The sequence below is a fragment of the Dromiciops gliroides genome, chromosome 2 (assembly GCF_019393635.1).
Source record: "Dromiciops gliroides isolate mDroGli1 chromosome 2, mDroGli1.pri, whole genome shotgun sequence".
Taxonomy (NCBI): domain Eukaryota; kingdom Metazoa; phylum Chordata; class Mammalia; order Microbiotheria; family Microbiotheriidae; genus Dromiciops; species Dromiciops gliroides.
The window spans coordinates 681,090,217-681,234,395 of NC_057862.1; the positions used below are offsets into that span (position 1 = coordinate 681,090,217).

Consider the following 144,179-nt stretch of genomic DNA (forward strand, 5'->3'; position numbering starts at 1 on the left):
GTTGTTCAGTTGTGGCTGACTCTTTGTTACCCCATTTAGAGTTTTCTTGGCAAAGATACTGGAGTAGTTTGCCATTTCCTTCTCCAGATCATTTTACAGTTGAGGAAACTGAGGCAAATGGGATTAAGTGATTTGCCCCAGGATACACAATTAGTAAGTCTCCAAGGCTGGATTTGAACTCAGGTCTTCCTGACTCCAGGCCAACACTCTATCCACTGTGCTACCAGTCTGCATGATCATAGCATCATAGACCTGGAATTCAAAGAGACCTCAGAGCTTTCATTTTACAGATGAAGAAACTTGGACCAGTGGACTTGACCAAAGCCAAACAAGTAATGATCATCTGAAGCAGTATTTGAACTCAAAACCTCTGAATTCAAAGTGTCATGTTACTTCCATGAGAATCAAGGAAATAATGTACATAGAGGTCATTGCCAATGTTGAAGTGAATGAAAATGTCAGATATTGTTATCATTTCCTGCTTCGGTCTATGCAGTACCTCAAACATTATGACTCATAGCATCTTAGATATAGAAGACTCAAGACACTGGGCTGACTCTGAACCAAACCCTCTAAAGTCTAGCATATTTAAGAAAAAATAAATGAGTGAATGAAAGTTGTCTGAGACTTCTGATAAGAGGGGAATGCCCAACTCGTTTTTGAATGACTAGCACATTTTATGAAAAGAAATCTGGAAGATGAAATCAGAAGCAGGCTTATGCAGACCAAGGTAAAGATTCCATCAGTGTCCACAGCACACATGGCCCTCCTGGTTCTAAGGGTTAGCCCTGGGAGTGATATCTTCTTCTTGATTTGGAAATGCAGATATTGGTGGGGTCTGTTGCCTCCCTTGGGTCATAGACTCAGCTCTTTAAAGCTGAAAGGGACCTCAGAGGAAAACAAGTCTGATCTTCTCACTTTATAGATGAGACACCAGGAGCTTTAGTGATCTCTCGCAAGTTACCCAGTTAATAAATGTCAGAGCCTAGACCTGAAATTACAGATATCCCACTTCCCCCACTTCCCTCCCACTAAAGTACTCGACATGTGTTCAATGATTCAAATGGTCTACTTTGGCTCCCAGGAAAATGAAAAACACATCTTAATTTTAAAAATTTTTAAAAAAAGTTAAAAATTCAGTTTTGTCCTCACAACCAAAGTGGCTCTTGCAGGAATCCAGACAATGGGTCTTTCCAATCTAGGGACTGTTCTGACAGTCAGAAAAAAAATAAGAAAGTCTTTGAAGCTTAGAGCTGGGAGATCATCTATACAGAGACCTGCTTATGTTCAGAAATCTCCACTGACTACTGCCTAATGAGCAACTTCCAACCTCTCTTGCCTGGCATCCAAGGTCCTGAGTAATAGGGGACTGCATTAAATTTCCAGCATGATAGAAAGGGAGATTCAAAGCTGCATCTTATCTTGTTATCAGACATTATATGGTGCAATTTGTTTGTTTTACAGGTGAAGAAACTGAATAGGAGAGTGATTAAGAGACTTCCTCAAGGTCACATAGAGAGCAAAATTGATGCTAGCAGATTTGCCAGTGTACTAAGTAGCATCTTCATGTTATTGCCTTCATGCATTCTATATTCAAGTCCAAGTGGACTATTCTCTCTCCCTTAAACTAGCACAATACTCTCCTGTCTCCATACATTTATTTGCTTAGGCTCTCCCCTATATCCTGTCATTTCTTTCCTCTTCACCAGCTGAAATCTATCATTTAAAGTCCACCTCAAATTGCGGTCATTCCCTGAAGCTTTCCAAGTCAAACTATTCAGTGCTGACCAATCACTCAAGCTTCATCCTTGGGATTCCTGTAGTATTTTTTCCTATACCTCTTTCATGAATTTGTTGTGCATTAATGATATATCTTATGCTGTCTGTGTTGTGTCACACCCCATGAACCCCACAAAGGAAGAGACCACATTTTATCTAAACTTGGTATCTCTCTAGCTGTCCTGCATAGGGCTCTGCCTATAAGAAGCGCTCTCTCTCGCTTGCTCTCTCCCTTTCTTTCTCTATCTCTATCTTTCTCTCTATCTATCATCTATCTATCTATTATCTATCTTTCTATTATCCATTATCTCTCTCCCTCCCTCTCCCTTTCTCTTTCTCTATTGCTATCATCTATCAATCATCTATCTATCTATCTATCATCTATCAATCTATCTAAATGTCTATCTATCAATCATCTATCTCTACCTATATATCTATCATGTATCTATTATCTATAATCTATCAATCTATCTAAATGTCTATCAATCATCTATCTATCTATCTATCTATCTATCTATCTATCTATCTATCTATCTATCTATCTATCTATCTGTCTGTCTGTCTCTCTGTCTCTCTGTCTCTCTGTCTATCTAAATTTGAATGAACATCATTCAGCCTCCTACACATTGCAGAAGCTGTTTCTGGAGGCAGTGAGCCAACATACCACGCAGTTCAAAAACCACCCACTCTCCTTGGGTGTAATCCCTGAATAGGATTGAGCCAAGGTCACTAAACTTTGCAGGTTTCCATTGATTGGCAGGGCAATGAAGGTTAATTGACTTGCCCAGGGTCACACAGCTAGTAAGTGTCAGGTGTCTGAGTCTGGACTCAGGTCCTCCTGAATCAAGGGCTGGTGCTTTTTGATTCATACCATGGAAACAGCATTTCCAAAGAGCTAAAATGCATTCCTGGCATAAGGAAACATTCCAGTACAGTCTTATCCCCTAGCTAATAATGTGACTTTGATTAAGTCACTTTGCCTCTATGGACACCAAATTTCAAATCTATAATAAGAAGAATTTGGGCAAGGTGACCTCTAAGATCTTCTTTAACACTTTAAATCTATGATAAAAAAAAAAAAAACCTTGTTAGTTATTTAGACTGACAAATCTCCTCAATCTACTTTCCTTATCTTCTTTGTCTACCAAACAATTCAACTTAATGTGATAAGCATTTGTGATGTGTAAAAAGTGCAAGTGACAAAATTTCTGGGTAATTAATCATTTCATTAATCATTCTAGTAATAATTAATGGGGTCAGTTACATTTTTGAATGCCAAAGATGCCTCATGGAACTCAGACAATGGTTATATGCTCTAGGAAGAGTGTGTTCCTGAGGGTGGCAATCGACTCTGATTGTTAACAATTATTGAGAAGACTGAATATTATAATGAGAGGTGAACCTATTCTAATGAGGGGCATGGGGATATGACTGATTACTCCATCTAGGATAAAGAGAATTATCTCTTATCCATTCTACTGGGGGTGTAGAATTAAAAGTGGACCTGACTGAGTAGAAAAAAATAAGCTGGAATTCACCTCAGATTAAATTCTTTGAAAGGTTCTCTCCTTGGGTGGAGTAAGAACTCTGGCACAGGATTGAAAGGGAAAGGCTTATATGCTAGGTATTTGAGCAAGCTCATCCGTCAACAATATTCTTCAGGGACTAAACAACCTGCAGACTTCTGAAAAAAAAATCCTGGTCCTAATTCAGTAATTTGTTATTAATGTGAGAGAAATAATTATTTCTCTCACATGTATAAAATATCTGCTCCATCTCATGTATTCTGCTGAGTGCTTTGGATATAGAAACAATACTGAAATACTCCCTGTCCTCAAGGAACTTGCATTCTACTAGGGAGAAGTATATATACAGATAAGCAAATACAAAATGTAAATAAACTGCATACAAAGTAATTTCAAATGGAATTCAGTACTAACAACTGTGGTGGAAGCAGGGCAGGGATTAGGAAAGTAAAAATGTTATTACATTGGCTTTGGATTTTTTTGATGGATGTTCTTTCTGTTTAAATTGTTGTAATCATCTTCAATATTGTTTTCTTGGCTCTGCCTCACTTTGTGTCTATTTATGTACGTCTTTCCATGCTTCTCTGAATTCATCGTAATCATAATTATTTACACCCCCATAATATCCCATATGGGCAGCAAGTGGATAGAGTAATGGGCCTGGAGTCAGGAAAAGCCAAGTTAAAATCCAGCCTCAGACATTTACTAACTCTGTGATCTTAGCCAAGTCACTTGTGAATCATTACCATTTTGGAAAGCAGTATAGATTTATGCAAGTAAAGTAATTAATATGCCCATACTCTTAGCCAGAGATTATGTCACTAGTCATATAGTCTTGCATATGCAAGCAAGGCATTTATAAGAAAATAGTTCCCATATGCATCAAAATATCTATCAGTAGCACTTTGTAGGAGCAAAGGACTATATACTAAGCAATAGAAATGAGATATAGATCTTTGCAAACTTGAAAGCACTATATGAAAGTTAGCTATTTATGAATTTGAGATCAGCTAAATAAACTGTGGTATTTGAATATAATGATATAATGGAATGTTGTTGTTTTGTCAATTAATCATGTCTGACTCTTCATAACCCGCCTTTTATGGGGGGGGAGGGCGCTACCATTTCCTTCTCCAGTTCATTTAGCAGATGGGGAAACGCGAAGAGGCAACGAGGATTGAGGGATTTACACAGCTAGTAAGTGTCTGAGGCTGGATTTGAACTCAGTCTTCATGACTCCAGGTTCAGTGCTCTACCTACTGTGCCAGGTAGCTTGCCCTCTATGTCTGGACACATGTATTTTTGTTGTTCAACCTTTTTAATTGTGATTGACTCTTCATGATATATTTGGGGTTTTCTTGGCAGAGATATTGGAGTAGCTTGACTTTTGCTTCTCCAGCTCATTTTACAGAGGAGGAAACTGAGGCAAACAGGATTACGTGACAAACAACTAGTAAGTATCTGAGGCCAGAGTTGAATTTAGGTCTTTCTGACTCCAGGCACTAGCCCTATCCAGTGCCACCTCACTGCGCATGTGTGAGTTGTCTTTATGTTTACCAAATTCTCACCTGAGAAACACAGCAACAATACAAAGTTTTAATTCCTCCTACTCAACAATTTACCTCATCATCCTACAGACAGTAATTTTATTTGTGCAGAAACATTTCAATTTCATATCATAATTACCTATTTAATTTTCTGGGATTGCCTCTCTCCCTTGTTTAGTTAAGAATACTTCTGCGCATGACTGTAAAAGGTAAATTATTTCCTTTTGTGTTAAGATCCTTGATATTAAAGTCACAAATCCTTTTAAAATTTATTGCTTACTATGATATAAGATGTTAGTTTAATTTCTACCTGACTGCTTTCCAATATTCCCAGCATTTTCCATTAAGTATTCAATTGTTTCCTATGTAAATTATGATTTGGAATTTATTAAACACTGAGTTATTGGATTCTATTTCTTAACTCTTTTAACTTTCTAATATGGGCTTGTTTAGTTTGTTCCATTTTTCTGCTCTTTTTAAAAAAAAATACCAAATCTTTTTGATGACTCCTAGTTTATAATGTAGTTTGAGGTCTGGAAGAGATATTTTTCCCTTTATTTTAAAAATTATTTCCTTTGATATACTGTCCTTCATTTCTCCAAATTAATTTTGTTATTAACATTTGTTATTTTGTTAAGTTTTGTTAAGTATCCCTAGTGCTGAAACTGTAAATTTCCTTTTGTAGTATTTGAATTTTTATTATTTTGACATTGATAGGTTATTCCAAATAGAAACATTTTTTTCACTCTTTTTCTAATGTCTTTGCTTTCTTTATCTTGCCTTATTACTATTGCCGACATTTTTATAATTATATCAAATAATGGCATGGCTAGGGGACATTCTTAGTCATTCCTGTGCTTTTGGGGAAAGCTTCTGGTGTATTCCCACTGTATGTGGTACTTGATTTTGGTGTGTGTGTGTGTGTGTGTGTGTGTGTGTGTGTGTGTGTGTGTGAGAGAGAGAGAGAGACAGAGACAGACAGAGACAGAGAGACAGAGAAACATAGAGACAGAGACAAAGAGATAGAGATAGAGACAGACAGAGAGAGGGAGGGAGGGGTGTGTATGTGTATGTGTTATGTGTGTGTGTGTGTGTGTGTGTGTGTGTGTGTGTGTGTGTGAGAGAGAGAGAGAGAGAGAGAGAGACAGAGACAGAGACAGAGAGACAGACAGAGACAGAGACAGAGAGAAGGAGGGAGGAAGGGAGGGGTGTGTATGTGTGTGTGTGTGAGAGAGAGAGAGAGAGAGAGAGAGAGAGAGAGTGAAAAGGTCTTTGCAAGCTAACATTTTGCAGGACTTTTAGAATAAAAGAGTGATGTACTTTTTCAAAGGCTTGTTCTGTACTTGTTGAGATAAGCATGTGCTTTTTGTACTTTTAAAAAAACACAATTAATTATGCTGATTGTTTTCTGAACATTGTATTGCCTTTGCTCCCCTGATATAAATACAACTTGGTAGTGATGAATGGACTCACAGCATTTTAGGAAAAAACAAAGACTATGGAAATCCTTTAATACAAACAGCTCAGAAGCAATGTGGTGATAGTGGGGAGAGAGTTATGTTATTACATATCAGAAGCAATATTCAAATCATGACTTCAGATTTCAATGAATCGGTCCATAATCATTTGTTATGCACCTACTATGTGTCAGAAACTGAGCTAGGGGCCAGGGATACAAAAGCAAGCTGAAAAAAGTTCCTGTCCTTGGAGAGCTTACATGCTAACCCATGGAGACAAAATAAAACCCGCATGCCTACATTCATTCATTTATGTATTATATTTATTATTATTATTATTATTATTATTAATTCATATATTTATCATGTGTGCATGTGTGTGTCTATGCCCATATATGTAGAAAATGTAATCTTGGGAGGGGAAGGCACTAGTCACTGGGGGGAAGGAACCAGGAAAGACTTCATGTGGAAGGTGGTTATTTCAATGGTCCAGGAGAGAGATGATGATATGAACTTAAATTATGGACTAGGGTTGGGGGGCAGTGGTAAGGATGAGACATTTGTGAGAGATGCCATGGGGATAGAAACAAGATGTGGAAGGTAAGTGATTGAATATGCAGGGTGAAGAGAAGCAAAATCTGGGTAATTGGGAGGATGATGTTTCCGTAGACCAAAGGAGGGAAGAAAAGTTGGGAAAAGAGGTAGGCTTGGGGCAAAGATAACCAGTTCTATTTTAGACATGCTGAGTTTGAGACGCCTTTGGAACATCCAATTCAAAATGCCCAAAAAGCAGTGATGTCATCTTGAGCTCAGGAAAGTCATTGAAACTAGGAGTCATCTGTAAAGAAATGGCAAATAAAACCATAGGCACTAAAGAAATGACTAAGTGCCAGGTTGTAAAGAATACCTGAATCCTCTCTCCTTTGTACCATTTAAAGTATCAAATGTTTCAGGATAGGGTTAGGAACTAGACCTGCATTTTCATGGTTATAGGGGACTTCCAGAGAAGATTATTTCCTCTATCCATAGAAAGTAGCATCTCTTCTAATTGTGGGGGTAGCTGCGTGATACAGTGGATAGAGTGTTGGGCCTGAAGTCAAGAAGGCTCATCTTCTTGAGTTCAAATCTGGTCTCAGATCCTCAGTAGCTGTGTCACCCTAGGCAAGTCACTTCACCTTGTTTGCCTCTGTTTTCTCATTTGTGAAGAGAACTGGAGAAAGAAATGGCAAACCACTCCAGTATCATTCCAAGAAAACCTCAGATGGGGATATGAAAAGTTGGACACAACTGAAAAATGATGAATAACAACAAAAATAGGCACTCGATAAATGCTTATTGCCTGGTTGATAGGCTATAATTTTAGACATTTGCTGGGGAGGTAAAGGTACTTACCCAAGGTTAGGCTGCCAATGCTTGTCAGAGGCTCTTATTCCACTAATCATGCTTCTTCTCACCCAATCAGATGGCAGAATTCAAATGCAAATCTATCTTTAAGGAAGTCAATATGCCTTTATTCATTCACAGTAAAATATAAATGGCTGATTCAGATCCTTCTGTAAGAGCACATCCTTAAAGAGAAACATCATCTAAGAGAAAGAAATAGTCCACTTAATGAGGAGGCCCATGGTATGGCCATTGAAAAATCTGTACTGGAATCAGGAGAGACCTGGCGTCAAAGATCACTTTCAAAATGTAGTACCTGTCTCTGATCACTGAAGAACTATGAAAAAAAATTCCAGAAAAGTGAAAAGGGGGTGGGGAAAGTCAGTCAATAAGCATTTATTAGGCACCCATAGCCATTGTTCTAAGCTCTGGGGATAGGTGAGGGAAATATGTTCCCTGCCCTCAAGCAGTTTAGTATCTAATGGAGGTTATAGCAAAGGACTATGTACAAATAAGCTGTATAGAGTATAAATGAAAAGTAATCAACAAAGGGAAGACACATTAATGGAAAAGGATTGGAAAGGCTTCCTCTAGAAGCCTCTGACCCCAAAGAAGCCAAAGAAGGCTGAAGGAAGAGATGAGGAAGGAGTGGGGGTGGGGAACAGCCAATGGGTTTTATTTGAAGAATAGCAAGGGGGGCGGTCTCACTGTATCATAGTGTATATGTGGAAAATATAAAATGTAATAATACTGGAAAGGCAGGGGTGGGGATTCGGCGCTGGTTATGAACTAATTTGAATGCCAAACTTTGAATGTCAAAGATGATTTTATATTTGATCCTGGAAGTAACAGGGAGACATTGGAGTGGTGGTATGGTCAGACCTATGCTATATGAAAATCACCCTGTTAGTTGAGTGGAGAATGGACTTTACTGGGGAGATATCTGTAACAAGGAGCCCCACCAACAGGATATTGTAAGAGTCCAGACATGAGATGATGAGGACCAGTTTGGTGGCAAAGTTAGAGGAGAGAAGGGTGCATATGGAAGAGATATTATGCAGTTAAAAATGCACAGTATTTGAAAAGAGATTGGATATGAGGGGCAAGTGATAGGGAAGAGTCAAGGATGACTTGTGAGCTTGGGCAACTGGGAAGATGATAGTTCCCTTGACCTTAATAGGGATGTTAGGAATGGGAGAAGGTTTTGGGAAGGAAATTATGACGTTTCCAAAGTTTGAGATATATTGAATTTAAGATGGCTATGGGACATCCAGTTTGGGATGTCTAATAGGCAGCTGAAGATGTGAGTTTAGAGGTCAGCTGAGATGTCAGGACTGGAAAAATAGATTTGAGAATCATCAGCATAAAGATGATAACGGAATCCATGGAAGTTGATGAGGTCTTCATGTGAAATAGTATAGAGGGAGAAGTGAAGAGGTTAATGGACAGAACCTTGAGGCATTCTCAGGATTAGTGACTTTAACCTGGATGGAGATCCTGCAAAGGAGAAAAAGGAATAGTCAGATAGGTAAAAGGAACATCAAGGGAGAGTAGCACCAGGAATATCTGGAGAGAAAAGTATCAAGGAGAAGAGTGTGACCAACAATATCCAAGGAGGATGATAATCTAGAAAAGGCCTGAATTGATTTCATCATTTTTTTTTACCATTTTTCTTAAGGCTTCCTGTTTTCTCATAAAGGGACCCAGCAAGGTCACAGGCACCTAATTCTGCTCATCCTTTTCTGCTGAGAAGACATTGTGCATGTTAACTGTGTCTTTCCATCTTTTCTTCTCTAGCAGTTGAAGGCCTCAGGAAAGAGGCCTATGAGATGGTTTACCCTAAAAAACGGCCTGTGCTTCAGAAGAGAGATACTGAGAAAAATCAAAAGTATGGCCAGCAGGTATGACTTCTCTTTAATCAATCAATGAAGATTTATCGTATGCCTACTTTGTGCCAGGTACTGTGCTAAGTGCTGGGGATACAAAGAGACAAAAGACAATCCCTGCCCTCAAAGAGCTTACGATCTAATGGGGGAGACAATATGCAAACAGAGACATACAATGCAAGCTATGTACAAGTTAAATAGCAAATAATTACTGGAGGGAAGACACTAGAATTAAGAGGGGCTGGGGGAGCAGCTTGGGTGGTGCAGTGGATAGAGCACCGGCCCTGGATTCAGGAGGACCTGAGTTCAAATCCAGACCCAGACACTTGACATTTACTAGCTGTGTGACCCTGGGCAAGTCACTTAACCACCATAGTCCTGCAAAAAAGAAAAAAAGAGGGGTTGGGGAAGGTTTTCTGTAAAAGGTGGGGTTTTATTTGGGCCTTAAAAAGAGGCAGGGGTAGGGGCAGCTAGGTAGCACAGTAGATAGAGCACCAGCCCGGGAGTCAGGAGTACCTGAGTTTAAATCCGGCCTCAGACACAACACTTAACATTTACTACCTGTGTTACCCTGAGCAAGTCACTTAATCCCAATTGCCTCACTAAAAAAAAAAAAAAAAAAAAAAAATTGGCAGAGAGGTCAATAGTCAGAGCAGAGGAGGGAGAAGATTCCAGGCATGGTGACAGCCCTGATAGATATTAATGCCATATTAAATATAAATATAATATATATGAGACATATTATTTATTATATAATATTTAACAAATACATAAATATTAATACAATGCTATACATAAATGCCCTGATAGATATTAATAATATTTTTTATGAGTCACTGAGAGAGATGACCAGTACTTCCAGTAAAAAAGCCAACACTGGTCTCTGAGCAAAGGAACATCGATGTCTGTGACCTATTCACTGAGAGCAGGCCTAGGCTTGGGAATAGACTTAGGGTCACAAAAAAGACCTGGTCTGGGAAGCTAACTCCCTATCAGACTGAGCCCCAGAGACCTCTAGGGCATTGATCCAGGGCCGTTTTGTCTTGAGACTTTCCATCAAACAAGTCTCAGAGACCTCCTAGTGGTCTGCAGGTTGCTCAGAGTAAGTAACATGATCTAAATCTGTCACCTAAACCCCCTTTGATCTCATAATAACAATTATGACACACATTTCCGTCAGATCCAAATAGTATTTCCCCTGGAAGCTTCCTCCATATTTTGCATGATGCAACAATCACTAAGCCAAATTAAGAAGTAATTAACTGATATAATTTTGCATTTTGTCTCCTTATTCTTTCTGATAAGGAATGACTCTCTGTGGGGAGGAGTTCAATACAATTTAGATGACGTAAAAATAAGAAATATCAATAAAATTTACTTTGAAATGTTACATAGATTTTTAAAAAGACAGTTTCCAAATCTGTTATAATTTATTTTCTCATTCTGATAGACTGGTAGGTCATAAGTGTTGTTTTTTTTTAAGTATTTTTTTGGCAGGAGGCATTGTGACTTGTCCAGGTTCACAGAGCTAATAAGTGTCTGAGTCCATATTTGAACTGAGGTCTTCATAACTCTAGGCCAGGGCCCATATAAAAGTGTTTTAAGTAAGCTCTTCCCATTGAGCTTCAATTTCAGGATGGCAGTGGGTCTCAACATTTAGTCACAGCTTTCTTCTTGGTAGTTCTATGTTCAATGTATCTTTCCTGGAAGAGATGGTAGGATTATTATCATCTCATTTTTCTTATCTTCTTTAATGGTTGGAAATAGCCATGGGATATATCAATATTCTTCTATTCTTCTGTATTTTAATGTTCCATGGAATATTATGCAGATGGATACAATAATCACTTTCTATAATACCCTGATTTTGTAATCAATTATCACCTCATCTTTTCTGCCTTTTTGTTGGTTCAGTGAGAAAATGTTTTAGGGTGAGTCACTTTTCTTGTTCCTGTATATTTAAAATTTCTCAGATTATTACACATGTAGATAAAATTACTATCTTAAAATTCAATAAAAGTATCCATATGAACTCATCTTAAGCTCAATGAAAGCATCTTGGGGACAATTTTTGTAGAATTAGTACAATAGGGATGATATGTACTCCGTCTGACTCCCACATGGACCTGTTGTTTTTCTGGGAGCTGGGAAAGTTTATCATGTAAAGAGAAGACTTCAGGATGACATGATGGTTGTCTTTAAGTATCTGAGAAAGCATTTGTCTTCCTCTACTTGGCCTCAGAGGATAGAACCAGAGCAATGGGGAGAAGTTGTGAAGAGGCAGGATTAATCTTGATATCAGGAGGGAAAGTGCCCTGATTATTAGAGCTGTCCAAATGTCGAGTGTGCTGCCTGGAGAGGTGAGGGCTATTCTCTCCTTTGATGTCTTCAAATAGAGACTAGATGATCACTCCTCAGGATATGCAATAGTGGGGATTCCTTTGGGGTATAAGTTTGACTTGGTCATTGAGGTCCTTTCCAGTTTTCCAATATTGTCATTCTCTATGAGTGCCCAGCCACATCTTCCCTATGTGTTAATCCCTTCATTGATATTCCCAAGGTATTTCCTTTGTTGTGACTTATATTGTATATTTTTTGTAAGAAAAGTTATCCCAGGTTTATGATGGAAAAGGGAAGAGAGAGAATTTGTTACTGTTTTTCTTGCTATACTATTTCATTACATATCTTAAACAATGTCCCTCTAAGTAGAGTAAAGTCAATGTATTAGACAAGCCTTCTTGTCATCCTTTCATAAGGCATTCTCTCTCTAGACTCTGGGAATTTTGGGTGACTGTCCCAAATGCTTTGAATGCTCTCTAACTCTGAATTTCCTTGGCTTCCTTTGGGTCCCAGCTAAACTCTCACCTGCTACAGGGAACCTTTTTCCTAATCCACTCAATGCTAATGCTTTCCCTCTATTGATTATCTTCATTTTATCCTGTATGTGGCTTGTTTGTGCATGTTCAGTTTCTTATTTTCTGTCCCACTAGACTGTGAGCTGCTTGAGAGCAAGGACTCTTTTTTGTCTTTCTTCCTTCCACTGGTGATATACAAAGGGAGCATAATACGTGCTTGTTGACTAACTCACTGAGACTGGGCTTGTCAATGATGGAATTGAGTGAATTCAGATGAGGAAACTGAGGTTGAGAGAGGGTATTATTAAGGTATTAAGTGTCTGGGGCTGAATTCGAATTCAGGTTTTCCTGGCTCCAAGTCATTAGCAGCTCTATTCACTACGCTCCCAAACTGCCACACATTTAGATCTTTAAAGGCCCTTTATCATCATTGAGAACCTACTATGGATAAGGAAATTGACACCCAGATAAGTTCACTGATTATTTTTTCTAAGATCACACAGCACACAGGTAGGAAGTGGCAAAGCCAGGATTTGAAATCTACGTTTTCTTGTGTGACCCTGGGCAAGTCACTTAAGCCTCATTGTCCCACCAAAAAAAAAAAAAATCTGGGTTTTCTAACAGAAATCCAATGTATTCTCCTGTTTCACCACATTTCCTCTAAAGTCATGCTTGAACATTGTGAACTCGGTGCTTTCTAAGGTCAAATGGCATTTATTTAAACAACAACAAATCTCTTCTCCATTGTCAGGGAAAGAGCCAGAAAGATGAGATATCACTCAAATTGTATCAAAGTCCTTTGTCATGTAAGAGCCATTCAGGCTACACTGTGAGCTCAGAGACAGCTTAGGCTACTGACTGTTCCTTTCCTCACCAACAATGTCTCACAGATCTTCCTTGGTGTCCTCATGTGTTGTACAATGTTTTCTTTCTCAGACAGATCATTTACTTTTGTTTTCCTTTTACTATAGTGAAATGAGAAGACTTCATTGTTTCTTTCCTCTTTATGATACTTACCTTAAGGAATTCATCTCCTTACCTTTAAGTAGTATGATGGCCTATGTATAGTTACAGAAGAGAAAGAGAATAAACAATGAAACTGAATTAATTCACCAAACATTGATTAAGTACTAACTACATGTAAGTCATACAGTAGGGGCACATTCTCCTCATTCCTTTGAAACTCATTGGAATGCATATTTTTTCTTCCAGGAAAAATATGATGCAGAACTCCTCTATGAGATGATTCTTCATGGTAAACAAATGGTGCTTCACCTGAAAAGGACAGAGTGAGTTGCCTTGTATTTAAGATTAAAAAGGAATTTACATTGGCATTATCCAAATTTTTCTTAAAGCCACTGCAACTTTTTGAGTGGGAGAATGACAGGTTCAGATCTATGTTTTGTAGATTTCACTTCAATAACTGTGTGGTGAATGGATCTGTGAGGGATGAGGTTAGAAAGAGAAGAGAAATACATGGTTTTCAGCACACATTCTAGAATGCACACAGATAAGAACCAGGCATGATCTTACATAGAAAGTATACTTGAGAAAAAAAAAAAAGAGAGAGTACACTTGAGAGGTGGAGAACAAAATTCTAGGTCTGCATCAGAATCAAAAGGGAAAAGGACACTCTTGATGGGTAGAGAGAAACAGGAAGACTTTATGGAGTAGGTCTTTGTTTTGAGCTGTAAATAACAGGTAGGGATTTAACAGCAAAATGGGAAGGGAGGGTATTCCCAAAGATTAGATTAGATAGCATCAGATTTCTAGATCAAGAATAGACTTTGGGGATCATTGTGTCTATCACCTTCATTTGTGAGTGTTCGAGTCAGAGTTTACACCCATTTTCCTGACTCCAAGTCTAGTGTAAAAGTAAAGGAGTAGAGACAAAAGAATGCAATTTATGTTCCCACAACAGAAAGTAACCTAGTTTGGCTGCAGGCTAGAAGAAGAGAGAGAGAATAACAGGGGATTAGCCTCAAGAGAGAAGTTGGCCACAAACCCCAGGCTGGACTCATCCTTTTAATAATATTGTGCCTACTGTGTGCCGGGCACTGTGCCAAGCAGTTTATCAATATCTCATTTGATCTTCACAACAACCCTGGGAGGTAGGTATTATTATAAACCCTATTTTACAGAAAAGGAAACTAAAGCAGATAGAGGTTAAGTGACTTGACCAAGGTCACACAGGGAGTAAGTTTTTGAGGCTGGATTTGAACTCATGTCTTCCTGTCCCAGTGCTTTATCTACTGTGTCACCTAGCTGCTGATAAATCTTCCTTCTACAATCCTGCTCTTTCCTCCAATCTTTCCCCTAATGTTATAGGTGTCACCATCTTTCTAGGCACGCAGATGTAAAACCTCAGTCATGTATCATTTTTGCCTGTCCCTCACCTCTCATTTACAATTCATTGCTATATCCTGTCAATGCTCCCCCTTCCACATCTCTTTTCTCTGTCCTTTCTTTTCTTTCCCATGATCACCATCTCAGCATGAGCTCTTGAAAGAGAGTCCATTAATTGAATTACTTTAATCATTTCTCAATATCAGTAGTTTTCCTTCCTGGTTCTGCTGGAGTGAAAGGTTCCCCTGATACTTACATGACCCTCTCACATTTTACACATCAGGCATTTCCATTGGATCATATTACCCCCATCTTAAAGATTAGTTAACTGAGGTTCCACAAAGATGTTACTCACCCAACTAGCAACTTTGCTACTCAAGCAATCAATTATATTTTCATTTTCTGAGATGTGTCCTTGAACTGATTTTTAAACACTATGTGAGATTCAGCATCCTCTCTTAGAGGAAGAAAAAGGACTTCACAAAGTATTGAGAAAAATTAGGGAAATCCTCCCGTGCTTGTTGGCATTTTGAAAATGAGTGACTGTCTTTTTGTTCTCTTTCCAGGGACCTTGTATCCCCAAACTACAGCGAAACATATTACTCCCAAGGAGGGAAGGAGATCACCATAAATCCACAGAACATGGTAGGAAACAGTGTGGGGGTAGTAGGCCTGGTGGATTTGAATCTAAGATCTGATATTTGCCAGCTTTGTCACTTCGGGAATGTTATGTGCGAAATTGAAGAAAGATATACTGAGGAAATTTACTTTGACCAATACAATAGTTTAACAGGTCATGAACCTATTAATAAAGCATGGTGATGGCTGCCTTAGTTTTTTTTTTTTTGTTTTTTTTTTTTTTTTTAGTGAGGCAATTGGGGTTAAGTGACTTGCCCAGGGTCACACAGCTAGTAAGTGTTAAGTGTCTGAGGCCGGATTTGAACTCAGGTACTCCGGACTCCAGGGCTGGTGCTCTATCCACTGCGCCACCTAGCTGCCCCTTCCTTAGTTTTAAGACAAAAATTATAGATATAAATCCTTTTTTATAAACATAGAAGCCAAATTGAACCTTACTATTTCTACTTTATTTGTTTTCTTTTTTTGAGGTTTTTTTTTTCCCTTTTGCTCTGATTCTTCTTTCACAGCATGACTAATGCAGAAATATGTTTAATGTGATTGTACATATATAAGCTATATCAGATTGCTTGCTGTCTTGGGGAGGGTGGAGGGAGGGGAGGGAGGGAGAAAAATTTGAAACTAGAAATCTTAGGAAAACAAATGTTGGAAATTATCTCTACATATATCTGGACAATAATGAAATAGTTTTATGATATTAAAAAAGAAAAAAAGGAAAACTATTGTGCAAAAATAATAAAGTGCGCAATATAAATGTTTAGTAAAGCCTTACCATCTTTATATATGGTACACATTTCTTTTTTGTTTTTTCTTTTTTTGTGTGTGAGGCAATTGGGGTTAAGTGACTTGCCCAGGGTCACAAAGCTAGTAAGTGTCATGTGTCTGAGGCTGGATTTGAACTCAGGTACTCCTGACTCCAGGGCCAGTGCTCTATTCACTGTGCTACCTAGCTGCCCCTTGCGATATTTCTATAATAGAACTAATCAATCTATCTTGCCATTCAGCATATTTCATTATTTTACATTTGTATGATTGGTAAACACTTATGATCTTATATCTTTTTGATTTATTGATAATAAAATAGTAGATCTGCAAAAAACAAACAAACATAGAACAAAGAACAGAACAGGGAAGGTAAGGAAATAATGCAGTTTAGAGTAGACAGAATCATGGCAGTGAGGGAAGTATGACTGGTTACATTAAGGGAAGGGGTTTACACTCAAACACGGGACCAAGACCATCCCCTCTCTGTCTTAGAGGAATGCTTTATGGATTTATGGGACCCAGCTGCATCCTGAGGCTATTGATAGTGGACCAAGAATAGTGGACTCACTGGTACCTGGGAATGAAATAAGACCAGCTTTAATTGACCAAGGACAAGCAGAGATGAGGATGGGTCAGCTTGTATGCTCTCAAGGATAACATACAAATATCACAGAATTTCTCAGGTGATGACATTACGAGGAATAAGTTGTTGCCTTGGCACAAGGTGATTTGCAGGTGGTTCTGAGACAACAATTCCCTTAGAATTAAAGGGTTTTATGAGAGTATTGAACCTCTAAACTCAGCTCAGAGTTTTTCTTTAATTAAAAGTCATCGATAGGGAAAATAAACTTTGCTGTCTAACTATGAAAGAGCAACACGGAACTTTTGAACTCATGAGCCTCTTTACTCAGGGACAAAGAAAATGCTCAGAATTTTATATAAAATAAAGAATAGCATCAAATACAAGGAGAAGAACATTTAAAATACAGAACCAATATTTGGTTTTCCCAGGCAAGAATATTATCTCATCAGACTTTTAATTATTGCATCAGAAAAGGGGTGGGCCATAATAATCATATTGCCCATTTTATTTAGTTAACATGAAATTTATTAAATTTCCTAATGAGTGCCACTGTGCTAACTGCCCAGGATACAAAGGGAAAAGGTCTTTGCCCTCAAGAATCCTCTATTCTATTGAGTTTTTATGTGATGAATTCTTGGTAATATTCGAAGTTATAAAAACATGCATTGTTAGTAATTATAGAAACTTGCTTGGTTAATAATATTAACATAGCAAATGGAGGTTTCAAGCAGTTCTATGAAATCATCAGCCCCTTCATGCAACCTTTAGGCGCTGTTCCTGTATACAAATGATTTCTCTCCACCCTCTAGAACCACACCAAATGACTGAACTCTGCTACTTACTTACTTAGATGACCTTGTACAAGTCCTCAGCTTCTCAAGCTTTCTGGTTCTCATCTCTAAAAAAAGGGTTTGGGAGTGGATACTACAGGATGGCAGCCTTGGCACAGTGACAACAAAGACATAGTACCAAGGTTCAATCTCTCTGCCTCTGACACTTATTACCTGTGTTAACTTTAACAAGTTATTTAATATATCAGTGCTTCTGTTTGCTTATCTATGGTCTGATGTCCTTTCTCTAGCTCTGGATCCATGGTCATATGATTTGGTTAAAATCCCAACTATGATCTTTATTTTCTGTGTGATCTTGGCCAAGTCACTTCACTTCACTGGGTCTCAGTTTCCTCATCTGTAAAGTGAAGGGATTGAACAATATGACTTTTAAAAGTCTCTTCCATATTGAATTTTAGGATATTATGAAACTGAATTTTCAAAATGAAAGTTCATTAAGAATCCAAGCCTGGTTTATGCTATGTGTAAAATGGGCAGGTACTTGTTACTACCATTGTTATTAAGTAGGGTTGAATTAAAATGTGGCCAAGAAAAGCTTCATAGGAGCAGCACTTGACATGGGACTCCAAAGAAGGATTTTGAATGATATGAAAAGCCTCAGGCTAAGTGTGGAGGAGCTGACAACATTTGTTTGCTGTCTCAGCTCTCATGTATTTATGGTTTTCCTGATATAGTCGACCGGCTTCTGAGAATAAAAAAAAAATAGAAGCAACATAATCTCTGCCTGTCTGTCTATCTGTTCATCCATGAATCAGTCTCTGTCTCTGCCTCTCTCCCCTCTCTCCCAATGCTGGGATGATACACATCCTCTCTTAGGTATCTAAGAGTAGGGTACTTCTTCTCTACTGCTATGGCCTCCAGTTGCCATTCCCATGCATTCTTCCACACTGTAACTTGGGTATTAGATCCCAAGTCCCATTTAATTATTGAATATCAATTAACTTTTCTCTTGGAGGCAATCAGGGTTAAGCGACTTGCCCAGTATCACAAAGCCAGGGTCTGAGGTCATATTTGAACTCAGGTCCTCTTGATCCCAGGGCTGATATTCTATCCACTGAGCCACCTATTCACCCTATCAATTAACTTTGTCAAACATATTTACTTCAAAGATATAGCAAGAACTAAAGTGAAAACATTTTCTCTAACCACTGTGGGGAAAGGTGTACGTGTATGTTGGAAAGCTACTCTCCACAGTGTAATTGAGTTGTTGGGATAGTGGGCCCAGACTTACCTACAGTATCTACATAGCATTGGTCCTGTCAAATTTGAGTCCAAGTGTGACATTGCTACTGGATGAATCCTTAGGTCAACTACTACTAGGGTGTTTCCCAAAGATTGATCTTGGGGGTGGGTGGTTCTGTGGGAGAAATATCTCCTCTTTGATTTCATGTGCTAAGTTACTAATGCTGAATTAGTAGTAAAAAAGCAAACAAAACAAAACAAAAACCCTTAGGTTTTATTACCAGGTTTAGGGTTCAGAAAAATAACCTGCACAAAGATCAGGATTCTAAAAAAGATTTTATGGATGAGAGAGACAGAGACAGAGACAGAGACAGACAGGAAGACAGAGAGACAGAGAGAGACAGACAGACAGGGAGAAAGAGAAAGATGATAGAGACAGAGAGACACAGAGAGAGAAAGAGATGCACATACAGACAGAGATGAAAAGAAAGAGAAACAAAAGGGACTGAGAGACAGAGACAGACAGAAACAAAGATACATACAGAAGGAGGGAGGGAGGGGGAGAGAAAGAGAGAGACAGAGTGATAGAGAGAATTTTTCATATGCATCAATTTAGTATTTCCTCTTAGTTCATCTCATATATCTCTTAAGGAAACAAACCTAGTTAAATAGACTCCGAAGGTAAATCAAGACAGGTTACACAATAAACTATATTTAGAAGGTTCACAATGGTCTGACTGGGAGATTTACATGTCACAAATTTAAACAAAAACCTCAGAGCCAGGAGAATTCCTTCACAAAAAGTTAACTAAATCACCTTGGGAAGCTCGAATTCCCCTTTGACTTCTTTCCTGAGGAATATAATACAAACAAACAAAACAATTTTCCCTTAATATTACCACTCCACAAGTGAAGTTTTAGCCAAGTGAAGTTAATATTAACAGGAAACAGGCTTCAGTTCAGCCACTATGTTTCAGGAGAAGTGATATAAAAAAAAAAACTGAATAAAAGGAAATTAAAAAAAAAAACAAAAACTCAAGGTTGAATTGACTCACTGCATACTTCAGCTGGGACTCCATTCCTGTGCCTCACAGTGGCTCACTTTCCTCATTTCTAAAAGCTGACCAGGTCAGAGCCATCTTTAACCTCTTTCATCTAAAATCAGCTAGAATAAACCCAAAGAGGCAAAGGGCAGAGGCTCTTATTTCCAGACAACATATCAGCCCATAGCACCCAGGCCTCCCCCTTATAGCATTGTCTCTTTTCTCTCCCCAGAACCCAGATGATCAGGAGAGAGTTAAACTGATAAGAATGAGGCCTTGGTAAACTAGCACTGTTGGAATGCATTCCCATTCTGGCCCTAGAGCCAATCAAAGAGGTCCTATTTTACCAAATCATTAATGAACTGGGACCAAAGATGGATTGTTTGTAACTACCTCCAAAGTCCGATTGGGGATTGCACCAGCTGAAGCTCTCTGTGTATGCTCATAAGAGCTGAGCATCTTGGTCGTTCCCCCATCATTTAAACACACACAAATATATATGTGTGTGTGTATATATACACACACATACACACATACATGTGCATGCTTGTGTATTCATTTATTTAAATATGTGGGCATATGAATGTATTGATATATAGGTATACATGTATATCAATGTACATGTGTATTGCATGTATTTATATGTATGTGTGTGTGTATGTGACAGCTGCATGATATAGTGCATAAAGGCCTGGACTTAGAATCAGGAAGACTTGAGTTTAAATCATGCCTAAGTCACTTATGAGATGGCTGACTCTGGCATATTGACTTAACTTTACTCAGCCTCAGTTTTCTTAACTATGAAAGGGGAATAATAATATAATCAACCTCCTGCGATTGTTGAGAGGATCAAATGAGATAACATGTAAAATGTTCTGCAAACCTTAAAGCCCATAAATGCTTATTATTATAATCTCTCTCTCCCTCTCTCTCTCTCTCTCTCTCTCTCTCTCTCTCTCTCTTTCTCTCTCTCTCCCTATCTCTCTCTCTTTCCCTCTCTCTCTCTCTCTCTTTCCCTCTCTCTCTTTCTCTCTCTCTCTCTCTCTCTCTTTCCGTCTCTCTCTCTCTCGCTCTCTCCTGTAGGATCATTGTTATTACCAAGGGCACATACTTCATGAAAAGGACTCTGCTGCTAGCATCAGTACCTGTGATGGCTTGAGGTAAGAACCAGATCTTCCATACTCTCCCAAGTGACTAAGCATTATTCCCAACAAATAGTGAGTCTGTTTGACTTAGGATGGAGCTGAGTATGTTTAATATGAAATTAGAATAGACCAGTGTGAATTCTGGGGGTGGAATGGCTCTGGCCTCTTTTGTAATTCATGAAAGATACGCATACTTCAGGAAAAATAAACTGATAAATCAGCACACCTTTCCCTGGCACTGCACCCACACTGTGGGAGTGACTCACGGGCCTCCTTTATTCATCCATCTGTGAAAGTGAAAGGCCAATGCTTTAGATATAATGCAGATGGTCTGGCTTTGTAAAACTTGTGAAAAAGTTCAAGGGGAAAAAAGCGTTTGCAGCAAGAGGCCATAGATTGTCAGAGCTAGAAGGGACATGAAAATTTTATAAGGAAACCTAGATTCAGAAAAGGGAACTGACTCACACAAAAAACAATGATGAGTGGAGGTTTAGCTGGGACTTGGACCCAACTGCACTTCCCAATGCAATGTTCTTTCTATTATACTTATTCCCTCAAACCTCCTTTTTAAAGGACACACTGAATTCAACTATCAAATGTCTTTGACTTTGGGAAAGGAAAACAAACTATCCTGGCTCCAAACTTACACATGACTTTCAGGTCTCATCATATAGAAACTAGGCAACAGAAGGTGCTATTGTGATTTTGAAAGGACAGAATATGGCCAAAAAAATGGCAAAAGAGGAATGTGATGTGTTAGAAAGAATCTACTGTCTATTCACTTGTGTGAGCTTCAGCAAGTTATTTCACCACTCTGAGCCTCAGTTTCCTCATCTGTAAAATGACAGGGTTAGATTATATAATCTAATACATTATTTCTAGCTCTAAATTTATGTTCCTATGAACAATAGGAGGTTTGGATTGGACATTTGGGATTTCCTTTTCTTCTTCTGTGATTCCTCCATCCTGCACTCAGAAAAAAGAGAGAATTAGGGATGGCAGCCAGGCTTCTGCCTATGAGACCTCAGAAGAACTAACTTTTAGCACCTTGTTCTGGCTGAGAGTTATGGTTTCTAAATAAGAACATGTTTTAGGGGCAGCTAGGTGACACAGTGGATAAAGCACCATCCCTGGTTTCAGGAGGATCTGATTTCAAATCTGGCCTCAGACATTTGACACTTACTAGCTGTGTGACCCTGGGCAAGTCACTTAACCCTCATTACCCTGCCCCACACCAAAACAAAACAAAACAAAACAACCTAAATAAGAACATGTTTCCTATCCATACCTTCTGAACCCACCAATTGCACATGGAGACATATTCCTCTTCCCATGTTATTACATGTCATTCCTTTTGAGTTGGAGCAGTCAAAGTTTCAGGAATAGGCTAAGGTCACCTGTCCACAACCTCTGGGCATATGGTCTTCATTCTCGTGCTTTACAGGGGATACTTCAGGAAGCGTGACCAAAGGTATCTCATCGAACCTCTAGAGCATACTGATCAGGGAGAGCATGCCATCTTCAAATATGACCACAAGGCTCCAGACACAAGCAATGGGAGCTGTGTGGTGTACAACTTCTCCAAGACAGAAATCATCAATCAGGCCTCCAGGTCGGGCCTCAGTTTAGAAGTGAGTAAGCTTTTTATCTATTTGTTTGTTTCTTTTGTTAATTCACAGAACGTGGCACAGTCACTGTCACCTGGTAGAGACTAAATAACTGGTTGTTATCTTAGTGAAAAACAAAACATAACATGTGTTTTATAACTCAATCCAGAGAAATGGCATGAAGTAGGGTGGGGAGAGACAGAGAGAGAGGAAGAGAGACGCAGAGAGAGACAGAGACAGAGTAAGAGATAGAGACATAGAGACAGACAGAAATAGAGACAAAGAGGAGAGAAAAGGGAAGGAAAGAGGAGAGGGAGAGAGTGAGAGAGAATGAGGCAAACAAAAAGAGATAGAGGGAGATGAAGAGTCAGAAAAGAGTCACATTTGTATTGTAGGTATTACCCTGCATTTCTTTAGCCATGACTCTTTAAGTTTCCTTTGCTTTATCTATAAAGTATTAAGTAACAGATCTTTCTATATTGTGAGGGGATTATTCAGCTAATTATCATTGACAAGAAAGAACATGTATAACAGTTTCCCTTTAATCTACCCCAAAGATGCAGATGTACCTAAAAGAGAAGAAGTACATTGAACTCTTCATTGTTGCTGATCATGCCTTGGTAAGTTTTCAGAGGGGATGGCCTACTGACCATCTAACAGTTTAATAAATGTACTTGTGCTTTTTGAATATTGCACGGTGTCTTAGAGTGGGTTGTCTTGGGGCTTTGGCCAGCTCCAACCTGAGCCCCACTAGGAGGGCCTCTTCTATAAGGTATTTAATCTCTTTTAGGGTTCTACAGGACTGTAGGATTAATAGCTGGAATAATAATAAAAATAGCAACTTGCATTTGTGGAGGATTGTAAGTTTTACAAAGTGCTCTCACAACACTAAGGAGGACACTGATGACCCTGGGGGAAGCAATTTCAGTCAGTAATGGGCCCCAAAACTCTGGTTCAAAGGCTGTGGGAGGCAAGACACTGAAAGCAATAAATGTCTATAATCTTCCTCTGCCCCCTCCCTCTCAGGACTTTGCTATGAAAGGAAGGAGAGACCTATGATGATAATTTGAAAGTATGTAAGGGGGGAAATTCCTCCTTGCAGAATGTGGTACATTGTCAGAAGAGGTAACTGAATCAGGCATTTTTGTGTCACTCCCCCTCCCCCAGTGGGGAAGGGGGGATTGAAATATTTCCAGGAATTGTAATGTAAACACAAAAGATACCAAAAATTTTTTTCTTTAAATAGAGGCGTCAGCTTTATCAAGGACTAGGGCCTCTTGAGAAGACTTGAGGTATGAATTTGGGGAGAAGAAGCAGTTCATGGTGATAGCTCCTGTTACTGAATGTAGGTCTTCTGTCAATCAGTAGAACTGAAAGGATGGAGTAAGTAGGTTGGGGAAAGAAGAGGAGATCTGAAGCAAATACTCTGGGTTATGCACATTATAAATTCCTGAATTGTTCATGCTTTCTTCATCTATTAATAGTCTGATAATAGCTTGTTAGGATGTTACTGCATATATTACTATCTTCATTTTTACAAAAAAAAGAAAACTGAGTCTTCGAGAGGTTAAATGTTCTGCCCATGGAAGCTTGGAAGTGTCCAAAGCAGGAATCAAATCCAGGTCTTTCTTACTTTCTTACTCCAGGGTCCATATTGTTATGTCAGGTTTGTCTTCTTTTGAGAACTACCTATTTATGTCTTCTGACAGTTTTCCATTAGGAAAGGGATCTTATTCTTCTTGTTTTTAGGCATCTAGGTGGCACAGTAGATGGAAGACTGGACCTGGAGTTGTGAAGGCTTGAGTTCAGATTTGTCCTTGAGACACTTACTAGCTGTGTGACCATGGGCAAGCCAAGAACCTCCTAGTCTCAGTTTCATCTTCTGTAACATAGAGATTATAATGGCATCCATTCTCAGGCTCATTGTGAGGATGCAATGAGATAATATGCATCAAATGTTTTGCAAATCTTTAAGTACTATAATATTCAAAAGCATTAAGAACATGAAGTCATCTATAGTTATATACAGCATTTTTGCTATAACCAGCATCACCCCCAGAGTCCCCCCACAAACAGAGTATTCATTATAAAAGTAGATGATTCCTTTTGACTCCCCTGGAAGCCCTTACTTCATTCAGTCCCTCCAGACACTGATTAAAGTCTTTTTGAGTATCGCCTTGATGGTTTTCCTAAAGCTCAGTCTTCTTCTCTTTGTTTTACCTTCAATAATCACAAGTAAGAGTCTTTCAGCTTATCTCATTCATTCTCTTTAGATATTTATCTTTTAGGATTTTCTCATAAAATAACACTTGACAGTCCCCATAAGTAAGATATCCATCCTCATTTTCTTTCTCTCTGACTTCACTAAATGCCATCCTCATAGATAACAATCAAAACCCTAACCTTTGAGCTGATACCATAAGGACAGGTGACTTCAACAAAGTCAATTTTCTGAACTTATCTTGTAAAGTACCCAATCGCTGTCTTTCCCTCAACCGTCATGATAGCTATAGATTCTAAGATACACATCCAAAACAGAGACTTTCTACATTACCACATTCCTTCCTCACTTTGTGTATTCCTTCCTTCTCCCTCAAAACTCTGTGTATATGTGTGTATAATGCATGTGGTATTATGTATACACATATACATATACAAACACATACACATATCACACACATATAACATATTTATATATGTATGTATGCTATATTGAATTTTACATGGTTTATGAGATGAGAGGTAATGCGATTGACCAAACAGAGAGTCCTCCAATCATCTTGGATTCATAAAGGCCTGGGTTCAAGCTCTGTCTTTGAGACATGTTGACTGTGTGACCCTGGGAAAGTCACTTAACTTCTCAGTGTTCCAGACAATTATCTAAAATCTTAAGTTACAGATTAGATAATTGTCGACATTTTTGAGGGATAAGGTGGGGCATCACAACAAGGATAGGGTAGGACATCACAACTGATGAAATCACAAGTCTGGATATATGTGTGTGTGTATATGTATGTATGTATATGTATATGTATGTGTATATATATATATAATGGGTATATATATTAAGTGTATGCATGTGCATATATATCAACTGTGTATATATACATACATACACAAACATATATATACATACATATATATATATATATATATATATTTATACACACACACACAGTGGGAGAGAGGACTCCATTTTTTCATTGTGCTACCATCACATTATCTGGACAATTAATAAAATGAAATAGTCAATAAACATTTATTTAGCAGTTACTATGTGCCAGACACTGCATATATTGGGTATATAAAGAAAAGGAAAAGACGGTCCCTGCTCTTGAGGATTACTCACTCTGTTTCTTCTCTTGTGTTCTATAATATTGTATATAACACCCACAAATCTTTTTCTTTTTTTATAATGCATCACAGAAATGAAGCACTCACTGCCTTCAAATACCTTAAACAGTCTCACAAATGAGTGCATAGAGATGCAAAATAAGCACAAGTGATGGAAGGGAGGGAGGCAGCACTTGGTTCTAGTTGTTAGTTATCTAATCTGTTCTCAATCTCATTTTCTGTATTTATCCATTACCAGATAGCTTTTCATAATTATTGGGAGACTTAAATGACTCATAGAAAAATGCTTGCAGTTAAAGATCACATTACAGAAACAGTAACAACTTTTATGAAAATAATGATGATAGAAAAGTGCCATTTCAAAATATATGCAGTGGAGATGAGGTAGCATGGGGCAGTGGGATGAGCAGTCTCTCTATTTGTAATATGCCATCTTGAGGTTAAAACTCAGCTGTGCTCAATACCACTTTTTTGGGGGGGGGCAGGGCAATGAGGGTTAAGTGATTTATTTGCCCAGGGTAACAAAGCTACTAAGTATCAAGTGTCTAAGGCCAGATCTGAACTCAGGTCCTTTTGAATCCAGGGCAGGTGCTTTATCCACTGTGTCACCTAGCTGCCCCCTCGATACCACTTTTGAGAACTTGGGAAAATACCACTGCTAATCTGTGCTTCAATTTCCTCTTCTGTAAAATGGGAGAGTCAGATGAGATGACTTTTAAGCCATCTTCCAATCAATCAATGCATAATTACTAGTTGTCTACTATGTGTCAGGCACCATGCTAAGAACTAGGAATACAACAAGAGGCAAAAGAGATATACTGCCTGCCAAGAGCTCCTACTCTAATCTTCCACCTTTATCTTTGTTATCTATATTTGTTTTTTTTTTTTTTTATCAGACTTGCATTTTCACTATAATAGGAGGCTATGCCATGAGGAAGCTCCTGCAGTGAAAGTGGATCTTTGTTTAATAGGGAAGGGGTTCTGGAGTATTTCCAGGAATAATTGTGACGTAAATTCAAAATACCACCTAGAAATAATATTAGAGGGCTACCTTAGGCACTAAAAGTTTCAGGGGTCATATGGCTCATCTGTATCTGAAATTGGATTTGAACATAAGTCGTTTTGAACTTTAGGTGGTTCTCTACCACTGTGATACTGCCTCTTATGATCAGCATATAGTGGTAGAGAAAAAGGAAGAACAAAAGGAGTTTGTAGTTAAAAAGAAATTAGAAGTAAATTAAGATACCAAAAGCAAACATGAAAAAAAATGAAGAAATTCAAAAAAAACAATTGGGGAAAAAAGGGCTTGTAATATTAGATCCCAAATGATCTTAATTAGATCTCGAGGAGTTTTAACTATATAATCTCATTTGTCTCATTAGAAATGATGCAGTGGTGGGGCAGCTAGGTGGCGCAATAGATAGAGCACCGGCTCTGGATTCAGGAGGACCTGAGTTCAAATCCGGCCTCAGACACTTAACACTTAACTAGCTGTGTGACCCTGGGCAAGTCACTTAACCCCAATTGCCTCAAAACTAAAATAAAAAATTAAAAAAAAAACATTAAAAAAAAAAAAGAAATGATGCAGTGGACAGGATGCCTGTCCTGGAGTCAATAAAACCTGAGTTCATAACCAGCCTTAGATATTTATTAGCTGTGTAACACTGGGCAAGTCTGCCTCAGTTTTCTCAACTGCAAAATGTGGATAATAATAATACCTACCTTCTCAGGATTGTTATGAAGATCAAATGAGATAATATTTCTAAGGCCAGTGCCTGGCACCTAATAAGTGCTTAATAAATACTTATTCTCTTCCATTTCATTTACCGCTTCCTCTCATCCTATCCAGAATCTTGCACATATATAGAGTTCAAGTAAGCATCCATGTGTAACAGATGAGGAAACAGATACCCAGAGAGGTACTGGATGGGGAAGCTTTTGTCACTTAAAATTGCATCCTCATCCTTGGGGTCTCAAAGATCACTTCCAGTACAAATCCTATAGTTCTATGGTCCTGAATCATAGTTAGGAAGATATTAGCATAAAGAGTGCTGGAGAGTCAGGATTCCTGGGTTCTACTCCCTGCTTTGCCATAATCTCACCCTTCAACAATTTAGACCTCTGTTTGTTCCTCTAACAAATGAGGGGATGGATTATATGCTCTCTAAAGCCCTTCCTGGGCAGCTACATTGGAACAGTGAAGAGAACACCAACTCTGGAGTTGTGAGGACCTGAGTTCAAATCTGATCTCAGACACTTAATAGCAGTGTGACCTTGGGCAAGTCACTTAACACTGTTTTCCTCATGTTCCTTAAGTATAAAATAAGCTGGAGAAGGAAATGGCAAACCTTTTCAGTATCTTTGCCAAACAAACAAACAAACAAACAAACAAACAAAAAAAACCCAAACCCAAATGGGGTCACAAAGACTCAGACACAACTGAAATAATCCAACAACAAGGTTCTTTATAGGTAAATGGTAAATATCATCCTCATTTTCAAAAAGGTGTCTACAAACTATCGACCAGTGAGACTGACTTTGATTCCTGGGAGAATTATAGACTGCGTCATTAAAGGGATGGTTTCTAAACATCTAGAAAGGGAAGCAATAATTGGAAGAACCAGCACAGTTTTGTCACAATGTGGTCAGGTCAGGGTAACATTATTTCTTTTTTCTGAAAAGATACTAAACTAGCAAATGAAGAGAATTCAGTGGATGTTTTTACCTGGATTTTAGCAATTTTTAATATAATATGTTCTATACCATTCTTACTGAGAAGACAGAGATATGCAGACTAGTTAATAAATAAAATGGATTCAAAATTGTTTTATGATGGTATGCAAACTGTGATTATGGTGAGTCAGTGATAATGTAGCAGTGGGACCCTATTGGAGTACCTCACTCTGTTCTGTGTAACAATTTTATCAACTATGCCATAAAGACAGGGATAACATGCTCATCACACTTGCAACTGACACAAAGCTGGGGAGGACAGGGAGACCTAACACACTGGATGGTAAAATCAGAATCCAAAAAGACCTTGATGTCAGGTCTGTGGCCAACAATTGACATATGTTCTACGGTATTCCCTAGTGTGGGAGGAATTACTTTAATTACATTGATGTAATTAGGAAATATTTAATAAAATGAATAAAAATAAAATAAAAAAATCGATGATGTTAATATGTAGTTTTCTGAATCATTATGTGAACCACAGGAATTTTTATGTATGTTTTAGTGACCCTATTTCTATTTAAGTTTTACACCATCAGACTAGAACATTGGGATGAATCTAACAAATGTAATTCAATATGAGTGAAAAGTTTGAAACCTGAGTTCAAAAATCAAATTAAAAAAGTGTAAGATGGAGGAGGGATATTTAGACAGCAGTTGTTCTATAAAAGATCAGGCCAGGGGTAGGTGGGTAACTTAGTAGATTATTTGCCCTGTGTGAATTAGCTGTTAAGATATGGCAGTCAAAAAAGATAATGTGATTTTGGGCTTTATTATTTTTGGAATATCTTCCAGGAATAGAGAAGTGGTAGGTTTCCTATATTCTGCCTTCATCAGGCCTCCTCTGCCGTCCTGTGTTCAGTTGCCCATATAGTCAAAAATGATCATTGAGAAGCGAGAGTAACTAGAGATGGGCAATAGCGATGGCGAAGGGCACTGAGTTATTATCATATGTAGAAGAGGTGATGGTTAGGCTGGAGCAGAGAAGACTAAGGGAGGACCTGTTGGATGTAACCAAGTACTAAAAGGCTGCTCTTTTAAGAAGGGATTAGACTAGCCATGTTTGACCCCAGAAAGCAGAACTAGAAGGAAGGATAGAAGATGGTAACTTAAGCTTGATGTCAGGAATACCTTCCTAACAACCCTTTTTTATTCAGTTGTGCTCAACTCTTTTTGATGCCATTTGGGGTTTTCTTGGCAAAGATACTGGAGTAGTTTGTCATTTCCTTCTCCAGCTCATTTTATAGATTAGGAACTTGAGACAAACAAAGTTAAGTGACTTGGCCACGACCATACACCCAGTAAGTGTCTGGGGTCAGATTTGAACTCAAGAAGATAAGTTTGCCTAACTCTGTGCACTCTATGCACTATGGCACCATCTAGTTTCCCCAAGGGTTTAAACTAGAGTTTAAATAACTTCAAATAGATTTACTAGAAAGATTATTGTTCAAATATATGTTGGATTATATGATATTTGAGGAACCTACTTCTCTTTCATTCCTGACTCTAGGGCCAGACTTTTTTTTTTCTAGGAATTGACCAAAAGTCATTATAAGGGGAGGAAAAAGAACTTTTTTCTTCCATTATTGCAATTGGATTTTTTCTTGGCTATAGGCATGAATGGATTATTATCTTTATCAATGGAGGAAACACCCACATTGATAAGATCCCTGAGCTATTGTTACATTGGGTCATCTCATCTCAAAAGGTATAAGCTTTTATCCAGAGCTTTTTTTTTTTTTTTTTTTTTTTTTTGGTGATGCAATTGGGGTTAAATGACTTGTCCAGGGTCACAAAGCTAGTAAGTGTCAAGTGTCTGAGGCCGGATTTGAACTCAGGTCCTCCTGACTCCAGGGCCGGTGTTCTAACCACTGTGCCACCTAGCTGCCCCTAGAGCTTTTCTCTTTGTTTCTAACAGAGGCTTCCCCAAATTATATTTCCAGTACCGAAGACACAACCATCTGCAGAAATGGCTGCGTACTCGAATTTTCGGCATGGTCAATTTTGTCAACATGGTAAGTAAGATACATTACAGTCTGACTGAAGTTCAAGTACCACTGGACAGACTTTTCAGGATAGGTCCTGGGTTTTCTTGAGCAGTAGTGAGGAAGAAACATAGACTACACACCTGCAAGACAAATCCTGCTTCTTATTTTTGTTCTTTTCTTTTAGATCTTATCATAAATAGTTACCTCAGACAACTCCCTAGGACCAGATGGGTTCCAAATGGCCTTAATGGAGGAATTTCCTCTGTCAGGAATCCTCAGGCTTCCCCAATCACACATTTATTTCCATACATAAATGAAAACATGCTTATTCAGAACAATTTGCCCAATTCAGTCCTCACAACAATATGAGGTATCAAAAGTATGGTCATCTAAATTTTGTTGTATTTCAGTCACGTCCAGCTTTTCATGATGCCATTTGGGGTTTTCTTGGTAAAGATACTGGAGTGGTTCAACTTTTCATTCTCCAGCTCTTTATACGGATGAGGAAATTGAAGAAAACTAAGTTAAGTGACTTGCCCAAGGTCACACAGTTAGTAAGTGTCTGAGGCCAGATTTGAACTCAGGTCTTCCTGACTCCAGGCCCAGCACCCTATCCACTGTCACCTTGCTACCCATTATGTGAATTTTACATATGAGGAAACTATGGCTCAACCAATTATCAATGAATGATTATAAAGCATGAATAATATGTCTGTTTGACTCCACAATTGGCTATCAAACATATCTTAAGCACCTACTATGTGCCAGGTACTGTGACAAAAAACAACAACAAAAAACCTGGAACAATGATTGCCATCACAGGACTTAAATTCTACTGGGAGAGAGAACATGTCCGTAGAACTGTACAAGGAGAATAAGGACTAGATTGGTGATTTCCTTTATTTGGAGGAAACCCCCAGGCAAAGAACATTCCTTTGCCAATACTGTCATTATGGTCTCTGAAATATACAGTCTTAGAGAGTTTCCCCAGGGGGCAGCTAGGTGGCACCATAGTGCATAGAGTGTCAGGTTTACAGTCAGGAAGACTCAAGTTCCTGAGTTCACATCAAGATTCAGACACTTACTACCTGTGTGACCCTGGGCAAGTGACTTAACCTCATTCGTCTCAGTTGAGGAAACTGAAGGAAAGAGCAAACCACTCTAGTACCTTTACCAAGGAAACCCCAAATGGGGTCCAAAGAGTTAGACACAACTGAACAACAACAACTACCCCCAGGCCTTAATTACTCCTCTTGCTATACTATTTCCCTACTTCCCATTCTTATCCCTTAGTTATCTGGTCCACATCTACACTGTTCTATATTTAATATCCTGTTCTTTTACCTTATTGCTACTCACCCTTTGCTAAAATGAAACTGTTTTGTTCCCAGCAGATGCTTTTTTTTTTTTTTTTCCTACTCAGGCTTTGCTGAACAGAGCTGAAAAAAGATACCATAGGACTGTAAAGACTAGGCCCACTATAGGTGCCCTCCCATAGATTCAATAAACACCTCTGTGATGATGATTATTAAATCAATTTGTCCAGCCCTAATCTTCCTCCTGTCCTTTAGTTTCACGTCTCCAACTGTTTATTGGACATATTGAACTGCATGCCCTGTAGCCATTGGAAACTTGACAAGTACAAAAATAAACATCTTTTCTGCAAAACCTCCCCCTCTTCCTAAATTCCCTATTACATCTGAAAGCACTACCATCTTCCCAGTCACCTAGGCCTGCAACTCTCAGATTCATCTTTACCTATTCATTCTCTCCCCTCTCCCTACCCCCATATTCAACTTATAGTCAAGGAAAGCTTATTTTATCTTTTATTTAACAAATCTTGCATATGTAGCTTTTTTTCTGCTGTGACATTCCCACCATCCTGGTGCAAGCACTTATCACCTCATGCCTAGACTATTGCAAAAGCTTGCTGCAGGAAATCCCTGCCATTAGTCTTTCCTTACTCCAATCTATCTTCCATTCAACTTTCAAAGTAATCTTCTGAAAGCTTAGGTCTGTCTGACCATATCACTCACCTACTCAGTAGATTCCAGTGATTCCCTTCCCTTCCCTTCCCTTTTTCTTTCCCTTTTTCCTTCCTTTCCCTTCTATCCCATCTCCTTTTGACCTTATATCCTTTAATATCTAGCTGTGACAAGTAGCTTACTCAGCAGGGGGGCACTGATGATAATATTCTCACATAGCTTAATGATTGAAGGAAGGTAATAATATCAAAGGAAGGCAGGAAAGGAAGGAGGAAGGACGGAAGAGGAAGGAGGGAGGAAGGAAGGAAGGAAGGAGGAAAAGAAGGAGGGAAGGAAGGAAGGAGAGAAAGAGGGAAGGAAGGAGAGAGGGAAGAAGGGAGAAAGGAAGTAAAGCAAAGGAAAAAAGGGAGGAATAGAGGGGGAAGGAAGGAAGAAAAGAAGGAAGGAGAGAAGGCTCAAAAGTGTTTGTTTTTTTTCCTTTCCTTTGGACAGCTTTATAAAACCTTAAATATTCAAGTGATCTTAGTCGGTCTTGAAATGTGGACAAATGGAGATAAAATTGAAGTCAATTCAAACCTGGGCACTACTCTCCTTTACTTTGGTGGCTGGCAAGAAACAACGTTGAAAAAAAGAAAGAATTTTGATCATGCTCAGCTACTCAGGTAGGTGATCCTCCTCTTCTCAGGCATTGGTCAGGAATCCATTGGCTGGGAAACTTTCCTCTCAGTTCTACAAACAAATGTCTCTGGGAGTAAATCCATTTGGATTTGTAGGGGTGGGAAGAGTATATTGGTTTAACACAGTGCATTGAGTCAGTAAATTTCCCAATGTTCTCTTTTGTTATTTTTATGAAAGTAACTTTTTCCTTACCAATTCTGATGAATAATAGATAAAATGAGGCAGACTTTGGAATTTATTTTGCTCAAGTGATATAAGAAAGTAAAAAATACCTCTGAATTTTCTGTATTTTTCTCTCAATACCTCTCCTCTTTCCACTAACATTATTTGTGGCCTGTACTCACTCTCTAGACATCAGAGTCCCCATGACCCAGGCCCAGTTAGGGTTGTCTCTACTTGGATATCACCTGGGAGCCATAGATTATCAGATCTGGATGGAGTCTCAGAGACCATCCCATCAAAACTCATCATACAAACGAAGACACTCAGGTTAAGAGACATTGCAGGATTTCTCCAAGGTCACATAGCTAGTAAGCATCAAAATAGAGAATTTGAAGCCAGATTTGTGGCCTACAAAGCTATTATTCTCACCATTCTCTTAAAAGGAAGGGTGAGACCCCCAAAACAGCAATAAAACAAGCCCTGGAGTGGCAAAACCTACAAAAAAGACAGTGAGATTATTTTCCAGATTAAAGGGGGCCATACTGGGATGTGAGCAGATTCCAACCCCCCTGAATTGGGCTAACACAGACCCCAAATGTGCTCCACAAGGGGAATTTATCCCCAGCCTCTGAATCAGCTACAGTACAGGCATCTTCTAGAACTAAGCTTACCGTCAGGTGAGAGAGCTGAACAGCTAGCCCTGGAGGGGGGGGGTGAAAAACATAGGGGTGTCTGTGGGACCTGAGGAGAAGTTCGAATATCCCACCCCAGCAGGGATCCAGGAAGAAATCTTGAGTAGTGGGAGGCCCATGTTGAGGAGGGGGGCAGGCTCTTCAAAGCTGAAAACCACCACAGCACTCTGTTGGCTGGTTAACTAGCAAGTTGGCTTGAGGTTATCTTTGGATCAGAGAACAGTCTAGGCAAGAGAAAAAATCTGCCCTCCCTCAAACCAAAACACCTGGAACCCTCTAAAGCTTGACATAGCATAGCTTGCAAATAGGGCCCGATTGTAAGAGGGAGCTAAAAGTCAAGTAAAACACTGCAAGACGAACAAGCAAAGAAAGTTTAGAACTTGAAAGTTTATTTAGCAACAAGGAAGATTGAGGTGCACCCTCAGAAAAGGATAAAAACCTCAGAGCCCCTATATCCAAAGCTTCGTAGAAAACTATGAACTGGTCTCAGGCCATGGAAACATGCAAAAGGGACTTTGAAGAGAAAGTAGGAGAGATAAAAGGAAGATTTAGAGAGGTGGAGGAAAGAATGGAAAGGGAAATGAGAGCAGAGGAGAGCCATGAGAAAAAAAGTTAACAGCTTGAAAAGCCAAATGGAAAAGGAGATAAAAGAGCTGTCTGATGAAAATTATTGCCTAAGAACTAGAATTGAACAAATGGAAGCTAGTGTCTTTATGAGAAACCAGGACTCGGTAAAGCAAATACAATTGAATACAAAATTGAGGGCAATATTAAATATCTCCCTGGAAAAAACAACTGACCTAGAAAATAGATGCAGGAGAGATAATTTGAAAATCATTGCATGACCTGAAAACAAAGACCAAAATAAGAGTTTAGACAGCATCTTCCAAGAGATTGTCAGAGGAAATTGCCCTGATATTCTAGAAGCATAAGGCAAAATAGAAATTGGAAGAATCCACTGATCAACTCCTGAAAGAGATCCCAAAAGGAAAACCTCTGGGAATATTATAGCCAAATTCCAGAGCTCCCAGGTGAATGAGAAAATATAGCAAGCAGCTAGAAAAAGAGAGAATCCAAATACTGTGGAGCTCCAATAAGGCTAAAATAAGATCTAGCAACATCTACATTAAAGGACCAGAGGGCATGGAATATGATATTCCAGACGGCAAATGAACTGGGACTACAGCCAAGAATCACATGCCCAGCAAAACTGAGTATAATATTTCAGAGGAAATAATCGGACTTCAATGAAAAAAGAGGACTTTCAGGCATTTGTGATGAAAAGACCTGAACAGAATAGAAAATTTGACTTTCAAATACAAGACCCCGGAGAATCATAAAAAAGTAAATGGGAAAAAGACTTCATGAAGGATATTAAAAGATCAAACTGTTTACATTTCTACATAGGAAGATAATACTCTGAACTCACAAGAAATTTCTCAGTAAGGAATTCACAGAAGACACAGGTCTGAACTAAATATGAAGAGATGATATCTATAAAGCATTTATGTTTTGTTCTTTTTGGGGCAAACAGGGTGGGGTGTCTTATGTCTGGGGGCAGATTTGGGCTTGGGTCCTCCTGGGTCCAGGTCTGGTGCTTTGTCCACTGTGCCACCTAATTAACCCATGATGACATCTTTAAAATAGGGTTGAGGGGTAGGAGGAATAGACTGGAGGAGGGGGAAGGGGAAAGATGGTCTGGGGAGAGGTAGTTCACATGAAGGAAACAAGTAAAAAGCTTATGAAGGGTCGGGGAAGAGGGGGATGGAGTGGGGGAGTGAGTGAACCTTAATGTCATCAGAATTGGCTAAAAGAAGGAATAATATACATACTCAAGTGGGTATAGTAATATATTTTTCCCTGAGGGAAAGTGAGAGGGGAGGGAGATGGGGGGCAGGGAGAAGAGGGGAAGGAGGGAAAGGCAGATTGGGGGAGAGAGCAGTAAAAAGCAAAACAATTTTGAGGAAGGTGAAGATGTTCTACATAACTGCAGAAGTATGACATATTGAATTGCTTGATTTCATAGGGAGGGTTGAGGAGGGAGGGAGGAAGAAAACATTAGAACACAGAAATTAGCTCAAAGACTTTAATATCATCATACTGGGCTCAAGAAGGGAATAAGATTCACACCCAATTGGGAGGAGTAATCTATTTAACCCTACAGGAAAGTAGGAGGGGAAGAGGATAAAGAGAGAAGGGTGAAAAAGGTAGTACATAGCAGGGGAGGGGACAGTCAGAAGTAAAACACTTTTGAGGAGGAATAGGGTTAAAGAAGATAGAAAATAGAGTAAATATCATGGGAAGTAAATAGGATGGAGTGAAATAGTTATGATGATTGATTATAATGGCAAAATGTATGGTACCTACTTTGCTGGGCTATTATGAAGAAAATTCTTAGTTGAATTTAAGGTACTGTATATAGGTTATGATGAACACGATACTATCAGAAAAACCTGGAAAGACCTACATGAACTGAAGCAGAGTGAAATGTACTATATACAAAATAACAGCAATAGTGTAAGATGATCTGCTGTGAAGCATGTAGGCATTTTCAGCAAGGCAATGATCCAATATAACCCTGAAGGACTTAAGAAAATTGCAACCCATATATAGAGAAAGAACTGATGGTGTCTGAAAACAGATGGAAACACAATTTTTAATTTTTTTTCCTTGACAATTCTTTAATCTGAAGTTTTGTCTTTTAACTGTTTTCTCTCACAACCTATCTAATGTGGTAATGTTTTCCATGGCTACTCATGTATAACTTATTTTAAATTGCTTGAGTTCTTGTGGGTGGGGGGTGGGAAGGAAGGGAGGAACAGAATTTGGAACACAAAGTTTTAAAAAATTGATGTCAAAATTAGTTTTTACATATAATTTTGAAAACAATAAAAGGAAAATGCAAAAAATAAAAAAAAAATTTAAAAAGGAAGGGACAGAGCTGAGGAAGAAATACATTCCAAGCATGAGGCAAAGCTTGTGCAAAGACATAGAAGTTGGAGATGGCATGCCCTTCATGGGGACTGGCAATTCAGCCAGCTAGGCTTGGGGGAGCGAGGGTCACTATCACAGCAACTTCATGGGGTCATTGTGAGAATCAAAACAACACACCATAGAAATGTCTGTTTTTATTATTATTTTCACACCAACAACACTGATTCAGGAAATGGCTCAACTCTTACCTTGGTGAAGAATCTATTTCTCTCTTGCTTACAGTGGAAATTGGCTCTCACAGAATGCTCAGGGAACAGCCTACCCTTGGGGGATGTGTGTGCCCTATCATTCCTCCAGTATTGTAAAGGTGGGTTCTATTTAAAATGATGAAAAGTGGTTTGCACCAAAGGCAAATTTTCTGTTTTGTAGGGAATTCCCTCAGGAAGAGGCACGACATATATTGGGTCACTTCTTCCTATTAGGCTGAACTGATCTATGCAGAAGCAGATTTGGACTGAAAGTCAGAAAAGATAGAGGCCTTAATTAGTGAATAGAGTGTAGGTTTGGAGTCAAAAAAGATCTGAGTTTGAATCATGCCTCAGACATTTTTTTGGTTCAGTCACTTCAGTCTTGTCTGACTCTCCATGACTCCATTTGGGGTTTTCTTGGTGAAGGTATTGGAGTGGTTTGTCATTTTTTTTTTTCTACAGCTCATTTCATAGATGCAGAAACTTAGGCAAATGGTGTTAAATAACTTGCCCAGGGTCACTTAGCTTGTCCGTATCCGAGGATGGATTTGAACTCAGGAAGAGGAGGCCTCCTGACTCCAGGCCAGGCTCTCTGTGTATTATGGCACCACCTTGTGCCCCCAGACACTATTTGTCTCACTTTAGGCAAATGATCAGATGTATCTGAATCTTAGTTTCTCTTCTGTAAAATGAGGGGGTAGATTCAATGATTTTAAAGGATCCTTCCAATTCTAAATGTATTATCCAAAATATGCTGTTGAAAACAATGGGTTGCCCCAGGAGGTAGTGAGTTTCCCGTGATTAGAAATTATGGAGCACACGCTAGGTAGTGGGTGTTTTAAATAGCCTTTATGGTTTCTTCCAGGTCAGAGTCTGTGAATATCCTCCAAAGTAGAGCAAGCCCTGTTCTTTTCTTCTTTGGCAAATATGGGGTGAAAGTTTCATAGGTCACCTTACAGCAGGGGTGGGAAGTAGAAAAGAATCAAAAGCAGTTAGGAGAAGTCTTGTTCAAAATGAAAAATAAAATGATCCATGAAGGCAAAATATCAGGATTATAAAATGCCGCATGACCATAAATGGTAATTATTTATAACTACTTTATATGGGACTTGATCGCTGATGCAGCAAAAAGAGAAGCCGTCCTCCTTTCTGATGAGAAAATACAGTGTAAACAACTTCATACATCATGTTCAGACATCTGTCCAAAGACTTTTCCGAAAGCTCTAGCCCTGCAGAATAACTGGGGGATCTTGCTTGCTTGCTCCTACTTCTTCACAGCAAAAGAACCCTTTCTTACTTAGACTTCATATTTTTGCATGTACGACGTGGAAAATCTCCATTCCCAAACTCCACTATACAGATCCCTAGAGAAAATAAAGGTAGAAAAAAAAAAGAGCAGATGAATTTTCCACGGGACACTGCCCGGTGTCCCTTGTACTATCTTGCGCCCTTTTGACCTTGACTTTGAATGTGTTTAGTGTGCAGCCATGGGAAGGATCCAAGGATCCATTTTTTTTTCACTGACATGTCATTAATGAAACTTTTGCATCACACACAAAGGATGATATAGTCTAGGTTGTTGTCACTATGATAGTTGGCTGCTCACCTAATGATGGGGGGCTCCACAGACCAGATTGCAGCATTTTCCTCTAAGGCAATAGAATCAAAGGACCAACATTGTGGCCACTAGGTGTCCTAGTTGGGATTCATCTCTGCATATTAAAACAGATATACTTGAATTCCATTCTTGGGTATTTGTTAACCCACACCTAGTCAAGTTACCTGACTTGTATATTACTCAGACAGTGCCCATCTACAAAATCATAGATGGGTAGAGTTCTGCTCCAGTGAAGAGAATGCCCATATCAGGACATCCCTACATCCTAGGGTTGTTGTGAGAGCCAAGTGAGATACTTATAAAGCACTTGGCACAGTGCTTGACACATAGTAGGTGCTATATAAGTGTATTATTATTATTTTTTTATTATCATTATTAAAATCATAGTATGTTAGAGCTGTTAATGCAAAAAAAAATGTCAGGATTAGGAAGGATCTTAGACCAGAGAATGATAGAGGTTGGAAGGATTCTATGACAGAGAATGTGAGACCAAAGACCATAAAATGCCAAATCTGGGACAGATTTTTTTTTTTGGTGGGACAATGAGGGTTAAGTGACTTGCCCAAAGTCACACAGGTAGTAAGTGTCAAGTGTCTGAGGCTGAATTTGAACTCAGATCCTCCTAAATCCAGGACTGGTGCTTTATCCACTGCACCACCTAGCTTCCTCTGGGAGAGTTCTTAAAATTAAACACAGTAGAGCTGGGAGGGACCTTAGAACAGAGAATGTAAACTTTGGAAGGTCTTTGAAGACAGGGAATATCAGAATTGAGAATGGCCACAGAATATATCAAGGCTAGAAGTGACCTTGAGATGTAAAATTTTCCAGGGAATCTTAGAAAGTGGCTAGTTCATCCTCCTTATTTAAAAAGGAGGGAATAGAACTGCAGAGAAGGTGTCAATTGCTCAAGGTCACTGGTTAAGAAGTAGAAGATACAGAATAATGCCCCAACCCTGATGCCTTCTATGTCAGTTCTTTTTCTGCTCTACCCATGTGTATGCTAGATGTCACTAATGAACATTTATTGCACCAGGATCATTTACATGATACAAACATGGTGGCTGACAAAATGGCCCACGAGCTGGCTCATAGCCTCGGAATGCAGCATGACACCTATCCCTGCACCTGTACCTATGGACGCTGTGTGATGGATGGAGGTGGAAGGTGAGATAATTGCTTTTGGGGGTGGGGGTGAGGAGAAGAGGAACAAATGTAACATTTCACTGAGTAGCTTCACATCCCAATTCTATTTCATGCATCTATGTTGCCATCCTGAGGAAGAATATGTCTCTTGTATTCCAACATCCTGATGTGTTTTGTTCATAGATAAATAGCTTAAGATAAGGTTCTACTCATCGAAATATGGCAATATGTAATTGGAATCTCCACATAATCTGTCAGCAGGGTAATCTTTCAAAAGATTCAGAATAATGGCCCATGACTACAAGCCCCAGTAAGAAATGATGAGCTTCATCATCTTAGAAAAACATGGATAGGCTTGCATGAAATAATAAAGAGCAAAATGAGAAATACCAAGAGAACTCAATATTGTTTTGTTTTGTTTTGTTTTGTTTTTTGGTGGAGCAATGAGGGTTAAGTGACTTGCCCAGGGTCACACAGCTAGTAAGTGTCAAGTGGCTGAGGCTGGATTTTAACTCAGGTACTCCTGAATCCATGGCTGGTGTTTTATCCACTGTGCCACCTAGCTGCCCCCTCAATATTGTTTTTAAAATGAATGAGTGAATAAGTTATTTTGAATTCTATAAATATCCAAATTAACCATAAAGTATATATTAAGGAAGACACTATCTGTATCCAGAGAAATAACTGATAAAAGAAGTATATATAGAATGATTTTACATACCCACACATATACACATACACATATATTATACATATGTGTGAGTGTAAATTATACATAATATACATCATCTGCATCTACCATGTCTACTGCATTTATATCATATACATCTACATATTTGTGTATAATAGAATACATCTCTGGGGATTGGAAGAAAAAAGGAAAAAATATTATAACATATATTTTAAAAGTTGTACAGAATAGATTTGCAGTTTCATGTGTAATCAATTAAAAATTATACTGTTGGGGCAGCTAGGTGGCACAGTGGATAGAGCATTGGCCCTGGAGTCAGGAGGAACTGAGTTCAAATTTGGCCTCAGACACTAGACACTAGCTGTGTGACCCTGGGCAAGTCACTTAACTCCAATTGCCTCACAATTTTTTTTTAATCCAGGAAAAATTATACTGTTATAGAAATGCTTGTTCCATAAATTAAAAATAAAATAAAATTTTTAAAAATCTTGGCATTGGAACTTTCCTGTCACAGTGTCAGGCATTCTTAACCTGATCCCAATGATCTAGAAAGACCAGCTGATTCCTAAGGCATCTTAAAAACAAAAAGAACATGCAGAAGGTCTCCCTATTTCTGGACCAGCTCCTTCCTCAATACAGAGGAGAGGTCTTGAAAAGGATGCTACCCTGAAAGGGACTCCCAGGAACTACTCTATAATTTTGGAGAGGAATTTGTGGGTTAGTCATGTCTATGATTTACCTAGCATCCAAGGTGTAGATTTCTTAAGTAAGGCATGCTAAGGATTCAGAAAATCCTCATTTTGGCATTCAATTCAGTTTGGAAATCCAAATATATATCTCAGTGTTAATCCATTTATATTTACTAAACATCTGCTAAATTCCCATTGCAGATTACTTGCCAATGAGGTCACAAAAGATGGACATTTTATGACCCCTGACCTCAAGAAACTAACTCACTAGAGAACCCAAGCTGGTGCATATAAACCAATCAAACAGAAGCCATTCAGCATATATTAAGCACGAGGCACTGGGAATTCAAAGATACAAAAAAATGGACTTGTTCTACCCTCATGGTGCTTACATTCTGTAAGGAAGGCAACAAGAACATATCCAGGTTGTTACAAAATACATAACAGGCAAATTGAGGAGAGTATGCTATCAGCTGGGAGGGGCAGTTCCCATGTAGAAGCTGGGTCTTGAAGGAAACAAGGAATGCCAGAGAACTAAAGATGAGAGGGATGTGTGTATGACTTCACAGCCTGTGAAGTCATAGAGATGAAAGAGGAAAGGTTGTAAATGAGGAACAGTTCAAATGGAGAGTAATGGGTTGGAAAGGTACATTAGGAATAGTTTTTGAAGGGCACTATGTGCCCGTCATTAAGCTAATTGTTAGAGATATAATTTTAAAAAAAGCAAAACTGTCCCTACTGAGGAGGAAATTACATTCAAAGGATAAAGACAGTGAAAGGAGGAGACTGGGAAAGTATGTGATTGGGTATTCTTTGTATTCCATCCAACAGGGAAACAGAGACAATTATAGCAGAACATAATGGGGAGTTAATTTGTAAGATAGGGGTAGGAAATGAACCTGGAAAACTCTCAAATAGAGAAGCTTTCTAAAAATTTCAGTTTCTGCAGCTGATCATTTTAAAGCATTGCCTGCAGTTCAGAGGATGAATGACTTGTTCAGGGTCACAAAGCCAGTGTGTATTGTAGGTAAGACTTGAGCTTTTGGTCTTCCTTGCTCTAAGGCTCTATGCCACACTGCCTTTTCATGGAGTACAGGTAATAAATTCTTTAGAAATTCAGGAAAGGAAAATTGGTATGGATGTGATGGTTGGAGGAGTGTTTATGGATGGAAGTGAGATCTTTCCTGTACCCTGAAAGATAGGTAAGAGTGGGATAAACAGAAAAGAGGATGAGGCCAGACACATCGAGAGTACCCCCTTCAGTTTGGGGCAACATATATTGGGGAAGCATGATGATAAACTGGAGTGTATCCAGAGGAGTAGAACCAGGATGCTTAAGGTAGAGAGGCTCCGCTGAATAGATGAGTATCATTAAATTGAAGAAGAGAGGGCTGAAGGGAAGTATAAAGATGGTATGACAGGAATTTGAATGTAAAATATATAACATCCAACTGGGCCCTGGAATGAATTGTCTTGCTTAATTAGCCATTCTGAACATGTGTTTGCTTATCAATACATACAAAGGATTAGCAAAAATAATTAGATTTTTGTGTCCCCCAAGGCTCTGAGCCCTCTTCTATTTTCTTCTATTACTATATTATGATATGATATGATATGATATGATGTGGTGTGGTGTGGTATTGTATTATATTATAATGTTATGTCACATTGTATTGTATCATATCGCATCATATCATATTTATTATATTATATTCACACGATCTCACTTTATTATCTTACTAGCTTCTATGGATTAAATTATCATTTCTATTATAAATTCCATCTCTAGTCTCTGAGATCTAATCTCATTTCACCAACTGCCTTTTGGCCACCTTGAACTGGCTGTCCTCTAGACATCTTTTTTTTTTTTTAATTTTTTAGTGAGGCAATGGGGGTTAAGTGACTTGCCCAGGGTCACACAGCTAGTAAGTATTAAGTGTCTGAGGCTGGATTTGAACTCAGGTACTCCTGACTCCAGGGCTGGTGTTCTATCCACTGCGCCATCTAGCTGCTCCTCCTCTAGACATCTTATATCAGCATTTCCAACATAGAGCATTCTTCTCAGACACCCACCTCTTCCTAACTTTTCTGTTTCTCTAAAAGGCACCACCATCACAGTCACTCACACTTGCATTTTCATTATTATCCTCAACTTTTCACTTTTACCTTACATATCTAGTTTTTTGTCAAACCTTCACATCTCTCTTATAGATCTCTTCCTCTCCATCAATCCATGCACTGTCATAATCCAGAACTTTGTTATCTCATACTTGGACTATTGTAAATGTCTTCTAATTGTTCTTCATTTCTCCAATCTCTCTTCCATTTAATTGCCAAAATGTTTTTCCTAAATGGGTAGGTTCCATTTGACCCTCCTATTCATTATATTCCAGTGGTGGCTGCTTTCAAGAACAAAGCAAAGTCCTCTGGTATTTAGATTCCTTCACAACCTGGCCATTTCATCCATTTTCCCATTTCCATTTCTTTGCATTGGCCATGCCCCATGCCTTGAAAACACTCCATCCTTACCTCCACTTCATGGAGTCTTGCTCTTCCTTAAGATGCAGCTCAGGCACCATTTTCTTCTCTTTTTTTTCTTTTTTTTAAATCATAAAAGTATTCTATTATTTTCCAGTTACATGTAAACATAATTTTTAACATTTGTTTTCATAAGATTTTTAGTTTCAGGTTTTTCTCCCTCTCTCCCTTCTCTCCCTCCCCAAGACAGAAAGCAATCTGATATAGGTTATATATGTACAATCATATTAAACACATTCCTGCATTAGTCATGTAGGGAAAGAAGAATCAGAACAAGAGGTAAAAAGCCTCAAAAAAACCCAAGAAAAAGTAGAAACTGTACGGTTCAATCTGCATTCAGAATCCAGTTTGTTTGTTTGTTTGTTTTTAACATTTTCCATCATGAGTCCATTGGAGTTGTTTTAGATCATTGTATTGCTGAGAAGAGTTAAGTCTATCACAAATTGATCATTGCATAATGTTTCTGTTACTGTGTACAATGTTCTGCTGGTTCTGCTCATTTCACTCCGCATCGGTCCACTTAAATCTTTCAGGGTTTTTTCTGAAATCTTCCTACTCATCATTTCTTGCAGCACAGTAGCATTCCATTACATTCATGTATCATAACTTGATCAGCCATACCCCAATAGATGGACATTCTTTGATTTACAATTCTTTTCAGGCACCATTTTCTACCTGAAGTCTTTCCAGATCCCTACAACTGCTAATGCCTTTCCTCCCCATGCAAATACCATGTATTTAACTACTTTGTATGCATTTTTCTTAAGATATGGGTATATACATACATGTATACATACATGCACATACACATGCACATATATACATGGTAATATATCTGCATAAGTATACATAAACACCTACATATGTACAAAATGCATGCATGCTAATATACATAAATTTATACTTGTCTTGCCAATTAGAATGTAGGCTTCTTGGGAGTACGAATTGCTTTTTTGTTTATGCTTTGAATCCCAACACCTACCACAGGGTCTATCACAAAATAAGTGCCTAATAAGGGCATGTTGATTGACTGATTAATTGATTTCTAATAAAGTATGTGAAAGATCTATTTTCAGCAGAACATTTTTTTTCTTTATTAAGTATCTAAATGCAATTCAACTGGGAAGCCCCAGGAGTTTGATCAGGAGTCATAAAAAGACTTTTAGCATGTATTAGAGATGACTGTGTCCTTCTGGTGCATGCCATCAGCCCTACAGTGCACCTCTTCCCCATCTTCAGGCTGATCTTTCTCTTTCTCTCTTTTTCCCCATCCCCAGCATCCCCTCACAAGGATTCAGCAAATGTAACCGGAACCAGTTTCGTCAATATCTCCTGGATTACAAGCCCATGTGCATCCTCAATGTTCCTCTTTCCAAGGACATAATTACACTCCCAAAGTGTGGGAACCAGATAGTAGAAGTGGGAGAAGAGTGTGACTGTGGCAGCTTGGAGGTACATACAAGGAGTGGGTGTTTATTAGTGATCAGATTCACAAGGAAGGCAGAAATTCATTAATCTTGACAAGTTAGCAAACAAATGATAGCAATTAAATGGAAATTCAGTCTTAAAATTCGCAGGAGCTCCTGTCAGGCCCTGTTTTATCATTATTGAATCATGAGTCATACAAATGAGGCTTCCCAGGAGCATCCCAGTTTCCAGGTTCCTGACACCTTGGTGTTGGAAGGGACCTCAGAGGCCATGTTGTCTGGCCAGATGCCAGAATCCCTGCTCTAGGCAAAGGACAGGCAGCTAACAGATGTGTGCCAGGCACTGTGCCAATCATTGCAGATACAAATACTAGCAAAAAGAGGCAATTCTTGCCTTCAAGGATCTTAGCATTCTCAAGGGGGAAGGCAACACTTAAAAGGGATCTGACGGGGTCCCCACAAGGGGTATGAAGGCAAAGTTCATAGAGTCAGAAGCACAGCTGACTGGAAGAATAGAGCATGGAAGGCTTGGGCCCATCCCCAGAATGGAGACCTTGAAAGACGCACACCAGTGGGAGAAGAAGCTGGCGTGTTGAAGGGATTGGAATATCATCTTAGAATAGGTGAGAAGGCAGCTGAGTAGTGACAGGGAAATCCCTAAAGTCAGAAACACAGCGGGGGAGGGCAAGGAAAAGGGCAAATGGTCCTCCAAGCTCTGCACAAAGATTATCTATGACAGCAATGTGATTGCCTCCCAAAGCAGCTGTTCCCATTCTTGAGCAGCTCTAGTAGTTAGAATGCTGCTTGTTTTGTTGAGCTAAAATCTGCCTCCATGCTCCTTCTGTCATTACTCTAAATGCACTCTTTGGATCCAAGTAGAATTAGTGTCCTACCCATTTCATCTGACTGCCCTTTAAATACAGGGTGTTTCAAAAGGCAGTGTAGAACTTAACGTTGCACTAAGACTTTTGGAACACCCTGTATTTAGGTCAATACCATGCCCCCTCTAATCCTTCCCTAGGCAACACATCCCAATTCCCTTCAAGAAGACCTCATGTATCCTTGTTTTGAGGCTCATTTCCATCTGGCTGTCCTAAAGAGAAAGTGGATTATACCAACAGGGTATTTGATTTGGAGTGAGGAAGATCTGGGTCCTCATTACCAGATACTTCCTAACTAGGTGACCTTGGAAAAAAGTCAGGTATCTTCCTTATATTTGTATTTCCTTAAGCATTTCCAACAAAAGTCTGTAAAGTTACCTATAAAATAAAATATTTAGACTTGGTAACCTTGAGGGATGGATCCTCTCAGCTCTAACCCTTTGATTCTGTGATCCAAATTAATTCCCTTTCTAATTGTTGTAATGACTCTTTGTAGGAAGGATGTCCCTTTCCTCCCCACTCCCCATACTCCAAGGGGACATATAGATGAGAAGAAGAGGTAGAAAGGAAATCCTTCAAGATACATCTGTGGCATAGCTATAATCTGTTAATCTCCCTAGGCCTCAGTTTCCTGTCCTGTAAAATGAAGAGTTGGATAAAATAGCTTCTAAAATTCTCCTGGCTATGATCTCATAAAGTAGGGTGGGACAACTGGAGCTTTGCCCCATGGTGTCAAATTTTAGAGGGACCCAATAATATTTTAATTTTTTTGCAGAAAGACTAGTACTACTTAACCAGTTTATTAAGATAAGAAGCTCCAAGGTAGCTTCCATTGACCACAATATAGGTATGCAATTTCTTTAGCCCTTTGATGATCACCCTTCTGATATAGTTATCCCTTGCAAATTTCAGGGGTTAGGGGTTTGGTGTCCCTGCAATTTGGAAAATCTCAGTAAAATTTTTGACTCTCCCTTCATACCAGAGAAGTATTAATTATTATGGTATTAAAAATAAAATGTGTCAATATTATACAATATCATATATGAAAATGCTTTCCTTATATATGAAATGCACCTATCTCTATCTTGATCTCAATCTCTATCTTTATCATCTCTATCTATATCATCTATCTACCCATCCATCTATATATTTCTCATCCATTTATCTATCTATCTATCTATCTATCTATCTATCTATCTATCTAATACATTTCTGAGTTTCTAAACTTTTTTCTGTTCCATTTGCTGGCCTTTGAGTGTCATCTGTGGCTTCCACAAAATTTCCAAAAATGCCATTTGATTTCTTGTGACAACACATGGTATATACAAATGGTGATGTGAAAAGTCACCATATGGAAAGGATAACTCTCCAGTGGACTCACAAGCCAGTTTACAAAGTTATTCCTGGTTTTAATTACCCCTAGGTGCTGTCATAGTTTTTGGGTAAGGGATCCACTTGGTCAGACGTGACCAGAGACAGCTCAGTTGTGCCCCAGTTCCGTGTGCCTGGACTCAGGAGGACTTGAGTTCAAATCTAGTCTCAGGTGCTTAGAAGCTTGCCCTTAGGCAGGTCACTCAACCTTTAGCTGCCTGTTTCCTCAATTATAGAATGATGATAATAATAGCACCTACCTCCCAGAGTTGTTATGAGGATCAAATGATACGTTTCCAAAGTGCTTAGCACAGTGCCTGACACATAGTAGACATGATCTAAATGTTTATTCCCTTTCTGCTTGTGCTTTAAAAGAACTGTTTTACAAAAGTGTTGACTATGTATTAGAGAGGGGAGGAACAATGATCTCTGCAAACAGAGACCACCATGCTGTGGTGTGACTGCTGTCTTTTCTCCATTTCTCTCCTTGTCAAGGACTGCACCAATGTTTGCTGTGAGGCCAAGAAGTGCATGCTGAAGCCTGGAAGTGCCTGTGGAGGGGGAGAATGCTGTGAGTCTTGTCAGGTAGGATGTTCCGCTCCATCCTACAGTTCTCTTGTCTTCAGCTTATTCCAGACAGACACACGAGGCCATGAAGCAATACTTATGCCTTACTGCTTCACTGAATGTGGGGTGTCAATAGGTGTATCTGTTTGTTTTTCTTTAGATAGATTTTACTTATATCTCCTTTTCAAACATGCTTAGGTTTTTCTTCTTCCTTCCTTTCTTCATTCATCTTCTTAGCAACCAGAGTCAGCCAGTATACAGACTCAAAAAAAAAAGAGGAGGAAAAACTAGCAAAATCAGTAAATACATAAAAATATGACATTATAATGAATGGTCTATACCTGTGAGTCCCTGGTTGTGCAAAGAAGCAGCTGGGAGGTACAGTGGGTAGAGCACTGAACTTGGAAATCTTTCTTTGGATACTTAGTAACTTTGTGACCCTGGACCAGTTAGTGCAGCTCTCTCAGCCTGTGAAATGGGGATAATCACAGCACCTTCCTCATAGGGTTGTTATAAGAATCAAAGGAGATGACAGGGGATAACATAAAGTATTTAGCAAATTCTTTAAGTGCTAGCTATTGTTACTATTTTAGCTATAGCCTAGTCAAAACTGCATAAGACTGAATAGAATGCTATTAACCCCCATCAAAGCACCAGGCATCACTGACAAACAGCTCAAATATCCAGACTTAGTAAGCCTCTCTCCTGACTAAGAATTAGGAATGCAGACATTGCAGTGCCTACTATGAGCCAAGCTCTGTGCCAAGCACCCAGGATACAAAGTATGGCAGAGGGAGAACCTACCCTCAAAAAGTTCCCATTCTAACAAGGGAGACAAGATGAACATAAATTTTGTTTCAGTCACGTCCAACTCTTCATGACCCCATTTGGGGTTTTCTTGGCAAAGATACTGGAGTAGTCCGCCATTTCCTTCTCCACCTCATTTTTGAGTAATTGAGGCAAACAGGGTTAAGTGACTTGCCTAGGGTCACATAGCTAGTAAGTGTCTGAGGAGGATCTGACCTCATGAAGATGAATCTTCCTTATTCTAAGCTCAGTGCTCTATCCACTGTGCCACCTTGCTGCCTATTAAATAAAAATAGGTAAGTACAAATTAAAATAAATAGAAAAATACAAATTATAGAATGAGAAGGTGGTATGTAACCTTAAAGCAAAAGGCAAGAGGGGATTGGAAAAGACCTATTGCAATTGATTCCCCCTAACTGGTGGTCACTCAGCGAAGACTGGATGGTCACTCGTGGCTTTTATAGTGGGTTTTCTTTTCCAGGTCTAAGATACACTAGAGGGTTTCTGAGGTTCCCTCAAGTTCAGAGGCATGATTTTCCAAAATGTCCTTAATTTCTACCAAAATCCACTGAAGCAAAACCAGCTCATTTCTCCCCAGGTACTTAACCTTGTCTCCCTGAATAAAAGTCATTGTGCATGTCTTCATCTCCTCTTCTTTCTGCAGATTAAGAAAGCAGGGGTGCTGTGCAGAACAGCCAAAAATGAGTGTGATCTGCCCGAGGCTTGTGATGGCTTCTCTCCCAAGTGTCCTGTGGACCGATTCCGAGTGAATGGATTCCCTTGCCAAAACTCCAAGGGTTATTGTTTCATGGGGAAGTGCCCCACGAGAGACAGTCAGTGTTCTGAGATGTTCAAGGATGGTAAGCAGCAGCTAGGTATAATGCATGAAGAATGGCATCACTGTTACTCTTCCCTGTCTTGGTCCTTCTAAAGCCCAGGAAGATTCTGGCTTTAGAGATCTGTATCATTTGTAACCAACCCTCCTTACTACCATTGCCATGCAAAGAAAGGAGAAAACCAGGTTTCGTGGAAGGAATGTCAAGGCTGAGAATGCTCAAGTCCCACTTCTGACACATACTGGCTGTGTGACCCTGGATCAGTCACTTAATGACTGGTTTCCCAGGAAACTCTCCCAGAGAGTAAATGTCAGAGTAGGTGTTAATCTGGTTTGGCAGAGGGAATTTGGTCACTAGGATTTCCCCACACCAATGAAATCACAAGTCCCGTTCAAAATAAACTAAGATGTTCCATGGAATGACCACTGGTTTTGGAATCTGGGATTCCCAAATTCAAGTCCTAGCTCTTCAACTTAGTATCAATGTAAAGAAGAAAAGGAGGGGGAGAGAAAAGAATTTGTTAAGTGCCTCCTATATGCCAGGCACTGTGCTAAGCACTTTATAAATGCTATTGCTTTTATCCTCACAATAACCCTCCAAGGTAGGTGCTGTTATTAACCCAATTTTATGATTGAGAAAATGGAGGTAGACAAGGGTGAAGTGACTTGCCCAGGCTCATAAAGTTAGTAAATGTCTGAGCCTGGATTTGAACTCAGGTTTTCCTGACTCTAGGTCCAATACTCTATCCACTGAAGCACCCAGCTAGGTGACTTTGTACAAATTTTGGACCTCAATTTCTTCAAATATAAAATGACAAGTTTCTAGAATGTTTTCCAGCTCTAAGCCTATGACAACACTATGATTGTATATGTGTGTGTGTGTGTGTGTATATATATATATATGTATATATATATATATGCATATATACATACATACACAGAAGGGAAAAACAGAGAACTACAGAGAGACAAGAACATAGACACAGAGAGAAAGAGAGAGACAGAGAGAGATTGATTTACATAGAGAGAAATCTAGATAGAGAAAAAGATGCATGGATCTGGAAAAGTGCCACTTTGGGCATGCTCACCATGATTTTAGTATCCAATGATGTTTTGGCAATGGAATGCCTTATAGACCCATAGAATTAGAGCAGACAGGAATCTTTTTTTTCCCCAGGGCAATGAGGGTTAAGTGACTTGTCCAGGGTCATGCAAGCAAAGAAGTATCAAGTGTCTAAGGCCGGGTTTGAACTCAGGTTCTCCTGAATTCAGGGACACCTAGCTGCCCACGAGTAGACAGAAATATTAAAGGTTCTTTAGCTTAATTCCCTCATATCAAAGATGATAAGCCTGGAAAGATTCTTAGAATCCTTTGTATTTCAGAGTTGGGAGGGGCCTTAGAACAAAGAATTGCAGAACTGGGCAGGGCCTGAGATGAGAGACCTTTTTTTTTTTTTTTTGATTTAAGTGAGGCAATTGGGGTTAAGTGACTTGCCCAGGGTCACACAGCTGGTAAGTGTTAAGTGTCTGAGGTCGGATTTGAACTCAGGTCCTCCTGACTCCAGGGCCGGTGCTCTATCCACTGCGCCACCTAGCTGCCCCCTGAGATGAGAGAGCTTTAAACATAGGGCTCTACAAAGACAGAGCAGGAAAGACTGAGAACACACTTCCTCCCACTTTATTTTTCAGCTCAAGAAATTGAGTACTAGATATGTGCAATCATTTGTTCCAGATCATACATATTGTAAAGAGGATCAGTGCAGGGTAGGGTTTTGAACAGAGGCCTAATAAGTCTAGATCCCAAGTTCTTTCCATTATACTAGTTTATTGTATAAAGAGAATCAAATATTCATAGATTTGGAGCTGAAAGTAACTTTAGAAGTAATCTATTCCAATTTTGTTGTTTTATAGCTGAGAAAAGGGACTTGCTCAAAGTCATGTAGCAGATTCAGAGATAACTGGTGTTTGAGTGCTTCTCTCCTTATACATCTTTATTAATATTTTGCCTAGAAGTAATAAGTCTAAATCTATTTATTGATTATCTCACTGCACCCTCAGTCAGTTTCTGTCTTTGTTCCTTACAAATCACTTTAGCACTTGTGGACTGATGGCGGCCAAGTTAATTAAATAACAGTGAAACTGTCTATGGATCTGAATCCCTAGACTGGAAAGGTCATGAAACCTAGAACCTTGTTGTACCTAAGCTTGGTATCTGCCCCAGTGTTCTGTGCACAATAGATACTTAGGACATGTTTTCTGAATGAACAACTGAATCTTCTCTTTTATGTTTTTGTTTTTTTGTTTTCTGTTTCTTTCTTGGTTTCTACTTTACTCTTTTATTGGTTTCTCATCCATCTTCCCAGAGGCTAAAGGTGGTCATGATATCTGTTATGAAAGAAATAAAGGAGGACATAAATTCGGTTACTGCAAAAAGGTGGACAATAGATTTCTTCCCTGCGATGAAAAGTAAGTGTGGTGTGGATAGAAACCAGTGCCTGCCATGTTCCAAAGTCGGCCTGGAGATTGTCTTGCAAACAGAATGAGGTAGCAGCTATTGACTCATTCAATAGATGAGAGTCATGGCAGGAGGCCACCCTTGCTCAGGCTAGTTAACTGAGAAGAACAGGCTGTATCCATAGGCTGAAGGACATAAGACGTGAAGAGAGAAGGTCAGAGGGCATAAGGCACTGAAAGAGGAAAGGAAGAGACAGGACAAGAGAAAAGGAAAAGGGCAAGAAAGAAGAAAAGAAAAAGGAGAATGGGAAACAGAAGTGGTGATTTAGGTTGTAGGCTTAGATTAGTTTTTGTTTTTGCAGGACAATTGGGGTTAAGTGACTTGCCCAAGGTCACACAGCTAGAAAGTCTTAGGTGTCTGAGGCCAGATTTGAACTCAGGTCCTGCTAACTCCAGGGCCAATGCTCTATCCACTGTGCCAACCTACCTGCCCCTAGAGAGCTTTAACGTTCATATAATACATCCCTTTCATGTTATAAAATTGGAAAGTAAGACCGATCCAGGTGGAGTTACATGGATAAGGACACAAAATTAGTAAATTACAGAGATGGGATTCAAACTCTGGTCTTCTGACATAAAATTCTGCATTCTTTCCACTGGCCTGTGTTGTACCTAAGATATGAACTTACTTAACCTCTCTGGGTCTCAGTTTCTTCATCTGTAAAACGATAGTGTTGAACAGAATGGGATCCCTTTCAGAAAATCAGAGAGTGGAGTGGAGCAGGAGAGAAAGGGGGAAGAGGAAAAAAAGAAGAAGAAAATAAGAAAGAGTCCCGAAAAGTAGATTTGTGGGTCTGATGACAGCTCTGTACAATTTTGCTAAGAGACCTTTGGTATAATCTCCCAGCTTCTGGAAATAGATAGTATAGATAGATAATAGATAGATAGATCATAGATAGATAGATAGATAGATAGATAGATAGATAGATAGATATGGAGATATGTATGGCTTCAATCTTGAAAATCTGTCCTATAATTATTTTGGACAATCCAGAGAGCAAATAAATATTGGTCCTGGGCTGCATGAGGCATTGCAGACTAATCTTCTACAAAGAGGAAATTCATTGCTTACTCAGCTCTTAAATCTTTCCTGACACCTTTCCAAACTGAGCTCGATAAACCTAGAACAGGAACCTTGAGGAACTGAGGAAGGATATCTGGGACGGGCTAATGGTCATCTAGCATTTAGCAGTTAATATTTGTTCCCGCCATCGCCTCCTACCTTCCTCATTTATGTCAAAGGCACCATTTGTCCACTCACCCAGGTCCCTTGCCTCAGTAGATATTCTCAACTTTTTGCTCTAGTATACCTCGTCATCCAATTTGTTCCCAAGTCTTTTTGATTACATTTCTTTAACTCTTCCCAATCCATTGAGTCTATACTTACACCTTAAAAACTTTGACTTAAAGGGGCAGCTAGGTGGCGCAGTGGATAGAGCACCGGTCCTGGAGTCAGGGGGACCTGAGTTCAAATCCAGCCTCAGACACTTAACACTTTACTTGCTGTGTGACCCTGGGCAAGTCACTTAACCCCAATTGCCTCACTAAAAAAACCAAAAAAACCCCACAAAAAAACACAAAAAACCTTTCACTTAAGCCCTTATCTCTTCTCCCCTTTACTGGTTCATCTTTTCCCCCATTCTTTTCTTTTTCTCTAGATGATATCTTTGATGTCATATGTCCCCCCAATACCTCTCCTGAACTATTGTAATGACCTACTAATTGTTCTCCCTGCATCATCAATCTCTTCCCTCCCAAAACTCTTCACATAGAGTTTGATTGATATTCTCAAAGTAATGAGTAAGGACCATGTCACCCCATGCTAGAAATCTTGGTGGTTTGCTGTTGATTTAAAATAAAATGCTTTTCTGTTGGACATTTTATGCCCTTCACAGTCTGATGGCCAGCCTATGTTTCTCCACACACTCCCCTTCACACAATGAACCCTACTTAAACTGCTTCATCATATACTCCTTTCCATCCTTCATCTACCTGTTGTTATTGGCTGTCTACTGTTCCTGAAATGCTCTCCTCCTCCAACTCATCTTCTGGAAACCTGACTCCCTTCAGAGCTGTACTGAACTGTGACATCTTTCTAGAGAACGTTCTTGCACTCCCTATATGCTCCTTAAATTCAAATGCTTTATATATGTATATATGAACATGTGTACAAGTTTTCTTGTTATTTTAAGGTTTAAAAAAAAACATGGCACTGTAGCAATCAAGTTTTGCTGTTGTTAATATATATTATAAAGACAAAGTAGGGAGTGTTGGGGTGGAGATTAACTTTGTTCTCGAACAAATCCTTGACTTGCTAAGCCAAAGATAATATTGGGAGTATCAGTCTTAGGAATTTGGGAAAGATATTTCCCCTCTCCTCTTACTTCCCAAATACAAGCTCTAGGGGGCAGGGATATTGACTTTTGTTTTTAGATCCTAGGACTTATCACAGAGTACTAATTAAAGCCTTACTGACTGACTGATGACATTAATATTCATGGGTCTTTACAGAAATCTGAAATGTGGGAAGATATATTGCACTGGAGGCCAGTACTTTCCAACTTATGGGGAGGACAAAACCTACCACTTAAAGGTGCCAGTGGAGAATATTACAGTGGAATGCAAAGCATTCTTCCCCTTGCAATACACAGAAGATCTAGGCATGGTTGCTTCAGGAACAAAATGTGGAGATGGAAAGGTGAGTTTTAAAGTGTTTTTTTCTCCCTTCCTCCATCTTTTCCTCCCTTCTTTCCTCCCATCCTTTTGCTTCCCTTCCACTCCCTCCCCCTCCCTCTTTCCTCCTCCCTTTCTTCCCCCTCCCTCCTTCCTTCCACCGCCCACCTCCTCCCTCCATCTTTCTTTTTTCCCTTTATTTAAAATGTTAATGTAACTTGACCATTTCCTTAAGAAAAAAAAATCATAGAAAATTATAATTGGCTCCAAAGGGACCTGTCCATTAAGAAGTAGGAGACACTAGAATTTGTCCTGTGTTGGCCAAGGTATCTAGTAAGCATTTCCATTGACTAAATATCAACTGCAAATTATAATGAAATGAACTTGTTATGAGTATGCTTAGCAAGCACTTTAAAAAGTGGGCACTTTGTTTTTGAGTCAGGCTCACAAACTCATTATATCTACTCTCATGCTCTGGAATTTCACTAAGGTGGGTATTTCATCCAGTGATGTAGATTGCATCTTATGCATGCCTGCTTATGCTAGGGCCCACTGTCTTTACTGAATTCAGGCCATAGTGTCTACCCACAGCCCCTTCCTCTGAATTTCTTGACAGTGTATGGAGCACTTAAATAGCCATGAGTTAATCCTTGCTCTTACCACACCACCATCTTCTTTCCCATGCATCCTTCTCTCTAATTAGATCTTTGGCAACATAATTCCCATGCATTCTTCATTTGTTGTGTCTTAGAAACATTTACAGACAGCACACAACTATGCATTGCCTGTCAAGTTACCCTCTGCTCTAATTATTCTCAGGCCTTGTCTGTTAGCTTTGAAAACAATTTTCTCCAAAAAGGAGAGTGTGAGGGTGGTGTTATGGTTATGGGGTCAAGAGAATAGAGTCTTCACTTAGAGTCAGGAAAATTTGTTTTGGAATCTCATTCCACATTTTTGTTTTACGTATCAATTTTTCTCACACAGCACTCCTCTTGACTCTGGGTGTTTCACTGGCTTCCCCCTTCCCCAATCTGGAATTCTCTCCCTCCTCATCTCTGCCACCTGGTTAACTGGTGTCTTTTGAGGAATTAATAAAATGCCACTTTCACCAGGAAGTCTTTCCCAATGCCTTTAATTTCAGGAGCTGCCTTCTGTTGATTATTTCCTATTTGTCCTGCATATAATATATACAGATAAATATAGATGTGTGCATTATGCATGTGTATATTGGCATATACATAGACAGATATCTGTATTATGCATACATGTATATGTAGGCATGACCTTAACATAAAGTTATTTTAATTTCTATGTTCCCTCTAGATCTCCCTAATGCATGTGTCTCCTTCCATTGTGCCTGCTTGTCAGTCTGACTGATAAATTGGATTAAGGGAAGCCCATGGGAGTGAATAAAGCTGGGTTCTAGTCCCAGTTCTCCTGGGCATTAATTAGTGCTATTTGAGACCTGAAATGATTAGCAGTTAACTGTGTGGGTAGCCTCTTTCTATAGCTAATTAAAGGACAAACCACCTCTGTTCTTTGAATGATTTAACACCCCCATGTTTTTTTGTGGGAGGGGTGATGTCTAGTGGGTAGCTACAGGACAAGGCAGAAGTCAATTAACCTTTCTGGGCATAAGACTAATTAAGGTCGTTTCCAGCTTTAATATTCATAATTTCATAATTCTTGTGATGGACTGGAAAATGGCAAAAAATTCTACAAACAGGAAAGGAGGAGTTTTCTGGTCCTGTTCAAATTGAAAACAAAACAGTGAAAGTAATCTGGTCTGCTGCTGATGGGTAGTTTGTATCAAGATAGGAAGGGTGGGCTAGGTAACTTGAGAAAAACAAAAAACAAAAACAACTTTACTTCTCTAGCTTGCCTTTGGTTTTGGTTCAAATCTTTGTGCACTAAACCAAATGGGATTTTCGGGGTTACCTAGAGTATTAAAAGTTGATGCAGTCTTCCTTCTATTCTTCCATCTCATCTTGGAGACCTACTATATGATCTAGTCTTGGATACAGTAGAATCACAGTACTAGCCAGGCATCCTAACAGATGCATCTGGTTCTGACTAGGGAGTTTGAAACTTTGAAGCAAAGAGAATGCACTATTATTGGTTCTGGAACCCCCACACCTTCTCAACAATACATCTGTCTGCTTTAAATTTTTTTTCTTTTGTTTTTTTGAAGATAAAGAAAAAAACCCACAACATTTGTTAAATGCTTGGATCTCAAGTATTAGACCTTAATTTGAATGGCAGTTGGGTATAGACCTTCTTTGCAGGTAATCCAGGAAATCTGTGATCTCACTGTGATCTTATCTGTGATTTTATTGTGATTTTATTGTGATCTCATCTGTGATCCTATGACTGATGAAAATCACAACCTATCTAAGCTGGCTTGGCCTTGAATTCACTTGAATTCACTTTCTCCTGTCAATTTATACATATACTATGCTCCATGTCCTGGGATTCTTTATCCTATTCTCTTGATATCACCAGGATACAAGTAGTTGTTCAGCACCAAGGATGTTCAAGACACTGCGCTGGGTGCTCCCAGGAATATAAAAAATATAAAACATAGTCTATGGCTCCTGGAAGCAGATGATCTAGAAACAGAAGCAAATCTTGTCTTCAAAGAGCCTATAATCCAGTTCAGATGGCAATACATATGTAAATGAGGAGGTTACCAGTAAAGACTGCCATTGAATGACATTCCAAAAATCCAGCATTCAGAGAAGGGAAAATGTGGAAAATTGAGTTCAACTATCTCTCCCCATCCTCATTAGTTAACATTATTCTGGTTCATGTTTTTAAGAAACATAGAAAAAGAATTCCTTCAGAATCCATTGAATTGTTTGCAAATGCCAGTGATATTCTTACTAATTTATAAAAGATACAAGAAAACATATGTTTTCCTTGACCCATCTCACTGTTATGTCATGGGCCCCAGACTTTGTCTGGCTCAACTATAATAAGGTTGAATAGATACTGTAATTAGTCTCTAGTGATCAGTTCTGGTAATTGCCTAGACCACTAAATGTTATGTAGATCTTTGGAGCTTTGAGTCCCCTTACCCTGACTCTGCCAAGGTAGACAAAGCAAATTCCATCCTCCCATCTAGAGTGCCCCAAATCCCAGCCCTGCTTGGAGATTTCAAACATGAGGATTGGTAGAATGACTCTGGAGTAAGAACCCGAATTTATAGATATTTAACTGGAATGGTAACTTTATCTATCCCAGAATTATACCTAGTATGAAAGTCAGAAGGGACCATAATGACCCTTTAGTTTAAACCACTCATTAAAAGAATCCCCATTACAATATACCTGACAATGGTTCCAAGCCTCTGCTTGAAAACCTCAAAGGAGGGAGAATACACAATTTCCAAAGGTAGCTCATTTTACTTTTGGATAGCTCAAAACAAATTGTTGGGAATGTTTTTCTTGATATCACCCCAAAGCTTCTCTTCACCTTTCCTTTTCTGAATGAAGGGATCTGATGTAACCAGTCAACATAATTAGCAATCTTTTCCTCCTCAAAGTACTTATGTGTATATTGTATCCATGAGAAGAAGGTGAGCTACTTGAAGTAAGTGGCCATTTTGAGTTTATCCCAATATCTAGTGCAATACCTGGCACATAGTAGGTGAGTAATAAATATATGTTGAATGCATGAAATGAATAATTCAATTCAATGGACTGCATATTTTTAATGAATCAGAATGACAAAATAATGCCTATTCACTTTTGTCTATCACTTCTAGGTGTGCAAAAATGGTGACTGTGTGAATATTGAGACAGTCTATGACTCTGCTAATTGCTCTTCCCAGTGCCCAGGACATGCTGTAAGAGTTAATTTTAAAAACAGTTTCATATGCTATAAATTATCTAGTTTTCTTTAATCTCATCCTGGATCCTATATAGGTCCAAGTCATTTTAATGATGTCACTAAATCATTCTAAAGTTTAATCAAATAACAGATGGCTGCAATTAATGTCTTTTTATTGTGGATATGTCTATATACATATAGTCAGAGTGGATTTTTTTCTTATTATTTTCTTGGCCAATTCAAACCCCAAACTCGAAATTTTATTAAAACTATTTTGTTTAGGGGCAGCTAGGTGGCACAATGGATAAAGCACCAGCCCTGGAGTCAGGAGGACCTGAGTTCAAATCCAGCCCAAGACACTTGACACTTACTATCTATGTGATCCTGGGCAAGTCACTTAACCCCAAACCAAAAAATAAAAAAAAAAAACAAAACTATTTGGTTTAAAAAGAATCTCTGACCCTTGCCCTTTAATCATTTTACCTGTTACTTTCAACCTTAGGGAAGTCACAATCTCTCTTTGCCTATAAAATAACACGGTTACATTTGATGGCCTACAAAGTACCTTCTACTTGTATAAATCTATAAGTCTATGATTAAAGGCTCAGATTTGAAATTCATCCTATCCATAAAAATGCCCCAAGTCCAATGCAAAGACAAGAAAATAACAACACTAGTCAAAAGTCCTTAGAAGAATGTCAATTGTAAATTTCCAACATTAAATATAATGAATCCTTAGGCACCGGTAATTATTTGCAATGAGAATATCTATCTATCTATCCATCCATCCATCCATCCATCCATCCATCCATCCATCCATCCATCCATCCATCCATCCATCCATCTATCTATCTATCTATCTATCTATCTATCTAACTATCTATCTATCTATCTATCTATCTATCTATCTATCTATCCATCTATCTATCCATCTATCCATCCATCCATCATCCATCCATCCATCCATCCATCCATCCATCCATCCATCCATCCATCCATCCATCCATCTATCCATCTATCTATCTATCTATCTATCTATCTATCTATCTATCTATCTATCTATCTATCTATCTATCTATCTATCTATCTATTTATCTATCTATTTATCTTTCATCTATTTCATCTTTTTAGGACCACTTAGCCAACCACTTTCATTTTGTAAAACGGTTTAACATCGCTCTGCCTAATGTCAACATTATTTAAGTTAGCTAGAGTGTTGTCTTTGTCCATAACTTATCAGACTATAGTAAGAAATATTTTTAGAAAGGATTTCAATAATGCCTTATGTTTATATCTAAAGAAAATATGGCTGTGCTTCCTATATATTTGAACTATTACTAGGCTCTCTGCTCCTTCAGGTATGTGACCATGAACTCCAGTGTCAATGTGAAGAAGGACTGACACATCCTAATTGTGAGGACACCACATTTACTACCAGTGAGTAGCATGGTTCATGATACATCATGAATATCCAAAGGCATATCTATGTGAACATCACTCCCTTATTCATCAAACCCACAGTTGCTTCTTCATATGCCTAAGATTTCTCACTTGTAATTGTGGGGAGCAGGGGTAATAGTGGGAAGAGAGGCAAGTTTTAGTAAACAGAAGCAGTTAGATAGCACCATAGCTAGAGTACTGGGCTTAGGTTCAGGGACAATCTGAATTCAAATTCTGCCTCAGACATTTACTAACTGTGTGACCCTGGACAACTCACTTAACCTCTGTATGCCTCAGTTTCCTTATCAGTAAAATTAGGATAATAATAGTACCTAGCTCTCAGAGCTGTTCTGAGTATAAAATGAAATATTTGTAAAGCACTTTGCAAACCTCAAAGTCCTATAAATTCTATTTATTATTAATATATTAGTAATGTTGCCCATTATATAATTATAAATTTGACTATATTTAATAATTATAATATTACCAGAATATGGTTATACATTTAATAAATAGTTATAATAAGCAATAAAATTGGACTCATACTAGTTCCTAATGGATCCTTCTAGGACAAAGTGTTGGTACAGTACAAAGACTATTAATTTGGAGGAGAGATTGTGCATTCAAATCTCAGTTTCAACATTTATTATCTGAGTTGCCACATAAGTAAAATAATGTCCCTTCCAGCTCTAACTCATTGATCCTTTGATATATAGCATTCCATGATTCTAAACATGCATGTATATGCTTGGTCAGCCATGCTTTTCTTCTATATCTAAAATGTCCCCCCTCCCCGCTTGCCTACCAAGATAAAAAAAAAAAAAGTTTTATAATTAGTATTCCTTGTTGGAATAATTCTTCTAACTGAATCTGGCTTCAGACCTCCGAGAAGTCACAATAAAATGGGTTTTATAGCTACTCAGTTAATTGCTGCCAAGCAAAACTTTACTTGAATTGTGTTTCTGCTGGGTATAATGGAACTGTGGGCATAGCCCCAGCTCTTAATGGAGATGTCTTGTGCAGGCTTTAGCTTCATTAGTAATAAGGCAAAACTATTTCAAAAATGAAAACCCTTGAGACAAGAAGTGGCAGGGACATAAGTTGCAGCTAAGTCAGATGGGGCCAAGGACTTGCTTTGTTAACATTTAGCTCTGCTGAGTTCCTGCAGAGTATTATTGCTCATGCCCTCCATGTTGCAGATGTCTCCATTGTGGCTGGAGTGCTGACCGTGGTCCTGGCCACAATTGTGATTGCCCTGCTGTTTATCCGCCACCAAAAGGCCAGTAAGCAGAAGCAAGTTCATAGGTAAAGCACCTTCTTTTGGATGGGGTAGAGGAGAATGCATGGTTCTGCAGCCAGAAAAGGCTCAGGACATAGGAAAGAGGGGTGAGTTCAAGGGACTTCAGTGAACAAACTTGACACTTTCCTCCCTCAGTCCTCCCACCACCACACCTGCAGCAGACAATCAAGGGCACTCAAGTGAGGAGCAACAACAGACCAGGACTGAGCCAATTGTTTGCACCCAAGATGTAAGGAACTAGAATTTACTGGCAACCACTTGATATTTCTGAGTATGTCACTTGCCTAATAGTGTTCTAGGTGCTGTGGTATATAAAGATAGTATAATGTGTATTACTTTCCCACAAGAATCTGACAGTGTTTAGTGCTGTTGTTTTTAATTTTGTGTTTCATATGAACTTTTAATTTCATAAGTATAAAGAACTCCCAATGAGAAAATTCCCTCCACCAAAAGATATTAGCAACTGTTCCACAATATATTCATCAAATAAAAATTTTTTAAAATTCCTTCTATGTTCCAGGAAATGTATAGTTTTATGTACTTTCCAGTAGACACTGTAAGTTTGGGACTTTTCAATAATAATGGTGGCAGTAGTATTAGTAGGAGTAATAATAGTAGTAGTGATAATGTTGGTGGTGGTAGTAGGAGGTAGGAAAAATGGTGGTAATAGTAGCAGCTAGAATTGTATTGATGTTCACAACAACTTATCTGGTAGATGCTATTATTTTTCCCATTTTATAGATGATGAAACTGAGACTGAGAGTATAAAATAGGTAAGGTTCCAAAGTCAGAGTTAACGTAAACCTACCCCCAAGACCAGCCCTTACTCCCCTATACTACCTTGACTTACTTAAATTCCAATATACTCAGAAGACACCTTTGTGAAGTGGATTTGGAGTCAGGAAGACATGAATTCAAATCATCCAATAAGACTTGAATTTTAATCCTGCCTCAAGCTATTTCCAGCTGCGTGACCCTAGACAAATCACTTAAGCACCATCAGCCTTAGTTTCCTCATCTGGAAAATGGGGATAACAATAGCACCTACCTCAGAGGGTTGTTTTAAGGATACAATGAGATAACATATGTAAAGTTCTTTGGAAACCTTAAAGTGCTATACAGGATGTTCCAAGTCTTAGTGCAGTTTTAAGGTACTACCTTTTTTAGTTTTACTTTTAATTTATGAAATAAGACAAGCATTTCCATAACATAGTATAATAAAATTATACATGAAATGGCAAATCTATTATATAAAATTTGCTATTCCTTTTAAATAGGTAATGTAATTATCATGTACATTTCTTTTTTCCCCTTTCCCTCCCACCACCTGAGATGGCTACCATTAGACATAAATATGTACGTATATAAAATCAGTAAGTAAAATTGTAAGATATTAAAGTTTTAAGTTTCACTAAGACATTTGGGACATCCTGTATGACTTAACAATTATCATTATGATTGGTGTTGTTGTTAGGTTGACTTAGATGCTTAATAAGCATGGAATGCTGGGAAATTCTCTAAACGTCAGTTCTCTCATATTTAAAAGGGGGGAATAAATAGCTCCTACCTCACTGGCTTGTTGTTAGGATTGAATGAGAATGCATTTTAACACTTTTGCAAACACTATATACATGTTAGCTCTTTATTATTAGGATGATGATGGTGGTTGTGGTGGTGGTGATGGTGGTGGTAGTTATGATCATAGTGGTGGTGATGATGATGGCAGCAGTGGAGATGATGGCAGTGATGGTAGTGGTGGCGGCAGCAGTGATGATGGTGGTAGTTATGAATGATGATGGTGGTGGTGATGGTGATGGCGGTGAAGATGATGATGTTATACATACATGAAATGAAACAATATTATGAGATATGTGCGTGACCCCAGTCAATCAATCAATAAACATTTCCTACATGCTTACTATGTGCCAGGCACTGACTGCTGTGTGCTAAGTTCTGGTAATGCTAAATAAGATAAAAGACAATCCCTGCCCTCAAGGAGCTCATGGTGTGATGAGAGAGACAAGGAGCCAGTAACTATGTACAACCGAGCTATAGACAAGATATACTGGAGGTCATCAATAGAGGGGAGAAAGAACAGGCAAGGCTTCCTGTAGGAGGTGGAATTTTTGCCAGGACCAGAAGGAATCCAGGGAAGTCAGAGGTGGAAATGAGGAAGGAGAGTACAGATGCTGGAGAGCTATGCCAGTAGTGTGGAAGCACTAGTGGGTCCTTCCAACACTGACTATGGACCCACCATCAGACTGTTCTCCACTAAGCAGCCTAGCTTGGCTCAGGGAAACACATCACCAGATTGGCCACAGAGATGTATAGTTTGGGACACAGCAGCTCTCACAGACTCAGTGAACAGAATACCCAGCAACAAAACTGCGGGTTATTGAATTGTTAAAGTAGCTGTCGTGCAGTGGGGCTGGTCAGTGCCATTCAAGGGCATCATGTATATTGCACTCTTAGTTGATCTGTATTTGAGCTGAGAATGTAGCCAGATCTCCACATGACCAATTGCTCAACTGGAAGAACAAAATGGAGAGGAATGCTATCTAAGTTTATTTAATATCTATACATTCTCTAAGGGCAAGTTTGGGGTTGAAGTCAGGTAATTTGTTTTTCATTTGTTTGTTTGTTTTTGTTTGGAAAGTTTTCACATTGCCTTGAATGTCTGCAGTAACCTGAGGTAACCTGCCACCATTTTTTTCCTATCAGCAAAATGCTTCAGACACCTTTGAGGATATCCCTCCTGGTTATTCAAGTCCACAGTACATTACAATGGTAAGCATCTTCCCTCATCTCTTTGTAACATGGATTTCTTTTATCTCTATGTGTGTCCCTACTGCCTCTGCTATGTCTTCATGCTCCCTTAGCAGGAGGTTTTCTTAAACCCAAATCAATACTGAGGGGGTAAAGGCCAGGTGTTCTGGTCTAAAAAGCAAAGGATTAGGAATGCAAGTTCAATTGCTTTTAAGACTTTTGGGAAACTATGTACAACTAGAGGTTTCCCAATTATTCACATTAGAGATGCAGCAAAGGCAGGAATGATTGGGCTCAACCAAGTGGAACTATGCATTAATTTTCCCCTGAATTCAATTTCAACAAAAACAGACATTTCAAGAAAACAAGCCTATAAAAGAGAATTAGTTCTGTTCTTTTTTAAATATTGGATCAGTGGAGTTTAGTCATAGGAACATTTTAACCCTCAATTCTGGGATTTCAGAGTTACATCTTTGATGCCTCACAATAAGAACTCCAGTTCAGAATTATGACTGTGATGCAATCAAAGATCTACAACTATCCAAGAAAGAGTTAGCTCTTTTCATCAGATTATACTCATTGAAGTGTATTTGTGTATATGTATATATGCATACATACATGCATATATACAATCATATATATGTATGTGTACATATACATATGCATGTGCTATATTAATAATCTTAAAAGTTGGGGCAGCTAAGTGGTACAGTGGATAAAGCACCAGCCCTGGATTCAGGAAGACCTGAGTTCAAATCCGGCCTCAGACACTTGAATCTAGCTGTGTGACCCTGGGCAAGTCACTTAACCCTCATTGCCCCGCCAAAAAAATAATAATCATAAAAGTTGTCCCTATGAAAGGGTTCTCTGATTAACCCTCAGTTTACCACAACAAATCTGTGGACAAGAATTCCAGTTAATCTCTTAGATTTCCCACTGTGCCCCACATTTTATTCCATATGTTGATCTATATTTTTGGTAGGAAAGGAATAAAGATTTAGCAAGGAAGGAGGAGTTTATACAGAGATGGGTCAATGGAGTCTAATACAATTTAACTGGTTTGCTTTAGAAATCATCTGGTAAGGAATCCAGAGGAGTTCCATTCTCCAACCAAAATGTCAGAATGGTAAGTATAGAAGGTGGTGCCAAAGTTCCCTAAACCAAAGCACCCACATTTTGTGCTTATCAAACATTAAGAGTTTGTTGATTAATATTTTCTAACCATGGCTAGAGAGAGAATGGTTTGAATTAGTTATATTGATGCACTAAGGGCCCTGATGAGATTCTGCGAGGTACTCATTAGTACTAGAGATCCCTAGGTCATAGCCATAATGCAACAGTGCAATTAAAAACTGGTCCTGGCCAAATTATAGACTCTACTGCTGATTATAGAACAAAGATAGAGTGCTTTGTAAATCACATTTCTTTCTTTCTTGATGTTTAATTAAAGTATCCTTATGTTTTATGCTAAAGTGTCCATTTCACAATATCATATTCAGGACTTTATTAGGCATTACCTTAAATTATAGAATTGATTTAATTAAGTCATAGTCTTTAGAACCAAAAAGGAATTTGGACATCAAATATTCCAAACCACAAATTTTTCAAAGAAGGAAACAGAACCAGAGAGAAGCAGTGACCTTACGAGAGTTACACAATGGAGACAGACTAGTTTCAAGGCCAAATCCTCCAATAGGAATGATTATTCCATTACCCTAAACTATCCATCACTGTGGGATTCTTTTCTTCATGTTTGATTTAAGGACTCATATCTTAGAAGTTCTGAAGGCTTGTATTCAGTTTGAGACTCCTGGTTGAGTTACTCCAGCATTAGTCAAATTTACTGGACATTAAAATGGGCAGATGATTTCCAAATCCAAGTTTGGTCAGTTCAGATTATTGGCCCACCACCACGAATGTCGCTAATGTGCAGTAGAACAAAAGCCTAGAGATAGCCTTCTATATTCTTAAAGTGTTTACTTCCCTCTAACCCCTCTCACTTATAACCTTCACTCAGTCTCTGTCTTCTCCTTATCCACCTGAAAAGCCAAGGATTCCACCACCACCAATCCCTACCATGATACCACCTTTCTCTCCCCAGGTGAGTAGATGATTGCTTATACAATCCAATTCAGTCTAATTCAATCTAATACAGTCCAGTCTAATACAGTTCAATCCAATCCAAATGAATCTGATGTGGTTTAATCTACTTCAAATGAATAAATTTTATTAGGAGATTGATTAAGAACTATAATACGCAGGAGCAAAGAACTATGCTAGGCCTGGGAATACAGACATGTGAAAAAAAATTAGTCCCCTCCCCCTTCAAGAAGCTTACATTGTAGTGGGGAAAAGGGGATAGAACATGTGCATAGAAAAGTATATACATTGTAATCTGGGAAGAGGAAAGAGGGGGGGACAAGAAAGCTTGGGATTCTGCGAGGTACAGTTAAGGAAAGTTGAGTGATGGAGTCCAGGAATAAGTCACATCCAATGAAGAAGTACAGAGGCAGGAGATGAAGGTACAAGTTTGGGAAACAAGTCAGTCAGTTTGACACCAATATAGGATAAGTAAAAGAGATCATTGTGTAATAAGCCCAGAGAAGTAGCCTAGAACCATTTTGTGAAAGCTTTCAATGGAAAGTAGAGGAGTTGGCATGTTCACCTCTGTCTTCTGGCTTCCCTGCCTTCCTTCAAGTCTCCACTAAAATCCCATTTTCTACAAGAAACCTTTCATGACCTCGCTCCTTAATTCTAGCTGTTTCCCTTGGTTGATCACCTCCAATTTATCCCAAGTTTGTTTGTATGTTGTATCTTTGAGAGCAGGGAGTGGTTTTTTTGTCTTTCTTTGTATCCCCTAGACTTTATCCCAGTTCCTGGCACATAGTAGGGACGTACTGTGTGTTTATTTACTGATAGACTGGTTGTCCTAGAGATGAGAGGAGGACAGGTAGTCATTCTTAAGTCCCAGGACAACTATTTATCCTTGGAGGAAGTTGGGGAGCAGGACAAGCAAAAGGATTGCCTTTAAAAACAAACCATTGGCTGTGTGACCCTTGGCAAGTCACTTAACCCTCATTGCCCCCTCCCCCCCCAAAAAAAAACATAAAACAAAAAAAACCAAAAAACCAAAACAACAACAATAAAACCAAGGGGCTCAGTAGATAAAGCACCAGTCCTGGATTCAGGAGGACCTGAGTTAAAATCCAGCCTCAGAGACTTGACACTTACTAGCTGTGTGACCCTGGGCAAGTCACTTAACCCTCATTGCCTCACAAACAAAACAAAACAAAATACCCTCCAAAGCAAACCAACATCAAATGGCATCTTAAAAAGGGCTCACAGAATTGAATTGAAGTGAACTGAACTGAATTGAATCTACACAGGCTTAACACCAGCATAAAAGGGTACTTTCAGTGAGGTATTTCTATTGTTTTAACACACATTGCAGATTCACTTATATAAAAGCCAAGACCTTTAGAACTTAATAAGATTTTATATATCTTCCACCCCATTTCTTTTTACAAAGAGGAAGTTAAAGATCAGAGAGACTAATTGACTTTATCAAAGTCACAGGGCTAGTAACAGGGAGGCAGATTTCCAACCCAAGGTCCTCTGAATCCAAGTTTTATGCACTTTTTACCACATTGGAGTCCTGATATGCTCGGCACTCCATCTGGGTGGAAGTGGAGTCAGGATTGACCCCAGCTTCATGAACTTACTCAGCAAAACTGGGCACCAAGTAAATAGACACCATTGCATTCTCTTGGGAGTTTCTAGCTCTGTGATGATTGATAAGGAGGTTGGGAAAGCATGTTAAAATCTAAGGTCACCTGTGTAGTACATTTTGATCAATCATTTTGACCAGCCATAAAAAACATCATATCCTTAGACCATTGATAGGGAGTAACCTATTCTAACAATTTCTTTCTGTTTAGGGGTTGAAATTGGAAGCCCAAAATAGCTCTGCCAGGCTAAGTTGAGAATTCTGGATTGATGCAAGACCTTCGGGACCTACAAAAGCTACACATTATTGAATTTCTAACTGTTGTCCAAATGTCATGAAACATATCAGACAAGTTATTTTTGAGAACACCACATTGTTTGAGACCCACTGTTTCAATGTGCATTCTACTAACTTCCTCTTATGAGACTGGGAAACACCTGACCAAATAATCTCTATGGTCCAGTTTATGCTATCATATCAAGACAATAAATTAGAACTTTGAGGGAAAGTATAGGATGCTCCCTGTCTCATGGGGAGGAGCCAAGAAACTTCCTTTCATCTGAATACTGTGACTTGAATACAACTAGGCCCAAATTAGCTTGAAATGTGATAGGTTGGGCAAAGTATCCATGCTAATTAGATTAGTGCTGCCACCAGCATTCTTCATTTATTAGAAAACAAATATACCACTCTCCTGATTTGCCTTTTGTCAATAGGAGCATTAGGTAGCAGTCACACATCTCAGAAATGTCACCAGAATTGATTAATGGGAAGTACTACTGAACACCTAGTTAGATATGCAATGTTCAGGAATATCCAGAAGTTGTAAAATCACAGATACTCAGAGTCAGAAGGACCCTCTGAGGCCATCCAACCCAACTGCCACAACAAATCTCTCTATATTATTTCCCCAAATTGGCCCTCTGGTTTCTGCTTGAAGAAATCCTGGGAAATCACTACTCCCTTAAGCAGCTCATTCTATTTTTAGGCAGCTTTAATTGTTACTAAGTTGTTTGTTTGCTTTCCTGTCTGTCTAACATGGGACTAAAATCTACCTCTCTTCACACTTCACTCATTACTTCCCAGCTCTCTATTCTGGAACCATGCAAAATAATTAGAATTCCTCTTTCATAAGACATCCTTGCAAATAGTAACCAATCAATCAGTAAACATTTATTAAGTTCCTACTACGTGCCAGGCAATATGTTAAGCTCTGGGAATACAAAAAGAGGCAAAAGACATTCTCTGCCCCCAAGAAGCTTTCAATCTATCAATTCAATAGATCTTCAGTCTATTGAAGATAACTATTAGGTAATGATAGCCCAAGAGATTTGTGGTCATACCCCTCCTTTTATCCTTCTGAACAAGATCGAGAGCCAGATTCTGGAAAATAGTGAAGTTGTTGGGCTCTGTGCTCATTGAATAACTGTTTAAAGAGAAGTCTATAATGGATCATTATCATGTTTGGTGGGAGATCACTAGTGAATTTGTCCTGTGCCGTCTACCATTTTTGGCAATAACAACTGATATTGATAAATTAATATCAACATCAATTTACATGAGTAGAGGAATGACATGTCTTTTTTGATGTGATAAATGTGCACATAACACAAAGTTGGGACAGGTAGACAATACATTGGATGATGGCATCAAGACCTAAAAGCCACAGTCAAATAAATGAAATTCAATAGGGATAAATGTAAAGTCTTAACATTGGTTCAAAAAATAAATGTCACAAACCGAAGATAAAGGAGGTATGGCTAGATGGCAGTTCATTTCTACTGATTTCAAGCTTAACATTAGTCATTCTCTCCAAAAATAAATATTATCTTAGGCCTCATTAAAATAATTGGGAACAAGGAAATCAATAGTCTCATTGTACTTTGCCTTACAAGAACACATTCTATTGAGTTAGGAGTGATATATTTTAGGAAGGAAAAGGAAAAATTGGAGAGTATCCAGAAAAAGAAAAGGAAAATCTTGAATGCATGACATATGAAGATAGTTTGAAGGAACCTTGGAAGATGAGGCAAGAGAAAAGAGGATATTGTTGCCAATTTTGAAGAATAATAACATTTACATAGTGCTTTTAAGATTGCAAAGCATATTAGATATGTAAAATCAACTGGTCCTTACAACAATCAAGATGGGTGCTACCTTCATTTTACAGATGAGGAAATTGAAGCGCAGAACAGTTAAGAAATTTCCCCAGGGTCACACAGGCAGGATTTGGACTCCGTTCTTGCTTGAGTTCCATCCCCTAATGGACTTTTGTGTGGGAGAAAGATTAAATTTCTTCTCCTCAGTCACAGACAGAAGGCCACAAAACTGCAGGGAGAAGACGAAGGAAAGCAGATTGAGCTTTGGTATATGAATAATCTTCCTAACCAGTAAAGCTACTCCAATATGCAATTGACCACCTTGGAAGGCAGGAGGTGCCCCTTTGCTAGAGGTATTTAAGCAAAAACTGTATGGCCAATGTTTGGGAAAGTTTGAGAGGAGATTTTTGGACTTTATGGCATTCAAAGTCTTTTTTGACTTTGAGATGTTTTAACTCAATAACTTCCCACCACTAAGGTTTCTTTCCCTTAGCCAAGATATAGCAAGTTCCTTCAACCAGTCCTCATACATCATATGTCCCTGACCTTCCTCCATTTTTTTCTGCATTTCTATGAGCAGTTTTCTTTACCCAACATAGGCCTTTCACCTTAAAAGCTGGAGGAGAAAAAGTGACTTCAATAAGAATTTTTCAAAGATGACCCTTGATATTTATTGACAAAGACTTTGGAGATTTGTAAACATTGGCACTGTAAGCATTTACAATGGCAATGTTCTAAGACTATAGCTTTTTCATTTCCTCCCAACCTATCACATACACAGTATAATCTTGCTTGGAACTCATTTGCCCTACTTGAAAAAATTGTATTAGTATTTACATCTCTCATCCATCTACAAGAAAACCATGCTTGTGAATGAAAAAGAGAGGGACAAAAGGAAGCAGGTTCATGAACTAGCCAATGCTTCATTTCAATTTGACAAAATGTATTGTTCCACATAGATTATTTTCTGACTTCTCCAGTCATGGATTGCAGGTGTTTCTTCTTTCTATTTTGGGGAAAAGTTTGGTTTTAATTAGTATTAATTTTCATTGTGCATATTTTCCTGATTTAGCCTTTCTCACTGTATCAATTTATATATCTTTTCATGCTTCTCTGTGTACTTCATTGCCTCTAATGTTCCAGTAATATTCCACTACTTTGATGTGACACACTTTGTTCAGCTATTCCCCGTCAATGGTCATGCACTTTGCTGCTAGCTATTTGCTACCAGACAAAAAGTACTGCTATAGGTATTTTTCTAATACCTTTCTATCTTTGCTGTCTCTGGGGGTAGATATATAGCAGTGACATTTCTGAGGCATTTTTTGTCATAATTCCTAATTTCTTACTGGAATTAATGGGGCAATTTTACAAATAATGTATTTGTTTGCTCACCTTTTCATAACCCCTCCTGTATTGACACTTTCCATTATTTTTTCCATTTTTGTCAATTTGCAGAGTGTGAGAAGAAACTTCAGGACAGTTTTGATTTGCATTTCTATGATCAAGTCATTTGTAGCACTCTTTCATATGTGGTTTTTAATAGTTTATCATTTCTCTTTGAAGAATATTTGCTTGTGTCCCTTGACCACTACCCATTTCCCTAATATGTATATATGTGCATATATATTTATACACACATACTCATATACACATATTCATACATATACATATATGTACACACATCTCTATATACATACGTACATGCATGTATATATGCATATATTTGCGTATATATGCACATACATGTATGTGTGCATGTGTACATGTGTGTGTATGTATATATAAATAAAATCCTGTTTGTCTCAGTTTCTTCATATATCAAATGAGCTGGAGAAGGAAATGATAAACCACTCCAGTACCTTTGTCAAGAAAACCTCACATGAAGCCACAAAGAGTCAGGCATGACTGAAAATAAAATCAACAACACACATCTATAAAAAATCAATGACCTAGACCTAAAATGGACCTGGAAGTCATAGAGTCCAACTCACTCCTTTGTAGAAGAGGCAACCAAGGCCCAGGAATAATAAATGATTTGCCCAAAGTCACAAAGGCAGTCAACATCAGAGCAGACTCCAAACCAACATCCTCTGGCTCCAGAGCCCAGACTTATTCCAATCCACCACCCAATGATTCTAAAAGAGCAGGGGTGGGGGGGTGGGAATGAACATTTACATAGCACCTATTATGTGCCAGGCACTATGCTTTGGATGAATATTATCTCATTTGATCACAACACCCCTGGAAGGGAAGTGTTATTATTACCCCCCCTTTTACCATTGAGGAAACTGAGGCAAACAGATGAAGTGACTTGCCCAAGGTCATACAGTTAGTAAGGCATGACACTAATTCCAGAGTTCTATGCATTGTATGATCAGCTTTTCAAAGCTAGATCTTAATTTACTTCTATCTTTAGAATATGGGGGGGCATTGGGGAATCCACTGAAGATTCCTGAGCATGAGTGATAGCAATGAAACAAAGTTTTAGAAAGATTAATCTGGCAGTGAGTTCAGGGAGGGAAAATAAATTGGAAACGAGGAGAGCAGTAAGGAGGCAAATGAAATAATCTACAGTAGTGACAGTATGTGAAGGAAATATTAGAAAAAAACCACACATTGGGTAATAATTCAATTTTGCTTGATCAAGGCAATTCAACTCAACATGCATGTATTAAAGGCCTACTGTGTCCCAGGAAATGTCCTAGGCTTTAGGGATTGCAAGACACAAAGCCTTCAGTGCCTACAGAATAAAACCCAAGAGCCAACACACAAGGAAAATGAATGGATGTGGGGTCAGAACTCCCAGGTATGATTTTTACCTCTGTCATTGACTGTCTATGTGACCTTAAGCCTCAATTGTCTCATCTTTTCAATAAGCAGATGGGACTACCTGACCTTGACCCTATGATCTCTGAACCTCAGCCCAGTCCTCCACAACTTCACCTTAGCCTATGTTTTCTGACCTAAAATTCTTCCTCTTATTACACTGGTCTATTCAGCATATCTCAAACAAAACAAAATGACTAATATGGCAATGTTTTACAGAATTGCACATATAGAAAGTATATCTGATTGCTTGCCACCTCAGGGAGGGGGGAGGGAAGGAGGAATAAAATTTGAAACACAAAGCTTCAAAAAAAAACTCAGAATAAAAAACAAGACAAAACAATTTTTAAAAAAGATAATTTTTCTCCTCAAACCCTTGATAACTCCATTATAGTTCAGTCATTTTCAGTCATGTCTGACTCTTTATAACCCCCTTTGGGGTTTTCATGGCAAAGATCTTGGAGAGCTTTGTCATTTCCTTCTCTAGCTCATTTTAGAGATGAGGAAACTGAGACAAGCAGGGTTAAATGACTTGCCCAGGGTCACACAGCTAGTAAATATCTGAGCCTGGATTTGAACTTAGGAAAATGAGTCTTCCCTACTCCAGTACCAATATGGCATGACCCAGGTGTCCTTAACTCCATTTACTCCATTCTACCCATCATGAATCCCACCAGGTTGATGGAAAGAGGAGAGCTCAAAAAGTGGGTACAAACACGTTATTCCAAAAGCCCATCTTTGATGAAAAAGAGTGTAAGTGACAGATGCTGTGGCCAAAGGAATCATTAAAATTGGAGATGAAAGGGATGTCAGAGTCTATCTAAGCCCTATATTTTTTAGCTGAAGAAGTTGTGACTTAAGAAATTTACCTTCTTTCCATAAGGTCCCTCACTAGGAAATTTCAGAGGTACCATTTGTACACACGTCTTCAGATTTCAAATCCAGCCTTTCCCTGCAATTCTGAGTCTTAGATAATGTCCAGGGGGTGCTGTTCCCTTGGCCACATTGTGTTTACTGTTGATTCAACTGCCTGGATGAAAAAATGCAATGGTGGTGGGGCTGATGCGGAGTGGGGGAACAGTACATCCTAACCAGGCCATCCATGGGAAGTCAAGTGTTTCCAGTTCTAAGTACCAGCTATATTAGCTCTGATTTTGTCCCTCAAGATGGGAGAGATCCTCATACCTGTCAGCCTCCTGGAGCTCCTCACAGGAAAGACAATCATCATGGGATAGCTCCTTGTAGTTGTTTGTCCTTCATTCTCAAAAAGGGCCATGACACCGGGCTGATGTCATGACATGTGGTGAATTGGGTTTAAGTGAGGCAAGGCTGTGTACGGTCACCAGCCTCACTCTTTCCTCACAGCACCTTGTAGTAGACAGTGGAAAAAGCAATGATAAGGCCATATCCCAGAGGCTTGTTTACATAAGTCCATATTCCAGGGCCTTTCTCCAAGCGTCTAGAAAATGAGCCCCCATGAACTGCCCTCTACCAGTCACTGGGATTAGGTAAAACAAATATGTTCTGTTCTCAGGCCTCAAAGTCAAAGGATCATAAATTTAATGATAGGTGGCCAATCCTCCCTCATTTTACTGGGGAATGAACGGGTGCCTAGAGAGAATAATTGACTAGGCCTAGGTCACCCAGCCAGGCGTGTTTTGAAACAAGATCTTCCTGATTCTAAGTCCAGCACTTCATTCACTAGAGGGAGGTTGTCAGTCCTGTTCAAATGAACTAAGTTAGTGAGAATCATAGGGTCCTGGACCTTGAGCAGGAAGATATTGCAGACACAAATCCTAGAGAGATGTTCATTACCATCACTGGAGCTTTAACTAGGACCCTTTACCACAAGCTGTGACCATGACAATGGGTATGGAAGGCACCATTGATTTAGAGTTGGCCTGGTGAATACCCACAATAGGGCAGAGACACAGAGGGGTAGTGAGGGGGAAAATTAAAAAAAGAAGAAGAACTGGTTCTGCAGTTAGAGTTCACTCCCATCTCTGATATTTATTACCAGTCCCATAACCTCTCAGGGCATCAGTATTCTCAACTATAAAATGGACTCTATAGCATCTGAAATATTTTCTGAATGTGGATCTCTGTTCTTTTGAGCCTCAGGACACTGACTCCTCTGGGTGTCTGTCCCATGCCTTATCATAAGGCTGCTCCTATAGCAGTGGCCAACCCTGACCCCTGACACTTACTTTTCCTACCCTAGGAAGCCAGCTGTTTACCAGCTTCCTGGTTTGACCAAATATTCTTTTTTATTAATTTTATTTTATTAATTTTATTTTTCAATATTTGTTTAGATAAGATGTCCAATTTCAAGTTTTTCTCCCTCCCTCCCCTCCCTCCCCCTTCCCCTAGACAGCAGGTAATCTGATATATACATATACATACACATACACATAAATATATATATATATAATACTAAGCATATTTATTCACTAGTCATATTATACAAGAAGAATCAGAGCAAAAAGAAAAAACCTCAAAAAAGAAAAACAACAGCACTAAAATCAAAAGAAATAGAATGGTCCAATCAGCATCCATATTCCATAGTTCTTTTTTTTTTCTGGATTTGGAGAGTCCTTTGGAACTTTCTTGTACCATTGGATTGGTGAGAAGAATCTAGTCTATCAGAGTTGATCAACACACAATGTTGATGATTCTGTGCACAATGTTCTCCTGGTTCTGCTCATCTCACTCATCATCAATCCATGGAAGTCCCTCCAGGTTTCTCTGAACTCCTCCTGCTCATCATTTCTTACAGCACAATAGTATTCCATTACATTCATATACCACAACTTGTCCAGCCATTCTCCAGTCGATGGGCATCCTCTCAACTTCCAATTCCTTGCCACCACAAAAAAAGCAGCCAAAAATATTTATGTACGTGTGGGTCCTTTTCCCTTTTCCATAATATCTTCAGGAAAAAGACTCAAAAGTGGTATTGCTGGGTCAAAGGGTATGCACAGCTTTATAGCCCTTTGGGCATAATTCCAAATTGCTCTCCAGAATGGTTGGATCAGTTCACAGCTCCACCAACAATGCATAAGTGTTCCAATTTTTCCACAGCTTCTCCAACATTTGTTATTTTCTTCTTTTAACGTATTAGCCAAATTTGATCATTGTGAGGTGGTACCCCAGAGGTGTTTTAATTTGCATTTCTCTAATCAATAGTGACTTAGAGCATTTTTTTCATATGGGAATAGATAGCTTTGATTTTTTCATCAGAAAACTGCCTGATCATATCCTTTGACCATTTCTCAATTGGGGAATGACTTGTATTCTTATAAATTTGATTTAGTTCAATATATATTTTAGAAATGAGGACTTTATCAGAAGTACTGGCTATAAAAATTGTGTCCCAGCTTTCTCCATCCCTTCTAATTTTGGATGCATTTCTTCTGTTTGTACAAAAACTTTTTAATTTAATGTAATCAAAATCATCCATTTTGAATTGTTTGGTCATAAACTGTTCTCCTTTCTAAAGATCTGAAAGGTAAACTATTCCTTCATTTCCTAATTTACCGATAGTATCAACTCTTATGTCTAAATCATTTACCTATTTTGACCTTATTTTATTATAAGGTGTCGCATGTTGGTCTATGCCTAATTTCTGCCATATTATCTTCCCATTTTCCCAGCAGTTTTTGTCAAATACTGAATTCCTATCCCAGAAGCTGGAGTTTTTGGCTTTATCAAACAGTTGTTAAGGGCTAAAATTCTAGCTAGTCTGTCTAAAATATCTAATGAATGGTCACCAATAAATTACAAGCTTTAGCAAGAGTTAGACTTTTAAGCATTTATTAAGGAGAATAAGAATTTGGTAAAGAGAGAGAGAAAGGCCTATATCCACCTATCTACTAAAGGGAGAGCACATTTCTCGCTCCCTTCTCCACCAGCGTCCTCAGGAAAGAGCCCCAGTCAAAGCGCCAGATTCTCCCCTTCTTCCTCCCACAAGCAAACATCACTTCCTGATGCCAAAGAAAAGACTCCTGCACTTGCCCTCAAAGACCTTCACTTCATGGGCGGAACTCTTCTACAGTAAGTCTCCAGTAAGTGGTGTCATTCACACACAGTACATTACTAATGTCATTTACTACTGTGTCTCCTGTGCCTAGCCTATTCCATTAGTCCTCCACTCTATTTTTTAGCCAGTACCAGATAGTTTTGATTACTGCCACTTTATAGTAGAGCTTCAGATTTGGTACAGCTAACCCACCTTCCTGTGCATTTTTTCCATTATTTCCCTTGATATTCTTGACTTTTTGTTTTTCAAGATGAATTTCGTTATTATTTTTTCTAGCTCTACAAAATAATTTTCAGGTAGACTGATTGGTTTGACCAAATATTCTTGACAACTGCTTGCTCACTTCATTTGTTTCTTCACATTTGGCATCCCAAAAGCCCAAGTACTCAGGAACTGGGCATAGAGTGGGAACACTTGCAAGTCAGATGTAGGTGCTTTGGTAGAGAGGCCTGAAGGCGGGTGGGGAATTTCCATCCTAACCCTTTTCCCACCCCAAAGCCATCAAAACATAATAGGTAACAGTGATATAATACTTGAAGATTTGCAAAGCATTTTATAAATATTTCATTTAATCCTCACATTTGACCAGTCTGGAAGTCAGGTACTGAGAGCCTGGATTTTGGCCCAAGAAACTCCCTCCCCAACTGGAATGCATGCCCACTGTGACCCTACACTCACTTCCTGTCACTAGCTGGTCCCCATGCCCTCACACCACCCAAGCTCCATCTACACACTAGGCCTTTCCTTACTCTTCTTCCTTAGAAGATGGAAACTCATCAGATTTATTTGTATTTTCTGTGCCCAGGTGCAAAGTTTTCAATTTATGCACTTCAATCCAGCAATGCAGTAAACATTTATTGATCATTGATTATGTCCAATCATGTTGATAGGTTTTGGGGATACAATGATAAAAATGAAATGCACTGTCCTTGAGGATCTTATATTTAATAAGGAAAAACCCACACATAGACATATAATCTTCCCCTTTGTGCAAAGTCCCAGTTGCCACAACCTGGCCATTGCTTTGATGTCCTTGACTATTTTCTCTTCCTCCCACATCTCATTCCATCTCTTTGTATTCTCATTGATTGTCCCCCAGGCCTGGAATGGGCTCCCTCCCTCCCTCTGCCTCTCAGTTTCCTAGCCTTCCTTCAAGACTCAGCTTAAACCCAACCTCCTCCAGGAGGCCTTTAATGCTGGCCCCCAGATACTAATGTTTGCCTTCCAATTACCCTGTATATATCTTGTCCTTGTTGCTATTCAGTCATTTTCAGTCATGTCTGACTTCATGAGGCCATTTGAGATTTTCTTTTTTGTTTGTTTGTTTTTGTTTTGTTTTGTTTTTCTGTGGGGCAATGAGGGTTAAGTGACTTGCCCAGGGTCACACAGCTAGGATTAAGTGTCTGATGCCAGATTTGAACTTAGGTCCTCCCGACTCTGATCCCCCGTGCCACCTAGCTGCCCCCTATTTGAGATTTTCTTGGCAAATACATGAGAGTGGTTTGTTATTTTCTTATCCAGGTCATTTTATAGATGAGGAAACTGAAACAAACAGGGATAGGTGCCCTTCCCAAGGTCATAGAGCTAGAATGTCCAACAGCGGAAACATCATTGAGACCACCAAGACCTCTTATTAACAACTCAGCTCCAGAGAGAAGTGGTTCGCCAAAGCCCGCGTTGTGAATTCTTTGTAATTCTGTGTATTACTATTTCATTACTTTACAGACATTGTTCTGCAAAAGCATTCATAGGCTTTGACAGATTGCCGAAGGTATGCATGATACAGAAAGATTAAGAACATCATAATGAACTCTGAGCTCCCTCCTAGGCTCCTATTTCTTGGACTTGGATGCCAACTCACATACTAGCAATATGACCTTGAGTAAGTCACTAAACATCTCTGGGCTTCAGTTTTCCCAACTGTCAAATAAGAACATTGGAATTCATGGCTTATTAGTTCCCTCCCATCTCAAGATGTCTATTCCTATAATGAAAAAGGGGGAGCTAGGTGGTACAGTGGATAGATTACCAGGCCTGGAGTCAGGAGGATCTGAATTCAAATGAAGCCTCACATACTGGATTTTTGACCCTGGGCAAATCACTTAATCCTGTTAGCTTCAGTTTCTTCATCCATAAAATGAGCTGGAGAAGGAAATAGCAAGGCACTCCAGTATTTTTGCCAAGAAAACCCAAAATGGAGTCACTAAGAGTCAGATATGACTTCAGTCAACTGAATAATAACAAAATAATGAAAAAGATTCTTTACTGAAAACAAAACAAAACTCTCTATCTAGCCTGACACTCAATTATGTGAGGAAAAAAAATCTTAATTTTCAAAGGTTGAAGGACGGGTGAAATTCCATGACAAAGATTGCTATTAGATGGGTAAGTGGGGACTGTATCTATAAGTCTCATTGTAGTAAGTCCAAAGGCCACTAGATGGCAGGCCAGCTAACCAAATCAACCATGAGCTCTCCAATGACCTGCCACCAGGCTGGGGCCTGATTTTCCTTTTCTATAGGTGCTTCTTGCCTGTGGTTTCCAATGGGCTTCATTAGATGACAATTCATCGTCCTTGTGCCCTCAGGACTCCCAGCAAGCTTTGGCTGTAGTTGCCATGACTACACTAACCTCCCCCTTCCCCATACATACACAGGGTCAGCAGACCCAGCAGCCTAATGTCCTCCTTCCCAGACAGCATTTCCCCTCCTTCCCCACTCCAGACATCTCATGCCTCCACTCCCCAGACAAACAGGCACCAGCTTGCTGATCGATAACATCAGGGCAGAACAGAGCAGAGCTGAGAGGGCTGACATCCTTTAAGCTGTGGTGTAGCCTCCCTAAACTGGAAGGTGGGGGCAGGGGGAAATAATGTCAAGAAATCTCATTTGTTTTTAGCTCTTGAAGATGACAGGGTCACAGAAGTGACATTAAAAGTCATCAAAGCCATATGTCTTCTTTATACAATGCAAGAAACTGAGAACTAGATGCCCTGAGTTATTTGTTCAAGGTCACACAGCTAGTACATAAGTGTCAAAGACTAGATCCAGCTGACTTTACATCGAACATTACTCTTTTCCACCTCAGGTGTCCTCCTCTCACTTTCCTCAATGCCACAGGGTTTTCAAACACCTTTGGCTGACACACATTTTATTTTATTTTTTCCAGACCAACTAAGTAACAGATGCTTTCCCCCACAGAGTGACCATCAGAAATCCAAAGCCGTTTCCTTTGTCCCAAGAGCAGCATCATGGATACTAGATGTGATGAGAGGAAAGAGGCACTTGTCACTCCAATGACTTGGAGGTCCTCTGTCGATAACAATCAGCCACTCCTCACCTAGTGGTGAGGGGGCATCGATTAGGTTCCTGGGCTTTTATAGGAAGTATCCTGGTGCCTGAGGTACCAGGAGTCACTCATCTTACTCTCAGCTCTTAGGAAACCCAAGAGCAGTTTTCTACAGGAGAAATGGAAGCTGTCACAGCCAGGAGATAATGAACAACTCTCCCCAGGAAAGTGGTCTAGATGACAGAAACTTGTAATGGATATTGATTGATGTAAAAGAGGGTGGGAGGGGAGATGTGTACTTAAGCTCTCACATGCCTCTTAGGTGAAGCAAGATCCTGGGAAGCCCAGAGAGCAAAGGGTTAATTGAAATGACCAGAGGAATTGCCCCCCTTTGACAATTGATTTTCTAAAAGGAACAAGATGAGCCTTGATAAATGAATCTAAATCACTGCATTTTGCTCAAGCATATGTTAAGGACTTTCTTGTATAAATATCAATTCTGCAGATGGGAAATGCCACATGTAGGAGATGCCCAAAGATGAGGGATGTGCATTGACACGGTCTGTATCTCACTTCCAAGTACCATGCTACATGGGATCATGAAATTTAAAGCTACAGGGAGTCTCAGATGTTTTGGGATCACAGGATCCAGATTCCGAAGCTTGAAGAGAATTCTAATCCCATTTTATCAAACCCCATTGTTACGAAGAGCAAATAGAACCACAGTATCTCATCCATTCATCCCACAAACACTTACTATGGGCCTCCAGGAATGGATGTAGATACCAGGAATGTGGAGGAGGAGGAAGAGGAGGAGGAGGAAGTGGGAAAAGGAGGGGAGAAAGAGGAGGAGGAGGAGGTGAAAGAGGAGATAGTCCCTGCTTGCAAGAAGCTAACATAATGGGAAGAGAAATGTGGAAAGAGACAGTGAAAAGCAAAATCTCATACAAAAACTAGATACAAAATAATTTTGCGTGGTTGGGGGAATTACCAACATCTGGACCAATTTCAGAGCTGTTATTGGCCATCTAGTCCTGTTCACCCTTGAACAAGAATCCACTCTGACAAGAGGTCATGTGGCCTTGCAATGAGGAGGAAGGATCTGTCTAGTCTGTATTAAGCCACTTGTACTTGCTGTTCAGTGGGAGTGTTTTTCTGGTCACTGTGCAGATTGTCTCTCCATGTCTGAATTTGGCATTCAACATCTGTTTAACCAAGTCCCTCCCATGCCTCTCTGAATTCTTCAGAACCACTGTTTCTTTTCACACATTAATATTCCAGTAATTTATGTGCCATTTATGTGTCTCATTCTATTCCTAAATCAATGACCATCTACTCAATTTCTATCCTTTGCTACTCTAAGTGATGATGATGGTGGTAGTGAACAACTGGTCAGCATATTTTGCTCTGTCTTTGATAGTGCTTCCTCCATTTTTTTAAACTAAAATGATGAGAGCAAAGATGAGGAAGACATTTAGAAATCTAAAACAACACCATTACATCCACAGTGGGTCATAGAGAGAAATCTTATGATTCTCTGTGGAAGAAAAAAAAAAGTTTTCTGACACTCCTTCGCAGTCTGTCCCTAAAGGATTCCTTAGCTTCTCATTACCAACATCAGCTCACTGATATAAAAGTTCCAATTAAGGAGAGAGGCAGCCTCAGTTCTCTACCGGAATGACAAGCCGGCATTCATGGACCCTGAGTTTTTGTCTCAATTACAGAGCACTAAATGACATTGGCAAGGCCACTTCCTTCCCCTCACCTTCTGCTTGGGAAGGTGCCAAAAATTAATCTGATCTCTTTTGCTGAGGTCTTGCAGTCGCCTTGGAGAATGACATTTTAAAAGTATATGATATTAGGGCTGGCAACAGGATTCGGGAGAGCTGGGAAGCTCAGAGGGGATGGTGAGATAAATAATCTTCTAAGTACCGCAGTGAGAAAATTGCATGAGTGGAGAATGAGACCACACCAACGCCGTTGGATGAGAAATAAATCAATCTGGAGCGCTTTTGTTAATGCTGGTCTGGTGATTTAGCACCTGCTGGAGCTAAAAGCATCAAGAGCCGGACATTGCGTGATTCAACATTCCGCCTGTGGAAATGAATCATGGCCTGGTGCCTGAGTGAGCGCAAGCAAACTCTGGGCTCCCCTTTATCTTTTCAGCTGAGAAAGCAGCACAGGGACTCGGAGAATCCAGAGAGGGGACAGGTGAAAATGGATCTGAGCCGCATCTGAAAACTTCAAAAATCTGCATTGCTTCTTTAGAAATTGCAGCAGAGGGGCAGCTAGGTGGCGCAGTGTATAAAGCACTGGGCCTGAATTGAGGAGGACCTGGGTTCAAATTCGACCTCAGACACTTGACACTTACTAGTTGTGTGACCCTGGGCAAGTTACTTAACCCTCATTGCCCTCGGGGAAAAAAGATATGCAGCAGAGAGACAATGCAGCCTGGTGAATAGGGCAATGCACTTGGAATTAGAGACATAGGGGTTTGAATCCCACCTCAGATATTACCAGCTATGTGACCTTGGTTATATCATTGAACCTTCTTAGACTTCATTCTTTTAATCTAGTAAATGAATAGGGTAGACTAAAGACCCTTATGACACTGCACTTCCAGCTTTCAATCTAAGATAGTAGAATCATGGTGATGGGATTCTTTGGGGATTTGTCACAGCACATTAAAACAGAGCAAAACTCCATCAGTGGGTACTTATCCTTTTTTTTTTTTTCCAGGGCCCTTTCGAAGATTGTTGAAATATATGGATCTTTCCATGAAAAGAAATTTAATGAATAAAATAAAATATTTGGGTTATAAAAGAAACCACTTGTTTTGAAATAATTATTGATCTATTCATATATATAAGAAATATATTTACAGATAAATATATGAATTATATATAAAAGAATCATTATTCATATATACAATTAAGAAATGTGTTTATGTATAAATATTATATACGTACACATATATATATATATATATAATTCTACATTGTGACAAAACTGTGATGCTGTCTGTCCTTCATTCTAGAAGAAAACCATGTCATTGGAGTGATGTCATGACTTGCATTGAATTGGATTTAAGTAAGGGAGGGCTGTGCAGGGTCACCAACCTCTCTCCTCCAAAGCCATCTGGGTCTAGTGGTAAGATCTACATCAGGATAACTGGAGATGGCCCCAGATGTTTAAGGCAATTGGGGTTAAGTGGCTTGCCCAAGGTCACACAGCTGGTGTCTGAGGTGAGATTTGAACCCAGGTCCTCCCACTTCAGGGCCATTGTTCTATCCACTGTGCACAGAGCACACCCTTAAAAATGTTTGTTGGATTGGTTTGAGATGGAGACCTGATAGGTGACGCCCATATGGTCAGGCATCTGCCTTGATCTGGGCACTCTATCATCATGGCTTGGGGTTTGGACATCTGGTTTCCAACCTTGGCTCTTCAATCACTCAGGTCTATTATTTGAAAATGGAAGAATCATTCTTTGAGATCTAGGTTCTTTCCTGTTTTTGTAAAATGATCTCTAAGGTGGTTTCCCCAGTTTATATTCTATGAAGTTAATTATAGAAGTCCCCTAACTCTCCCAGGAGGTAATTGTTAACCTCAATGAATCCCTAATTGGTAAATTTCCAGCTCTATAACAAATGAAGGAGAAGAAAGCAAGACCAAGGCAGGAAGGGATGAGGATGGGTGATTTTAGGTTGAGGAGGAAGTGAGTTTCACTTAGAGACCTGCCTGGGAGTCTCTTCCAAGAAGACTCTACTTAACCTACCACTGCCTCTCTTGGCTTCTTCCTTTCCTTTTCTTTGGAAGCTTCAGCTTTTCTAAAAATCTTAAGCCCCAGGGGAGGGGAGCTCTATTGGCTGAACAGCTGGAAGGGATGAAGAGAGGGCAGATGTATGATCTGTCTCAAGACTCTTCCTGTTCGAAATTAGGGGAGGTTGTGGAATGAGCACCCATTGGGAATCTGAGTATTTGTGCTGGCATCCTGGTGTCTGGCTTCAACAAGTGGCTCAAGATAGAGAGCTAGATTTGGAATCAGGAAAATCTTGAGTTCTAATACTGCCTCAGACCTTACTAGCAGTGTGAGACACAACAAGTTGTATTACCTTTCCATACCTCAATTTCTTTATCTATATAAAAGATTATAATATCACTTATCTCTCAGGATTATCCTGAACATAAAATGAATTTACGTGTAAAGATTTTTTCAAACCTCAAAGCCCTATGTAAATTCTTCCTCCTCCTCCTCCTCCTCCTCCTCCTCCTCCTCCTTCTCCTTCTTCTTCTTCTTCTTCTTCTTCTTCTTCTTCTTCTTCTTCTTCTTCTTCCTCCTCCTCCTCCTCCTCTCATGCTGCTGCTTCTCCTCCTACTCTTTTTTCTTCTCCTTTATCATCCTCTTTCTCCTTTTGCTTCATTATTATTATCTTTGCTCTGTCACTCATTTGCTGTGTGATTTGGGGCTAGTCACTTCATTTCTCTGTGTCTCCCTTTTTCTATCTGCCATGAGATGGCCCCTAACCGTCCTTCCAGCTCTAAATTGATGATAGTTTCACAATGTTTTACTTTCTTCCTTTACTTTCAGGTCACCACCCTCACTGACCCTTGCTGTACTATTATAATGGCCTCATCCCTCTTGGTTTCTCTGTTTCATTTCTCTCTTCACTTCAATCCCTCCTCACATAAATGCCAAAGCAATTTGCCCAAAGCATAGGTCTGCCTATGTCACTCCCTTGCTCAATAAACTATAGTGACTCCCTATTATCTCCAAATATGTTTCCCTGTTTGGATCTTAAAGCCATTTATAATATTTTCCCAAGCCACCATGATAGGATACTTGTACCACCCTATTAGGGAAGCTCTGAAGTTAGAGTCAAGAAGACTTGGATCAAATCCCACCTTTGGAACTTACTAGCTGTATGGTTCTGAGCAAGTCCCTTAAATGAACTGAATCTCAGTTTCCTCATCTGTAAAATGAAGTAAAGGAACTCCCTTCCAGCTCTAAATAACTAAAAGTCATGCTTTTCCAAAAATTACATATTGCTTCTCTTCAGGATTTCCATTACCCAGTTAAACCCATCATCTTACTGTTCTTGCTACTACTTACTTTGTTTCTTACTTACTTTGTTTCTCTGGGCCCTTGTATGGGCTCTTTCCCATGTCTGGCATGCATTCCCTGTTCAGCTCCATCTCTCAGGATTTCTAGTGTCCTTAAAGACTCAGTTCCAGTGTGACCTTCTATATGAAACCTTTCCCGATCTCTCTATGGTGCTAGTGACTCCATGTAAGAGACTGCTGGGAAATGTTTAACAACTGGATCTCTATGTTTTTTAAAGTATCATGACACATTTTAAAGTTTAATCTACCTTATTAAAATTTCCTCCATCACTTTTTTTGGTTTTGTTTCTTTTTATGGGGGCAATGAGTGTTAAGTGACTTGCCCAGGGTCACACAGCGAGTAAGTATCAAGTTTTGGAGGCCAGATTTGAACTCAGGTCCTTCTGAATCCAAGGCCGGTGCTTTTTCCACTGTGCCACCTAGCTCCCCCCTCCATCACTATTTAAGTTTAGACAATCAATAAAACAATCTATCAGTCTCTGATTTGCAGCATTTGCCCATTTCTGAGTGTCAATCTTCATGCTGATAATTTAGCAATCAGATCTTATGAGCTCACTCAAGCTGGCTCTAGCACATTCTTGTTTTCACCTCATAGCTACTTTGCATATTCCCCACATGTATGGGTTAAATTCTGTGATAAATAGGAAACTCTCTGAGATCAAAGACACTTTCAGTGCAGTCTTTGTATCCCTACTGTCTAGAAAAATGCCTCATGCATAGTAGGTGCCAAATAAATGCTGACTGGTTGAATTTTTATGAGTTAGATGTTGTTTGTACATGGAGTTCTCAGTAAGGGAGAAAACACAAGGTGATCCAGTAAACATTTTGCCTTACTTTCCTTTATGCACACTATAGTTGAATTCTTATATACAACACTCTTATCTCTCATCTCTACGCCTTTGCACCAGCTGTCCTCTGGGCGTGGAAAGATGTGCTACCTGACCTCTGCCTTTTGAAATCCTTAGTTGCCATCAAAGTTCAGCTCAAGTAGAACCTTCTGCAAGATACCTTCCCTGATCTCACCCCATTCCAGTTATTAGACTTATGCTCCTCTCCAATTATCTTGTCTCATATTTTGCATCTGTTCCTATTGTATCCCTGGACTAAGATATACATTTCTTAAGGGTAGAGGTTGTTTTCTTTTATTCTCCTCTCTTTCTTTCCCTTCTTTTTCTTAATTTCCCTTTTCTCATCTTTTTTTTGCTTACTTGCTTTATTCCTTCTCTCCCTCCCTCCCTCCCTCCCTCCCTCCCTCCCTCCCTCCCTCCCTCCCTCCCTCCCTCCCTCCCTCCCTTCCTTCCTTCCTTCCTTCCTTCCTTCCTTCCTTCCTTCCTTCCTTCCTTCCTTCCTTCCTTCCTTCCTTCCTTCCTTCCTTCCTTCCTTCCTTCCTCTGTCCCTTCCTTCCTCTGTCCCTTCCTCCTTCCATCCCTCTCTTCCTTCCTTGGTTTCTTTCTTTCCTACTTTCCTTTCTTTTCTTGTATCCTGAATTCTAGCCCAAGGTAAGAACTTTAATAAATGCACGTTTATTGTTCAATTGATTAAACAACAAATCTTAAACAGATAGAGGGTTTCCTATAACCTTTGGTATTGTTCACTATTCCCGCCCCCCCCCTCCCCGGCCCTGTAGAACTTTAAAGTTTGCAAAACTCTTTGCATGGAACAGCATATTATATTTCTTGTCTCCCTCACCAATGATGGTGGTCACACCCCTGACATTGGAGATGGATTGTGCTGAAGAGGAAAGAGCGGCAATCCAGTACCACTATTGAGAACTTGCCAACCTAATCCAAATCACTGCCCTTCTTAGACTTTCAGTTTCTTCATCAGTGAATTAGGAATCAACATACAGTGACAAAGCTATGTCAAGAAAAGTGCTTTTTGAAAAAAATCTACTATGGATATGTGAATTACTACGATTATCCCCCAGCATCAGTCTGGGCACAAGCTTGCTTTGACAGTTAACAAATAATGAGCTACAAAGAACTACAATAAATGAAGTCAACACAGAAATCTATGATTTGGGAAAAATAAGATGAGTTGGTCAGATCACATGAACGAGGAATTTTAACCTTTGTGCTAATCTGGCATCCTCTCAATATCAGGAGTATGTTGATTAGAACTCTTTTAATGGACTTTGGAAAGACATTCACAAGAATTCCATAGGATGGGTAAGGATGGGCTGACTATAATCTGTATCATTGGAACAGACATCTCCAATGATTGGAATATTGGACTATTTCCAAATTACTTAGCAGAACACTTAGCACATGAAGGGCATCCAATAAATATTTGTTAAATGGAAGACTGATTGGTAAGGCTCTTGGAGACTGGCCTAGAAAGCTGATCAATTTCAAAATTCAAAGTTAGGGGAAAAATTCAAGCCACATCAAAGGTATTAATTAATTCAATGTCAAACAGGCTGCAGCATTAGTGAAAAGCTTTAGCAACTCTGCCTGTTTCAATCAATTCCATTTTGTTTCATCACCATACACTTGTATGTGAGGTTATAAAATTCTGGGGGCTGAGGATTGTGAAACTGAACTCTGAAATTCAATGAAGATTCACATTTCTCTTCAGTCAGTTTCATTTTCATTGTCAAAGCTTGGATTGCTCAAGAATCAAAAATAATCATCATTATAGTCATCATGATATAAGGGGAGAGGTCTAAATGCTCTCTCTCCCAGCATCCCTTCCAACTTGGACATTCTATGTTCTAAGCTCTAAGGCCTTTCTCAGATCTGCTTCTAGTTACATTCTGCTGTTCTGCTTTCTAAGACCCCTTCTAGCTGTCACATTCGATTCACGTTTGACCTGGAAACTATCAGTTCAAGGGAAGTCATTGCCTTTGACCTCGATATTTATACATCTATCCAATGATACGTTGATCTCTCTCTCTCTCTCTCTCTCTCCATATATATATATATATGTATATATATATATATGTATAAAATTATAATTATAAAACACTTACCTAATTCCACATACTAAAAGGGAAAGCTCAAATTGCTTAATTCCAATTGTTAGAAAATTCAAACACCACCCATAGAGCTCAAAAGAAACCTAGAGACCATTTCATCCAGTCTTATTTGGTTGTTTAGTTATTTCAGTCATGTTTGACTCTTTGTGACCCCATTTGGGTTTTTCCCACAAAGTTACAGCAGTGGTTTGTCATTTCCTTCTCTTGGTCATTTCATAGATGAGGAAACTGAGCCAAAAAGGGTTAAGTGATTTGCCCAGGGTGACACAGCCAGTAAGTGTCTGAGGTTGCATTTGAACTCAGGTCTTTATGATTCCAGGGTCCATGCTCTGCTCATTGTGCCACCTAACTGCCCAAATCTCAAATTATAGATGAAGAAACCAACAGGGGTGTGACTATGAAGTATGTTTTCAGAGTACAGAGAGTGATCTGGTTTGCCTGGAGGATGAAGTATATGGATGGGAGTGATGTGTGTGTGTGGGGGGGGGGGGCTGGAGATTGAGGTGAAGTGTGCTGCTACATTATGGAGGGACTTTGATTCTGGGACTTGGTGCTTTGTTCAATAGGCAATAGGGAGCCACTGGGAAATTTTGATAAAAAAGTGGCTTGGTCAAATCCATGTTTCTGGTAGCCATTGAATTAGATCACTCTTAAGATCCCTTTCAATTATCAGATCCAAGGATTGATTGATGAGGGTCATTTCTGAACAGCTGTGGAAACAACAAATAGATACAAATATTCAAATGGAGCCTAAATAGTCAGTTACAAAGTCTTGAAAAAGCAACCCTTTGTGCTATAAATTGAACATCACTCTAGATTATCTTTGGATTTCCTTCCAACTCAGATTTCATGGATCTATGAAGTAAACTATTGCAAAATCTAGAGACTAGATGATAATTAAGGTCTTCTCCTGGGTTCTCCCAGGCCTGGGCTCTTTCCTCTATGCCATACTAACTTTCCCAAAGCGATTTTCGAGTTGGCAATTCTACTGAGAAAAAGACATGAGGGTTATAGGGTAAAAAGTGCTCTTGTACCAGAAAACAGGGATATTAATGAACTCAATCTGATTTCCAAGCCAAAATCTTTCAAAACTCCAATTACTTCTAACTGGAAAAAACAATCATCATTCTTCATGTCAAACCATCAATTTAGAAGGCCCCCAAACTATCTTTTCTTGCCTCATTTTTAAAAAATCCACTTTATGTACTCAATGTTCCAGCCAAACTGACTTAGTAGTGGATTCCCTGTACTCAATGCAGGCCATTTCATTTCTGTGCCTCTGCAGAGGCTGTCCTCACCCCCACTCCCACCACTTCTTCACTGAGGTCATCCTCATTTTCATTTGTTAGAATCCACATCTTTCTCAAGGATAATGTGGGTGGATTCCCTGGTCCCGCTAAAGGTTACTGCAGCCCTCTGTGCTGGTCATCTCATTAGAATGGAAGCCCAGGTAGGACCAGTACTGTTTTTGGTGAGGAAGGAACTATATGAGAAGATAAGGGATGAGGGAGGATATTGTATATGCAGGTGACCCAGTTTGCTGTTATTATGTGTTCCATTCTTTTCTTTGCCCTGGAGAGGAAGGACCTGCCAGCCTTTTCCTTCTGGACAATGCTAAGGGGGAAAGAAATTTCTTGCCTTTTTGTCATGGAACACTTCCACCTGAGAACTACTGGGAGGGGTGCACCTTGCTACCTGGAGCTGACGGTGGACAAGAAGCTAAAGCTTGGACCAATGTGCCTGCAGATCAGTGAATGGGAGAGCTGTTCCTAACAATTAGACCTGGCCTTGCTACAAAGCTTTTTCTGATCTCTTATGCAGTATCTTTTTTCTTTTCCTTTATTTGGTGGGGCAATGAGAGTTACATGACTTGCTCAGGGTCACACAGCCAGTAACTGCCAAGTGTCAGAGGTCAGATTTGAATTTAAGTCCTCCTGAATTCAGAGCTGGTGTTTTATCCACTGCACCACCTAACTACCTCTGGGGGTGCATTTCAATGAGATGATTGCAGATGAGGTGACAAATAAAGGAATCTTAGGAGAACCTATCCAACCTATATTGTTGATGCAATGCTTCATGTTCTACTACAGTGCCTTTGCATTGGCCAACCTGTGTACCTGGCATGTCCTTCCTCTGCATGTTTACATCTTAGCCTTTCCTCTAGCATCATCTGTTTCAGGAGACCTGTCATAATCTGTTCAGTTGCTGTGCTTTCCCTCCTAAAATTATCTGGTATGAATTCTGTGTGTGACTTGTGTGTGTGTGTGTATACACACACACACACACATGTATATATGTATATATACATACATATGCATATACATATTAATATGTGTATATGTATTGTGTATACATAATTATTCATATTTTCTATGCACACTCTAATGTAAACCCCTTGAGGTCAGGGACTATTTTTGCCTTTCTTTGTCCAGAGGGTATCTCAGTGTCCTCACAGAGTAAGAAGTTAATAAATACTTGGTCTATGGTTGATTAATTGAAAAGGCTGGAGAAGGCTGCTTTCAATATCTCACTGATTCAGTTTCTCCTCTCATATACCTTGGGGCTCCTCCAGTTACCACAGATATGATATATAATACCTACATTTGATCAACCTCCTGACAGTATCCCAATCTATCCTCTTGTCCCACCTCCCAATTTCACCCTGATATTATTATTTCATTCAAGGTATAAAACCTGGCCCCTGGACACTAGCGCAGATCTCCTTATCTTCAATTTTCATGACCTGCAGGTTTGGAAGCAGACTCCAGGTTATGGTGGGGTAATGCATTCACAAAGACGTGATCAATCATTTCCCCTTGTGTCTTTGTTCTGTTAAATTAACTAAGAAGCCACAGAAATATGATTTACTGTACAATATAAACATAAAGGATCAAGACTGATTTAGGTAAATTTCTAAATGAGACATCATGCTCTAGAGCTAACTTCTGATTGTCACAATCCAGAAAAAAAAATTAATAGCCCCACTTAGACTACAATTTAGAACTTAAACAAGGATTTCTTTTTTTTTCTTTTCTGTTTGTTCTTTCTTTCTTTCTTTCTTTCTTTCTTTCTTTCTTTCTTTCTTTCTTTCTTTCTTTCTTTCTTTCTTCCTTCCTTTCTTCCTTCCTTTCTTCCTTCCTTTCTTCCTTCCTTTCTTTCTTTCTTTCTTTCTTTCTTTCTTTCTTTCTTTCTTTCTTTCTTTCTTTCTTTCTTTCTTTCTTTCTTTCTTTCTTTCTTTCTTTCTTTCTTTCTTTCTTTCTTTCTTTCTTTCTTTCTTTTTTGCCTAGACATTTGAAACCACAAAATTTAATGGGATGGGAAAATCACCATGAGTGTGTGATGTTTAAAATCTAATGTGTGGGGCAGCTAGGTGGCACAGTGGATAGAGCACTGGTCCTGGAGTCAGGAGGACCTGAATTCAAATCTGACCTCAGACACTTAACACTTACTAGCTATGTGACCCTGGGCAAGTCACTTAACCCCAATTGCCTCACAAAAAAATTCTAATGTGTGGCCACCTTATTACTTTCCCAAGTGTAGGGAAAGCTAGCTAGGGATAAGTTATAAATTAGAATCTTTATCACCAGTTTTTTTTTTCTTTGGTGATAAGCATTTATTAAAGAATAGTAAAGAGACAACATGTGCAGTTCAGAAAGTTAAGAAACCTATCTACCCTATAGGAGAGAGTCTGTTCTAGCCAACAATTGCCCCAGGATCCTTCTTCCATATCCCAAGGAGAGGCAGTCTTTCCACACTGCTTCAAGCTAATTGTCTAGCATCACCCACATCCATTGGTTCACTGGACTTGACGTTGGTCCCATATTGAGGTCAGAGTCCACAGCCTCTGAGAACACACCCTTTACAAAGTCAGGCAGTTGTGGCTTCAATTTAATTAACTCTAAGTCAGTTAATCAGTGAAGCCAGTCAATCTCAGCCAATCCAATCAGTCTAAATCAATCTTAGCTGGGCCCTTTGGGCATTGGCAAAGCCCATTATATTCTTCCAAGTGGAAGAGACGGTCTTCTGTGAAGCTGTGTCATATGAGGGTGAAGACAGGTACAATAAGTGTTCTCAGAAAGCTGAAGATCCTAACAGGATGGTTAAAAATAAAAAGAGGGGGACAGCTAGGTGGTGCAGTGGATAGAGCACCGATCTTGGAGTCAGGAGGACCTGAGTTCAAATCCAGCCTCAGACACTTAACACATACTAGCTGTGTGACCCTAGGCAAGTCACTTAACCCCAATTAGCTCACCAAAAACAAAATGAGGTAAAATTTTATTCAACTAGGTGGCAGAGAGGATAGAGAGCACTGGACCTTGAGTCAGGAAGATATGAGTTCAAATCTGATGTCAGACACTTACTAAATGTGTGACCCTGGGCAAGTCACTTCTCTGTTTGCCTCTGTGTCTTCATCTGTAAGATGAAGGAAATGGCAAATCACTACAGTATTTTTGCAAAGAAATCCCCAAATTGGTTCACAAAGAGTTGGAAACTACTAAACAACAAGAAACATGATATTCAATGATGATTTTGGGGGGAAGTAAACATTTTTAGCCTGTAGCAGAGAAGCCTGTTCAGAGTGAAGGACAAAGAGAGACAGGGTTGGAAAATTGAGATGTAGAAGAGAAATTCAACTTATTTTGCATATATGGCACACCTTAAAAGAAGATATATTTGAGCTTAACATGAGAAGGGGCATCCTGAAATGTACAAATATTGCCAGCTGCCTTGGGAAGTACCAAATTGGCATTCTAACGAAGCTAGATGTCCATTTGTTTGAGATACTTTGGGTGGGATCTGTGCTTCAGGTAGGAGGTCAAGTCTGGAGCCAAAAGGACTCACAGAGGTTATTCTGTACAACTTCTTCTTGGTAGAAAAGAGGCAGCTGTAACTCAGAGGTTATGCAATATGCCCAATGCCATGTAGAGAATATGCATTAGAGATAGCATTTGAACTTGATTTCCGTGATTGCAGTCACAGTTCTTCCTTCTCTACTGTGGTAGAAAACCTGTATTGTCCCTTCCACGTCTAAGATCCTGTGAGTCTATACACATACATATAGTTACACACATATACACAATATATGTGTGTCTGCATGTATATATATATATATATATAAACACAATACATGTATACACGTGTGCATGTGTGTTTGTGTGTAGATGCATGTATAGTAATTGTATATGTATAAATTCATGTGTATGCATGTATGTATACATCTATGTATGCATATACCCACATGTATATATGTGTGAAGATAAAGGGAAACCCCCTTTAAAATAATCATTCATTTAAAAACAACTTCTAAGAGTCTGTGATGACAGTCCATGTCACAAATATTTAAATAGTTAAAGCACCTAACTTTGGTTTTGTTTAATACATGAAAATCACTACATTTTTTATTAAATGAATGAGATTTATGGCCCGTTTCTGCCTTCAAGCACAACACGACACCTCATTTCATTTAGTAGCTTTTTTATTAGATGCTGTATTTCATCTGGCTTCCTTATCATTCCTTATTCTTGTATTCTTTTTCACAATTAAGTCAATCCCTAATTGAATGTTATTAACACACACACACACACACACACACACACAAAGTATCATAAGGAAACCCTTCCTGCATTTATAGCTATTTTAGTAAGACATTAAAGAGATGGTGAAAATAATGATGGATTTAAAGTTAAAGGACATGGTCTCTGTAATCCCATTTCTCACACTTAATCACTTCGTGGCCTTGGGTAAATCACTTCATCTCTCAGCCCTCATTTCCTCCTCTATGAAATTAGTGAATTGGACTACATCAAGGCTCTGCACTGTGTGTGTGTGTGTGTGTGTGTGTGTGTGTGTGTGTGTGTGTGTGTGTGTGTGTGTGTGTGTGTGTGTGTGGCAGGACCCCTGGGGTAATGCCTATGCAACCCTCTTCAGAAAATAAAAAGCCATTGAAAATGCATGAAATAAATTACGATGCTTACAAAAGAAACAAATTATAATAGATATAACTATCAGAATATTAAAGAATAAGTAACTTCCAGGATCCCAGGTTAAAAGACTTTGGACTAAGCATTCAAAGAACCCTTCCAGCTCTAACTTCTCCATCCCATATACTCAGTTACGTGGCTGATGCATCTATTATTTTAGAGGCAAATGATTGGTTTTCTTACTAACTCATAGGAACTAGTAAGTAGTATTAGAATTATAGAATTTAAAAGCTTAGAGGGACCTTAAACATTTAATTTATATCAGATAAAATGTAATAGATTAATTATATAAAAATAAAATGGGTCTTATATAAGAAAAAAAGAAATTCTTTGAGAAGGAATCATTAGAAAACTGACCAATTTATGAATAAAATCATTGTTTAGTAGAAACATTTTCAAACTATAAATAGGTAGGCCTCAAAAGAAGTGCAAAATATCAACAATCACATAGAAACAAGTTCAAAATCTTAATCTATGAAACAGAAATTGAAATATTCCATCAAATTATAAACTATAGTAATAGTAGAGAATATATCATATCATACAATGCAATACAATATATCATACATGCTATACTATATTATATTACATATTATCTAATATTATTGATATATGACTAATATGATAGGGTAGGACAGGGCAGGGCAGGGCAGGATAGGATAGGATACTATACGATATGATATGATACAATAGATATTAGATGTGTTTGTTGTCAGAGCTATGCTATAACAAGAACAGTAATACACTGCTGGTGGTGTTGTGAATTTTTTTTTGTACATACCTTTTGACCCCATTGTCTTCCTACTCCTATTATAACTTAGCAATATTACTGATAAAGATGGGATGGAGGGAAGAAATATGATGTATAGAAAAAAATATTCCAAGAATTATTTTATTATCATAAAAAAATAAGGATGGGAGGAAGGAAGGAAATAAGGAATGGAGGGAGGGAGGCAGAAAGGGATGGAGGAAAGATGAAAGGAAGGAAGGAGGAAAGGGAGGAAGGAAAAGGAAGGAAGGAAGTTTGGGTTAGAATTTTTGTTATTCTTATTTCCATTTTTTTTCTAGTTTATATAATGATAAAAATGGCTAGCACATATACGGTACTTTGAGGTTTGTAAAACACTTTACACATGTTGTCTCCTGACAACAACGCTGGGAGGCAGATGCTATTATATATTATTATCAAACATATATTTGAATACTCATATTTGTCAATAGAAGTTATTTTTCAAATATTTAATCATATATAATGGAAGGTATATTCATATAGTGTGTATTCTATATAGAGATATATAATTTATACAATATGACTAATATATACTTATAATATTGTTAATATAACATATAGTTGATATATTATTTTTATCATGTAATTTAGAGTTTGATTTTTTTTTGGTGAGGTAATTGAGATTAAGTGACCTACCCAGGGTCACACAGCTAGTAAGTGCCAAGTGACTGAGGCCAGATTTGATCTCAGGTCCTCCTGAATCCAGGGCCAGTGCTTTATCCACTGTGCCATTTAGCTGCCCCAGAGTTTGATCTTAACATTTGACAGATGAGGAAACTAAGGTTTGAAGACTAATTTGACTTCCCCAATGTCATACAATTTAATTCATTTCAGTTAACACTTATTAAGTGCCTAATTGTGCTAGGTACTGCAATAAGTACTAGGGATACAAAAACAAACAAAAGACAATCTCTGCCCTCAAGGAGTTTATAATCCAATAGAGGATATACCATTTAATCAAATATGTACAAAGGAAGCTATATTAAGGATAAATAGGAAACACTAGATAGAAGGCATCAGAAACTAAGAAAGACTGAGGAAAGCTTCCTGTAGGTGGGACTTTAGTTGGGAGAGCATGTAAAAGACAAGATTTGATGCTTCTTACTCCAAATCTAGGGCTATTGGCATAGCACTCTCATAGGAAAGAGCCAGTGTTTGTTACAAAGAAATACAAAGACTAAAACACCATAAGTCTTGCTCTTTAAGGTTTTATAATATAAGGGAATGAGGAAGACTACAGATAATTATCATGAAGAAATAGGTAACAACAGATGTGCAGTGGGAAGCAAAGCAGGTATTAAATTATAGGACGGGGGTTGTAACTGCAATTTTATTACTTACTACCCGTATGACCTTGGGCACATCATTCCACCTCTGTGTTTCAGTTTCTTTGTATGTACAATGAGAAGACTAAACCAGAAAATTTCTAAGGTCCTGACCAGCTCTCTGTCAATTGCCCAGTGAAACTTCTAATTTTCCCAGTTGTAAATCAGGAAATGATAGCCCAGAGAAGTTAAGTGATATGGCAAAGGTCAAAGAGCAGATTAGCCCCAAGTTTCCCAAGTATTCTCCCCATTATTGAGTATCAATATGCCCCCCCCAGCTAATGAAACATAAAATAAATTATGATTTCTCTCTGGGCATCTCGCACTAAAGCCAAATGTTTTTTTTTCCCCCTTCATTAATTGTGATTTGAGGTGGCTATGTCCTGTCTGAAATTATCCCAGGTAGTTAATTCCTAATGAAGTACCTAGCATGACAGACTATGGAATGTAATTGCCAAGAAAGGCTGTGAAATTTATGAAAAGGTAGCACAAATTCAGTGACTGCAGTTCAAATCCCAGATGGAAAATCAGCAAAGGATCTGTTCACCCTCCTAGGTTAGCCCTGTTGAAGAGCTGGAGAAATCGCTCACTCAGAGCACTTAGTCACAGAGCCCTGAGTGGTCTAACACCTCTTCCTATCTTCCTTTACATGAAATAAATGTTCTTGTCCCATATCATTATCTCAATACTTGATCAAACTCACACTGACCTGCAATCAGCCTCCTGCCTGCTTGTCACTTAAATTGCAAAGTCAAAGAAATATTGGTAGCACACACAGCCCATTGAGGACACAAGTCCACATGTCCTGATTCCCTGAGTGGAGCAATGAATACTGGGGATATTTTTCCTCTCTTTTGCCCTTGGCTTCTGCTTGTTTAAAAGGTAGAAATTGAAATCAGTGAGCTCTAAAATTGTGATTTCATGAGTTCATATTTCATTGTGGAATTGCAAAATCACCACTTTAAGGTTTCTTATAGTTAAGATTACCTGGGTACAGAGTTCTGTTTGATATTTGTAGAATCACACACTCAACTCAGGGCTGACAGAGAGCTCAGGAACCCTCCAGTTCAATCTGCCCATTGATAAAAATTTCCTTTACAGTATGGCCCATAAGTGGCATTTCAATATGGAAGCACTATCCCTTCAAATTGACCATTGTCTCTTTGAGTAGTGGTGGTGGTGGTGGAGGTGGTGGTGGTGGTGGTGGTGGTGGTGGTGGTGGTGGTGGTGGTAGTAGTAGTAGTAGTAATAGTAGTAGTGTGGTGAGTAAAACTCTATGTGGTCACCTTATTTCTGGCCCAAGTTTAGGGAAAAATTAGTTGGTGTTTCTAATATATTTGTTACATATAAATTAGAAGCTTTAGCACCATTTTTGGAGATTAAACATTTATTAAAGCATATCAAATATTAGTAAAGAGAAAACACTTGGCTCAGAAAGTTCAGAAGCCTATCTAGTCACCACGATGACATCCAAGAAAGCCTGTCTGAGTGAGGAAGCTTCCTCTGGGTCTAGAGGAGAGGTGACTCTTCCACACTGATCAAAGATAATTGGTTATCATCACTCAAATCCATTGGCCCACTGAACCTGAGTGTGGTCCATGAGCAGAATGTGATGAGGTCAGAGCTCAGAGACTACACCCTCTGAGGTCCAGGTCTTCAGGTAGTTGTGGTTCCAATCAAGTTAACTCCAAGTGAATCAATCAAGAAAGTCAATCCAATCAATATTAATATAATCCCCTTGGGGGAGGCAGGACTCTGGGAATCCCCAAATCCATTATTTTCTCACAGTAGAAGTAGCAGCAGCAGTAGTAGTAATTAATAACGATGATTATAACGATGATAATGATAACAACAATATTTATATTGTGTTTACTATGTGCAGGAAATTGTGGTAAGTGCTTTACAATTCAATTATTGTCTCATTTGATGCTCACAAAATGTCTGGGAAGTAGGTAAAATTATATCTTTTTTACAGAAAAGAAACTGAGGTAAACAAGGGTTAAGTGATTTTCCTAGGGTCACACAGCGAATAATTATGTTAGATGAAATTTAAGCTTGCATTATCTATACACCAGAGATCCTGCTTTGTCAATCATATGAATTTTGTTAGAAATGTTCATTTCTTTTCTACATTTTTTCATAAACAAAGATAATAAGGGGAACTTATGAAGTTCCTGTAGTATGAAATTCACTGTGCTAGATGTTATGGAAGAGAAATAGCTAAGGTAAGGCATGTCCTTGGGATTATATGGGTTAAAGTCAAACAGAGGGGTAAGAACAAAGTACAGTTAACAATAATGCATGAGAATTTATGTCAAGCACATTAGGGATACAGAGTTTTGATATTTGAAAAAATACTTATGCTTGCAAACTGATGCCTAGAGAGGTGTAAACAGCAGCAGCAACAGCAGCAAAAGCAACAAAAGCAGCTGCAGTAGCATAGTAGTAATATTGGTGGTGGTGGGAGTAGCAGTATTTCACATTTGTACTGTAATTTAATGTCTAAAAAACAGTTTACATAAATTAATTCAATTTGTCCTCACAAAACCCCTGTATTATTATTGTCCCCATTTTACAGATAAGACAGAGAGGATAAATACTCAGGGTCTTATCATTGTCTTGTTTTCTGAACATTTAGAATTAGAGGATTGAATACATGTTGTACAAATTGAAGACATTTTATTAGAGGAGAGTTTTGAAGAAAGAGTTTTGTTCTAGTAAATCTTTTGTTTTTCCAGACAGAGAAGAGCAATCAGAGTAGGATCTTGTATTTTCTACACCTTTCCATTCATGGTATGGTGCTGAAGATGTTGTCTGGTTAAGGAAATTGACTGTTAAAGTTCACTACTTTGTTTTTCAATTTTTCATTTTGTAACTAAAATATATTTTAGAGATATGAGAAGAAAGACATACTGGTTGGTTTTGGGTGATATATTCCTAACCATCTTTTCTTTTTACAGTAACACTCTTATCCATGACTTTTTCTCCAGTAATTTGGTGTCTTCCCATTATTGAAATTTCATGAAAACCAGTCTCTCAAGGTCTCAACAATTGCATTGCCCCCAAGATGACTCCCTTCTATACATAGTTGGCCTTGACTCATCCCATGCTTTTCTTAAGCACTATTTCTAGTTCTGCAGCCATTGGGATGAAGACTCATATTCAAGGACCTTAAAAACGAAGAAGAAATTTGATCAATTTATCTTGCCCCGTTTCAATTCAATTTATATATGGAAAATGTCTATCTCCAGATGAATAATTATGTGGTAACTTAGCCTCCACACTAGGGAGGGGGAAAGGGAGCCCAAACAATAATAGCCAAGACTTACATCTTTAAATGAATGAGATTCATCAAAGGTTGTTCTTGACAATTTACAAGGGATAGGAGTAGGACACTGGGGGATTACAAATCTGCATCAAGATTGAAGCTATGGTGTGATGTTTTCTAGACTGGAGTGGTGTGGTATCTCCAAAGATGACTTCTCAGCTTCCCATTTTTGAGTAGGAAAAGGTCAATCTCTGGTTTTTTGTTTTGTTTTGTTTTGTTTTTGTTTTTTGCAGGGGCAATGAGGGCTAAGTGACTTGCCCAGGCTCACACAGCTAGTAAGTGTCAAGTGTCTGAAGCTGGATTTGAACTCAGGTCCTACTGAATCCAGGGCCAGTGCTCTATCCATTGAGCCACCTAGCTGCCCCAAAAGGCCAATCTCTGACCAGTCTTAGAGATGCCCCTTCCTTTTTAGAGATTCTATGAGAATGATTGGTTGGGAATATGACATGAGCTGTTACCCCACTTCCACAAATATACTTTAGAATCTTTGAGTGAAGTAATTGAAGGAAAGACGAATATGGGACTGGGATGTTCTCTGATTTGTCAGAGGTTAAACAACAAGGAGAATAGGGATCATCATGCCTATGGGGTCAAATATTATGGAACTACCAGGGAAATATCAAAAGTAATGTATGAAATTATTACTGGGAACAGAGGGAGATCTTTTCCATGGTTTTAGTGGTAAAATCAGAAGAAACATTATAAGAGCAAACAATGCAGAAGGACTTCAGAACTCTGATCAATAAAATGACCAACCATCTCCATGATACCAAGGGGCCAATAATATTTTGCATGTGACTCAACACCTGGTAGAGAAGTGATTGACTCAAGATGCAAAATGAGGCTTATATTTTTGGACATGGTCAATGTGCAGTTTATTTTGCTTGACTGTGTATATCTGGAAAAATTATTTTCTTTTTATCCCCATGCCACCCTAGTGGAAGAAAGAAAATTGAAAGAGAAGAGAAAGAAAATAAATGCTTGTTAATTTAAATTTTTATTTTAAAAAAATCTATAATTATATACCTTATAAGCAATTACACTAAAATTAAAAGATGAACTAATTAAGATTTACAAGATTTTTACTGATCAATAAGGGCCTGAATCTTCCCAGGGAATTTAAGAAAAATGCCAGAAGAAGGGGTTATTATCTTAAGTGAGGAATGCAAGGTTTCACAGAAGTATTTATGGCTATCTCACTTGGGATGTTAAATCGGATTGCATGGGGAGGGAGGGTAAGGAATAGAAAGGAATAAGAATTTATGGGACACCTACTATGTGATAGACACTTTACAATTATTATCTCTTGTCATCTTCACAACAATCCTGGGAAGTAGATTTGTTACTATCCACATTTTACAGTTGAAGAAACTGAAGCAAACAAAGGTTAAGTGACTTGTCCAATGTCACATGGCTAGTAAGTATCTGAGGTCAAATTTGAACTCAGGTCTTCCTGACTCCAGGCCCAACTCTCTATCCACTGTACCATATGGTAATCCACAAAGGAAGGACAATAAACTTCTAATTCACAAAGATCCTATGAAAGTGGAGAGTGGGGCAGTTAGGGAGGTTTTAAGTATAATATATCTAATTGTATGTACGATTGTATTGTTCCAATAGTGAGTGATGCCAATTTATTAGCATTTCCCAAACTGAAAAGGATGGAGACTGTAGTTATAAAAATCCTAAGAAGGAAAACCATAACTTTATATATGTTACTGAAAGGGGTATAGGATCTGAGAAATCACATGTTAGAAAGAAGCATTGTGTCTGTCAGAGTTTTGTATACCTTGACATGAGTTTAGCAAGTATCATATCAGAGGCTAATAATTCAATATGGCTGTTCGTTGTTATCAGTCATAGGACGAGATCACTACCAGAAAATTCATTCCATTTTCCATTGATTTGTTGGGCCTTTAGAATGACATCCATCAATATGTTTAGTTGCGTCTCACACTGCCATGGACTGTGGCCAGGCTTACACAAAACCAAAAGACCTTATGAGCCCCACGGCACAGACAGAATCTCAAAGGGTGAGTCCTAAGGTATGGCCCAGGAAGAACTCTAAGCCATGTGTCAACCACAGGGTGCAACTGGAGAAATTCTCGCAATACTGACAGCAAGAATACACATTTTTCCTTTGATTTTTGATCGACAGGTTTTACCTTGTGATAGAGCACTTGTTGGCCCCACTGGCATAAAAAAAAAAAAATTTACCTAGAGCAGGGGTTTCAGACCTTGGTAGGATCCTTGCGTCTTTGCTGTATATAAAGACAATTGAGCTTATTATGTTTCCTTCAGGTGGTAAGGGAGATAAACTGAGAGATTGCACTCCCAAATACATATGCATATGTATGCATATCTGTGCTTATATATGAACACGCTTACATATGTGCACACAGATGATATATTTTATTAGCTGTCTTTGCAGCTAATAAGGCTATGAATCCCTACACAGAAGAATTTAAATTTATACAGTTAAATACCTAGAGGTACAAAGAAGAATAAATTATATTAAAGCAATTGTCTAAATGTGCATGGAAAATAAAATATATTGACATCTGTACAAAGACCAATATGGAGACAAAAATATTAAAATTTCAGAGTCCATCTTAAGAACACTTTTCTTTGGACCATTTAATAGGCCCACAATTGAACAGGAGAAAGGTAGAGGGGGTGGATTGCCTTTCAGCAAAGCAAAGTTATTTTAATGATTCCAGCCTTCTCTTGGAAACAATGGCCCATTTTTGATCACCTTTATTCTTCTCGTCAGTTATTTCTGGGGGCAGGGTGTTAAAGCTTGTTCTTAGGGCTAGAGAGTGCTGATTATTAAATATTCAGTGTAAGCACATCCAAATGGGCAACTGCTACCAGTCACAGCTTGATTTATTGTTATACTGATTGTCTAGAATTAGGAAAAGGATGGAGAAATTTGAATATTGCGGATTACACTTAAAAGTGTGTCATTATATACATATATATATATATGTGTGTGTGTGTGTGTGTGGAGAGAGAGAGTAAATAGTGTGTCTATATAGTATGTAAATATAGTGTGTATATATATATATGTGTGTGTGTGTGTGTGTAGAGAGAGAGTGTATAGTGTGTATATATAGTATGTAAATATAGTGTATATATATGTGTGTGTGTGTCTATGTATATCTGTGTGTGTGTATGTGTGTGTGTTTAGAGAACTTTTTACCAGCATACACCTGGGTATGTCTCTAAATCATAGAATACAGATAGCATCATGAAGTGGGAAGAATGTGGACCTTGAGGAGTCATAGAACCTAAATTTAAATCCAGTATCTTTTGTGTGCTCAGTTTTTTTTTTAGTGAGGCAATTGGGGTTAAGTGACTTGCCCAGGGTCACACAGCTAGGAAGTGTTAAGTGTCTGAGGCCAGATTTGAACTCAGGTACTCCTGACTCCAGGGCTAGTGCTCTATCTACTGTACCACCTAGCTGCCCCTATGCTCAGTATTCTTGACCCAGAATCTTCCCAACTGAAGAGACGAGGGATAAGAAGACACTGAAACTCAAGACCCTACATCTTTTAAACAACCACTCAGCACCACAGAAATATCAGCAGTAATACGCAAAGGACTATCTAAACCCAAGATTTCTATTTTCCAGGTTTTCTGGTCAGTGACATCAATGAAAAGCAATAAGCAAGGCAGCCATTAAGAGATTTGGAAACATAAAGTGACCGATAGACTCAAATTTAAGGACCTACTCGAGTGTTCTGGAGCGAAGGACATCACATTTTTGTTTCATTATCTAAGGAAGTGTTAGGTTGAGGCTGGAATTTGAAAGCCTGTTCTTTGGGAAGATTCATTCAGCCATTGATTTCATTCTGTAATGGGACACCCAGCATGCATGCTCCATGAAGCCGCAGGCAGCAACATTTTCTAGGAATGGGAAACTGTAAGTTATCACCACTGGTACTAACTGGTAGTATGAAGCTGGACCTCACCAAAACTCCACCTGTGCTTAATTTTACCATGTGACATGCACTGTGCACCATCTTGGTACTGGGGATACCTAGACCAAAATGAATCATGCTCTAGCCTCAAAGAGTTGCCATTTGTTTAGATACTTTTTTTGTTTATTTGGATCATTCTGATACACACACTGCTTGTGCTCTCTGGAAGAATATGAATCATGACCCTTCATTTCATTCAAGGCTCAGCCCAAGTGTTTCCTGTCATAAGAAGACTTAGCTAATGCTTCCTTATCCCTCAAATTATTTTACACATCTCTCCAATGGAATGCATGCCACTTGAAGGTAGGGTTTATATTTTTTGTTTTATTTTCTCTTTTTTTATACAATGTAATTTGCAAACATTGTCATCATTGCTATAACTATTAATAGCTAAATTTTATATAATGCTTTACCTAGATTATATTATTTGAACTTGGGAGGTAGGCTATATTATAAACCCTATTTTGTAGATGAGTAAACTGAGATGGGAGAGGTTAAGTGATTACCCTTGGTTATATGGATGAACAGTAAATATCTCAGACAGAATTTGAATTTATGTTTTCCTGAGTCTGGGTACAACATTCTAGACTTAAATGGAATCCTGATAGAAATAGACGTCCTTGAAAATGACTCCCCCTGGGGCAGCTAGGTGACATAGTGGATAAAGCACTAGACCTGGATTCAGGAGGACCTGAGTGCCTCAGACACTTGACACTTACTAGCTGTGAGACCCTGGGCAAGTCACTTAACCCTCATTGCCCCTCAAAAAAAAATAAATAAAAGAAAAGAAACAAGGAAAAAAAGACTTCCTCACATTTACATACACCATAATGATAGCAGGTCAGGGAGGAACTCAAAAGCAAATCCTATCAGAACCATTATATATTCACATTCTCTTCCTGGCATTTTCTCCACTTACGTTCACCACTGGGATGAACAATGAGCTGCCCTTACTGAGCTTGACTGGTATTTTACGCAGAAGCTATTTGTCAGAAAGGATTTATTACCAACTCTACATTAAGCTGGTGCTTGGCAATATTTGGATCATTATGACATATATTGTTCTGTTTCAGTCTTCTCCAGGCCTCACTTTGCACTTCCTCTCCCATGTCTCCACATACCCACCATGATTTTTGGATTCTTTTAATGTGTTGTTTTCACCCATTAGAATATAAGCCCTTTGAGGGCAGGGACTATATTTCTATCTGCTTATATTTGTAGTCCCAAGGCTTAGCACACTTCTTGGGTCAGAGTAAGCACTTAAAAATGCTTGTTTACTGACTACTTTACTTTGTTTTGATAGGAACTTTTTGAAATTTCAATTTTTAGTTTGATATTTCTATATACCACTGTTATTGATGATGTTGTTACCGCTGTTGATGTTTTTATTACTGTTTTTACTTAGGACAACTAATGCAATGAAAATAGATATTTTCATTGGGCAATCTCAGACGGAAGGGAACAGCAACAGACTGCTGAGGATAAAGAGAGAATAACCTCCTAGAGAAGGTGAGAATTGAGCTGAGTTCTGAAGGAAGTTGTAAAAGCTCGTTTGGAGGTTAGGATGGAGAGCATTCCAGAGAGGCAATTTATATGTGGTCAGGCAATGGAACTTCCTATGAGAAGAAGAACAAGTAGCCAGAGGAGCTGGATTGTACAAGTGTAGTGGAGAGGAAAATGTAAGAAAATGGGAATTGTAGGAGGAGGTTGGGAGGGAAGGAAGGAAGGAAGGAAGGAAGGAAGGAAGGAAGGAAGGAAGGAAGGAAGGAAGGAAGGAAGGAAGGAAGGAAGGAAGGAAAAAGCAAGAAAGGAATAGAAGGAAGAAAGGGAGGGAGAGAAGGAAGGAGAGAAGGGAGGAAGGAAGGAAGCAGAGGAAGAAGGAGGGGGAGAAAGAAGGAAGAGAGGGAGAGAGAGAGGGAAGAGAAGAAAGGATGCATTTATTAAGTGATTTCAATGTGCTAGGCAGTGTGCTAAATGCCAGCAATACAATACTAGGAAAAAGAAAGCAACCCATGCCTTCAAGGAGGTTATCAGGAACATTCTGATGAGAGGAGACAATATACAAAAGGGAAGTTGTTTTTTTTTTAAATAAATTTTATGAACATTTTCTGTTTCTTAGATCATAGTATTCCATGTATCCCTTCCTCTAGTTTTCTCTCTTCCCTTCCCCCTCCCCAAGAGCTATCCCATATTACAAATAATAGTTTTTAGACAGGAACAAAAATCAGAACAACTTATCAATACATTGAAAAAGTTTAAGAACATGCATAGTATGTAACCACTGTGGAGCTCCCATCTCCATTAAATGGTAGGTTGTGGGAAGTGTTCTCTCATATGTATTTTTTCTTTCAAGTTCTACTTTATCTCCACAATTTTCATACATCTACTTATTTCTCTTTAGAATTTTATTTTCCAAATTACATGTAAAAACAAATTTTGGCATCAATTTTTTAAAACTGTGTGTTCCAACTATCTTCCTCCCTCCCTTCCCACTCCCTACACACAAGAACTCAAGAAATTCAATATGTTATAAGTGAGTAGTTATGGAAAACATCTCCACATTAGCTAGGCTGTGAGAGAAAACAGATAAAACCAAAAGTTCAGATTAAGTAACTATCAAAAAATATGTTTCAATATCTTTTCAGATACCATAAGTTCTTTCTCTGTAGATGGATCAAAATTTTCATAAGTATTTCAGAGTTATATTGGATCATTGAATTCCTGAAACTAACCTCGTCCTTCACAGCAGATCATCTTACACTATTGCTGTTCTTTTGTATACAGTACATTTTACTCTACTTCAGTTCATGTAGGTCTTTCCAGATTTTTCTGATAGCATTCTGTTCATTATAACTTTTATATAGTATCTTAAACCTAACAAAGAATTTTCTTTACAATAGCCCAGAAGAGTAGGTACCATAAAATCATAACTGCTTCCCTCCACCCTATTCCTTTCCCATGATATTTACTCTATTTTCTATCTTCTTTTACCCTATTACTCCTCAAAAGTGATTTGCTTCTTACTTCCCCCTCCCCAGCTCTGCCCTCCTTTCTTCACCTTTCCCTCCTTATTCTCTTCTCCTACTTTCCTGCAAGGTTAGATAGATTACTCCTCACAATTGGATGTGTATGTTATTCCCTCCCTGAGCCAACTCCAATGAGATTAAGGTCTTTGAGCTAATTCTGTGTTCTAAATTTTCTTCCTCCCTCCCTCCTGAACCCTCCATATTAAATCAAGCAATTCAATATGTCATACATGTGCAGTTATGCAGAATGTCTTCACCTCCCTCAAAAATGTTGTGTTTTTACTGCTCCCTCCCCCAATCTACCCTTCCTTCCTTCTCCTCTCTCCTTCCACCGACATCTCCTTCCCCTCCCACTTTCCCTCAGGTCAAAATATATTACTATACCCACATGAGTATGTATGTTATTCTCCCTTTGAGCCAATTCTAATGAAAGTAAGTTTCACTTACCCCCCCTTTCCTTACCTTTCTTCCCCTCCCCTCCATAAGCTTTTTCTTGTTTCTTTTATGTGAGCCACTTTTCCCCAGTCTACCTCTCCCATTCCCTTTCTTAACCCTTAACTTTATTTTAAAGATGTCATCATGGGTTACCTAGGTGGCACAGTAGACAAAGGACTAGCCCTGTACCCAGAAGGCTCTGAGCCTAAATCCAGCCCCAGACATAAGACACCCCACCCTGCCTGCCCCACAAAAACCAAGAATAAACAAAAAGTAAATAATTTACAGATTATCATCCCTTCATATTCAGTTCAGGCCTGTGTCCTCTGTCTAAGTGCATTACTTTCAGCTACCCTAATACTGAGAAAGTTCTTATGAGCTAGAAGTATTATCTTCCCATGTAGGAATATAAATAATTTAATCTTTTAATATCCCTCATGATTTCTTTTCCTGTTTACCTTTTTATGCTCCTTTAGAGGTTTTTATTTGAAAGTAAAATTTTCTATTCAGTTCAGGTCTTTTCATCACAAATACCTGAAAGTCCTCTTTTTCATTGAGGTCCCATTTTTTCCTCTGAAAGATTAGTTTTGCTGGATAGGTGATTCTTGGCTATAGTCCCAGTTCCTTCGCCCTCTGGAATATTATATTACATGCCCTGCAGTACTTTAATGTAGATGCTGCTAGATCTTATTTTATCCTTACTATAGCTCCACAATATTTGAATTCCTTTTTTCTATCTGCTTGCGATATTTTTTTTCCTTTACCTGGGAGCTCTGGAATTTGGCTATAAATATTACTGGAGGTTTTTCTTTTGGAATCTCTTTCAGGAGGTGATTAGTAGATTCAATTTCTAATTTACCTTCTCCTTCTCAAATATCAGGGCAATTTTCCCTTACAATCTCTTGGAAGATGATGTACAAACTCTTATTTTTGTCATGATTTTCAGGTAGTCCAATGATTTTCAAATTATCTCTCCTGGATTTATTTTTCAGGTCTTCTGTTTTTCCAAGGAGATATTTCACATTGCCCTCTGTTTTTTATTCATTTTGATTTGCTTTACTGTGTCTTGGTTTCTTACAAAGTCACTGTCTTACATTTGTTAAATCCTAATTTTTAGGTAATTATTTTCTTCTGAGAGCTTTTGTATCTCCTTTTCCATTTGGCTTTTCAAGCTGTTGACTTTTCTCTCATGACTCTCCTTCATCGCTCTCATTTTTCTTTCCATTCTTTCCTCCACCTCTCTAAATTTTCTTTCTATCTCTCCTACTTTCTCTTCAAAGTCCCTTTTGAGAGCTTCCATGGCCTGAGACCAATTCATATTTTTCTTGGAAGCTTTGGATGTAGGGACCCTAAGGTTGCCATCCTCTTCTGAGAGTGTACCTCGATCTTCCTTGTTGCTAAGGAAACTTTCTATAATTGTCAACTTTCTTTGCTTGCTCATCTTGCTGTCTTGTACTTGACGTTTAACTCCTCCTTGCAGTGGGACCCTACTGGAAGCTACACTGTCCCAATCTTCAGAGGGTCCCAGGTGTAGGTCTTTCCATACTTCTCTGAATTCATCATGCACATCATTTCTTATGGCAAAGTAATATTATACTTTATATTCTTGTACTACAGTTTGTTTAGCCACCCCCAACCACTGTGGATCTACTTGTTTCCAATTCTTTGCTATCAGAAGAAGTGCTATAAATATTTTGGAGTATATAGGATTGTTTTTTCCCCTATTGATAACTTCCTTGTGGTAAAAGCTCAGTAAGGGAGTTTCTGGTTCAAAAGGTATGGATGTTTTAGTCACTTTATTTGCATAATTCCAAATTGACTTCCAAAATGGTCATTTGACAGGAGAGAAAAGGAAATATATGAGAAATATTGTCAAAGTAAAAATGACAAGGATGATAACAAATAAAATATTTAATAGGTTACATATGAGTGAGAAGTGTCAAGCATGACAAAATTTGCTAGTGGAGGCTGTTGGTGCCCTCAATAGTGAAAAGATGGTCCAGAAGAGGGGAGAATTTCAGAAGAAAATATGAGTTTTGTTTTGGACACATTGAGTTTGCAATGCTTAAAGAACAGCTAATTCATCGAATTCAAGCTGTCCAAAAGATAGTTAGTGATAAAGGATGAGACCTCTGGAGAAAGGAGGTTGGTACAATAGCTCTGGGAATCATCTTCATAAAGATGGGCAGCTAGGTGGTGCAGTGGATAAAGCACGGCCCTGGAGTCAGGAAGACCTAAGTCTGGACTCAGACACTTGACACTTACTAGCTTTGTGACCCTGGGCAAATCACTTAACCCTCATTGCCCTGAAAAAAAAATAAAAAATATAGTTGAACCCATGGGGGTTGATGAGCTCCCCAAGCCAGGTAGTATAAGGCAAAAAGGGGAGAACAGAAGACACAACCTCCAGAGACATCTATGAATAATTCCATGACCTGGATGAAGACCCAACAAAAGAGACTGAAAAGGATTGACCAGACCAGGAAGAGAACCAAGAGGAAAAAGTGTCACAAAAGTCTACAGAAGAAAAGGAATTTTTAAAAAGGGCAACTGAGGGTGTTGAAGACTGTGGGGAGGTCCAGAAGGGAGAGGACTGCAAAAAGGTCACTAGATTTGACATTTATGAGATCTCTGGTAACTTCAGAGAGAGTAGTTTCTATTGAGTGATGAAGTCGAAAGTCAGATAACAGAGGACATAGAAACCAGTGAGAATTCTATCCTCTAAGACCCAGGAACCCCCCTCACAGCAGAAAAGGCAGAAGAATGTGACAAAGAGGCAGAAATTGGCAATAGGAGGCTGAAAATGCCTTGATGTGGGTGGGTAGGGGATAACCTCTGGAAATCCCTACAAGAGGGCAGAAGCTGGGACCACCCAACATTCAAGGACTATAGATTTCGTAGCTAGAAAGGACTTTAGGGGTCATTGAATTCAGCCTTCTCATTTTGTGGCTTAGGAAATCTATCTGTAAAATTAATTCTTGCACTATGCGGGTAGACAAGTAAGAATGCTAGGATTTGAACTTAGAGTCTGTGAGAAAATAATTATTAATAATGGGTTTTTGGGGGGACCCAGGAACTCCCCCATTCAGGGACTCAGGTTGGTTCTTCTGAGCCAGCCCCACAGGTGCATTAGAGATCAGATTAACTCAGTAGACAATAGAAACCACACCTGCCTGAAAGCCTTTGACCTCAGAACAAAGGCTCAGCTCTTGGAGCTCAGCAAGCACTGCTCATTTCATATGGACCACCTTCAGGTCCAGTAAACAAATAGATTTGAATGATGCTAGTTGATTAGCTTTAAACAGTGTGTAAGGGCTGCCTCTCCTCCAGACTGCAGGAAGCTTGAGCTCTCTTGGCTGGGATGCTGGAGGAGGCAGCCACTCATGCCCCCTCACTCTCCTCTCTATCTAGGTAATGTAGGACTTCTGAACTCTAATTCGGAGCCATGTGCTCTCTCTTTACTAACATTTAATAAGATTAATAAATGCTTAATGCCAAAAACTGGTGCTGTAGCCTCCAATTTAAAAGTAGCAATATATTAGAAACCCGAGCTATGTTCCCCAATAACTTAGAACAGGGACAGGCTTCCTCCCAATTGTTCAAATGACACAAGTCTCTAACTCTAATCCCGCACTCACTGCCAAACCCTACAACAGTATCCCCTTTGGCAGATGGTGGTATACCTGGGCTGGAACTGGCACAACCGAGCTAAATCATACATACTTGAAGCATTTGATAAATGTGTCCTGGCATAATGTAGAACCAGGCCAGTACTGTCCTGCTGGGAAAGGCCTACTTACTATGCTGCTGCATTTGTGCATGCTGTTAGGCCTTAACCTAGGGCCATCAATCCATCTCATCCTCAATGTACAGAAATTCAATATATGGATTTTCACTATGAGAGGATTTGGAAGTCAAAGAACAGATGTAGGGTGCATTATCGGATCACAAAGAAACAAAGATTCTTTTCTTCCTGGTTTCCAGGACCTAGGCTTCCTCCCTCTCACATTGGTTGCAATGTTAATTCAATTGGCATTGTTAACCTTCCATAGCTCTTCTGTGTTGCTTCTTAATAACAAAGAAAACAGATTATTTAATAGAATAATAATAATAACACCTGCCCACCAGGTTGTAAAGTACTTCACAAACCTTAAAGTATTTTTATAAATTTTAAGTATTATTATTTATTTCTGACTCCAAATCTCACAGTCCCTACCAATTTCCCCAAGTTTTATTTCCATTACTTGCTTCATGCACTCTCTGTTTAAGGGTAGTTGGTGGGACAGCCATTCTCCAACCTCAGCATTCCTCTTCCCACTTCCAAGGGCACATGTTATATCCCCCAGTGGATTGGAAACTCTTTGAGGACAGGATCTGTTTTGTTCTTTTCCTTTCATCACAGTTACCTGGCAGAGGGCCTTGTAATTAATGAATGTTTGGTGAATTGAATAGACAGTTTGAAGGTAGATCTATAACAAATAACTCCCATCAGCATCCACATTATGTCAGAAAAAAATAACTATTTTGGAGCCTCACAGGATAATTGGCAGATGAAAAGTTCAACAGTCAGGTTCCTAATTACTTTTTTCCCTGTGGTGAGCCAATGAGTGAGTTTCCTCCCTCTGAGTTTTCTTTCTGGCTGTCAGGTTGACAGGTGAGTCCACAGGAGGGTCAGTCTCTCTTTTCTTGTCAGACCAGTGTTCAGTCAGTTGAAAGAAAGGTATATGTTCTGTATGAAGTCCTGGATTAAACTCCATCTGGAAACAAGGGGATTATTTTTTTTCTGTCCTTTTCTCCGATAAGCCTGGGACAAACAAAGACAGCTGTTTGACTTTTCTAAAAATCAGTGAGTCAGAAAGTGACAGAAGAAAGAGGACAGAATCTAAAGTCAGAAGATGATGGTTCAAGTTCTTGCCTTGAGCATCATTGGCCCTAAGTTTACCCAACTGTCAAAACAATGGATTTGGACCAGATGACCACTAAGATATCTTCTAGTTTTAAACCTACATTTTTAAGGGGCTGGGGGAGGGAAAACAAATTGTTAATTATTAGAAAGATGGAAAGGCATGTGACTTCACTACTAACCTTTCCATGGAATTTTACATATATTATTTTATTTAAGGTACATAGTAGAATTAAATTCTATAAATATTTTTATTCCCATTTTACAGATGTTTAAACTAAGACTCTTAGAGGTTAAGTGATTTGTCCATGGTAGCACAAATTATAAATATCAGAGAGATGATTTGAATCCAGGACTTCTTAACTTCTTGTCCAACCACTTAACCACTGTATTTTACTGCTTCTCTTTAAGGTGGAGAGGCAAGAGCATTTTAAAATGAGGAAACAGGGCTCAGTGGAAAGAGAAGAATACTTGGGAGTGGGAAGACCTGGGTTCAAATCTGCTATTATCCTATGCCATGCAGCTGGTGGCACAGTGAAGAGACTGCCAATCGTGGAGTCAGGAGAATCTGAGTTCAAATCTGGTCTCAGACACTTACTAGCTGTGTGAGCCTGGGTTAGTTACTTCAACCAGCTTGTCTCAGTTTCCTCACCTGTCAAATGGGCTAGAGAAGGATATGGTCAGTCACTGCACTATCTTTGCCAAGAAAGTCCCAAGTGGGGTCATGGACAGTCAGGCACAACTGAAAACAACTCAACAACAATCCCAAGCCAGCTGTTGCTTGACTACTTTGGGCTTTTGCATCCTCATCTGTACAGCATGTTGGAGATTGAAGCTGAGCATGTGAGAAGTGGATAATCACCTTCCAAACATTCCAACATGCCTGAGTCTGAGTGTTCTTGGTGGTTAGCATATTCAGTCTGATTTGAAGAAAGGAGAAGCCTGGGTGCACCCTGAGAGTGGCCGAACTTTCATTCTGTGGTCAAATAGTTTTCTTCTTGATCCTGCCCTTGGATTTTGTATCCCCCTGGGTCTGAGATTTGGGATCCAATTCCTGGGTCATTGTGTAGGGGGAAGGGCAGAGGAATTTCATGAAATCTCCCAATCAATTACATTTCAATGAAATTACAGTCTGTGAGTCTTTACATGGAGTCACCCTGGACACTCCAAGTAATGTCGGCATGTCCACTGCCTCCTACCTGATCAGAACACAGGGAACACAAACTAACTGGTTAATTGGAGGAAGATGAAGGATAAATTCTTATCTGAGGATCTTTACTCTTCCATAGTCAACAAACCAGATGCTTACTCTCTGGTTTTGTGTTTTAGTCTGTCTTTCTGTCTCTGTCTGTCTGTCTGTCTGTCTGTCTGTCTGTCTGTCTCTCTCTCTCTCACACACACACACACACACACACACACACACACACACACACACAAACTCCTTCCATCTCCCTTTCATTCTTCCACTCCTCTTCTCCCACTATATTTTGGTTTCATAAAAAGGCAGTGATATGGCCCAGTGTATAGAGGTGCCACATCTGGAGTCAGAAGGGCCTGAATTAAGATCTTGCTTCAGACACAAGCTACGTGACCTTGGGCAAGTCACTTAACATCTCTGCATATTCATATCCATTATTCATTTATCAAATAGGGATTGGTCTTTATTTTTATAAATTTGGCTGTTCTCTATAATTGAGAAATAAGGCCTTTATCAGAGAAACACTATAAAAAATTTCCCCAGTTTCCTGTTTTCCTCCTGATTTTGACTGTATTAGTTTTGATTGTACAAAAGCTTTAATTTCATGTATTCATGTAGGTGACATAGTATATTACATTCTGGGCCTGGAGTCACCAAGATTCCTGTTCCTGAGTTCAAATCCAGACTCAGATACTTACTGGTTTTGTGACCCTGAGCAAGTCATTTAACCACATTCAACCTTAGTTTCCTCATCTGTAAAATGGGGATATTAATAAAAGTGCCTATTTCACATGGTTGTTATGAGGATCAAGTTATATAACATATGTAAATTGCTTTGTAAACCTTAAAGTACTATAAGATGCATGCTATTAAGGCTCAGCTAAAACAAACAACAGCAACAAAAGCACCTTCCCTGAAAAGACTTTCCTATTGCTCCTTGATACTAGTGGCTTCCTGCTGAGATTCCCCCAGTTTATCCTGTATATGTATGTAGCTCCTTGAATGTTGCTTCTCCATGATATTATGAGCTCCTTGACAATAGGGATTTTTTTTTTTTGCTTTCCTTTATAGCCCAGTGCTTAGTAGAGTGTCAAGCACTCTAGTAGGAGCTTAATAAAGGCTTGTTGATGTGACTTAATGACATTGTACTCATAAGATGACCTGATCCAATGAACATTTATTATTCATTATATGCAAGGCACTGTTATAGGTTCTGAGAATACAAATGGAAAAAAAATCCTTCCCTCATGAATGTGGTGAGTAGAATTATATGTGGGCCCTATTACTGTCTCAAGTGTGAGGGCATTTAGCTGGGGTTTATAATATATATTTTTACTTAGAAATTAGAGGCTACTGTACCAGTTTGGGGGCATTAAGCATTTATCAAAGTATATTAAATATTAGTAAAGTCATAGAGCACATGGGTCAGAAAATTAAGAAACCCTACACACCTGGCATAATGGGAAAAACAAGAGCAGTGGCATGGGAGATGGAAGAGCATGAGACCCCTCTTCTGGGCTTTTTAACCTGTTTCAGGTAGAGGTAGGTAACTCCACCTTGATCTAAGCTAATTGTCTGTTAGCATTCAAGTCCATTGATTGACATGACTTGAAGGTGGTCTTGTTAGTTAACTTCCTTTAATTAGTTAGGACAGTTGATCTACATTTCCTTTGAAATTTTCCTGACTCTGGGCTGCCCCTGCAAAAGCAGCCAGAGTTCCTGTGTGTGTGTTATTGAGGGGGGTGTCTCTGAGTTCCCAAAACACCATTATTTTCTCTCATGGAGCTTGCATTCTGCTTGGGGGAGGGGTGTTACAAGATTCAAGCAAATAAATCCATACAGAATAATTTTGGAAAGAGGGAGAGCACATTAGGCCAGGAAAATCTTCCCTCTGGAGTTGATGCCTGAGGTGAGTCTTGAAGGAAGATAATAGATTTTAAAAGAGGTCAGATAAGAATGTGTCTTAGGCAGCCTCAGCATTGGTGTAGAGATGGAAGGGGGAACTCTGAGTTTGGGATGCAGGAGGTAAGCTAGCTTGACCATGTGTGTGTGGCAGGGCAGGGGGGGGGAGGGAGGTGTAGGGAGGGCAGGGAATAAACCTCAAACGTTCCAGCATTTGACACAGTAACTCATATACAGTAGGCTTTTAAATGTTGATTGATTGACTGACTGATTGAAAAGGTAGGTGGGGGATCCTGATTTTGAAGGGAGTTTAATGCGACTCTACAAAATCCATCTTAGCTTCAGTAAGGAGTCTCTGAAAAGTGTGAGGCAGAAGAATGAAAGACATGGCCAACTGAGCTTTAGAAAGATTCTCTTAGGGATGTTTGACACAGCATTAAACTTTAACTTAATTGTAAACAATGGATGAATTCAAGAGGAGAGAGATGGGAAAGAGAGAGTCCCCTCCAACTGTAGTTTCAATGGTCTGGATGAGAGGGAATGAGGGCCTGAACTAAGGCAGAGGCTGGATGAGGGGAGAGAATGGTCAGATTGGAAAGTTGCTGCTATAGTAGCCTCTATAGGACATAGCAGTTAATTAGATTTGGCATAGGAGGGATAGGGATGAGTCCAGGATGATACTTAGGCTACCATTCTTAGACACTGGAAAGATGACAAGTAGGGCAGTTTGACGATGTGGGATTTTCAGGTGAGGGGAGATGACTTCCAAACTGGACATGTTGAGGTGAAGATGCCTATGGGATTTCTTCTTCCACGTGCCCAGTAGGTGGTTTGTAATACAGGACTAGAACTCAGAAGACAAAGCAGAGGAAAATGTGCATTTGTAAATTGGAAATTATCTGTATAGCAATGATAACTGACCTCCGCAGATGCAATGAGTCACTGAGAGAGAAATAGCAGAGGACCTACGACAGGGCTTGTTATGTTCAAGGCACTGAAAAAAAAACCCAAATACAACGATGCAATAACTTATTGAAAGAGAAAGCTCCTCTCCTATCACTTTACATTTAACCAGAATGCCCATTGAAATGCTAAAATTCCATGAAAACTAAGTCCAAGGCCATAAGGTTAGATGATATGGAAAATATGCTGATATCAAGGATATTATCTCCAAATATCCTCTTTCTTGCCAAGGAAAACTTAGGTCAGCAGATTTCTGAGTATTTTTTTGATGACATGAAGAGATTCATAGGAAGTAAGACCCTAGAGAAGATCAGACTCTTGGGGTTCTAAGTGTTTGTAGGCTATGTATAGGACCCTACATGAGACCATGGTGTTTCAAGCTTCAGTAAGGAGTTGGCATTGTGTGTTTCTTTATTCTTTTTAAAAAATAAATCTGATTTATTCTTTGCAATTAGAGATGGAACTTAGAATGTCTTCTTTTCTATTAGAATACATTGTAGGTCATTTGGCATTTTTCCCTTTAATTGCTTGGGTAATTATCTTTATCACCATGTTGAAAGGATTTGGGAATCAGCCAGCAAAGTTGGAATTGGTTCTCCAAGTTGGAGATGGTTTTCAGAGTTGGTTTTCTTACACTTAAAATATTTCATAATTATTTTCATCTCAACTCAGATCTTCTAGCCTAATTTTTATTAAATGACGGCTAATGTATTAGGTATGTACTATACCTGGTTGCCTTAAATATAAAGTATATTAAATATTAGTAAAGTCGTAGAGCACATGGGTTAGAAAATTAAGAAACCCTACACACCTGGCATAATGGGAAAAACAAGAGCAGTGGCATGGGAGATGGAAGAGCATGAGACCCCTTAACCTTAATGCCTTAAATGAGTCACTTAACCTATTTGAAACTTGGTTCCCTCATCTGTAAAATGATAATGTTAAGAGGGGTACACTCTAAGTTACTTTCCAACACCAAATCCTATGAGACCTACAAAGACCTTCATTTCTGAGTTTAATATCATCTAATTCTGACATAAGAAATGAAATTTTCCTTTAATAAATCAATGACAGCTTGAATGTATACAGTTTTTTGCATATTGTCTCACATCATCAGAATGTGAGAGTTTAGTCTAGGGCCTGGAATATAACCAGCATTTAATAAAGTTTATGGGCCAACTGCAAATTCTTACTCTAATAACAACAGGAACAGATCTGTTATTGAATTGCTCCCTAATTTCATATAATTTTCTGAAACTTTGCTTTTCTTTCTTGAAAGTTTGCCATCCATGATACTCAGATAATTTTTTACAGTTTGCTGGCCGTGATATCCTAAAACACTTAACTCTGAGAACATGACCCAAATAGAGCAAGAGTGACAGTTTTACTTCTCCAAGTTAAATCTATGAGCCACTTCCTGAGCAGGAAATTGAGGCAATGGTTTATAGCAATGACAATCCTTCCCATCCTCCAGAGGCAATTACAGGAACTTCTGGGCTTCCTAAAGGAGGAAGGTCTCTCTTACTGGTCATATCTGCAGATAATGAAGGTTCACTTTAAAATTCCTGTAAATTCATTTCCTCAGAGCTCAGCACTATGATAGGTATGAGGCTGTGAAAGGGAGCAAAGTGTTGTTTTTATATATATTACATGTATATATCTCTATATGTCATGAATAAACATAAGCTCATTGAGAGAAGGGATTGCTTCATTTTGAATTGTGCATTCCCAGCACCTAGGACAGGGCCTGACTCATAATGGGACCTGAATAGATATTTATTGCTTTATTGATGAAGAAGATATGGCAAAACTAGGCTTATACAATGAGCCCCTATGTGTTAGTATGCTGAAAGGGAAGAGGGAGAATGGAAGGACTGGATCTGATTCCCAAGTCTAGAAATTCCCTCTACCAGTTCAGGTCTGTGTATTGCCTTCAAATTAAAGTCTTCAAGAGTTGGCTAGAGCAGAGGTTGTTAACTTTTTGTGTATTATGGACCACTTTGGAAGCTTGTGAAGTCTAGAGATGCCTTCTTAGGATAATGGCTTAAAATAAATAAAATATAATACATAGAATTATATTGAAATATAGTTATCAAAATATTAAAGTTTCAGCTTCACATACACATAAAATCTATTCAAAGACCTCTTGGGGGTATCCAAGGACCACACATTAGTTAACCCTGGATCATAGGGTTGGGAGGCTTGCTACCATGTCCAGGATCACCCAGTCAGTACATACTGGTAGGACTCAAGTATGTTAGAGGAAGGATTTGAGTCTTACTGCCTCACCAATTATCACATTGCCACTGGGCACTGGAATTTCATAAATGCTTCCCTCAAAGAGCCTATATTCTACTGGAAGAAACAGCATATTCATCAACAAATGTATATATCCTAATTTGATACTATCTTCAAACAAAGACAGGATGACCATTGTCAGGTGTTTTGTAAAGTAAATTCTCATTAAAATGTTTTTTGGACTCAACAACAACATTTGTTGCTATTGTTTGTCCTTTGTTTTTGAAGAGGACCAATGACAAACCAAGGGTGATATATTGACTGGTGCATGGATTTGTTTTAAGTGAGGCAGACTCACACAAAGTTGTCACCCTCACTCTCTCTTCCAGAGTCATTGAAGTCCAGCAACAAGACAAAAGTCAGAATGACTGGTGAGGGCCTGGGATACAGCAGATAACTTTGGTGTTTTTGTTGTCTGACCAAACTTTAAGCACTCCACAGTGCCTGCTTCAGTTGCCTTCCTGGCAATCAGAAAAATTGTTCTCATACATCCATTCCTCTAGGGGAAGTCTTGACATGCTTGGGGGAGACACTCCCCTAATTCACCAATAGTTGTAAGGCCTATCAGATACCCTCAGCCTAGTTTAGCCCATTTACTAAGACAGTTTTACTGGGGTGTAGACTCTGCACATACCACAGCTTCTTGGGTCAGAGTTGGATAACAGGTGGACACAAAAAATGGATAAGAAGCCCTGAAAATGTCCTCATACCAGAATTATTAGTCTTCCTGAACACCCCATACACCTAATAAATAGTAGTAATAGTAATTAACAACACAAACAACTTAGCATTTGCTGTATATAGCTCTTTAAGATTTAAAAAATGCTTTATGAATATTATTCCATTTTATTATCAAAATAACTGGGAGGTAAATGTTACTATTATCTCTATTTTATAGATGAGGACACTGAGCAACACAATGATTAAGTGATTTGCCCAGGATAATATCCTTAGTAAGTGTCTGAGGATGGATTTGAACTCACGTCATTCTGACTCTGGTTCCTACAAGCTATTCACTGTACCACCTAGCTGCTTAGGTGGTCTTTGAGGTCACTTCCAGTTCAGTCAGGCTCCCTGGGGTCTGACTGCAGTCACATTTAGAAATTATTCCTTTGCTTCATCCTGAGGTAGGGTCAGGGAAGGTGAATGTTCTAGAATCATAAATTTCAAGTCAAAACGGATCTCAGAAGCTATCTAAGCTAAACATAATTTTAAAGATCAGGAAACTAAGGCCCAGAGATGATATATTCATACTGAGAGACTAAGTTACTTGTCAAGGGTCTTATGGCCACCATATGTTAGATGCTAGACCTGAACTCAAGTCTTCCTACCTCCAAATTTGTCTCCCTAATTGTGCTTCAGTGTCTTGTGAACACCAGCTATTATTATTGACAATGGCCAACAATCCAAGCAAACAGGATTCCAGGCTAAATTGCATGGCACATTTAGAAGGCAGGACAGGAGTTTTGAGCAAAGAACAAGAGAAACAAGGACTGGAATTTCCAGGCAAGGTGTTATAAGAGAGTTGAGGCTTAAATCAAAACCTGAAGAATGGGTAGGATTTGGAAGATAGACATGAGAGGTGAACATATAAGGCAAAGGGAATCGTGCACAGGAAGACATGGAGGTTGGCATTTAAGGCACTTCAAGAAGTATTTCTAAAGATTTCTAAGGCTCTAGATCTGGAGTCAGGATGCCTTTGTTCAAATTCAGCCTTGCACACTTACTATTTGTGTGACATTAATGTGTTTGCCTCACTTTACTTATCTGTAAAATGGGCATAATAATGGCACCCACCTCTCAGGGTTATAGTTAGGATAAGACAAAATAATATTTTTGAAGCAGTAGACAAACTTTTCAAAGATCTACATAAGTATAACCATAGATATTATCGTTATTATTTTTACTATTTGCTAGTGGAAGCATCATCATCTCATTGGTGGGCAAGCAAGAGATGGTAACATTAAAAAATAATGAGGTGTGAGGGCCAATTTTAAGATGGGGAGAGTTAATTAGGTGGATCATCGTAATACTGGGGTTCAGAAAATAATGGACCTCTAGTTCCAAATTTTGGACCTCTAGGTCCAAAGTTTCCTCCCTTCCAAACTGCCTTTTTTAGTTATTTCTCCAAGGCCAATAAGAAAGGGGATTAACAGCCTCTTTTCCACAAACAAATCAGTTTTTATTAATGGAAATAAAATATATAACAAAGGTGAAATTCATAAAGACAAGGACAAGAGAATAGGGGAATAGAAAAATGGATAAGCTCCGTGGCTCTAGCAAAGACTGACACAATCCCCAAACTTGTTTCCAACTCAGCTAATTTGAAGAGCTAGCTTCATTTCTATTAACTCACCACCTGGGGTCCGTAGTTTCTATTGGAGTGAGCTGTGCAGCCCCTCTCTAGTCCAGTCTCAGAAGCTCACCAGCCAGAATAAAAAGCTCTCAGCATCAGCGTTCTCTTTTCTACCTTTTTTCTCCCTCCCCCAAAAGGGAGGCCCTTCAAGTTGCAAGGCCGAGATTGGTCCCCCTGGTGACATCAGTAGTATATGTCACTCAGGGCAAGGCAGGTGTGGCCTCTATCTATTCATCTCAAGTAGGTACTGACTATAGTCGGTTTCTCAAACAATACTAGATCAATCAGGTGGGACCCCTGGGCATCTGCCAAATTCCATTATTTTTTCACAGATGCATGAGGTTGTATGAGAAGTACAGATTTTTGAGGGCTGTGAATGCCAGACATACAAGGTCAGATTTGTCAAGGAAGTCAATAAATATTAAAAATAAAATTTGAGAAAAATGTGTAGTGGAGAAGAAAAAACCCAAGGTTTGTGTTTCCTGATGTAAATTCCTATTCCACTCTGGACCTCAGTCTTGTCATCAGTAAAATGAGGTTGTGAACAGATGGTCACTGATATCTTGTCTAGCTATAACAATGTGTGTTCCAATGAAGTCATATCTATGGCAGTTTGAGCCTTGAGATGCAACAATCAGACCTGATTGGCATGCACAGGTAGTTCACAGGGGTTCACTAGTGAGATTCTTCCTCAATATTCCATGAAATAGACGCAATCATGTTCTCTCATCTTCTCTGGAGCAAGAGAACATAATGTAAAATCCCACCTCTTCCACTTACTGAATGCATGACTTTATTGATATTACTTCTCTTTTGACCTCAGTTTCTTCATCTGTAAAATGAGAGGGGTGAATAAATAGCCTCTAAGGTCTCTTTTAGGTGCAAATATCTCTCTACTTTCTTTTTATTCTCTCAGCTTCATTTTCCACATCTATAAAATGAGGGGTGTGTACAGCATGATTTCTGAGGTCTCCTCTAGTTCTAAATCTAAGATCCTGTGCTTTATCTACACCCTAATTTCCACATCTATAAAGTGGGAATGCCTGGATGATGAGTGTCATAGAATTCATGTGAGCAGCAAATGAACTGTTTTAGAAAGGGTTGCATAAACTCCAGCCATTATTAGAAGAACTTGGGGGCTCTGGAAAAGCTCAGTGACACTTTCCAGGACAAAAGAGATGGATGGTGATGGTCCACCCAGGAGTCTGCCACACTTACAGGGACCATAGATCTCCATGGAAGGAGCTGTCCCTGGTGCCTAGATTCATTGCCATGCAGGAAAGCTGCCCATATTTCCTTCCATCTCTGAGCAGACCAGCAGAAGGTAGGTAATGAGGTACTCTCTGCACCAGGTGACTGCTCATTGTTTTATTTGTTATAAAAGAAACACTGGGGTGTGGGGAAAAAGAATGATTGGACGCTCAAAGGCCCATGAACCACTGCAGCTGGAGATAAGGTGTAAGAAGAACATGCTGGAATGTGTGCTTACGTTTTGTGCCTTTTTAGAGTTACAGAATGTCAGAGGGAAGGAGACCATGGGAACATAGAATGTTAGATCTGGGAGGGCATACAGACCTTGAAATTCTGGAACTATAATAATTGTAGGATGCATAATGCCATTATTAGTTTGGACTTTAGAGCAAAGGATATCAGAGCAAACCAAGACCTTAGAACAAAGAACAATAGACCTTGGAGGGACCTTAGAGTATGCAATGTCAGATTTGGGAGGGAATTTAGGGCTTCAGTTGCAGAAGTTTGAAAGGATCATTTACCATAGAATGTTAGAGATAGAGAGATCCCTAGAAAATAGAATGTCATATGGAGGAGTGCTGGGGGATACTCTAGTCCAATGCTATCATTTTATAGAAGAGGAAAATAAAGTTTCTGTTCTGGAGAGAAGATAAGAAGGCTTTCAAATTAGAGGAGATGGATTGGAATTCCAGGTTGGCTATGGTTCATATGACTTCAAGCAAGTCATTTTCTCTCACTCATCCTTGTCTTTGTCTGGAAAATTATTTGTTTGAAGTAGACTATATTGTAGCTTTAGATAGTAGGAAACTAGAGACTTAGGAACCGTCACCTGGGTCATTTTTGCAGAGCTAGGGCCAGAACCCAGGTAGGTTCCTTGATTGCCAGTACAGAGAATATTCCATTTGAGACCATGGAGAATGGAACAGAAGAAGTCCCTGTCTTCAAGAAGCTTACATTCCACAAATGGATAACAACATATGTAAAGCAAAGTTAAAAGAAAATATATGTTCAACAGATGAAAACAAAATGGTTCATAAAATGATTGAGAATATCTATTTAACTCAATTTAGCTTCTTTGAAAATATCATTTAAAAATATCAAGTATGAATTTTTATCTCAATTCCACTTCCTCCCACAAGGAAGGAAAGAGACAGTGAAGGAGGGAGGAAGGGAGAGAAGGCAGAGAAATGCTAGGAAGGAAGAAAGTGAGGAAGGGAGGGATAAAGGAAAGGAAGGAAGTATTGCATTTCATAAACACAGCTGAGAAAAACAAATTCCTGATTTTTTAATCATGTACAACAATGCATTTCAAAGTCTGCATAAACTTGAAAAAGTTACAAGACAAGACTAAGGTGGAGGAAGAGTTGGTGCATGGATTTTTGTTTGCACATTATTGTGCACTCAATGCAGCCTCTGAGGCTGAGATGTGTCAATCCTCTGCTGCTTGTGCTAATGTTCACCTGAAAATTAACACCAAGAAAACAGATGTTCTCCAGCAGAGATTTAAAATCCTGTGGATAAGTTCACTTACCTTGGAACTATCCTTTTCAGGGATGTCCACATAGATGATGAGGTTGACACACCCATTGCTAGAGCTAGCTCAGTGTTTGGGAGGCTCTGAAGGAAAATGTAGAAGAGACAAGGAATTAGGCTATACCTGAGGTAATGAGGATAAAAAATAAAATTTGAACCAAGTTACTTAAATTTGATTAAGCACATTAACCCCTTAGAGAAATAAGTATGCCTTTCTCCTACAAAGTAGAAATGAAAGAGAACCGACTTTTCTTTAATTCCCCTCCCCATCCCTAGGACTTTCCTTCCCTCTCCATCTCTCAGAATTGACTCAACAGGGGAAAGAAAAAGGAGAAAAAAGCCTTAGCATATGAGAAAGAGCCCAAGCACCATATCCCTTAGTAGACCAGAGTGGTTATTACTATGTTTAGCATTTATATAGCCCTCTTTATCTGCCAAGCCTTTGGTTTTCATTTTTAGTACCTCTTCCTCCCACACTCAAATCATGTAGATAGCTCAGATCAATCACATTTCCCTGAGACAGGAAAATGGAAGGGGGAAGGGCAATGGAGGTGCTGAGTAGAGTTGAAATTCACCAACCATCACTCAAGATGGCAGTGATTAGCAGAAGGATTAGCAGAAAAAAGGCCTGTATACAGTAGATACATAATGAACATTTCTAGAATTTAATGGAATTAGTCAGAACCCGGAAAATAATGTTCCCAAATCAAACACATTCTAAATATTATTGTTAGATTAAAAGTATTATAAATGAATAAAATTTTAAGATCATTAAGATCACAAAATTTTAGAGTTGAGAGAGATTTCAGAGGCCATCTATTCCAAACTATAGATGAAAAACAATTCCCTACTAGTAAAATTCAGTCTTTAATTGAAGACCTCCAGTGAAGGCAAACCCATTATCTTCCCTAGCATCCCATTCAACTTTTTAGAGTTCTGATTGTTGGGAAGTTTCCCTTATATCAAGCCTAAATTTATTTCTTTGCAACTATGACCCATTGCTTTTAGTATTCTCCCTCCATCTTGGACCAAGTCTAGTCCTCTGTCCATACAATAAGCTCTTTGAGTACTTTACAGCATCTGTCATGTCTCCCATGATTTCTTTCTCTAATTGAAACATACTGGTTTCTTTAAAAGATCCTCATTTGGAGTGAACTTAAGGCCATTCACCATTTTGGTTGTTCTACACTGGACATTCTTCAACATGTCAGTTTCCTTTCTGAATATGGTGTCCCAATGATAACACAAGTCCCTACATATCCAACCAGGCAGGACCAAGGCACCAGCACCTCCCTGGTCCTGACCACTATGACTTTTTAAAGTTCCCCTCATTTTTCTTGGTTGCTGTGTCACAGTGCTTAATCATATTGAGCTTGTATGCCAATAAGAACTCAAGATAAGTTTTTTTTATCTGACAAGAGTCTGCCTATAGTAACAAGGTCAATCTTAGATAAATATGTTTCATACTCCCCAAATCTGGAAACATCAAGCAAGCTGCTGATGTCTTGTAATCGGTGGTTAGTATGTCACAATGGGGTCGTCTGCCTGAAACTTCTAGAGAATGGGCTGAAAAATATGAATTTCCCCCATAGCAGCGATATAAAGGATGGCTACTTCCAAATTGCAAGGGATCTATGATTCCTTTGTGTGTGATACCTTCATCTGTGCTGATTAAAACTTCTCTACTTTACAATGAGCCTTCTCTAAATGAAAAAAAAGTTACTTTTTCACTGGGGATCCATCCATAATTGTGTATGTTTTTCTTCAAGTTGTTGTTTTAATATTTATCTTCCTCCACTCAGTAAAATTCAACTATTCATCAGTTGTTTCTCATTCACACTGCATGACCAGCCCACCATAATATATTATCATGGTTCCAGAACTATGAAGTTATAATGATATAGTGTATTCCATGTCCTGAACACAAATAGCCCTTGGCATTGTGCCACAGCTTACTTGGACTCACCATGAATCTTTCTATTGCTCTTTGAGTCTCAAGAAATTGCCATTCTTCAAAGATGGTGGTAGCCCAAGATTAATGTCCATGTAGCATCACATCAACAGAAGAACAACTCTGTTAAATGGATGGGCTGGTATTTTCAGGGAAGAGCTTAAGGTCATGAGGTGGAGGGCAAATACTTTGACTTTCCAAATGGGATTCTCCTTCCAATCTACTTCAGCTTTGTTCATTGTCCCTCAAAACTACCTGTTGAAGATAGCTGTAGCGATGACCTGAAAGAGTAAATAGTTGGCATAAGTACTTTAAAGATATTTTCTTCTTTTATCCTTAAAACCATCCTGGGAGGTAGCTGCAAACTGAGGCTGATACAATTTAAGTGATTTTCTGAGAATTCTTACAAGTCAGAAATCCACTTATCAAATAAGAAATTGTCTACAATATCTATGACAAGGGAGCTGAGGAAAGGAGCTGTCAGTGGTACACAGACACAGAGACACAAGTATATATGTATATGTGCATATATATGCATATGTGTGTGAGGCTTTATACATGCATGATGTGCATATAATATATACATATATCTGTATATACTGTAACGATTGGAATGACGCCACCTGCTGGATACTTACTGTAGAAGAGTTCTGCCCATGAAGTGAAGGTCTTTGAGGGCAAGACCAGGAGTCTCTTCTTTGGCGGGAGGAAGTGACGCGGACTAGTGGGAGGAGGAAGGAAGAGACTGGCGCTGACTCTGGGGCTCTTTCCTCTGGACTCTGGCGGAGAAGGGAGCTAGAAATGTGCTCTCCCTTTAATAGATAGGAATCTAGACCTTTCTCTCTCTCTTTACCAAATTCTTATTCTCCTTAATAAATGCTTAAAAGTCTAACTCTTGCTAAAGCTTATAATTTATTGGTGACCACTCATTAAATATTTTAGACAGACTAGCTAGAATTTTAGCCCTTAACAGATGGCTGACCACGAAGAGGAAAGCTAACCCTCAGTCTTCTTCTGATCTGCTGGTTGGGTAAGAAATTTCCCCTCCCTCTCCCTTTAACTGCTAAGTACTGGTGTACTGGCTGTGTTTTTCCTTTGAATTTTTTCGAATGGACCTTTTAAACTCCCTAATTATCCTATTTTTGATTTTGGTCTGTTTAACCAGACAAATGGGAGATAAGATCATGTTAATGCTTTGTTTTTGTGGATTTTCTATTTTTCTTTTTATTTTTGTTAAAAGAGCCAGCAACTTACTCACACAAGGAAATATCTCTCCCTCTCCCAACCATGCTTTTTCAGAGAAACCTGAAGAGATTCCCGCAGCTTTTCCCAGTTCTAACACTAATTGTTGCTCTAATTTTGCATGCCTGGAAGCAATGACCCACCCTCTAGAAGCTTTTAATCCCCTAGCACCTGGAGGCAAAGTGGGGGAAGAGGAATCCAGGCCTGAGTTCAAAATCAAGTCTGATTCAAATTGCTCTGGTCCCTCCCCTCCTCTCCAGACCCCACCCTCTACTCCTCCTATGGCCAAGCCCATAGCTTCCCCTGCCTGGGAAGTCCAGAGATCTGATGCGCATGCTCAACTTTTTCTACCTGCATTTGCAGCTTCAGGCTCAGCCCTTCCCCGGCCTGGCTGTGCTTTTGAGACAATCTTAGAAAACTCTTTAAATTCCAGATATGCTCGTTTTGTTCATAATTTTGCTAACCTGCTTTTGTCTTTAATTAGTAATCTTATAAAGCATTTGTATGGTGAAAAGACTGACAGACAATATAGAGGGGTTAAAGAAGAAAAACTTAAGCTGAATAAGAATGACAATCAACATAGTTCAAGACTCTGCCTCTTTTGCCATGGAAGGGTATTATTTGAAATTGTTGCATAATTATATATTATATTTTGAGTCAAGATGTATTCACATTTTTTGCAATCATTTATTATCCTCAATTTTAAATCCATATGAGACTTGGATTATGGGAACTTATCATTTAAGACATTAATTGCCTTTATTCTGAGTTATCAGATGCCAGTTGGCCAAGATGCCATCCAATCACAAGAGGAATACATGCAAGAGCAGACACTGAACTGTCACATGAGGGGAGACATGCATGAAGTCAAGGTATGGCCAAGGGAACGGCTTTTGACAAATGTTGAGGTTGGATTCTCTTGGTTTAATATTTTATTTTATTTTTCCCCACAATATTGTACAGATGGCTGGAAGTATTGATCCCACCCATCTCACTTCTACACCTGGCTTCTATGCTCCCTCCTATATGCCTGATGCCATGGACCATCTCAATCCCATGCATCTGATTAAGTCTGACTCAGTTTCCTCCAATATGTTCGGTGGCATGGACGTATATTCCATCCACTTATTTTAAGCCTGGCATACTGTATGGGCAGTACATATTGCTCAAGTGTGGGAATGCTCATATCCCATCATTTCTCTGTTCTTTTATGGTAACCCCCATAATTATCTCAGGTGTCATGATAAATAACAGTGTTGAATTTGGCCTTGACATCTGTTACTAATTATATTAGATTTTAAAATTTCTCATAATGGCATGAGGATAATTAGGCAGATGATGCAAAAAGTGATGAAACAGATAAAAATTATTTTTAAAAATTAATATTGCAGCAATTGTCTTCTCAATTACCCTCCATAAGGGGGGGACTATAGTAATATTATAATTTTAAAGAATGTTTCAATTTTTGTTTTATTATATGTTTCATGTGTAACAACTAAGATTCTGTATTCCCTTAGACATGTTTTTGAGAACTTTCATTGTTTGATTTTATTATTGACAAAGCTATTTTAAAGTTGTGTTAAGCTCAATTTTGTAGGAAATTTTCCTGGCTGATTACCAGCATCTACACATCAACCCCTGAAAAGACTTCCATTCTACAACTACACCTAGAGGACATCTGAGAAAAGACTTTCAGAGACTTTAAATGAACAGTTTTGTTTTGTTTTTGTTGTTGTTGTTTTTTCTCTTTTCTCTTTCTGTTATAATATACACCATCTGTAACATGTATTCTCTGCAGAGGCCCTCCCTTTGCAAGACCAATGTCAAAGCGTCGGTTCATGAGGACAAAAAAAAAATCACCCCTTTGGACAAAACTTTCCTCTCTTCCTTTTCTATATTATTGTTCACATATTATTAGTTAGCAATAGTTATTATATTCTTTTTACTGTTCCGTCAAGGAAACATTTTGTTTCTTGAGGAACAACAGGGGGGACTGTAACAATTGGAATGACGCCACCTGCTGGATACTTACTGTAGAAGAGTTCTGCCCATGAAGTGAAGGTCTTTGAGGGCAAGACCAGGAGTCTCTTCTTTGGCGGGAGGAAGTGACGCGGACTAGTGGGAGGAGGAAGGAAGAGACTGGCGCTGACTCTGGGGCTCTTTCCTCTGGACTCTGGCGGAGAAGGGAGCTAGAAATGTGCTCTCCCTTTAATAGATAGGAATCTAGACCTTTCTCTCTCTCTTTACCAAATTCTTATTCTCTTTAATAAATGCTTAAAAGTCTAACTCTTGCTAAAGCTTATAATTTATTGGTGACCACTCATTAAATATTTTAGACAGACTAGCTAGAATTTTAGCCCTTAACAATACACTTTAGGTGACTTGACCAGCTTCCCTAGGGACTTGCTTATGATCATGCAGGGTGAGAAACAGATTTTGCCACCATATTTGTGAATCTGTTTCTCTATCCATTAGGTCATAGTACCCTGTTACGAAGGAGTAGTTTGGAAGCAGAGCAAAGTCCTTCAAAGGGCTGCTCACACACACAAAGGGAAGTTGGGCTTCACCTATCCTGAATGCTCTGCTCCCCTTTTAGCTGACTTTGGATTTGCTTTATCTTAATGAGTGCTTTCTCTTCTGGATCCTGCAGGTATACTGCAGACTCTGGCACAGTGACCCCATTGGCCATTCAGGAATCATAGCCAAGGGAGCTCAGCTGCCTCCTCTGACTCTGGGAGTCAGCAGCCACTCTCCTCCCTTCCCATATTCAGGGCATCAGTGAATGTAGCCTGGTCAGCCTGACTTGCTCATGCTGGGGAGGGGCTGTGGATTTCCCGTTTCCATAATGTGTTTCTATTTTGGGACCTCAATTCAATTTCTCTGAAGGAGTGCTCTTTGACTCCAGCATTTCTATGCCCTTGGTACCATAATCAAAGAGAATCTTATTACTTTCCTGACCTGGAGCATGGCCTGATTTGCAGGGAAACAAGGTTGACTTTCTCAAGGCCAGCAGCAATGTTTTCAGACATAGCTCAGGTCACTCTGGCTCTGATATTAATAGTACAATAGTGGACTGTCTTTCATTTCTGTACAGATCAGAATATTGTAAAATCACAGAATTTCAGATTTGGAAGGAACCTCAGTAGCCATCCCACCTGTTTGAATGCAGTCCCCAGTATAACACACCAAACAACATCTAGCCTCTGCAAAAAGCCCTCCAAGGAAAGGAATTTCCCCACACTTCTACAGGAGCTTATTTCACTTTTGGAAAGCTCTAATTGTTAGGAAATGTGTGTGTGTGTGTGTGTGTGTGTGTGTGTGTGTGTGTGTGTGTGTGTGAGAGTTTTATTTATTTTCCTGGCATTAAGGCTAAATGTGCCTTCCCTCTATTGTTCCCAGTTCTGCCTTCCATGGCCAAGCAGAAGAAGATCAATATCTCTCCAAAGACCTGAAAATAGCTAACATGCTGCTGCCTCTTTCCCCCCAAGTCTTCTTTTCTCTAGATCAAACACTGCCCCTCCCATCAGAGCATAGCCATCTCTCCAGCTGCTCCCTTTGTCTCTCCTCTTGGGAGGATTGATTTTCCTCTGAAACCAGGCCATTGTAGTGATTGAGTGCTAGCTCAACATGAACTCAACTAGCTAACTTCATAGTAACTGTTGCTTCCTCATTTGTCCAGAACAACCCTGGTGAATGCAATCTCTCTGGTTAGGAAGTTGTTTAATGGTATCTGGGTTTCTATTTTTCATACCTTAGCCCCCAGGCAGAAATTTTAATCAAGCAAAAACTGCAGTAAAAATCTTTCTCTTTTGCCTTCCAAGCCAATCCCAGTCATCCAGTGCTGCACTCAAACAACAATATAGATGGTTTAGGAACACAATGATAAACAAACTCATTTATTCCATTTACAGGCTTAAGTGGGGTGGTTAAATTTTAAACACAAAGGGTAAGCAAAGCTTTAAGGTGTGAAAGTAACACATCTAAGACTTCAGAAGAAGGTTTAGAAGGGGCATTTGCCCCGATAGAAAAAAAAGTCAGGCCAATGCAGAATGGGTTATATGTGCCACCTAAATGAATTTCAATAATTCTCTAGAAGTGGTTCATACATAATGTGACCACACTGTCTAGGTATTAGGAATCCTGGTAATAGCACCTCCCATCCACCTCCCCTTGATGACTACATAGTGCCTCTCTTTGCCTTTTCTGGCCATCAAGGTTTGTAAATTTCTTCTTTTTTTTCTTTTTGTTTTCTTGTGTTTTTTTTTCAGGGAAATGAGGGTTAAGTGACTTGCCCAAGGACACACAGCTAGTAAGTGTCAAGTTGTCTGAGGCTGGATTAGAACTTAGGTCTTCCTGAATTCAGGGCTGGTGCTTTATCCACTGTGCCACCTAGCTACTCCCTCTTAATTTCTTCTTATAGGTCAAATATAGGAGAGAGTATTCCAGTGAGTTAATTTAATCTTCTCTTCTGGTACTAAGGGTAGGACAAAAACTCCTCAGTAAGTCAAGCATTGAGAACAATGGGAATAACCACCTAAATAGCACTCATCTCTAAAGTTTTAATTTTCTTTTTGAGAGTAGGTATAGCCAGGACTATATTACACTTTATTTTCATTTATTTTTATCTTTTTTCAAAAATTTTTTCTTTGACAAATAAATTTCTCCCATTTGCTCCAACTAGGGAGTGATCATTTAATGTAGCAAACATTAAAAAGAAAGAAAAAAAGAGCAGCTCAGCAAAATTATATACACATCAATAGAACTGAACAATATACACAGTTAGCTATAGCTCAAGCCTGAAATAAAGTTGGGGGACAAATTTTCTCATTCTTCTTGCTTATTCTCAGACTTGTTTTAATTGTTTTCACTCTTATTTTCATTTTTCACTTCTGACACCATTTTGAATATTATTTTCATGATTCTTCATTTTCCATCAGTTCATATGATTGTTGTTGGTCAGTCATTTCAGTCATGTTCAATTCCCCATGACCCCATTTGGAGTTTTCTTGGCAAAGATCCTGGATTGTTTTCCATTTCCTTCTCCAGTTCATTTTAGAGATGAGGAAACTGAGGCAAACAGGGTGAAGTGATGTGCCCAAAGTCACACAGCTAGTATTACTGTGCTTTTCTGAATTCTTCATAGTCATCATTTCTGATAAGGTTCATTTTATTTTTATTGTATATGTTAAGGGTTAAAATTCTAGCTAAACTGTCTAAAATATCTAATGAGTGGTTGCCAATAAATTATAAGCTTTAGCAAGAGTTAGACTTTTAAGCATTTATTAAGGAGAATAAGAATTTGGTAAAGAGAGAGAAAAAGGCCTAGATTCCTATCTATTAAAGGGAGAGCACATTTCTAGCTCCGCTCTCCACCAGAGTCCAGAGGAAAGAGAGCGCGAGCCTGAGCGCCAGTCTCTTCCTTCCTCCTCCCACTAGCCCGCGTCACTTCCTGACTCCTGGTCTTGCCCTCAAAGACCTTCCCTTCATGGGCAGAACTCTTCTACAGTAAGTATCCAGCAGGTGGCGTCATTCCAATTGTTACAGTCCCCCCTGTTGTTCCTCAAGAAACAAAATGTTTCCTTGACGGAACAGTAAAAAGAATATAATAACTATTGCTAACTAATAATATGTGAACAACAATATAGAAAAGGAAGAGAGGAAAGTTTTGTCCAGAGGGGCGATTTTTTTTTTGTCCTCATGAACCGACGCTTTGACATTAGTCTTGCAAAGGGAGGGCCTCTGCAGAGAGTACATGTTACAGATGGTGTATATTATAACAGAAAGAGAAAAGAAAAACAACAAAACAAATCAAAACTGTTCATTTAAAGTCTCTGAAAGTCTTTTCTCAGATGTCCTCTAGGTGTAGTCGTGGAATGGAAGTCTTTTCAGGGGTTGATGTGTAGATGCTGGTAATCAGCCAGGAAAATTTCCTACAAAATTGAGCTTAACACAACTTTAAAATAGCTTTGTCAATAATCAAAATCAAACAATGAAAGTTCTCAAAAACATGTCTAAGGGAATTCAGAATCTTAGTTGTTACACATGAAACATATAATAAAACAAAAATTGAAACATTCTTTAAAATTATAATATTACTATTATATATTATATAATATTACTATAGTTCCCCCCCCTTATGGAGGGTAATTGAGAAGACAATTGCTGTGATATTAATTTTTCAAAATAATTTTTATCTTTGTTTCATCACTTTTTGCATCATCTGCCTAATCATCCTCATGCCATTATGAGAAATTTAAAAAATCTAATATAATTGGTAACAGGTGTCAAGGCCAAATTCAATACTGTATTTATCATGACACCTGAGATAATTATGGGGGTTACCATAAAAGAACAGAGAAATGATGGGATATGAGCATTCCCACACTTGAGCAATATGTACTGCCCATACAGTATGCCAGGCTTAAAATAGGTGGATGGAATATATGTCCATGCCACCGAACATATTGGAGGAAACTGAGTCAGACTTAATCAGATGCATGGGATTGAGATGTCCATGGCATCAGGCATATAGGAGGGAGCATAGAAGCCAGGCGTAGAATAAGATGGGTGGGATGAATACTTCCAGCCATCTGTACAATATTGTGGGGAAAAATAAAATAAAATATTAAACCAAGAGAATCCAACCTCAACATTAGTCAAAAGCCGTTCCCTCGGCCATACCTTGACTTCATGCATGTCTCCCCTCATGTGACAATTCAGTGTCTGCTCTTGCATGTATTCCTCTTGTGATTGGATGGCATCTTGGCCAACTGGCATCTGATAACTCAGAATAAAGGCAATTAATGTCTTAAATGATAAGTTCCCATAATCCAAGTCTCATATGGATTTAAAAATTGAGGATAATAAATGATTGCAAAAAATGTGAATACATCTTGACTCAGAACACAATATATAATTATGCAACAATTTCAAATAATACCCCTTTTTTTTACTTAGTATACAATTACTTTTTTGAAAAATCTGAACATATTTAAATAAAAGTTAAAGCACAACACAATCTCAAAGACAACTTTTACAAATGTTCCCCTCTTTTTTTTTTTTTTGGAATATGCTTATCAAAAATAATACTTCTAGAATCAATTTACACTTGCCATGGCAAACAATTTGCCAGGGAAATGCTTTAAAGAGTTTGATCAAATAATCAGTTGAGAAAAAAAATAACAAAAACAAACAACTCAGAATATGGGAGCACAATACTCCTAGAATTAACATTGTATTATGAAATCAAAACCATGTTTCAAAATTAGATAGATGAATGAATAGAAGAAAATACACGTGGAACAATAAAAGACAGTGAAATTCAAACTAAGGAAATCTAAATGAATATGAACTTAATATTAACAAGAGTATTATAAAATATAAACCTGATCACATGACTATAAAAAGCTTTTACAAATATTCTCCTTGTTTTAAAAACTAAGTATAAAACACAATCTCAAAAGCAGGAAAATCTCTACGAAAATAAACCCATACCATTAATTTCAAAATGTATATATAATAGCATAGAAATCCTATGTAACCTCTGAACTGACATTAATACTCTGAATGAATTCAGAACACTTTTGATTCCGATATCTAAAATCCCCAATACTCATATCAATACCTTGCTGCTTACTTCTACATTTCTGTAAAATATAGACCCTTCCATGGCAAAAGAAGCAAAGTCTTGAACTATGTTGATTGTCATTCTTATTCAGCTTAAGTTTTTCTTCTTTAACCCCTCTATATTGTCTGTCAGGCTTTTCACCATACAAATGCTTTATAACATTACTAATTAAAGACAAAAGCAGGTTAGCAAAATTATGAACAAAACGAGCATATCTGGAATTTAAAGAGTTTTCTAAGATTGTCTCAAAAGCACAGCCAGGCCAGGGAAGGGCTGAGCCAGAAGCTGCAAATGTAGTTAGAGAAAGTTGAGCATGCGCATCAATTCTCTGGACTTCCCAGGCAGGGGAAGCAATGGGCTTGGCCATGGGAGGAGTAGAGGGTGGGGTTTGGAGAGGAGGGGAGGGACCAGCGCAATTTGAATCAGACTTGATTTTGAACTCAGGCCTGGATTCCTCTTCCCCCACTTTGCCTCCAGGAGTTAGGGGATTAAAAGCTTCTAGAGGGTGGGTCATTGCCTCCAGGCATGCAAAATTAAAGCAACAATTACTGTTAGAACTGGGAAAAGCTGCGGGAATCTCTTCAGGTTTCTCTGAAAAAGCATGGTTGGGAGAGGGAGAGATATTTCCTTGTGTGAGTAAGTTGCTGGCTCTTTTAACAAAAATAAAAAGAAAAATAGAAAATCCACAAAAACAAAGCATTAACATGATCTTATCTCCCATTTGTCTGGTTAAACAGACTAAAATCAAAAATAGGGTAATTAGGGAGTTTAAAAGGTCCATTTGAAAAAACTTAAAGGGAAAACACAGCCAGTGCGCCAGTACTTAGCAGTTTAAAGGGTAGGGGAAATTTCTTACCCAACCGGAAGATCAGAAGTGAGGTTCAGCTTTCCTCTTCGTGGTCAGCCATCTGTTAAGGGCTAAAATTCTAGCTAAACTGTCTAAACTATTTAATGAGTGGTTGCCAATAAATTATAAGCTTTAGCAAGAGTTAGACTTTTAAGCATTTATTAAGGAGAATAAGAATTTGGTAAAGAGAGAGAAAAAGGCCTAGATTCCTATCTATTAAAGGGAGAGCACATTTCTAGCTCCGCTCTCCACCAGAGTCCAGAGGAAAGAGAGCGCGAGCCTGAGCGCCAGTCTCTTCCTTCCTCCTCCCACTAGCCCGCGTCACTTCCTGACTCCTGGTCTTGCCCTCAAAGACCTTCCCTTCATGGGCAGAACTCTTCTACAGTAAGTATCCAGCAGGTGGCGTCATTCCAATTGTTACATATAATTTGTTTAGCCAACCCAATGACATTTACTTTGTAGTTCTTTGCTCTTATAAAATGCAGTGTTCTGAATATTTTGATGGATATGGTATCTTTATTTCTATCTTTGACTTCTTAGAGGTTTCTGCCTAGCAGTAGGATATTTTAGTCAAAGTGTATGAACATTTCAATCATTTACTTATAATTCCAAATCAATTTTCAAGAATGTCAAACCAATTTATAGCTCCAATAATGGTACTTTGACAGTATTCTCTTTCTCACAGAGCTTCTAGCATTAACTTTTCTCATTTTTGTTATCTTTCTCAACTCGTTGGGCATAAAATGAAACCTAACTTGTTTCAACCTGCATTTTTCTTATTAATTTGGAATAATCTTTCATATGGTTGCTAATGAGTTGCAAATGTTCTTTCTTTTTTTTTTTTGGAATGGGGAAATGAGGGTTAAGTGACTTGCTCAGGGTCACACAGCTAGAAAGTGTCAAGTGACTGAGGTCAGATTTGAACTCAGGTCCTACTGAATCCAGGGCGGGTGCTTTACCCACTGTGCCACCTAGCTGCCCCCTGCAAATGTTCTATTGATGAGTCTGTTCATAACCTTTGGCCTCTTATCCATTGGGAAATTATTTTTGATCTTTTATTTTTCTATTAGTTGCATTTACATTTTGGATTTCAGCTACTTATTAGAGATCCTTGGTAGAAAACTCATGTTCATTATCAACAGCTTCCCTTAATATTCTAGTTGCATTGATATTATTTATTCAAATGCTTTTCAATTTCACATAGACTGAAGCATGCTATTTTTCATTTTCATTTTTTCTTTTAATCAAGTTTTCTTTTACAAAATGATAAATATGGTAATATTTTACATCATTATACATGTATAACCCATATTTACTTGCTATCTTAGGGAGGAGGGAATGAGGGAGAGAAGGAGGGGTAAAAAGTGGAACCAACATTATTAACAAAATATTTATTACATTTAAAAAAAGATGGAGGCATATTTTGTGACCGCTTTCTCCCTTCCTTGATTAACAACTCTCCCTCTAATAGTATCTGTGAAAAGTACCTAATCTGATTCTCTATTTTTGGGGGGGCAGGGCACGGAGGGTTAAGTGACTTGCCCAGGGTCATGCAGCTAATTAAGTGTTGTGTCTGGGGCTGGATTTGAACTCAGGTCCTCTTGAATCCAAGGCCATGTTTTATCTACTGTGCCACCTAGCTGCCCCATGATTCTCTATTTTTTTAAACAGTGTTCAGGTCACATCACTTTTGTGTGTGATGTTGTTAAATGCTTTCTTATTGAAATGCATTTGCTTTCATATTTTTCATTTTTAACCTAAGTTGGTTAATGAATTCTCTGCCTCCACATCAATCTCTTCATACAATTTCTATTTTTCTTCCTCATTGGAATCATTTCCCTTTGTGTATTTAGAACTGCATTGTTGAGGATTTCCCATCTCTCCTTAAAATACTTCTTGTGTAGAATTTTTTTTAAAAAGATGGTAAGGTACCTCTGAACCCTTTGAAATCTGTATTCTCCAAAAATGCACACATTACTAATGTTTTGTTTTGTTTTTGTTTTTTGTAGTGAATTGAGAAATGGCATGTTACTATGGCCCCTTTCTCTGATTGATGGTTCCTCCTAGAACTACCATTTTAAAGGAAATGGTCAGGCCAGCAATGTTTTAATTCCTGTGAAGGCTGCATACCCAACTCTCTGAACTTTCTCTCTGAATCTTTCCCTGTTCCCCTTTTCTACCCTGCCCCAGCTTTTTGGCTTCCAGTTTTATGTCAATAGCTATTTGCTGACTTATTGACTCTTTTCATTCTTTCAGTCAGTTAGTCAGTCATTGTCACTGACATGGTGGGTGATTTGAGATGTTACTTCATTGGTTTAAATATGTGTTCTCATCTGTAAAGTAAATAAGAAGCTATGTAAGGGAAGATAGTAAGTTTTTATATAGCACCTAATATGTACCAGCCACTACGCTAAGTGCTTTTTGAAAATACTATCTCATTTAATCCTTACAACAACCTTGGAAGGTAGGTACTATTATTAACTCCATTTTACAGATAAATAAACTGAGATAAATAGGAGTTAATTGCCTATGGTCAAACAGGAAATGTCTGAGACTGGATTTGAACTCAGATCCTCCTGAGTCCATCTAATGAGTCACTATACCCCATTCCCTTCCATCACCCTTTAGAATTCTAGGTTGAAGACCCTTCCAATAGCATAACAACCTTATTCTTCACTCTCACCAAGCTGAGGGACTTCAAGTTCTGTTTCTCTCCCACCACAGATCAAGAAGTTTGCCCTATAGACATGGTCAGTAGATCATGTCTCTCAGATTCTGACCTGGAAATTATTCTCTAATCTGTATGACTATTTCATCTCTGTTATCACACTAAACCTATTCCTTGCTCTTTGGTATATCCATTTTGACCTCTTATCCCACAATATGTTTAGTAAAACAACTAGACTCACAGATCAGGGGAATTCTGTTTATATATAATCGATGTAGATCAAAGTGTTTGACAAAGGGTTTTCATTCTCGTACACAAGATGAGAGAGACATAGGCACTAGAACTAGGGTTGGGGTTGGGTGAATAACAAAGCACAAAGGGATGTAATTAATTGGTTTTATGTAACATTGAAAGACAGTCTCTACTGATTCAACCATCTGCCTGTGTTACTGTGTAGTTGGTAGAATGTGAATTCAGGATTCAGAACGGTCTGGGTTTAAGCAATGTTTCTGAAGTATATCAGCTGTGTGACTATGAACAAGCCACTTAACTTCCTAATGCCCCAAAGCAATTGAGGTGTTTGGGGTCTTCAGGGATGACTAACATCTCTACTATGAGGACTTACCGAGTCTTTTCTAGGATTGCTCATTTTCCTTTGGTGTCTACCTGTTACCCAATTTTCACCTGTGGCTTTATGAAGCTATAGAATGCACAGCAGTCATACTCTGGTGAAACTATCTTGGCAGAAACACTATACCAGGTTGAAAGTAACCATTGGTGAGTTAGGGGGATGTCTACCCAAACATGTGAAGACTTCTATTGGCAGAATAGGCAGATGAGGACAATATGTTCCAATGTTGGGCAAAGTGGCTAAAACAGGCATTGTGAAGAGCTCAGAGACTAGGTAGACGTCAAAGATGCCAAGGTAATCCACGTCATCCCAGCCCATCCCCAGGCATAGTGACTTTTGTCCTCTCACTAGACTTTGATTACTCTGGAAGAGAGAGTGAGGCTGATGACTTTGTGTAACTCTGCCTCACTTAAATCCAATTCACCCAAAAGGCAAGACATCGCACTGCCATGTCATTAGTCCTCTTCAAAATGAAGGAATGATTAATATTAATTCATAAGATTATTTAATTAATAAGATGGATTGTAGTTGACATCAATAGAAGGAGTCATTATGTCTGGACACACACATGTGAAAGTTAATGACTTAGATAAATATATAAATCTGAAACTTATTGAATTTGTACATAACACAAATCTAGGAGAACTAGCAGTTTAGATAACAGTTTCAAAAAGATCTTGGCAGGTGAGAATATTGAGCCAAATTGAATCAACTGTAATCTAATAAAGATAAAGATAAAGGCTTACACTTGAATTAGAAAAAAAAAGGTTTCACATGTACGTAATGGGGGAAGTATAGATAGCCAGCAGTTGGCCTGAATTAAGGATTTGGGGCTTGAGGAGAAAAATGCATAGAGAAGGAAAGTCCAGAAAGAGAAACAAATAGCATTACCAAGAATCATTGAGAGCCCAACTGATATTATTGTTGTTGTCGTTCAGTCACTTTTTTTGTTGTTTTTGTTTTTGTTTGTTTTCCTTTTGTTTTGTTTTAGTTTTTAGTTTTGGCTTTGTTGTTGTTGTTTTTTTTTTTCGTGAGACTATTGGGGTTAAGTGACTTGCACAGGGTCACATAGCTATAGTAAGTGTCAGGGGTCTGGGGCTGGATTTGAACTCAGGTCCTCCTGAATCCAGGGCTGGTGCTTTATCCACTGTGCCACCTAGCTGCCCCTGTTGTTCAGTCATTTTTTTTTTGTATTTTTTTCCATTACATGTAATGATAGTTCTCAACTTTTGTTTATACAAGCTTTCCAATTTCAGATTTTTCTCCTTCCCTCCCCTCCCTCCCCCCTCCCCTAGACATCATGTAATCTGATATAGGTTTTATGTGTGTGTGTGTGTGTATGTGTGTAACCTTAAACATATTTCTGAATTACTCATGTTATAAGAGAAAAATCAGAGCAATGAGAAAAATCTCAAAATAGAAAAACAACAGCACCAAAAACAAAAGAAATAGTATGGTTCATTCAGCATCTATACTCCACAGTTCTTTTTTTTCCTGGATTTGGAGATCCTCCTCCATCATGAATTCCCTGGAACCTTTCTATACCATTGCATTGGTGAGAAGAATATAGTCCATCACAGTAGGTCAACACACAATGTTGATGAAACTATGTACAATGGTCTTCTGCTTCTGCTCATCTCACTCATCATCAGTCCACGCAAGACCCTCCAGGTTTCTCTGAACTCTTCCTGTTCATCATTTCTTACTGCACAATAGTATTCCATTACGTTCATATACCACAACTTGTCCAGCCATTCTCCAGTTGATGGGCATCTCCTCAACATCCAATTCCTTGCCACAACATAAAGAGCAGCTATAAATATCTTTGTACACGTGGGTCCTTCTCCCCTTTCCATGATCTCTTTGGGAAAAAGACCCAAAAGTGGTATTGCTGGGTCAAAGTGTATGCACAGCTTCACAGCCCTTTGGGCATAATTCCAAATTGTTCTCCAGAATGGTTGGATCAGTTCACAGCTCCACCAACAATGCATTAGTAGGGGGCGGCTAGGTGGCAGGGGGTGGCTAGGTGATGCAGTGGATAAAGCACCGGCCCTGGATTCAGGAGTACCTGAGTTCAAATCCGGCCTCAGACACTTAACACTTACTAGCTGTGTGACCCTAGGCAAGTCACTTAACCCCCATTGCCCTGCAAAAAACAAAACAATGCATTAGTGTTCCAATTTTTCCACAGCTTCTCCAACATTTATTATTTTCCTTTTTTGTTATTTTAGGCAATCTAATAGGTGTCAGGTGGTACCTCAGAGTTGTTTTAATTTGCATCTCTCTAATCATTAGTGATTTAGAGCATTTTTTCAAATGGGAATAGATAGCTTTGATTTCTTCATCAGAAAACTGCCTGTTCATGTCCTTTGACCATTTCTCAATTGGGTAATGGTTCAGTCACTTTTTGTGACTCCCTTCTTGGCAGATTTTCTTAGCAAAGATACTGGAGCAGCTTGCCATTTGCTTCTCCAGCTCTTGTTACAGATGAGGAAACTGAGGCAAACAGGGTTAAATGATTTTCCCAGGGTCATATAGCTAGTAAGTATCTGAGGCTGGATTTGAATTCAGGAAGATTCATCTTCCTGATTCTAAGCCCAGTGGTCTATCCACTATGCCACTTGGCTGTCCCAGGGTTAAAGGATCTAGGTTCAAGTTCCCTTCCACTTACTACACATACTCAACTTTAGCAAGTGTCATCAGCCTTCAAATCTCAGTTTCCATATCTGAAAAGTGAGAGGGTTAGAACTCACAGGTTCCTTTCATCTCTGAATCCATCCTATGTTATAGGATTAGATATAGGAAGGGGAGAGAAGAGTTGAAGATAATCTTGAGATTATTCCTGTGACAACTGGAAAGATAGTATCTTCCTCAGTAAGATTAGGGAAGTTGGGAAGAGGAATGAGTTTAGGGGAGAGATAGTGAGTTCCCTATGGACAATCTGAGAAATACAGCTCAAAATGTCTAAGAGAAAGTTGATGTTTCAAAAAGGGACCTCAGGACAGAGAAGTTACCTTCACTGAATAGCTATATCAAGCTCTGCTTTATTAAATAATCAACTTATGGGAGAAAAGAGGAGAGGGAGGATATGGAGTGAACCTGTAGTTTCATTGCAATAGGGTGTGAGGGGGTATGATTTAAACCTAAAAAGCCCTCAATGTATATCAGAGGACCCTAAAATGGTGTAAAGTCTACACAATAACTCAATTTGTCTTGGGGTTGGATGAAGGACAAAGGTATTGATTTTTAAAATACAAGCAGGAATTGCATTGAGAGGTTTTGATCATTTCCATTAAATTTAATAAGCCTGCATGAAATCAGCTCTCTATTCAGACTAGTGCACTTGTACAGATTTTAAAAAAAGTATCATGGTTAGTTTGATCTATTTAATGTTTTGGGGACTCTGAGAACATCAAGGATGGAAGCCAAGATGGAATTATGGGTAATCAAGATGAGCAGTGGGGCAGAATGAAAGATGCTTTTACTATGACTTTTTATAAAGTCACTGAACTAACTCAGTTCAATAGATATAAAATGGAGAAAGTGGGTTACCTCTCCTCCACCAAAACTATTTCTTATTCCAGAACATGTCGCTGTAGTCTATAGGTACCTGTTTGGTTAACCAGTCAAGTCACATGAGCTCCAAGTCTCCAGTAGACAGTAATACACAGAAAAGCATGCTTGGTAACCTGTATCTAAGAGGGTCTTTTGCTAGCTGTAGAGAAAGGTGACCCTAGTAAACATCTAATCCAACCCTTTCACTCATCATTGATTAAGCACTGTAGTGTTAAAAAATAAATAAATAATGACCACAGGCACAAAGCTAGTGAGATTAGAATGCAGGTCTTTTGACTCCAAACACATGATTTTTTTTTCCCAATGCATAAAACCTCTAAATAATCAACATCTTTAAGGGATAACTCAAATTCAAGGTGTGATCCTAAGTTTTGCAAGTGGAGGACCAGCCTACATTTTCCTGCTTCACTCAGGGGTGTTTAGGACCTTGAGAATTGTTTCACACTAATAAGTAGTTCACATTTATATAGTACTTTAAGGTTTATAAAGCACTTTATCATATTTGATCTCCATAACTTTCCCAGGGAGGTGATTACTATTATTTACCCTGTTTTACATAAGAGGAAACTGAGGCAGATCGGAGTTAAGTGACTTGCCCAAGGTCATACAGTTAGTAAGTTTCTAAGGCCAGATTTGAAGCCAGGTCTTCCTGATTCTCAGTCCAGGGCTTTATCCACTATTCCCTTTGATGATGATAATACAGTTATCCCTTTTATATCATGGAGTTAGGGGCTAGGTGCCCCCTCGATCTGGAAAATCTGCATAAAAATTTTCTGAATTATTATGGTATTAAAAGATTTTACACACACACACACACACACACACACACACACATATATATATATATATATTTCCAGGTTAAACATTTTTATTTTTATTTTTCTGTTCCAATATGTATCCTTTTTCCCTCCCTCCCCTCCCCCCTTCCTTAGGTGGTAAACAATTTGATATAGGTTATACATATATGATCATGCAAAACATAATCAAATTTGTGACAATGAAAGAATGGGGAAAAACCATGCTTCAGTCTGTTCCATGAATATCAGTTCTTCTTTTGGAGGTGGATAGTATGTTTCATCAATACTCTTTTGGGATTGTCTTGGATATTGTATTGTTGAGAATAGTCAAGTCATTCACAGTTCTTCATTGAAAAATATTGCTGTCTCTGTGTACAGTGTTCTCTTGGTTCTGCTAACTTCCCAATACATAATTTCATACATGTCTTTCCAAACTTTTTTGAAGTCATCCTGTTTGTCATTTCTTACTGCACAGTAATATTCCATTACCATAATATTCCACAGTTTGTTTAGCCATACCCCAATTTATGGGCAAGACTTTGATTTCCAATCTTTAGCCATCACGAAAAGAGTTGCTATAAATATTCTTGTACAAATAGGTATTTTTTTGTCTTTTGGGTGATGTCTTTGGGATATAAACCAAGTAGTGGTATTGCTGGATCAAAGGGTATACACAATTCTATAGTGCTTTGGGCATAGTTCCAAATTGCTCTACAGAATGGTTGAATCTTTTTACAACTCCACTAACAGTGGATTAGCATCCCAGTTTTCCCACAATCCCTCCAACAAACAATATATTCCATTCTTGTTATATTTGCCATTCTAATAGGTGTAAGGTGATAACTCAGAGTTGTTTTAATTTGCATTACTCTGATCAATAAAGATATAGAGCATTTTTTCATATTATTATTGATAACTTTGATTTCTTTGTCTGAAAACTGCCTGTTCAAATCCTTTGACCATTTATCAATTGGGGAATGACTTGTATTTAAAAAAATGATGCAGCTATTTATATATTTGAGAAATGAG

General features: G+C 38.8%; 1 protein-coding gene across 1 annotated transcript; it reads left to right on the forward strand.

The window, feature by feature from the left end:
• The first annotated feature begins 5,048 nt into the window (after positions 1–5,048).
• Positions 5,049–82,676, forward strand: ADAM7 (ADAM metallopeptidase domain 7). Its single transcript, XM_043981293.1, has 23 exons — positions 5,049–5,061; positions 9,490–9,593; positions 13,646–13,722; positions 15,346–15,424; positions 20,923–20,999; positions 22,429–22,615; positions 23,149–23,211; positions 30,622–30,693; positions 33,144–33,313; positions 37,400–37,484; positions 40,017–40,147; positions 45,322–45,496; positions 48,219–48,308; positions 49,762–49,957; positions 52,296–52,398; positions 54,958–55,144; positions 58,886–58,966; positions 60,309–60,387; positions 61,590–61,695; positions 61,826–61,919; positions 63,343–63,469; positions 72,979–73,091; positions 82,605–82,676. The coding sequence occupies exons 1-23, from the start codon at positions 5,049–5,051 to the stop codon at positions 82,674–82,676; spliced, it is 2,481 nt and encodes an 826-aa protein (XP_043837228.1).
• Positions 82,677–144,179: the final 61,503 nt, after the last annotated feature.

Bases quoted from the DNA above. Each gene is read 5' to 3' on its own strand.
- ADAM7 (XM_043981293.1), top strand. The intron at 60,388-61,589 runs GTGAGTAGCATG...TCCATGTTGCAG, and splicing joins GGACACCACATTTACTACCA to ATGTCTCCATTGTGGCTGGA. The intron at 61,696-61,825 runs GTAAAGCACCTT...TTCCTCCCTCAG, and splicing joins AAGCAGAAGCAAGTTCATAG to TCCTCCCACCACCACACCTG.